This window comes from Hypanus sabinus, chromosome 16, assembly GCF_030144855.1.
Source record: "Hypanus sabinus isolate sHypSab1 chromosome 16, sHypSab1.hap1, whole genome shotgun sequence".
NCBI classification, from domain to species: Eukaryota; Metazoa; Chordata; class Chondrichthyes; order Myliobatiformes; family Dasyatidae; genus Hypanus; species Hypanus sabinus.
Genome location: NC_082721.1, coordinates 9,440,019 through 9,563,447, shown reverse-complemented (window position 1 = coordinate 9,563,447; position 123,429 = coordinate 9,440,019). Strand labels below are relative to the sequence as shown.

The window sequence follows — 123,429 nt, the reverse complement described above, 5'->3', positions numbered from 1 at the left end:
AAGGTCTGGAAGCTTTAGAGAGGGTGCAGAAGAGATTTCCCATGATGCTGTCTGCATTACTCCAAGAGGACCACAACCTTGTCGTGGTTTGGAGGCTTTCGTGCCTCAATGACCCAGAGAGCTATGTCGGCTGGAGTCAGGGCTTTGTGCTTTGGCTCTTGGTAGGGTCCACCATGCCAAACTGGTCAAAGGGTAGAGGCCAGACTAAGAATGGTACACCGGTCCTCCAGGTTTGGGGTTTGGCTGAGAGCTGACCACCCTGACTGGTAAAACAAGACTGTTATGGAAACAGCAATGAAGAATCCTTCTACATCTGAGTGCGACGGTATTCCTGAGTCTCCACTCATTACTTGCATGACTGATGGTGGTGAAAACCGAGAGGAAGCTACTGACATGATGAAGGAAGCCCTGGACACCGACAGAGATGGAGGACCTTCATTGCTGCCCTAAACACCGAGGACATTTAAGAGACTATATAGGTACATGGTTGAAAGCAAAATGGAGGGCTATGTGGGAGGGAAGGATTCGATTGATTGTAATTTAGGATAAAAGGTTGGAACAACATTGTGAGCTGAAGGTGCTGTAATGTTCTATGTAATCTATTGTTTCCCACTTGCATAGGGCAAGATTGTGCCGGTGAATCACAGCAATGTTCTGCAGGCTACGTACAAAACTTATAAACATGCCTATTTTAAATTACTCTCACTGCAACGTGTAATTTCCCTTTAAGATTATTACTGTTATTATTTATTTTTTTCTTACTTTTTGTATTTGCACAGTTTGTTGTCTTTTGCACACTGGTTGTCCTCCCTGCTGGTGCGGTCTTTCATTGATTCTGTCATGGTTATTGGACTTTGATAACAAATCTTCTTTAAACTTTGTTGATTGTCTGTGGTACTGCTGAATGCAGGTTCTTCTTGTTCCCAAGCCTCACCGTACTTCTGAACAAGACAATTTACTCAATTTGAAATATCCTGTCACCAAGCTACACTGGTGGTAATTTGCAGTAACCAGTTAATCCTCAAGTATGTGTTTGGGATTGATTTGAGAAGAAACCCATGTGGTCACAGGGAGCACAAACTATCTCCAGACAATTGGCCACAGCCCGTGGAACAGAGATAAGAAGGAATTTCTTCAGCCAGGGGATAGTGAGTCTGCGGAATTCAATGCCAGAGATGGCTGTGAAGGCCAAATCACCGGTATATTTAAAGTAGAGGTTGATCACTTCTTAATTAGTCAGAGTGTCAAGGGTTACAGGGAGAAGTCAAGAGAATGGGGTTGTTGAGAGGGATAGTAAATCAGCAGGAAGGAATGGCGGAGCAGATTTGATGAGCCAAATGTCCTAATTCTGCTTCTGTGTCTGTGGTCTTATAAAGTTTATGCCAGCCTCAGATGCCCGACAGAATGGATTATAAAAATATTGATTCACTACACATACGTAATTTCAAACTTTGATTGACAGCTGTCTACAACTAGTATTTAAAGCTCTGTTCTCATGAAGGAATCTGTGGAGCCTGAAGTGGTTGATTCCTCCTAATTCTGCTCCTATGTCTTATGGTGAGGATCGAACCTGAAACTCTGGGAGGCTGCACTACCTTGTGTTATTATATTTGTTTGTACAAAGTTTCTGGAGCTGGAGTCCCTAAGGCAGTTCCACAACTGACCAGCAACTCCTGCGACGTGGCTGGTGTCAAACTTTATCGGTCTCTGCTGTTCCTTTGGATTTTTTCAGCTGCGTGGAGAGGGGGAGCCTGCCGCATGGGCCACCGCTTGCTCTCCATGTTGTACTGGCCAGGCTTGCGTATGGACAGACAGAGCTGCACCAACAGTGTAGACAGCTGGGACGCAATGACCACGGTCGACCTCGACCAGTGGAGGGCCTTGAAGTATACAGAGTTTAGATTTTACTTCGTTTTGCATAATATTTCGGTAGTTGTTGACTTCGCCAGGATCACGTCAGCAGCCACCTAGCGATTACGATACTATTGGAAGAGCGTTATAAATTCCCAGGGTCTTCTGCTCAGGGGGTGTGCGAATGTCTTGGAGGGGTCAGAGAGAGTACAGAACGTTTCAGTCAAATGGTGACCCTGAACCATAGACACAGGAAAATTGACCTAAAGCTTGGTACACACAGCTTAGAATGGAAGACTGAATTGAGCTCAATGCTGGGGAAGAGAGAGGTGCTAAGATGTTTTTCTGTCACCCGACTGTATTCTGTGTGACCCTTTATAAACCAATATTTCTTCATTCTTAGAAAACAAAATGCTGCCGATGTCAGCACCTGAAACAAAGGAAGAGAAAATGCTTGAAGAACTCTGCTGACAAAACAGCATCCGAGGTTTGAGAAACAAGCTGGCCCTGTTCTCGGAAAGAGTCTCTGACCCAAAGCATTGACTTCCCGACTGCTTGCTTCTGTTTATGTAGAGTATAGAACCTTGCAGCACAGTACTGGCCCTTGGGCCCACAATGTTGTGCTGACCCTTTAGCCTATTCTAAGATCAATCTGATCCTCCCCTCCATTTTTCCATCATCCACATGTCTATCGAAGAGTCTCTCAAATGTTTCCAATGATTCTGCCTCCATCACCTCCTCTAGCAAGGATATTGCATGCACCCACCACTCTCTGTATAAAGTCCTACCTCTGATATGCTTTCCTCCAATCTTCTTAAAGTTTTGCCCCTCGTATTAGCCATTTTTACCTTGGGGAAACAGTGTTCAGTTGTCCACTCAATCTATGACTCTTATCATCTTGTCACCTCTCATCCTGTTTTGCTCCAAAGAGAAAAGCCCGAACTTGCTCAACCTATCTTCATAAGACATACCTTCTAGTCCAGACACCATCCTGGTAAATCTCCTCTGTGTCCTCTGTAGAGCTTCCATATCCTTCCTGTAATGAGGTGACCAGAACTACAAACCATATTCCAACTGTGGTCTAACCAGGGTTTTATAGAGCTCCAACATAACCTTGCTGCTCTTGAACTCAAATTCTACTTCCTTCAGAATTAAACAAGACAATAGATGCATTGTTTATCAGTGCTCTGCCTGGAACACACCTTCCAGTTAGCAGTTTAGCTTATTCCATCGACATTCCCTCAGTGTGTCAGACGTGCCAGAGGAGAGAGTACAAACTCCTTACAGACACCAGTGGGAATCGAACCCTGATCTTAGGTAAAGGAACCCTTAGGACCCTGAGATCACAGTGTGATTTGAGTTCAACTTGAAATTTGATAGGGAGAAAGTAAAGTCTGATAAAGCAGTATTTCAGTGGAGTAAGGGAAATTACAGTGGTATGGAAGAGGAGTTGGCCACAGCAAACTAGAAGGAGATGCTGCAGGGATGTCAGCAGATCAGCAATGGTGTGCATTTCTGGGAAAAATCAGGAAGGTGCAGGACATGTGTATTCCAAAAATGAAGAAATACTCAAATGGTAAAATAGTACAACCGTGGCTGACGAGGGAAGTCAAAGCTATTGTAAAAGCAAAAGAAAGGGCATTCAACAAAGCAAAAATTAGTGGGAAGATAGAGGATTGGCAAGTTCTTAAAAACTTACAGAGAGCGACTAAAAAAAATCATTAGGAGGGAAAAGATGAAATATGAAAGCAAACTAGCAAATAATATCAAAGTGGAGAGTAAAAGTTTTTAAAAGTATGTTAAAAATAAAAGAGGAATGAGAGTGGACATAGGACCGCTAGAAAATAAGGCAGGAGAAATAATAATGGGTGACAAAGAGATGGCTGATAAACTAAATGAGTATTTTGCATCAGTCTTCACTGTGGAAGACACTAGTAGTATGCCTGATGTTGTAGTGTGTGAAGGAAGAGGGACTCAATGGGCCAGATGGCCTAATTCTGCTCCTATGTCTTATGGTCTTATAGCTGGCACTGTTACGTGATGCTCTGATCACTGTATGCAGGAAATTCCACTAACTCTAGAAGAAGGTTTGTGTACTGCATCACATTGTAGTTCTCTGATCTTTAAATTTTGTTTTTGGAAAAAAAGGTCACAACACCCTTTAAAAAGAAAGGTGGAATTTTGTTTTATTATCTGTGGATGTTTTCTGAATGATATCTGAAGCTTTGTAAAGCCTTCGCTTCAATATTTGGATCTTTTGAAAGAAAGAGGCTAAATTGGTTAATTTTCATTGTGAAGGTGGTGTTGGGTGGAATTGGGCAGAGCATGGAGAGCTGTGTAGGTGTTGGTCCAGTCTTCATTGGAAGGTCTGTGATGGAAAGGGAGTGGTAACGTTTCAGATAATCCATCCTGGGCTCAATGTTTAGATGCAACCATGAAGATCTGCCAGTGTCTCTACTGCCTTTGAGGTTTAAGAAGATTCTTTCATGTTGTCACAGTATCTAACCAACTTCTACAGTTGTACAGCATTCTAACTGGTTGCATCACAATCCAATATGGAAAGTCCAATTAACAGGAATGCAAGAGGCGACAGAGAGTGGTGGACCCAACAGATCTTCCATGGATATAGCTCCCCACCCTCCATCAAGGATATCTGCAAGAGGCAATGTCTCAGGATGCCCTCGTCTCTTTGCTGCCATCTGACAAGAGGGACAGGAGCCTGAAGACCCACACCTCAAGGGTCAACAACAGCTGCTTCCCCAGTATAAGACCATTAGGCATAAGAGCAGAATTAGGCCGTTCGACCCATCGTGTCTGCTCCACCATTTCATCATGGCTGATCCATTTCCTTCTCAATCCCATTCTCTTGCCTTCTCCCTGTAACTTTTCATGCCCTAACTAATCAAGAACCTATCAAACTCTGCCTTAAAGACAGACTTGGTCTCTACAGCAGCCTGTGGCATCAAAATCCAAGATTCAGCATCTTCTGGCTAAAATTTAAAAGAAAATCCTCCTTATCTCCATTCTAAATAGATGTCCCTCTATTCTAAGACTGTGCCCTCTAGTCCTAGACTCCTCTACCAAAGGAAACATCCACTCTATCTAGGCCTTTCAAAATTGAGTAGGTTTCATCAAGTTTTGAACCAATATGAAAATCCCTAACTGTTCCTTGGGGACTATATTTCCTGTATCTTGTACTAAAGTCTTTCTGTTATTTTTTTCTTTATTGTGTTGTGTATAATTTGTTAATTTAAGTTTATGTAATTAGTCTGTTGTGTTTATAATATATTGTGCTGCTGCTACGTAAAGCTAAGTGTTATGGCATTTGCACCCTGGGTATGTCGACCCACAAGACTAATTTTGAACTTGAACTCTGCGGAATATACGCACACTAACTCCTGACTCAGCTTGTGTGCATGCAGTCAAGAAAAGACATTTCAACAATTTAATTGTTACTTATGTGTGATTCATCTGTAGATTTTATCCTTATTTTCATAAATTATCGTGTGTTATGTGCTTTATGCCCTGGTTGAAAGAAACTTCGCCTTGTTTCTAAATACATTATATACATATAGGTAGTTAAGTGACAATAAACTTCATTTGATTTGACTCGGTGATGAAAAAGGCTGTATAAAGGTTATACATGACTGGACAAGCATAGAGATTTCCTGATCTTGCTCGCCTTCGGCACAGTGACATCAGCAGGGTCCCATTAAACTTTTTATTAGACATGCTGTAACACATTGTTGTAAGCAACGGTTTGACTTTTTACCATCTCGCATCTCTCTTACCTGGCAGATGGTGTACGTTTGTAATATCCAGTTGTTAAGATCATAAGACATAGGAGCAGGATTAGCCCATTTGGGCCATTTCTCCCGTTAACCTTTGATGCCCTAACTAATCAAGGGACTATCAGCCTCTACTTTAAATTTATCTAAAGACTTGGCCTCCACAGCAGTGTAGGGCAATGAATTCCACAGCTTCACCATTCTCTAGCTGAGGAAATACCTCCTCATCTCTGTATAAAGGGATGTCCCTCTATTCTGATGCTGTGCCCTCTGGTCCTAGACTCCCCCACTATAGGAAACATCCTCTCCACATCCACTCTATCTGTGCCCTCCGGTCCGAGACTCCCCCACTATAGGAAACATCCTCTCCACATCCACTCTATCTGTGCCCTCCGGTCCGAGACTCCCCCACTATAGGAAACATCCTCTCCACATCCACTCTATCTGTGCCCTCTGGTCCTAAACTCCCCCACTATAGGAAACATCCTCTCCATATCCACTCTATCTGTGCCCTCTGGTCCTAAACTCCCCCGCTATAGGAAACATCCTCTCCACATCCACTCTATCTGTGCCCTCCGGTCCGAGACTCCCCCACTATAGGAAACATCCTCTCCACATCCACTCTATCTGTATCTTCTGGTCCTAGACTCCCCCACTATAGGAAACATCCTCTCCACATCCACTCTATCTGTGTCCTCTGGTCCTAGAATCCCCCACTATAGGAAACATCCTCTCCACATCCACTCTATCTGTGCCCTCTGGTCCGAGACTCCCCCACTATAGGAAACAGTCTCTCCACATCCACTCTATCTGTGCCCTCTGGTCCTAAACTCCCCCACTATAGGAAACAGCCTCTCCACATCCACTCTATCTGTGCCCTCTGGTCCAAGACTCCCCCACTATAGGAAACAGCCTCTCCATGTCCACTCTATCTAGACCTTTCAATATTTGATAGGTTTCAATGAAATCCCCCCCCCCCTCATTTCTCTAAACTCCAGTGAGGACAGGCCCAGAACCATCAAACCTCCACATACGTTAAGCATGGTTACCTAAAAGGAAAACCCTGCCTGACAAACCTACTGCAGTTCTTTGAGGAAATCACAAGCAGGGCAGATAAAAGAGATGTAGATGTGGTGTTCTAGGATTTTCAGAAGGCCTTTGACAAGCTGCGGCACATGAGGCTGCTTGGCAGGATAAGAGCCCATGGAATTACAGGGATGTTATTAGCATGGGTGGAGCATTGGCTGGTTGGCAGAAAACAGAGAGTGGGAATAAAAGGATCCTATTCTAGCTAGCTGCCAGTAACCAGTGGAGTTCCACAGGGTTCAGTGTTGAACCGCTGCTTTTTACAATATATGTCAATGATTTGGACTAAAATATTAATGAATTTGTGGCTAAATTTGCCGATGATACGAAGATAGATAGATGAGCAGTAGATAGTGTTGAGGAAACAGAGAGTCTGCAGAAAGACTTAGATAGTTTAGGGGAAAGAGCAAAGAAGTGGCAAGTGAAATACAATGTTGGAAAGTGAATGGTCATGCACTTTGGTGGAAGAAATAAATGGGCAGACTATTGTTTAGATGGGGAGAGAATTCAAAATACAGAGATGCAAAGGGACTTGGGAGTCCTTGTGCAGGATACCCTAAAGGTTAACCTCCAGGTTGAGTTGGTTGTGAAGAAGGCGAATGCAATGTGGCATTCACTTCTGGAAGTGTAGACTAGGGGTGTGATGTTGAGGCTCTGTAAGGCACTTGTGAGACTACACTTGGAGTATTGTGTGTAGTTTTGGACTCCATATTGTAGAACGAATACACTGACATTGGAGAGGGTTCAGAGAAGATTCACGATTTTAGGAATGAAAGGGTTACCATATGAAGAACCTCTGGCAGCTCTTGGGCTGTATTCCCTGGAGTTGGGGATATGATGGTGGGTGGAGATGTTGATCAGCCTTACCGCTTCGGGAAGGTAACTGTTTTTGAGCCTAATGGTCCTAGTGTGGATGCTTCTCCCTGATGGGAGTGGGACAAACAGTCCATGAGCTGGGTGGGTGATGTTACTGGCTCTTTTCCGGCACCTTTCTGTGTATATCTAGTCAGTATGAATTGAGACCATAGCTGAGAGAGCTCTGTGAACTATCTCATTGTAAACATCCCACTATGAGCAGGATAAGACTTGCAAATATTTGGGAACTTGACACATCATAGAAAGAACATAACTTAAGCAACAGGGGCAGGCATAGGCCATCTGACCTGTCAAGCTTGCTCCACCATTCAGTAAGATTTGGCTATGAACTTGGCAACTCATGTTCTCAGTATTATTCATTTATTGACTTTTCCAATATTTGTACTATTTACCTTTTGCACATTGCTTGTTTGGCAGTCTTTGTATATAGTTATTTTTTATAGGTTTTATTGTATTTCTTTATTTTCCTGTAAATAACCTGCAATAAAATGAATGTTGTTAGCTATGGTGACATCTACATACTTAAGTAATAAATTTACTTTGAACTTTGACTCAGCCTCCCCTGCCTCTTCCCCCTAATTTAATTCCCTGCTATGTAAAGATCTATCTAACTGTGTCTTAAAATATATCTAATAAGGTAGCCCCTTACTGCTTCCCTGGGCAGACAATTCCACAGATTCTCTGCCCTCTGGGAAAAGCAGGTTGTCCTCATCTCTGTCCTAAATCTAAAGGGCAATTCGATATATTACGAAAACAAACCCCACGAACTGAGAATCAAAGAAGCACATAGTTGAAGTAGTCATAGGACTTCACACCCAGAATCTGCAGAAGTCAGGGAAACATTGACTCGGATAAGGATTGTGTTTACACCACTCTAAGTCGCAATAAAGAATAAAAATAAACGCTTGGAAGGTACGCAAGGAAATGTTTAAAATGTTGTTTTATGAGATCACCGGAAGCAATAACTCCAAAGATCAACCACTGAAGAAGACCTTGGGCCAGGGGCAGAGAGAAGAACTTGCCAAGATCAAACCTCTCCAGGTTCATCAGGGGAACAGCTGAGTACAGCTAGTAGGTTTTGGAAGTTTGTGAAAATAATCTGGAGTTGTCCAACTAAAAGAGCAGTGAAACTAAAGAGTTAACAAGTCTTTGAAACGACATAGTGAATTTTTGAGTTGTCTGAATCAATTACAATTAATTAAAGAAGATCATAGTTAAACAACATGGCACATAACGATGATGATGACATCTCCATCAAGTCCTCATTCTCCTTCATTCACTCAACTTTTCCTTAGAAGACAGGCTTTGAAATCCAGAAAAAATCCTGGTTAATTTCCCCTGCACTCTCTCTAAAGAACGTTTGCTAGGCAAAGTGATTGGTGTGTTTTATTGTGTGCTGCACTTGAGGATTATAAAATTGTGGGAGGTGTAAACAGGACAGATGGAGTTTTTTCTTAGAAGGAAGAGGTTTAAGTTGATAGGGGGAAGATTTAAAGGAAATTTATGAGACAAGTTCTTTTTACACAGAGATGCCTGGAACATGCTGGGCAGAGGAAGTGTTAATAAGCAGATACAATAATAATGTTTAAGACCATAAGATATGTGAGCAGAATTAAGCCATGTGGCCCAGCAAGTCTGCTCTGATACTTCACCATTGCCTGATCCATTTTCCCTCTCAGCGCCAATCTCCTGCCTTCTCCCCTTATCCCTTCACACCCTGACTAATCAAGAACCTATCAACCTCTACCTTAAAATACACAATGACTTGGCCTTCACAGCTGCCTGTGGCAACAAATTCCACAGATCCACCACTCTCTGGCTAAAGAAATTCCTCCTCATCTCTGTTCTCAAAGGATGCCCCTCTATTCCGAGGCTGTGCCCTCTGGTCACAGGAAACATCTTCTCCACATCCACCGTATCGAGGCCTTTCATAGAAACATAAAAAACCTACAACTCAATACAGGCCCTTTGGCCCACAAAGCTGTGCTGAACATGTCCCTACCTTAGAACTACCTCGGCTTTACCCATAGCCCTTTATTTTTCTAAGCTCTATGTAGCCATCCAGGAGTCTCTTAAAAGACCCTAGCGTTTCCAGTTCCACCACCACCATTGCTGGCAGCTCATTCCATGCACCCACCACTCTCTGCATAAAAAAACTTACCTCTGACATCTCCTCTGTATCTATTTTCAAGCACCTTAAAACTGTGCCCTCTCGTGTTAGCCATTTCAGCCCTGGGGAAAAGCCTCTGACTATCCACACGATCAATGCCTCTCATTATCTTGTACACCTCTATCAGGTCACCTCTCATTCTCCGTCGCTCCAAGGAGAAAAGGCCGAGTTCACTCAACCTACTCTCTTGGGGCATGCTCCTCGATCCAGGCAACATCCTTGTAAATCTCCTCTGCACCTTTTCTATGGTTTCTTTCTAAATTCCGATCATTACCTGATTCAACATTCAGTAGGTTTCAGAGAGGTCACCCCTCGTTCTTCTGAATTCCAGTGACAAGCCTTTCGATCCCGGAGTCATTTTAGTGAAAGTCGTTTGAACCTCTCCAGTGTCAGCACATCCTTTCTGAGAGAAGGGGCCCAAAACTGCTCACTATACTCCAAATGAGTTCTCACTATTGCTTTATAAAGCCTCAACATTACATCCTTACAGTCTAAGCAGGCAGGAAATGGAGGGATATAGACTGAAGGTGGGTAGATGGGATTAGTTTAGACTGGCATCGGGTTTGGTTCAGATGCTGTGAAGGTTCAGGTGCTGCACTGTTGTAAGTTCTATAAATGCCCCAATCAACTTCAAGAATCTCGGGCACTAAGTTGGGGATGTTATGCTGAAGTTGTACAAGCTATTGTTGTGGCCAAATTTGGAGCATTGCGTGCAGTCCTGGTCACCTGCCTACAGGTAGGACGTCAATAAGCCTGAAAGAGTGCAGACAAAATTTAAAAGGAAGTTGTTGGGACACGAGTACTTGTACTATAGGGAAAGGTCGAATAGGTTAGGAGCGCAGGAAACATGTTTTCATTTTTTGCTGCCATGTTTAATTACATTAAGAGCTTGGGAGGCTTAGTATGTTGATATAATTTTATAGCTTTTACTTGTATATACTGTTTACCAACAACGCAATCCCAATGTCTCTGTACTAACACTGTTGTTATGCTTATGTATTTGAAAATTAATAAAAAGATTTAAAAAGAAAAAGAAAAGGAGTGCAGGAAAATGGGTGGGGGGGGGGAGACCTTATAGAGGTATACAAAATGATGAGGGGTGTAGATTGGGTGAATGCATTCAGATTTCACCCTAGAACTGGTGGTGGAAGGTAAAATATTTGAGGGGTATCTGAGGGGGGAACTTTTCCAGTCGGAGGGATGAGCAAGAGAGGAAGGAGCTGCCGGCAGAAGTATTAGTCGTGCGTTCAATTGTAACGATTAGGAGAAGTTTGGATAGATACATCGATGGGAGGGATACGGCCCACGTTCAGGTAAATGGGACTAGGCAGAAGATTGGGTTGGCATGGACTAGACAGGCCAAAAGGTCTGTTAACGCACTGACTGTAAGAAGGTGCTGAACAGAAACAGTCTCCGGCCCCTCGTGCTCATCGTCCAGTCTACACAAAGTCCATTTGGTCAGTGGCTTCCTACCAAGTTGAGGGAGATAAAAATCACATTTGCCCTTTCCAAGCACTTGGCATGGAATCACGGAGAAACAGACAGACGATGATTTGGTGGAGTCAAAGATTCAGAATTAACGAGAGTGAATTATGAGCGTGCAGTGGTTTGTGTCTATGACAATACTTCAGCCCAGGGCACAAGTAATTGCAAGGTCAAGTTCAAAAGTTCAAGCTAAATTTATTATCGAAGTATATACCTGTATACAAACAATCCTGCCGGCATTCACAGTAGATACAAAGAAACACTGTGGAATCAATGAAAAACCACACACAAAGCCAAACAACAAATGTCCAAAAGACAGATTGTACAAATATAAAATGAAAAACAAATTAAATTAATTAACTGAAATCGAAAACATGAATGAGTGGGTCTGTAGGTTGTGGAATCAGTTCAGAGTTGAGGTGAGTGAAGTTATTCACGTTGGTTCAGGAGCCTGATGGCTGAAGGATAATAACTGTTGCTGAACCTGATGCTGTGGGACCTGAGGCTCCGGGACCTCCTTCCTGATGGCGGCAAAGGGAAGATATTTTTAACGGCTCGATGGGAAGAGCCCATTAGAAAGGACATTTTCGGGGGGAAGGGGCAGGAAAAGTAGATCCCACGTGGGTTGCATCCCACTATAGGTTGAAGTTCGCCATTGACCACCGAAGCGAAAAACATGCATTAAAGTCAGCAAGTGGAACCCCAAATCCTGGTAAAACTACAAACATTGAACGCAGGTCCTTAACTTGTAACTTCAAAAAAAAAGATAAATATTGCCGATGGCGAAAATCTGAAATAAAAAACTAAGTGTTTGGAATCAGCAAAACTTGGGGTTTTCACCTTGGTGATTGACCCCCTTTTAGATGCTGCCCGACCTACTGGGTATGTGAAATGTCACCCCAGCTTCAGTGTTTTGTCACAGACGCCCAATAGAATATTTGCAGTATCTTCTGCTTTAGTTAAAATTTCCGGCAGAGAACATCAAACGACTTAATGGCCCGGAGTTTCAGCGCTGGTGCCGTTATAAAGTTTTCCTATCCAATCCCGCACTGGGTTTGAAGTGTATTATGATTTCCGCTTCACTCATTGGCCAAACTTAGCGAAACTTCCCCTCCACATTAAACCACAAGCGAGCAGCTGTTGTGAAGTGAAGAGACCGGGAATTGAGGACAGTCACAGCCGCTTGCCCAGGAAGGAATAGCGAAGTTAACATGAAACGTTACTTCATGTACCGGAGGTAAGAGTTTGGTTTCTTGGCTTTCACGTTTCTTATTTTAGAGTAAAATTTGCCAGTGACACCGTGATGCAGCGGCACGTGTGTCTGCCGGCTCGGAAGTTGTAATTTAGTTTCTAAAGTCACCGGGCAAAGGACTTGGAGAATCCGTCAGCAATGAACGGGGTTGAATAATTCACCGAAAGCGTGTGAGTTGTACGGTTTGTTCTACCTGTATTGTGAATTCGTTCAGGGCCACAACGGAGCGCTATCAACTAGGCAGAAATTGCGCTTTGTAAATATTTTTCCTCCAACAAGAATGGAAAGTGTTGAGGGAAAGTCTCCCACGTGAAACTGCTAGTCCTTAAAACAGAATCCACACAGCGTAAAGACGGGAAAGTCTGCAGATGTTGGAAATCGGAGGATGAAGGACAGGCAGTGTCCGTGGAAATGAATGGATAGTCGTCTTTAGGATTGGCATGTCAGACAGTGTGGGCAGGGGAGACTATGGCTGGGCACTTGAAGGTTCTCTTTCTTCCCCCACCTACCACTGTCTGACCTGCGGAGTATTTACCAGCATGTCTGTTTTATATTTCCAGCATCTGTGGAAATTTCTTTACGCCATAAGAGAGAGGAGCAGAACTACGCCATTCGGCCCATCAGGTCTTGCCTGCATTCTATCATGGGCAATTTATTATCCCCCTCAACCCCCTTCTGCCTTTCCCCTGTAACCTTTGACACTTTTACCAATCAGGAATCAATTAATCTCCATTTTAAATTTACGTAAAAGACTTGCCTTCCACAGCTGTCTGTGATGATGAATTGCACAGATTCACCACCCTCTGGCTAAAGAAATTTCTCCCCATTTCTGTTCTGAAGGAATGCACTTGTATTCTGCGGCTGTGCCCTCTGGTCCGAGATTCCCTCAGGACTGGAAATATCCTCGCCACATCCAGTCAATCTGGGCCTTGCAATATTCAAAGAGATCTCCCCTCATTCTTCTCAACCCCAGCGAGTTCTCCTCGTAATTAATCCTTTCACCTTGGGGAACATCCTTCTCTGGACCTCTGTGATCAAGCTCTATTGAGTCTGAGCCACTGCCTGAGTTCCTTTAGAACTTTTCCCTCTTTTTTTGTTTAATTACTTCTGTGATAATTTATACTGCATCTCCTAAGTACCTTCTGTGTTGCCTGAAGAGAATAAAAAGAAATCGGAACAGTGCCCTGTGGTCCTACTCTAAGCTTGCTACATTCGGTACCTGCCCAAAAGAAACTGCTCGAAACTCGGTTTTGCCATTCCTTTGACTAATTCATGTCATGGTAGCCTAGTGGTTAGCACAACACTTCACAGTTCCAGTGAAAGAATTCAGTTCCCGCCTGTTGCCTGTAAAGACTTTGTAGGTTCTCCCTGTAACCGCGTGGGTTTCCCTCAGGAGGTTCTATTTCCTTCCACAATCCAAAGACTTGCTGGTTGGTAGGTTAATTGGGCATTGTAAATTGTCGTATGGTTAGGCTAGGATTAAATCGGAGTTACTGGGCGGTGTTGTTCGAAGGGCCTGTTACATACTGTATGCCAATAAATAAATAAATCCCCCCCCCACCCCGGAAGATCTTCTCCCTCATGGTTCCTAAATCCTCTGTCCTCTCTTGCAGCATTCCTCTTATAACTTAACATTTCCCAAGACTTCTGAAATTTTTTCTTAGACTTTTAACATCTAGTTATCTCTTATCTTGTGCTTGATGACATCTAGTTATCTAGTTGTGTTTTGCTCTCAACTTTGAAATAACCATATAACATATAACCATATAACAATCACAGCACGGAAACAGGCCATCTCGGCCCTCCTAGTCTGTGCTGAACTCTTAATCTCACCTAGTCCCACCTACCCGCACTCAGCCCATAACCCTCCACTCCTTTCCTGTCCATATACCTATCCAATTTTACCTTAAATGACACAACTGAACTGGCCTCTACTACTTCTACAGGAAGCTCATTCCACACAGCTATCACTCTCTGAGTAAAGAAATACCTTCTCATGTTTCCCTTAAACTTCTGCCCCCTAACTCTCAAATCATGTCCTCTCGTTTGAATCTCCCCTACTCTCAATGGAAACAGCCTATTCACGTCAACTCTATCTATCCCTCTCAAAATTTTAAATACCTCGATCAAATCCCCCCTCAACCTTCTACGCTCCAATGAATAGAGACCTAACTTGTTCAACCGTTCTCTGTAACTTAAGTGCTGAAACCCAGGTAACATCCTAGTAAATCATCTCTGCACTCTCTCTAATTTATTGATATCTTTCCTATAATTCGGTGACCAGAACTGCACACAATATTCTAAATTTGGCCTTACCAATGCCTTGTACAATTTTAACATTACATTCCAACTTCTGTACTCAATGCTTTGATTTATAAAGGCCAGCGTTCCAAAAGCCTTCTTCACCACCCCATCTACATGAGACTCCACCTTCAGGGAACTATGCACTGTTATTCCTAGATCTCTCTGTTCCTCTGCATTCCTCAATGCCCTACCTTTTACCCTGTATGTTCTATTTGGATTATTCCTGCCAAAATGTAGAACCTCACACTTCTCAGCATTAAACTCCATCTGCCAACGTTCAGCCCATTCTTCTAACCGGCATAAATCTCCCTGCAAGCTTTGAAAACCCACCTCACTATCCACAACACCTCCTACCTTAGTATCATCGGCATACTTATTAATCCAATTTACCACCCCATCATCCAGATCATTTATGTATATTACAAACAACATTGGACCCAAAACAGATCCCTGAGGCACCCCGCTAGTCACCGGCCTCCATCCCGATAAACAATTATCCACCACTACTCTCTGGCATCTCCCATCTAGCCACTGTTGAATCCATTTTATTACTCCAGCATTAATACCTAACGACTGAACCTTCTTAACTAACCTTCCATGTGGAACTTTGTCAAAGGCTTTGCTGAAGTCCATATCGACTGCATCCACTGCCTTACCCTCGTCAACATTCCTCGTAACTTCTTCAAAAAATTCAATAAGGTTTGTCAAACATGACCTTCCATGCACAAATCCATGTGGGCTACTCCTAATCAGATCCTGTCTATCCAGATAATTATTAATACTATCTCTAAGAATACTTTCCATTAATTTACCCACCACTGATGTCAAACTGACAGGTCTATAATAACCAAAGTTACTTTTTAAAACCTAAATTTTAAACAGAGAAATCTCCATTTCATCAGGATTCTGTTAATGATCCTAATATGTCCTGATTTTTTTCTCTGTGGCAGCAGTACAATGCAAGACTAAAATTAGTATAACCTACAAAAATAAATAAATTGTGTAGAAGAGGTAGTGTTCATGGCTCATTCACAAATCTGATTGTGGAGGGGAAGAAACTGTTCCTAAAATGTTGTGTGTGTATCTTCCGGCTGCTGTACCTCCTCCCCGATTGTATCAGCAACAAGAGGGCATCTTCTGGATGGTCAGTCCTTAAGGATGCTGCTGACGTCTTGAGGCACTGCCTATTGAGGACGTACTCACTGTGGAGGCTTGAGCCCGTGATGGATTTGGCTGAGTCTACAACCCTCTTTTGATCAGAATCGCTTTATTGCCAGTAGGAGAAACATACCAGTGTTGACTCTGATTCATTGCCAAGCATAAAACACAGGACAATGCCATAACAGCGAACGCGATAGCAACCAACAGTTTACAAGACAATAGTGAAAGCAGCTATGAGCAATCAACAATTAGCAGTACAATCACGTGCACAGACGCCAATAATCAAACTTAAGTAATGTGAGCATATGAACAGACTCAGTAATTATCAACAGAACAAGGAGAGCAGGGAAAAACCATTTAACGGATGTTGTGCAGGGATAACTAGGGTGTTACACCTGAGTTTTGTTGAGAAACTGGATAGCTACAGGAAAGAAACTTCAGAGATGACGTGGCCTGATGGTGATGGATTTGTAGTGTCTCCCTGATGGCAACTTGGTGAATAGGTGACTGCTAGTCAGGAATATTTTTTCCAGCTCTTTTCTTCGCTCTGGTAAAGAACAGTTTTTTCATGTCAGTAAATCTCCACTGACCACTTGCTGCAACTTGGACTTGGAAAGGGAGGAGGTGGTGGAAAGCCAAACGGTGATAGAGCTGGTCACAACACTCAATGTTGGCTGAGTGAAAATCAATTATTGAGATGTTAAGTTTCCTAAGCTGACGTAGGAAGAACAGTCTCTACTGGGCCTTCCTAGTGATGAGAATCATGTGCTTGTCCCACTTCAATGTATTGGTAATGGTAGTCCCCAGGAATTTGAATGATTCAACCACTGGCCTGACCATTAATTTCCGAGCACGGGCAGGTAGGGGGTTGTCAGTGGAAGTCAGTCCTTGTTTACGCTGTCTTGATAGCATTAAGTTCCAAGTTGTTACAAGCACACCACGTTACAAGATGGTCTACCTCTCTTTGATAGCAGGTCAAATTATTATTAAAGATGAGACCAAATGCAGGCATGTCACCCGCAAACTTTAGGATTTTAATGGACTTGTCTGTGGAGGTACAGTCAGTTGTATAAAGTGAGAACAGGAGGGGTGAAAGAACACAGCCCTGGGGAGAGCCTGTATTTACAGACATTGGATTGGACAAGTAGGAGCCCAGGATTTCATACAATTTCCTTCCAGTCAGGAAATACAAAATCCACTGACAGATACTGTAGGGTACAACCTGCTGGATTAGCTTGCTTTGGACAAGTCTGGGACAATACTGTTGAAGGCAGAGCTAAAATCAACAGATAAGATGCACACATACTGTCGGTGTTGGGGAGTCCAAACGTTGAGGCACAAGTTAACTGCATCTTCCACTGAGTGATTTGCTCTATAAGCAAACTAGCGGATCAAGAATAGGATCAGAAATGGACTTAAGATAGGATAAGCCTCAGACGTTCAAAGGTTTTCATAACTACTGAAGTTAGAATGACTGCCCTATAATCATGAAGTCCTGTGATCTTGTCTTTCTTGGGAAATGGAACGATTGCAGAAACTTTAAAGCTGTCTGGAACCGTACCTTATCCTGCATATTGGAGCCTCTGTACTAAGTGGCAATATAACTTGTCAGAGTGATCACCACAGTATGTCTGTAGTAATTTCCAAAAGTCTTTAGTAATCTACCAACCACCTCAAACTCCCAATGAAGTAGGGCTGCTGGCATAGCTTCTTGGTGATTGCCTTGATGTGTTTGGACCATGATAGATTCTCTGAGATATTGACGTTCACGAGCTTAAAGTTGCTCACCCTTTCCATCTGTAACCCCTCAGCAGGAACAGGTGTGTGTTCTTCCTTCTTCCCCTTCCTGAAGTCCACAGTCAGCTCCTTGGTTTTGCTGATGTTGAGTTTGAGGTTGTCGTTGTGACACCACGCAGTCACATTATCTGTCTCACTCCTGTACTCTGCCCCATTGCCATGTGAGGTCCTTCCAGCAACTGTGGTGTCATTGGTGAATTTCTAGGTGGTAATTGAACAGTGCCGAGCCACACAGTTGTGAGGGTAGAGGGTAGAGCAGTCCTTTGGGTGTCATCCTGGGAATGAGCAAGAATTTTACCAATAATATCTAGAGTAGGGTTCCCAGCCTTCTTTATGCTCTACCATCAACAGAGGGGTCCGTGGACCACAGGTTAGGAACCCCTGATTCTAGAATAACGTAATGAGAAAAGATACAAGTAGAATAAGGTGTGTAATATTTTTCTTTTTTATGCTAATTATTTGAGAATAAATCCATAGCTAGGTCCAACGTAGCTCTGTTGTAGCAGGAGAGGTTGTTTCCTGTTGTGGGGTGTCTGGAACTGAAGGACACAGCCTCAGAGTAGAGGGGCATCTCTTTGGGGGCAGGGATGTAGAGTGGAGGGTGGTGGATCTGTGGAGTTTGTTGCTGTGGACTGCTGTGGTCATTGGGTGTATTTGAAACAGAGTCTGATGGGTTTTCGATTAGTAAGGGGATTAAGGCAGGAGAATGGGGTTAAGAGGAATAATAAATCCCGTGAGGAAATGGTGGAGCAGACCCAAAAGGCTGAATTGCCTAATTGCCCTCATGTGGTCTTGTAATCAAATGCCCTCTTAGGCAAGATCTGAAATGTTGACTTGTACATTTATGGTATTGTGCTGTGTCTGTCCAGAGTTACTTCTGCCTATTGACTCCCTCTGGTGGACATCCTCCTTCTCTTTCTCCAATGGTCCACTCTCTTCTCCAATCAGATTCCTCCTTCAACCCTTCACTTCGCCCGCTTATCACCTCTCAGTTTCTCATTTCATCCCCCACCCCCCCCCCCCCCCCCATCCACCTACCTTCCCTCTCACCTGGCCTTGCCTATCACCTTCCAGCATGTTCTCTACTTTCCCCTCCCCCCCCCACTTCTGTATGTGTGTTATTCAGTGTGGCTCTTATGAAATTTCATTGAGTTGTTTTGCAACAGTAGGCACACCCTTCCTAAATACTTGCATTTCATATGATGTCATTGCTAAATTGGAATGAAATGAGAACATTCCCCTTTTTGGCTAAAGCAATCCACAACCATTGTTTCATCATTGACGATTGGTCAGGAGTTGAAGCCTGTGAGCAGATCCACCATGATCTAATTGAATGTCAGATCAAGTCTGGGGGGACATTTGACCAAGCTACGAATTCCTTATGTTCTCATTGGTGGCAATAGCAGGTTTCAACTCCTCATGACCGTGACGAGGAGCTTCATGATGACACAAAGCAAATTTATTATCAAAGTAGTAGTAGAGCACTCACTTGAGTTCTCCTATTGGTGGGACTTTAGGTAGCTGTAGAGTCCGATCTGGCATTCATGTATTCTGGACGGGTGGATTCCCTTACTGGAGACTTTGCTAGGTGTGATTTTGCTTAACGTGGGGAGGCTGATGCACGGGCATCCACCTCACAGTCCTGGACAGATTGGGGTCAGGGTCCAGTGGCTGGGGACCCTTCACCGCCGTTGTGATGTGTCGTCATTATCATCTTCAGCCAGCTCCACCGTTGAGTTCTCGGTTGGATCGCTCTTTGCCTGGACCCTCCCCCTTGACCTTACCGCCAATGGGTGGCCCCACCAGGAGCTAAGCTCCAGCTCTCAGGAACTCTCAAAACTCTCTACCACGACAAGGTGACGATCCTCGGAGAAGATTACCTAAGTATGTATATGTTACCTTGAGATTCCTTCTGTTTATTTACTTAGAGATTCTGCGTGGGACAGGCCTTTCCAAACCAAAGAGCAACACCTCCCAGCAATCTACATATTTAACCCTAGCCTAATCACAGGACAATTTACAATGACCAATTAACCCTCTAGCTGGGACCTCTTTGGAATGTGCGCGGAAACCGAAGCACCTGGAGAAAACCCGAACGTTCATCGAGAGGAATGTACAAACTCCTTAGAGGAAAATAACAAATATAATAACATTTATGGAAAAACTATACATAAGTAAAGATTGAAGCACAAATATGCGGGGGGGGGGAACAAAATTGGGGAAAGTTGTCTGGTCTGTTTACCATTTTTAAAAAAAAAACAGCTTTCACAGCAACTTGGGACAAAGTGCATTCATATGGGTGTTTGATATTTTATTTCAGAATCACTTTATTGCCAGTATGTGAAACATGCCAAAATTGATTGCGGTTTGGTCCCTGCATAAAACACAGGACAATACCAGAACAGAGAACATAATAGCAACCAGTAATTTACAAGACAATAGTGCCTACAGCCAGGAGCAGTCAACAATTAGCAGAACGGTCACATAATGAAATGTCTATAATCAAATTTAAATAAATGTGACTGTATGAACAGACTCAATAACTATTAACAGAACAAGGAGAGCAGGAAAGACCATTTAACGGATGTTGTGCAGGGACGGGTAGGGTACTACTCCTGAGTGAGTTTTGTTGAGAAGCTGGATAACCATAGGAAAGAAGCTTTGCAGATGATGTGTAGTCCTGAAGGTGATGGTCTTGTAGTGTCTCCCTGATGGTAATTTGGTGAATGGGTGATTGCTAGGGTGGGGGAGTCGGCAGTGATTTCCTTTTCAGATGTTTTTTTTTGCTCTGGTGATGAACTATTCTTTTAACGTCCAGTATAATGTAGCTTTTAGTGCCATACATTACAGTGCCAGCTGTAAAATTGTTCAGAGTTCGAATTTCTCTGCTGTCAAGGAGTTTTTATGTTCTTCCACTGGCCACGTGGGTCCAAAGACGTACAGTTAGTTAGTGGGGTAGTGTGGGTTTAGTACTTTTTTTTAAAGGATTATATGGGTCGGCACAACATGGAGGGCTGAAGGGCCTGTACTGTGCTGTAGTGTTCTGTGGTTCTAAGGTGGGAGATTGGGGTTGAGAGGGAAAATGGAACAGCCATGGTGGAGTAGACTGGCTGGACCAAGTGGCCTAGTTCTGCTCCTGTGTCTTGTGGTGTGCTCGTGGAGGGGTATGGATCCTGTGCACACAGATGGGATTAGTTTAGATTGACATTGTAGATGGTACTGACTTGGTGGGCTGAAAGATGTTACATGTCAACGTTCCAGTGGAGGGATGCTTGTATCACGTTATAGTGGATTCTGGTTAACTGGGACATACTGGAACCAGTACAGTTTGCCCAATTAAATGGCTACCCCAATTATCCAAAGGAAATGGTTAAACGAAATAAGACAAACTACTGTTTAATTGGGTAATGATATACAAACGTATATTTGAATAAAATGCAGAACAAATTAGAACACTACCAATACTACTACAGTACTGTAAAACTGAGTATTTGTTCCCAGTAGTTACTGGCGAATGAATTCATCCAGTGTATGCTGCCGTATTTTTCTGACTGACTGTAAATGAACAATATCACCACAGACATCTAGAATAGATAATGTATTGTCTTCATTGTCTTTCTGCATGAAGTAGCACCAAAAATCACTGCTTTCTAATTTGGTGTCTGTCAGCCCAAATGAATAACCTAACACAAGGATATGTAACTGGCACTGTTTTAAAAACTGTTTGCTCTAAGCATGGTGTGGTGTTTAATGACTACTCAAGGGGTTTCTTTACCCTGGGGAGGAGGGTGTTGCACCGGGCAGTAGATTCCTGATACCCCATCTGCCTGCCCTTTCTGTGGATGGAGAAGTCAGTGTACCATGTCTATATGGATTGCAAGAGTTTGAAGCCCGTCTTTTAGTATCAGAAGGGGCTGCTCCTCAAGTTTTGGCTGTGCTTCAGCTCATGCTCCTGGTTTATGGGCACCCAGTACGCGTTGGCGGGCAGGGGTGTGTGGAGATGTCCTGGAATGCTTGCTCTTGGGCCATTCACAGGTCTAGCCAGTGGGCGATCAAGCGCTCTGCCCCTCCACTGGGTTTACATTGGTGCCAGGGTGTCTTTGGACAGGGAGCATGCAATCATTATGGGTCAGTGAGGGATTTCTGGGAACTGTGGGCCCCTAGGGAATTGTGTATATTATAGATGACTGAAAATTGTGTTTTAATTTGAATTCACTAATCCCTTAGTCTCCAACCTTTGTATGTCTTTTATAAATATGCATAAGTAAAAATGGCCACACAAGTGCATGCGGCTGACGCTAGTTTGAAACTGGCAATGATCTCCTGTCTCAATTAAGCAGGGTTTTTCGTTCATTCGTGATGTGATGCGTCGTATGGCGTGGGTGATCAAGGTCTTTCCATGACCATGATTGTCCTCGATAAATTTTTCTACAGAAGTGCTTTGCCATTGCTGCCTTCTGAACAGTGTGTTTACAAGACGGGCGACTCCAGCCATTGTCAATACTCTTTAGCAGTTGTCTGCCTGGCGTCAGTGGTCACACAACCAGGACTTGTGATGGGCGCCAGCTGCTCGTATGGCCATCCGCCACCTCCCGTGGCTTCACATGGCCCTGATCAGATGAGGGTGCGGGGGCTTAACAGGTGTTACACCTTGCCCGAGGCTAGCGGAGGGAAGGAGTGCCTTTAACTTCCTGTGGTAGAAGCGTATCTCCACCCCACCACCCAAATTAAGTGGCATAGCATTCCAAATAAATGACAAGAATCCTGCCTGTTTTCTCGACTCAGTTTGTTTAGAGTTGTCCCAAATAAATGGCTGCCCCAATAACCAGAATACACTGTATTGTAAAAGGTGGTCAGGGGTTGTGACAAGCACACCTTTCTATTAATACTAGATACATTAAGGGTTGGTTTTGAATGTGGAGTTTTTTTACCTTGAAGAGGGTGATTGGAGTCTCCAATACACTGTGAGGAGGAGGAGGGGTCTCACAGCATTTCAGAAGATTCTGGACTAGAACTGACAAGGATAGGAGGTTGTGTAATACCCACATAAAATGCTGAAGGAGTTCAGCAGGTCAAGCAGCTTCCATAGAAAGGAAAGATTTGGCATTTTGGGCCCAGACCCCTCATCGTGAAGGTGGGAGAAGCCAGAGTTGGGATGGGGGGTGAAAGGGAAGGACTACGGGCTGGAAGGTGTTATGTGAAGGGGGAAGGGAGGGGGTTGAAGTGAGAAGCTGGGGGGGGGGGTGATAGGTGGAAGTGGTAAAGGCCTTGAAGCAATCAGATAGGAGTGGACGGTGGATTGTGGGACAAAGGAAGAGAGGACGGGCATCGGGAGGGGGGAGGTGAAGCGAAGGGGGAAGGTTATGGACTAAATGCAGGCAAACAGGTTTAGTGTGGATGTGTGCAGAGGCAGCAGTGAGCCTCCGTGCTGTGTGACAATCATTAATTTATCACTCATCTCAAGGCTGAAATTTTGGTAATTAGCTGCTAACCTTGACCTTGTTCATTTACAAACTATCAAGGCTGAAAGTTTCCTATCAACGTGTCCTGTGAGAGTGGATGTGTACAGCTTTTAGGGTACATCATAAATAGTTGATGACACACCCTTTGATAAGACAAGATATTGCGTGCCAAGAATATTAGATTAGAGAGCCTGTGTGTTTTCTCTTTGGTAGTTGGGATCAGTTCAATAAATTTTAATCAGAATCGAGTTTAATATCACTGGCATATGTTGTGAAATACGTTGCTTGCAGCATTGCATTGTAATACATAATAAAATGCTATAAATTGCAATAAGAAGTCAAATAGCCTCACATTCTACACAATTGGGAAAGCTCAGCAACACTTTTTTCCGAAGACAGCTGGGCTATGCACATCCCTACTCGCGTCATTCGACTGATGAGCAGTCAAGAGCATCCTAACATCGTGGAGGATCCCCCCATATTCATGGACTGTTTGTCACGCCATGTAGCACCCACGCCAGGACACCAAACTCCCCAAATAACAGTTACTTTTCCCCCAAGCAGTAAGCCTGATTAACACCTTCACCTACTAATCCACCTCTTCATGCCCCCAACCACCATTTCCTGTCAGTCACCCTTTGTACAGACACTCCTGTGCCTTGCATCACTTTATGGACATACAATCAACGTATGTATATAAGCACTAATATATTTGTATTTATCGTGTTTTCATTATTATTATTGAGTTTTTTTTATGCTGCATCGATCTGAAGTAACAATCATTTCGTTCTCCTTTGCTCCTGTGTACTGGAAATGACATTAAATAATCTTGAAATATATTTTTAAAAATTAAATGAGTAGTGCAAAAAGAACAAAAATAAGAAAACAAAAATTGAAGTATTGTATGTGGGCTCATTGTCCAATTTGAAATCAGTTGTCAGAGGGCAAGAAGCTATTCCTAAAACATTGAGTGTGTGTCTTAAGGCTCCTGTACCTCCTTCCCGATGGTAGCAATGAGAAAAGGGTAGGTAATGGGTGATGGGGGTCCTTAATGATGGAATAATTGGAAGGTTCTTTTGAAACTTATTTTGGTGTAATGTGTAAAGGTTGTATTTGTTCGTTGCCTGACTGTCAGGCATGTGATTTGGCCTTGAGCCGTATTGAACCCATTAGTTGATTTCCGTGTGTCATCCCAAGCATGCACAAGTATTAAACACAAGAGATTCTGCAGATGCTGGAAATCCAGAGTGACACGCACAAGATGCTTTTCTGATGAAGGGTCTCAGCCCGAAATGTCGACTCTTTATTCCTCTCCATAGGTGCTGCCTGACCTGCTGAGTTCCTGCAATAGTTTGTGTGTGTGTGTGTTATTTTGTATACAGAATAATCTTTCTATGCTGTCAATAAGTGACTTCATGTCATTTGTGGCTCATAACCTATTTAGTTGATTGTCTGACATTAGTCAGCAAGAAAAGTGCACCAAGCTTTGAGGAAAAAGAACACGCTGAAGGAAACATTGAAGGATTTGGCAAAACCAGCAGAAGTCACAAAAAATATTATTTTCTTTGAGCTGCAACAACTAAACCAACTAAGTGAGTTGTTGTTAACTATTTGAGGACACACAGGCTCACCCAGATATTGAATTAATTAATATTACTTGATTTGCATTGAGTATAATGTCTGCTGATGTGTATACTGATCAAAATGTCCAGTTACTTTCTGTTAATAGAACAAAGTTTAAAGTAAATTTATCAAAGTACATACAGTATATGTCTCCATATACAACCCTGAGATTTGTTTACTTGTGGGAATTCACAAGAAATGCAAAGAAACACGACAGAATCAATGAAAATCTACACACAGAGACAGACAAGCAACCAATGTGCAAAAGACAAATTGTGCAATACTAAAACGAAAAACAAAGTGATAATCGATTAATAAATAATATCAAGAACAGGAGTTGTAGAGTCCTTGAAAGTGGATTCAAAGGTTGTGGAACCAGTTCAGTGTTGTGCTGAGCAAAGTTATCCACTCTGGTTCATGAACCTGATGGTTGAAGGGTGATGACTGTTCCTGAAACTGGTGGTGCGGGTCCTGTTGCTCCTTTCTGATGGCAGCAGTGAGAAGAGAGCGTGACCCAGATGGTGGATTCTTTGAAGAGACTTGACATTGACATCCGAAATTGCCCTGATTTGTTTTTTCAGCGATGTTTCTGCGTCTGGGGCATAGGCTGCGAACAGCAGGTCGTCAGAATCATCAGTCCCATGGCTTCCGCTTTTACCATGTGATTTCATACGTCTTCTGGGCAAAGTTCCTTCCTGTCCCGGGGACAAGATATTTGGATATCTGTTGTGTATCCTTTGCCCTGGGCTTTTACAGGATGGGATTGCTAGCCACGTGCCCAAGCCTGTTCCTTTTGCAGCCTGGCTTGGGGCTACCCATGGCAGAGGTTGTGCTGATGGTGCATCATCCTAAATGCATGCAACGTCTCATATTATAATGACTTGTGAGAGCAGCTGACTCATGTCTGCCTTGTGCTTTCTGGATCCTTTCCATGAATTACTGATTTCACACAAATCATGGTGTGGTGAACTATGTGCCTGTCTGGACACGCCCCCTGCTGACTGCTCCTGTGGCTCCTCCCACAGGCCCCTGTATAAAGGAGATCTGAGGCCTGACGCTCGGCCTCAGTCTCCAGGACATGGTATGATGGACACTCACTCCTGGTTCCTTCTTCCAGTCAATAAAAGCCGATATCTCGCCTTACATCTCAGTGTGAGTTATTGATGGTGCATCACATGGTCCATCCCTCACGATAGCCAATATTGTTTAATGATTAAAACTGTTTAATGTATCCGACATTGCTTTGATTTTCCCTTTCACGCCAGCATAACAAGGTGGGAAGCTTTGACTCTTCAAACACCGAGCTATGTTCCTTGTTCAGTGGGTTGCTATGCCGACTGCCAAAATGGCATCCCCTTTCTGGTTAACAGTTTGGGTGAATCGGGATCAAGTTTATTATCACTGACGTACATCATGAAATTTATTAGTTTGTGTTGTAAAACATAACAATTACTATAAGTTACAACAAGAAAGATAAAAGAGAATAAAATAGTGAAGCAGTGTTTATTGTCCGTTCAGAAATATGATGGCAGAGAGGAAGAGGCTGTTCCTAAAATATTGAGTGTATGTCTTCAGGCTCCTGTACCTCCTGACGAAGGGTCTCGGCCCGAAACGTTGACTGCTCATTTCAACGGATGCTGCCCGACCTGCTGAGTTCTTCCAGCTTGTTTGTACGTGTTGATTTGACCACAGCATCTGCAGTGTACTTTGTGTTTCCTGTATGGTAGTGATGAAAAGGGGTTCAACTGTAAGGCTTAGAACTCCAAACAAGTGTATGCACTGCCCGAGGACCCTTATCATCTGGGACATGCCTCTCATTACCACCATCAGAGAAGAGGGACAGGAGCCTGAAGCCAGTTAACTTGTTCAGCATTTGTTTGTAATGATGATTTTTTTCCCTAGAAATTTTATAATATATCTGAATTTGAAATGGATCTAGGATTAATTAGACATTCATCGCAGAAGCAGGTTCTTCGTCCCAGCTGGCCCACGCTAAGTTTCCTCTGTGAATGAATCCCATTTGCCTCCTATATTTGGCCCATAAACTTTTCCTACCCACTCACCTGTCCAAGTGCTTTTTAAGTTAGTTTTAAACAGAATCAGAATCTGGTTTAATGTCACTGGCATATATCATGAAATTTGTTCTTTCAGAGCAGCATTACATTGTAATTGTGTGTTTTTTTTTATTATGTATTAGTGTGTGTGTGTGTGTGTGTGTATTTTTTAAACAAGTAGTGCACAAAGTAAGAGGGAAAATTAGTGAGGTCATGTTCATGGGTTCAATGTCCATTCAGGAATCTGATGGCAGAGGGGAAGATGCTGTTCCTGAAACACGGAGTGTGTGCCTCCAGGCTCCTGTATCTCTTGATGGGAGCAATGAGAAGAGGGTATGTCCTGGGTGATGGGGGTACTTAACAATGGGTGTTGCCTTTTTTTTTTGAGGCTTTGGCATTTAGAGATGCTCTCGATGCCGGTGAGGCTAGTGTTGTGCGGTGGCCCCTCGGAAAAAGCTGTAGAAGGTTGTAAATTCAGCCAGCTCCATCATGTCTTCAATGTGAGATGGTGGTTTTTTTTTTGAATGACATGCATTCTCTCTACCCCTTGTGTAATATGAATGAAAACATAAATCCAATTCTATTTTGTGATTTTTACATTTGTGTTCAACAAGAAGTTGTATTTTTTTGATACTGTATTCATAGGTGGTATCTTGTTGATCAGAATACAATGGGTCAGACCCATTAGGATTAACCATGGCTTTTCACTGCTAAACTGGTCAAAAAAATTCCCTTGGGGAAAATGTCACACTTACTAAGATTATGAGGAACACACACTAGACGCTGGAGGAACTCAGCAGGTCAGGCAGCATCCATGGAAAGGGATGGAGAAATCAACATTTGGGGCTGGGATCAGTAAATTCATCATAGTCCTGACGAAGAGTCTTGGCCCAAATCATCGACTGTTTATTCCTTTCCATAGACGCTGTATGACCTGCTGAATTCCTCCAGCATTTTAGTGTGTGTTGATCTGCAAATGTCGGAAATCTGTCGTCTCTTGTGTTTATAAATCATTAATATTGCTGTTGGTATTGTCTGTTTAAGCAACCTTTTCTCCTTTCTAAGGCTACAGATTGTTTCCTTCCATTGTCTTAACAAAACTGTATCAGGGACATTGGTGTTATCATGTTTTAGTTCAGTGTGAAGATCAAGTCATACGTAAGCAGATGCCACACATGAAAACTTCCTGCTGCATCACTTTCCCTTAGTGGGTGACAGTGATGTAAGGGGCAGTTCTGTGGTGACTCCTGCCCAATCCCGTGCATACTTGGCTCGGTTCCCTCTGGCGACTTGTGCGATTTTGTACGTTCTCCAGAATGCATGGTGTGCTAACTTCTACTTTACAGAAAGGACCACTTGACAAGTTAATGGCCAAAGAACATCTTTATCTGGGACGACAAATGATATTTACAATACAGAGGCTTCCAGGTACCTCGTGCGGCATGGGTGGAGGAACGATATGCAATGCACACTGGGAGTAAAACCCTGCTGACCCCGGAATCCACCTCTTGTTACCAACAGCTTCTGATTCGTATTAACTTACTTTTAATAATACTCACGTTACAACACATAGGCTCCCCTCGGCCCCTGTGGTCCCGTCCCACGTTGCACAGACATGCTGTTAGCGGGATCACTGTGCACTTGCTCTCAGTGTACGTAGCCGGCAGGAGAATGTAGGCAGGCATTTGAGAGCGAGGAGAATTGCAAGGAAATAAGTGGGGAAAATGAGACTGATGGGATTGCTGTTGGGTACAGGAGCCTCGGGTCCCCACACCAGTTCACTATATTAGGCTCCTGAGCTAGTGTGGATAAATTCACTCACTTTGACACTGATCAGATTCCACAACCCCTATCCACTCACTTTCAAGGACTCTACAACTCATCTTCTCAATATTATGTAAATGCTGAGTTGCACAATTTGTCATCTTTTGTACATTGGTTGTTTGTTAGTCTTTGTTTACCTGGGGTCGTTTTTCACAAATTCTATTTTATTTTTCCGTAAATGCTTGTGGTGGGATGCACATAGTTTGATAAGTTGAGATGCACTTAGCAGCCTGTGTAATTGAAGCCTACACACATCGCTTCCACCCACTTGCGAGCCAGGCAGCTAAAGTAATGGCAGTGGAGACACGAGTTCAACGTTCAGTTGTCATTCAACCATTCACATGTCCACAACTAAACATTGACCGTAAAAACTGCAATCTGGATAGGTATTAATCTCAGTCATGTAAGATGTCTTCTGATTTATTTTTCTATTATTTAATTCCAGCAGTCTTCCTTTTCCTGTCAGATCGTGTTCTTTTCTCACCCACCTATCACTTCCCCCTCGATTTGCTCTCCCCCTCCTCTTTCTGCTATGGTCCACTCTCCCCTCCTATCAGGTTCTTTCTTACCCAGCCCTTGACCTTTCACACCCACCTGGCTTCACCAATCACCTTTCAGCTACCCAGATATGATGTTTCATGGCCGCCTCTGTTACCATGATGAGGCCACACTCAGTTTGGTGGAGCAGCATCTTGTAATATGCCTGGGTAGCCGCCAGCCTCGTGGCCTGGAGATCAATTTCTTGAACTTCCAGTAATTTCAAGCTGATGCACCATCAATAACTCACTCTGAGACGTAAAGGCGAGATATCGGCTTTTATTGACTGGAAGAAGGAACAAGCAGTGGTTGACCACCATACTACATCCTGGAGACTGAGAGGCCGGGCTCAAGCCTCAATCGCCTTTATACCGGGGTCTGTGGGAGGAGCCACAGGAGCAGTCAGCGGGGAGGCGTGTCCAGACAGGTATATGTAGTTCACCACACAAGCCCCCCCTCCCCTTCATCATTCCTGTTTCCGTCTCACCCCATCTCCATATCTGCTCATCACCTCCCTCTGGTGCTCCTCCTTCCTTTTCTTCCATGGTCTTCTGACCTTTCCTATCAGAATCCCCCCTTTCCAGCCCTTTATCGCTTTCACCAATTGACTTCCCAGCTCCTTACTTCACCCCTCCCCCCTCCCAGTTTCACCTCTCACCTACCACCTTGTACTTCTTCCTCCCCTCCCCCACCTTCTTAATCTGACCTCCACTTTCTCTCCCATCCTGATGAGGTGTTTTGCCTGAATCGTTGACTGTTTACTCTTTTCCATAGATGCTGCCTGGTCTGCTGAGTTCCTCCAGCACAGTGTGTGTTTTGCTTTGGATTTCCAGCATCTGCAGATTTTTCTCCTGTTTGTATGGTGACTACACTGGATTCCTGGCAGTCAATGACACTGGTCTTGAAGTGTGGTCATTGTACTGTAGGAAAGATAGGCTGACCACTTGCCAGTTTCCTTTAAGTAACACTATAATCGTCAGAGCTGATGCACTTTCGGTTGACAGATAAAAATAGTAAAGATCGGGTCACTCGCACTCTTCAAAATTAGCTGCAAAGTAAGTTTTCACCAACCTGAGAGAAGGGTTTTGAATTCTGCCTAACATCTTATTTGAAAAGCCTCACTGAAGGGTAATGTAGGAGTGCTCGGATACAACAGCACCTCCTGACTGGCGGCATCATGTTACAAACGAGAGAGAATCTACAGATGCTGGAAATCCAAGCAACACACACAAAATGCTGGAGGAACTCGGCGGCCAAGGCAGCATCTGTGGAAGAAAAGTGCAGTTGATGTTTTGGGCCAAGACCCTTCGGCAGGACTGGAGACAAAAAGGTTGAAGAGTAGGTTGCGTCATATGGCATAGGCCTTCAATGTTCCCTCTAATTCATAATGAACAGTTTGCACAAAAATCTTGTGCTGTGAAACTTTAATACTGTTTCTCCAATAAAAGTGGTATAAATTAGGCAGTTCTGAACTCTGCAGACAAATCATCGTAAACTCCTCATTGTCAACACCATCTGCATCGGAAACTAGAAAAGGAAATGTGATTGTGTATGATTGTGAAATGTACTTAACATGCCAACAGATAGAGGGTGACAACCTTTTTGAGCGTGGTTTAAATTCCTATGTCAAAATCCAGTTTAAGTGTCAAAATCTGTTGCAATACTGTACAAAGCGCAAGATTTCTTAAATCAGGAATCTTTGTATACGTTATACTGTTCACTTGTAGTCCCATACGTGACTTACTGTGTAGGGGTATGGGGAAATGCATATAAAACAAATACAAATTCAATTTTTCTACTCCAAAAGAAAGTTATACAAATTGTAAATGAGACAAGTTATTATGAGCCAACCAATCCACTATTTATTCAACTAAACACTTTAAAATTCAGAGATTTTGTAGATTTTAAATAATGCAAGTTATGTATAAAGTAAAAAATGGACAGCTACGAGAAAGTATCCAAAGGTTGTATAAAATGAGAGAAAGTCAATATGATTTGAGAGGAACATGTAAATTTCAAAAACAAAGGATAAGAACAAATGTAAAAAATCATTGTATTTCAGTCAGGGGTGAACCTATGGAACAGTTGTAGTGAGAATTTAAAAACATGCACTACACTTAACAAGTTTAAAAATTATTTTAAAATTATTTAATGAACAAATATAAAACAAATTATTTTAAATGAATGGGAGTAATGTAAATAAATTATATTTGGAATTGGATTTTGTGTGAAAAGATTATGAAATTTTTTTGTTTTTGATGTGATGATTGACGCCAAATATGTTGTTGTATAAGTAAGAGGGGTAGGCATAATAAGCTGTAGCTTCAGCCTACAGCCTTTCGGTCTGTTTTAAAGAATATCTATGTTTTTTGTTGTAATTTTGTCATATGAAATCATTGTTGTAAATTATGCTTTTTGTTATATTTGTACTGACTGAAATAAATAAATTAATTCATTCATTCATTTCGTATGAGCGCTGGTAGCAAAAGATGTGTGTGCACACATGCACACCTTGAAGGGAAAATTGGTGATCATGATCTCTGTGACCATGATCACTCTTGGCAAATTTTACTACAGAGGTGGTTTGTCATTGCTTTCTTCTGGGCAGTGTGTTTCAAGACAGATGACTGCAGCCATTATTAATACTCTTCAGAGATTGTCTGCCTGGCATCAGTGGTCACATCACCAGGACTTGTGATATGCACCAGCTGCTCCCATGGCTTCACATGACCTTGATCGAGGGGATAAGCAGGTGCTACACCTTCCCCAAGGGTGACCTGCAGGCTGGCAGAGGGAAGCAGTGCCTTTCTCTTCCTTTGGTAGAGATGTACATCGTGGTAGTTAGCTCATCTAGAATTACTCTAGCTTACAGGAAAGATGTAAATAAAATTGAAAGCATACAGAGAAAATTTACAAGGATGTTGCTGGAACTGGAGGGTCTGAGTTATAAGGGAAGATTGAATAGGGTTAGGACTCTCTTCGTTGGAACGTAGAAGGTAGAGGGGAGATTTGATAGAGATGTACAGAATTAAGAGTGGTATAGATAGGGTAAATACAAGCAGGGTTTTTCCACTGAGGTTGCGTAGGGTTACAACTGGTGGCTGTGGTTTAAGGATTAAAGATGAAAAGTTTAAGGGGAACTTCAGCTTCACTCAAGGCCGTGAGAGTGTGGAATGAGCTGCCAGCACAGATGGTGCATGTGATTTTTTTTGTTTTGTTTTGTTTTGATTTCAACGTTTAAGAGAAGTTTGGATAGGTATATGGATGGCTGGGCATGGTCCCGGTGCAGGTCGATGGGAGTAAATGGTTTTAAGTGGTTCAGGACAGGCTGGATGGGTCAAAGGACTGGGTTTTGTGTTTTATTTTTCTATGGCTCTGTTAAGATGATTTACTGTCGTCATTGGACTTTAATTTCAAGGAAAGATGTTTCTCCAAACCTTTTATCAGGACTGGAAAGGAAGGAGGAAGAATTAAGAAAATGGAGGTGGGGAAGGAGTACAGGTTGGCAGGTGATGGGTGTGACCAGGTGGGGGGGGGGGGGGAACATGAAGGATAATGTCAGAACCTTCGAGGGGATTGGTAAAAGAGTTAAGTGGCTGAAACCTGGTTTGTTTTAAAGAGGAGGGATTACACAATCTTAATATTAAATATTTCCTTTTCATCAAGTTTATTATCTCATATTTGGCAATTCCTTTTGGGAAATTGCGTTCTGGATAATGCGTATGTCATTTCCTCATTTAATATGATCACTCCTGCCAGGCAGAACATCTGGAGAGTTAACCTTCATAGTAAATCCTTTACTAGACACCGCCTTGCTTCCCTTTTGATCTCTACTTCCCTTTGGGATTTCTCTGAATTTCACAATTTGTCTCATTATGCACCACTGGTAAATGCATGCCCACTCATGTAACTCATCTGCAATCACCTTCCGTCCTCCTTGTAGCTTGCTCTCCTACCTACTCTGTCATTACCAAATATAGTAATGATGCCAAGACACTTACTTAAATTGTAGATGAGTGAGACCCAAGTCCTGATCCCTATGGCATACAATTTGTGACAGGGTTCAGGAACAGCTATTAATCCTCAGCCATCAGGCTCTTGAACCAGAGGGGATAACTTCACTCAATTTCACTCACATCATCACTGAACTGTTCCCGCAACCTGTCAACTGACTGTCAAAGACTCTTTATCTCATGTTCTCGGTATTTATTGCTTTTTATTATTGCTATTTTTTTCTTTTTATATTTGCACAGTTTGTTGTCTTTTGCACATTGGTTGTTTGTCCATCTTGTATGTGGTTTTTTATTGATTCTGTTGTTCGTATTTGTTGTGAATCGCCTGCAAGAAAATGGATTGTATATGGTGATATATGTACTTTATAATAAAATTACTTTGAAGAGAAAGAATCTCAAGGTGATTATAAGATGACATACATGTATTGTGATAATTTTACTTTGAATTTTGAATTTTAATTGCCAACAGAAAATGTCCCTTTTTTTTTTATCCATGCTAACATACTACATCCCACACTATTACTTTTCACTATCACTGTGTGGCATCTTCTGTCTTGGTTCCATCACTGCTACTGGGGCGTAGGCCGCCAGCTGCAACTCCCCAGTGTCCTCTGTCCTGGGTCACAAGTTGATAGGCCCTGTGGCTTCTCATTTCATCACACAAGTTAATACATTGTTGCAAAGATCCTTCCTCTGTCAGGATGGAGGTCTTTGGGGCTTCTGTTGATGTTTCTGGATTTTTATGGGTTGGGGTCGCTAGCCCCCTGCCCAACCCCCCTCCTTTTGCAGACTGGCTTGGGGCCATCCATGGTAGAGTTGAATGTCTTTTCTAGGCATACTATAATCTTTCAGTTTCTTGTTATCCATAGCGTTACTACTTCAAACACTATTATGTTTTGCAAATACAATTACCTTTCCATAATGCCAAATCGGCTTTTCCTAATTGCCTGGATTTTTTGCTTTGACAGCTGGCTAAGCTGGGAGATGGATTTGACCAGCTGTCAGGCACCTGCATGGTTTCTATCGATGGGCTTGTTCTGACTTTGCTGTAATGGGATTTGTGCAAGAAAAGCCTTCACCCTGTGATTAGTCATCTATCGACTTTCCCTTGTCTGAACTGTACAAATGCGAGTGCAGAATGCAGCCAAGGTGCTGTTGGCCGGAAATCCCACCATCTGTTTTACTTTCTCTTGCTAAGAGGCACTGGACTCGTCTGAAACTTTTAGATGACTATTAAGCTTGGTTTTGACTGAAAGAAGAAGCTGTTATCAAGTGTCATTTGAGACGATGAGAAACTAACCAGCCCCCATTTGGCATCAGCAATCATTTGGGTCACATTCCTTCCCCATTCTGATATTTGGTCTTGACTATGTCTGCAAGCTTTTGTGCGTTGAATTGCTGCTGCAGGATTGGCTGATTAGATATTCGCATTAGCGAGCAGGCGTACCTAATAACGTGGCCATTGACTGTACACCCCCTCGCCATCTGAGACAACATGTTAGATTCCAGGATTTCAGTTTCCAACAATCATTCTGTGGTCAAAGTCACTGGGATCACATTCCTTCCCCATTCTGATATTTGGTCTGAGCAACAACTGAACCTCGTGATCATGTCGCCATGCTTGTGTGCATTGAGTTGCCGCCACCTGATTGGCTGATGAGATATTTACATTAACCAGTAGATGTGTCGGTGTACCAAATGAAGTGGCCGTCGAGTATACGTTCACTCCCCACACGAGACATTTGCCATTTCAGTAAAAAGTTCAAGAATTTCACGGGTTGCCTTGTAGACCAGGAATGTGATAGTACAAAATGATAAATTGAACTGTTTACTATTTGAGCTGTTTAAAATGCTTCTTGGACAAGGTAGTTGGCAGTGTTATTTTTTTTGCTGCTGCGTAGCTGGAATGACCCAGTTTGGTCCTGACCACAACTGCTGCCTGTGGTGTATTTGCACACTCTTCCTGACACTGCTTGGCTTTTCCCTTCACTGATCTGGTGGTTTCCTGCCATGTTCCAGTGACGTCGGTACTAACTGCCCCAAATGTAGGTGGATATTCGGAGAATTGAAGGGCTTGTGAACCGAAATATGTTCCGAGCACATTGGATTGGTGGGTACGTTCAAAGAGTTGGGGAAAGCACAGTGGGCTGAACAAATGCATGTAATGCCACCTCTAAATCCAGAAGGTGTCTAAAACCTTTGTGGTTACACAAAATTTCTGTTTCAAATGATTTTACACATTGCATTCATTCAATTCAAAGCTCAACGTAAATTTATTATCGGTAGAATATAAACAATACAGCACAGTACAGGCCCTTCAGCCCATAATGTTGTGCTAACCCTTAAACCCTGCCTCCCATGTAACCCCCCCACCTTAAATTCCTCTATATACCTGTCTAATAGTCTCTTAAATTTCACTAGTGTATCTGCCTCCACCACTGACTCAGGCACCAACCACTCTTAGTAAAAAAAAAAAACAACCTTCTTCTAATATCCCCCTTGAACTTCCCTCCCCTTACCTTAAAGCCACGTCCTCTTGTACTGAGCAGTGGTGCCCTGGGGAAGAGGCGCTGGCTGTCCACTCTATCTATTCCTCTTAATATCTTGTATACCTCTATCATGTCTCCTCTCATCCTCCTTCCCTCCAGAGAGTAAAGTCCTAGCTCCCTTAATCTCTGACCATAATGCATACTCTCTAAACCAGGCAGCATCTTGGTAAATCTCCTCTGTACCCTTTCCAATGCTTCCACATCCTTCCTATAGTGAGGTGACCAGAACTGGACACAGTACTCCAAGTGTGGCCTAACCAGAGTTTTATAGAGCTGCATCATTACCCCGCGACTCTTAAACTCTATCCCTCGACTAATGAAAGCTAACATCCCATAAGCTTTCTTAACTACCTTATCTACTTGTGAGGCAACTTTCAGGGATTTGTGGACATGTACCCCCAGATCCCTCTGCTCCTCCACACTCCCAAGTATCCTGCCATTTACTTTGTACTCTGCCTTGGAGTTTGTCCTTCCAAAGTGTACCACCTCACACTTCTCCGGGTTGAACTCCATCTGCCACTTCTCGACCCACTTCTGCATCCTATCAATGTCTCTCTGCAGTCTTCGACAATCCTCGACACTATCCACAACACCACCAAGCTTTGTGTCATCTGCAAACTTGCCAACCCACCCTTCTACCCCCACAAAGTACAAACATTTGTACGTATATGTCACCATATACAACCCTGAGATTCATTTTCTTGCGGGCATTCACTGAACAAATGAAAAACTATAGGATCAATTGAAGACTACACACAAAGACAAACATCCAATGTGCAAAAGACAGACTGTTCAAAGACACTTAATAATAAATAATACTGAGAACATGAGTTGTAGCATCCGTGAAAATGAGTCTGCAGGTTATGGAACACACACAAAGTGCTGGGCAGGCTGGGCAGAATCTATGGAAAGAAGTACAGTCGATGTTTCGGGCTGAGACCCTTTCAGTAGGTTCTGGAATCAGTTCACCGTTGAGGTGAATGAAGTTGCCCACTCTGGTTCAGGAGCCTGGTGGTTGTACTTTTCCTGAACTTGGTGGTATGAGACCCAAAGCTATGACACAGTATTGCTTTTATAATAAAAATAAATCTAAATGCTGTGCATCTAGCAAAGCTAGTCAGTCAAAGTAGAGTGTGCTCATGCTTAGTCTATAAGATGGTTGAGGGTTGTAGGGAACGGAAAGGAAGATGACGAGGCCAAAGGTCAGATCAGATTAGACAATGACAAATCAAGCTTAAGAGCCATTTGGTCTACTCCTCAACTTGTTGTCTGTACGCTTGGTGACCACTTTATTAAGTACCTCCCGCACCTAATAAAGTGGCCACTGAATGTATGTTTGTGGTCTTCAGTTGCTATAGCCCATCCACTTCAAGGTTTGACGTGTTGTGCATTCAGCGACGCTCTTCTGCACACCACTGTTGTAACGTGTGGTTATTTGAGTTACTGTCGCCTTCCTGTCAGCTTGAACCAGTCTGGCCATTCTCCCGAACTCTCTCATTAACAAGAGATTTTTGCCAGCAGAATTGTCACTTGATTTTTTGTTTTGTTTTCCACACCATTCGCTCTAAACTTTAGAGACCATTGTGCATGAAAATCCCTGAAGATCAGCAGTTTCTGAGATACTCAGACCACCCTGTCTGGCATTCCACAGTCACTTGGATCACAACTCTTCCCCATTCTGATATTTGGCTTTGACCATGTCTGCATGCTTTTGTGCATAGAGTTGCTGCCCTATTATTGGCTGATTAGATACTTGCATTAATAAGCAGGTATCCAGGTGTACGTAATTACATGACCACAGAGTGTAGATTTTTATGAATAAGGATTGTTTGTTTTTGGCATTAAGTCATCTAATAACAGTTGTTCTGTTTGAACAGTGTTTTATTCTTGGAGTTGGACTCTGACCACCACAAAATAATTAGACAAAGCATTCTTAGTGTTATGATCCAAATCCAGTTCGACTGTTCTGGAGCAAGGCCTTTTGGGGCTCAGTTTAAAATAGAAATTGGAAGCCTTTGGGAAACGAGGATTAAGAAATCAAAAGTGCAATTGTCACAGTATTGAGTGAGGAAAAAGCATATGTCATACATTAATGACACTATATTTAGTTTTGGAAAAAAATTTTGAAGTGCTTTGCTAAGAAGGATGGTTTGTGGAGAGTGAGGCCTGCTGAGCAGGATTGAGTACGATTGCAGTTTTGTAGAGCCAGATACAGACGGGATTGTTAACACAGTGACAATGTTTGACAGACTCGGGAAGATAGCCTGTTCAGAGGAGCATAAATGCAAAACCTGGGCTGCTTTCTCTAAAGACTGCTATTGTCATAAGAGCAGAATTAGACCATTTGACCCATCGAGTCTGCTGCGCCATTCCATCATGGCTGATTTATTATCCCTCTGAACCCCATTCTCTTGGCTTCTTCCCATAACCTTTGACACCCTGACCAAGCAAGACCTGCTAACCTCTGGTTTTAATATGTGGCATTGAGTTCCGCAGATTCGCTACCCTCTGACTGAAGAAATTCCTCCTCATCTCTATTCTAAAGATTTGCCCCTCTATTCTGAGGTTGTTCCTTCTGGTCCTAGACTCCCCCACATTGATGTGAAACAACCTCTTTACATCCACTCTGTCTTAGCCTTTCAATATTCAATAGGTTTCAATGAGATATCCGTTCCTCATTCTTCTGAACTCTGGCAAGTACAAGCTTGGGGCCATTAAATGCTCCTTGTGGAATAATTTCCCTTCCTGAAATCATTCTTGTGTACCACCTCTGGACTGTCTCTAACACCAGCATGTCTTTCAGATCAGGGGCCCAAAACTGCTCAGAGTTCTCCAGATGTGGTCTGAACAGTTTTATTAAAAATCATTTTTATTTTAACTGAGATGTTTTACTAGGATAACAGTAAGACTTCAGAAACAGAAAACAATGCAACTAAAAGGTGGGGGGGGGGGCACGGTAGCATAGAGATTAGTGTAGTGCCTTACATCTCCAGTAATTGGAAGATCAGGGTTCAATTACCACCGCTGTCTGTATGTTGGAGTTTGTATGCTTTCCCTGTGACTGCATGTGTTTCCACTGAGTGCTTTGGTTTCCTCCCACAGTCCAAGAAGGGCTAGCTGTGGGCATGCTATGTTGTGGCCAGAAACGTGGCAACATTTGGGATGCCCTCAAACTGTGTCGGCCATTAACACATCCCACATTTCACATATATTGTGATGTACATCCGACAAATAAACCAAATCTGTTTAGGTCAGGAAGCACGTATAGGAGAAATGGTTAACGTTTCAGGTTGACATCCTTTAGCTGAATAGTGAAAGCATTCACCCCTTTCAATTTTTTTTCAATTTGAGGAATATTTACAACTGATTATCGTAGGAAAAGCCTTCAGTAAATATGATTCCTCTCTTTTTATAAGTAATCAGATCATGGGATGTGGGTATTTTATCAAAGAAGATGGTGGTGTGTTTCCTTGTGAATTGAAGATGGTTGTCAGTGTAGTGGTTTGATGCAACCCATTGGCTTTCAGTCAGCCGAGGCCATATGGGACATGTGTTGGTGTGGAATCATAATTATGTTTAGCCCAGTCACATGCTGGTGATAATAAACCTGATTCTGATTCAGTCTGGATAAGGGCAATTAATTGTTTTCAACGATGAACCAGTTGGTTAACAATAAGCATCAGTTGTGAAATAATGTCATTATTTTCCTTCCAGGAAATCTGTACTGCAGATTAGTGGCCTTGATGCCAAACCCTTAAAATTTTGAGAGGAAATTTTTAGTTGTTTTTTTTTAGATTTCTAGCATCCATTTTCTTAATTTAAGTTGAATGAGCTGGGAAATCTGTACTACAGGTTGTTCTGTCACTATTTCACACATCATGTCAGAATCAGATTTGTTATCACAGATTTGTATGAAATGTGTGGTTTTGTAATAGCACTGCAAAGGCATTAAGTTACCATAAATTCTAAAACTAAATCGTACAGTGCAAAAAGAAATAACGATGTCATAAACACGAGATTCTGCATATGTTGGAAATCCAGAGCAAAATGTTGGAGGAACTCAGCAGGTCAGGCAGCATCTATGGAAATGTATAAACAGTCAACATTTTGAACTGAACCCCTTCTTTAGGACTGGAAAGGAAGGGGGAAGACACCAGAATAAAAGGGTGAGGGGAGGGGAAGGAGGGTAACTAGGTGATAGGCAAAGTCAGGTGAGGGAGGAAGAGGACTGGAGAGGAAGGAATCTGCTAGGAGAGGAGACTGGACCATAGGAGAAAGGGAAAGAGGAGGATACCCAGGGGAGATGATAGGCAGGTGAGAAGAGGTAAAAGTCCAGCATGTGGAATTGGGGAGAAGGGGGAGACAAGTATTTTTACCAGAAGGAGCAATGGGTGTTGTTCCTTCACCCTAAAAGGGGGCCTCATCTTGGCACAAGAGGAGGCCATTAGCTGATATATGGGAATGGGTGTTAAAATGTTTGGCCAGGAGGAAGTTCTGTTTGTGGCGGCTGGAGCAGAGGTGCTCAGCAGAGTGGCTGGAAAGGCTGGTGGGGGAGGGTGACTCAAGGCTCCACTTCCCCCTGCCCAACCCCTGGCAGCAGCCTTGCCACTTCCTGCAAGAAGAAGGAATGTGCCGGAAGGTGAGGCGTCCTTGGTGACGGATGCTGCCTTCTTGAAGATGTCCTTGATGGTGGAAGGGGTTGTGCCTGTGATGGGGCTGGCTTAGTCTACGACCCTCTGCAGTGCTGCGCATTGGAGTTCCCATGCTAGGGAGTGATACGACCGGTCAGAATGCTCTGCTCTGTAAACCGATATAAATCCTGAAGGAATGCTGGTGGCCTTCCTCGTTAGGAAACCTCTGGCACACCTTCATGGTTCCTGTAGATGTATGGATCTCAACAAAATTCTCTGCATCTGTCTTCTCAAATTCCTAACTTTCTTGGTGTTCACCTGGCAGAGAATCTCACCTGGTCCCTCAACACCAGCTCCATAGCAAAGAAAGCCCAGCAGCGTCTCTACTTTCTGCAAAGGCTGAGGAAAGTCCATCTCCCACCCCCCATCCTCATCACATTCTACAGGGGTTGTATTGAGAGCATCCTGAGCAGCTGCATCACTGCCTGGTTTGGAAATTGCATCATCTCGGATCGCAAGACCCTGCAGCGGATAGTGAGGTCAGCTGAGAAGATCATCGGGGTCTCTCTTCCCACCATCACAGACATTTACACTACACGCTGCATCCGCAAAGGAAATAGCATTATGAAGGACCCCACGCACCCGTCATACAATCTCTTCTCCCTCCTGCCATCTGGGAAAAGGCTCCGAAGCATTCAGGCTCTCACGACCAGACTATGTAACAGTTTCTTCCCACAAGCTATCAGACTCCTCAATACCCGAAGCCTGGACTGACACCTTGCCCTACTGTCCTGTTTATTATTTATTGTAATGCCTGCACTGTTTTTGTGCACTTTATGCAGTCCTACGTAGGTCTGTAGTCTAGTGTAACTTCCTCTGTGTTATTTTTTACGTAGTTCAGTCTAGTTTTTGTACTGTGTCATGTAACACCATGGTCTTGAAGAATGTTGCCTTATTTTTACTATGTACTGTACCAGCAGTTATGGTCGAAATGACAATAAAATTGACTTGACTCGAGTTGACTTGACTTGAAATGGGTCAGCCAGGATGAAATGGCGAAGGAGACTCGATAGACCAAATGGCCTAATTTATTATCGAAGAGCACACATTATATACAACACTGGGATTAATTTTCTTGCAGGCATGCACAGTAAATCCAAGAGTCGCAATAAAATCAATGAAAGACCACACCCAAAAGGACAGACAGACAACCAACCAACGTGTGAAAGACAAAAAACTATGCAAATACAAAAGATAAAATAAAAACCAAGAAATCAATATTGGTAGCACTTGAAAATGAGTCCATAGATTGTGGGAACAGTTGGGTGAGTGAACTCAAATGAAGTTATCTGGTTCAAGGGCCTGTTAGTTGCGGGATAATAACTATTCCAGAACACCTTTTATTATGAGCATTTGGAAGTGTAAAGTCTAAAATATCACATGCTTATCTCCATCCCACAGCACAGAATTGATTCATGCTGCCACGTGTCCCTTCATGTTTATAACTGGTTTGATAACAGCAGTCAGCTTAACTGTTGAATATGATAAAGTACATAATTAAAACTTAAAAAACTAATTGTATTTACTGTTCCATTCGTTTTACTCACGATATCGTGCTGGCCCAGAATACAAGGCTGTCCCTTCAGAATAGAGATGAGGAATTTCTTTAGCCAGAAGGTGGTGAATGCGTGAAGTTCGGCTCTCACTGACGGCTGTGGAGGCCAAGTCACAGGGTATATTTAAAGTGGAGGTTGATGGTTTCTTGATGGGTAAGAGTGTCAAAGGTTATGGGGAGAGGGCAGGAGAATGAGGCTGAGAGGGAAAGTGAATCAGCCAGTATCAAATAGCAGAGCAGATTTGATGGACTGTAGGGCCTAAATGTGTTCCTGTGATCTTGGAGCAGGCTAAACTGTCCATAAGACAATCTAACCCTTCCTCCCCACATACCCCTCAACGTTTCTTTCATCCATGTGGCTATTTAAGTTTTTACGTTCTTTTAAATGTCCCTAGTGTATCTTCCAGAGGTGTGCCTGTACCACCATCCTGGCAGCCTGTTCCGTGCACCTATCACTCTCTGCTTTTGTAAAAACAAAACTTGTCTCTGAGATTCCCCTATTCGTTCTTCCAAACACCTTAAAGCTATGCCCCTTCCATATTGGCCATTTCTGCTCTGGGGATTGTGGTGAACTACATATGCCTGTCTGGACACACCCCCTGCTGACTGCTCCTGTGGCTCCTCCCACAGACCCCTGTATAAAGGCGATCGAGGCCGGAGCCCGGCCTCTCAGTCTCCAGGATGTAGTATGGTGGTCACTCACTGCTGATTCCTTCTTCCAGTCAATAAAAGCCGATATCTCGCCTTTACGTCTCAGACTGAGTTATTGATGGTGCATCAGGGATAAAGTCTCTGACTTCCCACTCGACCCATGCCTCAATTCTGATGTCTTATTCATTGTCTTAATTTCTGATAAGTTAGGTCCTCATTACAGGAAGGACATAGAAAGTGTAGAGAGGGTGTTGAGGAGATTTGCAGGAAGGATATAGAACATGTCTTATGTACATGGGTTGAGTGAGTTAGTGTTTTTCTCTTTGGAGTAAAAGAGGATGAGAGGTGACTTGATAAAGGTGTACAAGATGATATGAGGCATTGAACAACAACCTCTCAATGTCAGAAAGTCCAAGGAGCTAATTAATGACTTCAGGAGGAAGAAATTGGAGGTCCATGAGCCAGACCTCATTGGGGGATCAGAGGTGGAGAGAGTCAGCAACTTTAAATTCCTCCTTGTAATCATATCAGAGAACCTGTCCTGGTCCCAGCACACAAGTGCAATAAAGTAGAAAGCATGCCAGCATGACATCTGGAACTTTGACAAACTTCTATAGATGTGTAGTAGAGGCTGGTTGCATCAAGGAAAACACCAATGTCCTTGACTGGAAAACCCACAAAAAGTAATGGATGTGACCAGTTAAAGCCCTCCCCGCCTTTGAGCACATCTACGTGAAATGATGTCACAAGAAAGCAGCATCCGTCATCAGGGACCCCCAACACCCAGGCCATACTCTCTTCTCACTGCTACCAGGTACAGGAGCCTCAGGTCACACATCACCAGGTTTGGGGACAGTTATTACCCCTCAACCATCAGGCTCTTGAACCAGAAGGGATAACCACTCAACTTCACTCACTACATCACTGAACTGTTCCCACAACTTACGGACTCGCTTTTAAGGACTCTACATCTCGTATTTTTGATATTTATTGCTTATATATTCATTATTAATATTTTTCTTTTTAAAGTTTTTTTCCCCAATTGGTTGTTGTCTGCCCTGTTGGATGCAGTCCTTCATTGATTCTATTGTGTTTGTATTTACTGTGTATGCTTGCAATTAAACAAATCTCAGTAGTACATGGTGACATATATATGTACTTTTACTTTGAGTGGACAGACAGACATTTTCCGGGTTTCGAATGGCACATACAATGGGCCATGATTTTAAAGATATTTGGAGGAAAGGATAGGAGGGGATGTTGAAGGTAGATTTTTTTTACACAGTGAGTGATGGGTAAATGGACTGCCCTGCCAGTGGGTGGGGGGGGGGGGTAGATGTAGTTACATCAGGGGCATTTCAGAGACTCTTGGAGAAGCACGCGGATGAAAGACAAATGGAGGGCTCTGTGGGAGGGGATGGTTTGGGTAGTTTAAGAGGTCAACACAGCATTGTGGGCTGAAAGGCCTGTACTGTTCTATGGTGGTAAGCGGTCTGATGTACTATAGAGACAATCTAGCGTTAGTAGTGAAGCTGTGAGATCCATGATGTAATCATCATTGAGTATTTGACCTTGAAGTGAGTCTCTTAGCTGATCATTGGACTGTTTTCAATTGCTGAGATAAGGTTTGACTTTTGAGCTTCTGTGCAATTTGATAACAGCAGAACTGTTCTGCGCCTCCCAAACACACAGTCGGCGCTCATTTGGTGTGCTGCATACCCCTGAGCAAATCCCTGACCTTGGTTCCTTGGAGAAGAACATATGGCAGAAAGGTAAGATTGGTTGTTTAGACTTGTGTTTATACAAGTTGTAAGGGGCTAGCTTGAACGCAACAAGTCCTCGTCAGTCAGAGTGCTGAATATACGGTTAAGAAGGGACTGTAAAACATCGGTGAGGCTACACTTGGCATTTTGTGCGCTCCCTGTTAGAGGACAGGTTGATATTTTTCCTATACCGTGCTATGGGTGTTTCCTATAACAGATGGGCAGTGCGACAGCGCAGTGGTTAGCACAATGCTTTACCGTGCCAGTGATTGGGAACTGGGTGTCATTCTCCACTGCTCTCTGTAAGGAGTTTGGACGTTTTCTGTGGCTGTGTGCGTTCCGTGGGTTTACTGAGTGTGTCTGCAAGAAGATGAATCTCAGGGTTGTACTTGGTGGGATGTGTGTACTTGAACTGTGAAATTTGGACTCGAGGGTCTGAGTTACAAGGAGATGTTGCTCGGAATAGAACTGTATTCCCTGGAGGTCGAGGGGGTGACCTGATGATGCTCACAAGATCATGAGGGGTGAAAGCACAATCCTTTTCCAAGGGAAGCGGTGCTAAAATCAAGAGGGCATGGGCTCAAGATCAGAGGCATCAGGGAAGGCTCCTGTCACATTCCTTCCTCTCCAGCCCTTTAACTTTCCCACCTACCTGACCTCACCTATCACCTTCTAGCTATCCTCCTTTTTACCGCCCCCCCCACCCTTTTTTCTCCTGGCGTCTTCTCCCTCCCCTTCCAGTCCTGAAGAAGGGTCTCAGCCTGAAATGTCAGCTCTTTATTCATTTCCATCGATGCTGCCTGTCCTGCTGAGTTCCTCCAGCATTTTGTGTGTGTATAAATTAGTAAGTGAGGCAATTTGACCAGACGGACGTGATCTCTTATACTCTTTAAATGCCCCCTTTTCCCACCCCTCAGATCTTCTATATAATACATTCCTTGCCAGAATTGTTGCGATGTTTCATTGATGCTGGTAATTTGGACTCTAATATACTAAAAAAAGTGATATAACAATAAATAAGCAATGAGTATAGAGAGCGTGAGACGAAGAGTCCTTGAAAGTGAGTCCACCAGTCGTGGGAACAGTTCAGTGATGGGGTGAGTGAAGTTGTCCCCTCTGGCTCAGGAGCCTGATGGTTGAGGGGCAATAACTATTCCTGAACCTGGTGACGCAGGTCCCAAGACTCCTGTAGCACCTTCCTGATGGCAGCAGTGAGAAGAGAGCGTGGCCTGGATCGTAGGGGTGATGCTCCCTTCCTGCGACAGGGCTCCATGGAGATGTACTCAGTGGTGGGGAGGGCTTTACTCATGATGGACACTAGTTTTTGTAGGCTTTTCCATGCAAGGGCATCGGTGATTCCATACCGAGCAGTGTATTCTCCACCACAGTCTACAGAAGCCAGTTGTCCAGTTTTGAACTTGCAGTATCTTGTTCATCTTCAACTGTAGTTGTGCTTTAGAATTTGTCCCACGTTTGCCCTCTGTTCCAAGTTGTTTACAGTTTAGTAAGTCATTGCTTTAAAATTGGATGCTTGTAATTCCTTGAAGGTAACTGGTTCAAAGTTTGCATTTATTTCAGCATACTGCCTGATGCCTCTAATTTAACTGTTGCATCCTCTGGATTTCATAATTCTGAAATGACTTTAGCAGTCTATTTTCAAACATTTTGCATTACAAATTGTTATCCTTGGTATAAGAGGAAAAGTTAGTGGATTGATCCCTTAAGTACACACTTTGGTCACTTTATAGCTACTTCCTGTACCTAATAAAATGGCCACTGAGTGTATGGTCATGGTCTTCTGCTGCTGTAGCTCGTCCACTTCAAGTTTTGATGTGTTGTCCATTCAGAGATGCTCTTCTTGCCACCTCGTCAATGTAACGTGTGGTTATTTGAGTTACTGTCCCTTTTCTGTCAGCTTGAACCAGTCTGGCCATTCTCCTCTGACCTCTTCCATTAACCAGGCATTTTCACCCACAGAACCGTTCTGGCCATTCTCCTCTGACCTCTCCCATTAACCAGGCCTTTTCACCCACAGAACCGTTCTGGCCATTCTCCTCTGACCTCTGTCATTAACCAGGCCTTTTCACCCACAGAACCGTTCTGGCCATTCTCCTCTGACCTCTCCCATTAACCAGGCATTTTCACCCACAGAACCAGTCTGGCCATTCTCCTCTGACCTCCCTCATTAACCAGGCATTTTCACCCACAGAACCAGTCTGGCCATTCTCCCCTGACCTCTCCCATTAACCAGGCATTTTCACCCACAGAACCAGTCTGGCCATTCTCCTCTGACCTCCCTCATTAACCAGGCATTTTCACCCACAGAACCAGTCTGGCCATTCTCCTCTGACCTCTCCCATTAACCAGGCATTTTCACCCACAGAACCAGTCTGGCCATTCTCCCCTGACCTCTCCCATTAACCAGGCATTTTCACCCACAGAACCAGTCTGGCCATTCTCCTCTGACCTCTCCCATTAACCAGGCATTTTCACCCACAGAACCAGTCTGGCCATTCTCCTCTGACCTCTCCCATTAACCAGGCATTTTCACCCACAGAACCAGTCTGTCCATTCTCCTCTGACCTCTCCCATTAACCAGGTCTGTTCACCCACAGAACCAGTCTGGCCATTCTCCTCTGACCTCTCCCATTAACCAGGCGTTTTCACCCACAGAACCAGTCTGGCCATTCTCCTCTGACCTCTCCCATTAACCAGGCGTTTTCACCCACAGAACCAGTCTGGCCATTCTCCTCTGACCTCTTCCATTAACCAGGCATTTTCACCCACAGAACCAGTCTGGCCATTCTCCTCTGACCTCTCCCATTAACCAGGCGTTTTCACCCACAGAACCAGTCTGGCCATTCTCCTCTGACCTCTCCCATTAACCAGGCGTTTTCACCCACAGAACCAGTCTGGCCATTCTCCTCTGACCTCTTCCATTAACCAGGCATTTTCACCCACAGAACCAGTCTGGCCATTCTCCTCTGACCTCTCCCATTAACCAGGCATTTTCACCCACAGAACCAGTCTGGCCATTCTCCTCTGACCTCTCCCATTAACCAGGCATTTTCACCCACAGAACCAGTCTGGCCATTCTCCTCTGACCTCTCCCATTAACCAGGCATTTTCACCCACAGAACCAGTCTGGCCATTCTCCTCTGACCTCTCCCATTAACCAGGCATTTTCACCCACAGAACCAGTCTGGCCATTCTCCTCTGACCTCCCTCATTAACGAGGCATTTTCACCCACAGAACCGTTCTGGCCATTCTCCTCTGACCTCTCCCATTAACAAGGCATTTTCACCCACAGAACTGCTGCTCACTGGATGTTTTTTCTATTTTTATTTTTTTTTGCAACATCCTCTGTAAACTTTAGAGACCGGGCTTGAAAATCCCGGGAGATCAGCAGTTTCTGAGATACTCAAACCACCCCATCTGGCACCACGATCAAAGTCACTCAGGTCAATTTCGACCCCTTTCTGATATTTGGTCTGAACAACTGACCCTCTTGACCACGTCTGCATGCTTTTATGCATTGAGTTACTGTCACATGATTGGCTAATTCGATATTTGTATTAACAAGCAGGTGTTCAGATGTGACCACTGTGTGTTGTCCCAGCATGTGATTCACAAGTATTTTCCCTAGGTAAGACAGACATGGTATTTAAGCTTATCGTGGAATCTTTCTCAGTTTTAATATCAGTAATCAAGCAGTTTTGTAATTGATTTAATCGATGTGATTATGATAGAACCCAAGAACATTCTTTGAGCTGAACTGAATCTCTCACACCCTTGTTTCTTCAGATTTGTGCTCTTGGTTGGGTTTGATTGATTGACATCTGATCAGTTGACATTTTTTGCCAATCATTACTGTTGAAGCAGCAAGAAATATATAGGCAGGGCATACTACTTCAGTTAAATCAGAAGGGCCAGTAAGGCCAATTTCACACTGTATCTCAATAAATAAACAAAATGCTGGAGGAATTCAACAGGTCAGGGGATAGCTACACTCATTTAAGGACTCTTTTATCTTGATATTTCATGCTCGCAATTTATTCCTGTCTGCATGTGCAGAGTTTGTTTACAGATCCTGTTTACAGTTCCTGTTCTATAGAATTGCTAAGAATGCCCGCAGCAAAAAGAACCTCAGGGTTGTACGTGGTGACGTGTATGTCCTCTGATAGTAAATTTTACTTTGAAGGTAACTCAACTTGAATGGTCCACATGTCACAGAATGTGTTTTATCTTCAGTACTTCACAGGTAGCAGAATTTGTACCTCCATTCCCACCTTCAAAAGGCGAAGCCTCAGGTTGTGCCTCGTTCTCACTGCTGCCATCAGGGACGAGGTACAGGAGCCTGAAGACACACACTCAGTGATTCAGGAACAGCTTCCACCCCTCTGCCATCAGGGACGAGGTACAGGAGCCTGAAGGCGTGCACTCAACAGCTCAGGAACAGCTTGTTCCCCTCCACTCTCAGATTTCCAAATGGACAGTGAACCCACCAGCACTACCTCCATATTTTGTTTTGCTTTCTTTTTGCACTAGAAATTTAATTTTTTAAAATGTATTTCTATTATAATTTAGTTTTTTTAGTATGATGTATTACACTGTGATGCACCATCAATAACTCACACTGAGACGTAAGGTGAGATATCGGCTTTTATTGACTGGAAGAAGGAACCAGGAGTGAGTGTCCATCATACCATGTCCTGGAGACTGAGGCCGAGCGTCAGGCCTCAGATCGCCTTTATACAGGGGCCTGTGGGAAGAGCCACAGGAGCAGTCAGCAGGGGGCGTGTCCAGACAGGCACATAGTTCACCACACACTGTGCTGCAGAAAAACAACATATTTCATGACATTTGTCAGTGACAATAAACCTGATCCTGATTCTCTTTATCTGGACAAAAGCCTTCAAGAAGCAGACTGGAGTTGGTTTATTATTGTCACCTACGAATGTAGTGAAATGCTTCTCTTGCATAATGTTCATATAGGTAGGATCATTACGCAGTAGGTTCAGATAGTAAAACAATAACAGAATGCAGATTGAAGTGCGATGGTTGCATAGAACATAGAATAGAACACACAGTACAGGCCCTTTGGCCCACAATGTTGTGCCGACCCTCAAACCCTGCCTCCCATATAACTCCCCACCTTAAATTCCTCCATATACCTGACTAGTAGTCTTAAATTTCACCAGCAAGAGTTCTGGGTAATCGTACTCCTCTTGCCTTTTATTCCCGAGTTTAAATCCCACCAAATTTTACAGCATGTCTGTATTTGTGAAATGAAATTAGACCGTTAAGACATGGTACATTCCTTCTCTGAAACCGACCCTTTAATCTTCTCTAAGATCAATTTAACCCTTCTTTCCTATGTAGCTCTCCATTCTTCTATCTTCTCCTCTGTAAGGGTACAGAGGAGATTTACCCGGAAGCTGCCTGGTTTAGAGAGTATGCTTTATGATCAGAGATTAAGGGTGCTAGGGCTTAACTCTGGAGAGAAGGAGTATGAGGGGAGACATGATAGAGGTATACAATGGACAGCCAGCGCCTCTTCCCCAGGGCACCACTGCTCAATACAAGAGGACATGGTTTATGGTTAAAAAAAGTAAGGGGCAAGATCATATCGAGGTAAATTGAGGCTTAGTTCATCTTGTTGTACTAGGGAGTTGTTCAGTAGTCTCGGCACTGCGGGAAAGAAGCTGTCCTTGAGCCTGCTGGTACATGTTTTCAGACCTTTTTGTCTTTATGCCTGTTTGCGTGGAGAAGAAAATATCTGGCGTGGCTGAGGTCTTTGATTATGTTGGCTGCTTTACTGAGTCGTGAGAACTATAGACAACGTATGTTTGGGAGGCTGGTGTCTGTGATGCGTCCACAACTCTCTGCCGTTTCTTTCAGTCATGGGCAGAACATTGATTTCTCTAACTCCTGGTAATTTCTTCTCCTTCCCCCTCTTTTTTTTTTCCAGTTACCCCTTCTCACCTACCTATTACCCCTTCTCGGGATCCCCTCCTCCTTCCCTTTTTCCCCACAGTCCTCACTCCTCACCTATCGGATTCCTCCTCCTTCAACCCTTTACATTTTCCATCTATTATCTCTCTTTTTTTAAGTTTATCACCCCTCCCCCACCCACCTACCTTCCCCCTTACCTGAATTCACCCATCACCTTGTGTTTCTTCCCCTCACCACCCCCTCCCATCTTCCTGCAAACGTTCTTATTCTGGCTTCTTCCTCCTTCCTCTCCAGGCCTGGTGAGGGGCTTCGGCCTGCAGCGTTGACTGTTCATTTCCCTCCATAGACGCTGCCTGACCTGCTGAGTTCCTCCAGCATTTTGCATGTATTACTTTTGTTAATTTAACGTTCGTTTTATTTCTTCATTAATTCACATCTTCCAAGTAAACCATTTATGAAAACATGGCAATTAATGCATGTTTTATCGGGGTTGGGCCACCATGGTATGCGGGGAGCATATTTGGTATTTTGCATCACTTGAATGTTGTTGAACCTGATTTTTTTTTATGTGGAAAAAATTTTTGTTTTCTTTTATCTGTAATAATCATCTAGCATGATCTGGTACAACTGTTTTGGGCAGTTAAACCAGAGTGTATCATTATTGCTGTTGTAATTATAGTAACCTGGTTTTAAAAATTTCTCTGAACACTTGTTACAGTTCACCATAGCATAATGGTTAGCACAACACCTTACAGTACCAGAGACCCGAGTTCAATTCCCGCTACTGCCTGTAAGAGGTTTGTACATTCACCTGTGACCGTCTGGGTTCCCTCTGGGTGCTCCCACAATCCGAAGACATACTGGTTGGTAGGTTAATTGGTCATTTAAAATCTCCTGTGATTAGGCTCGGGTTAAATTGGGGGTTGCTGGGCGGCATGGCACAAAGGGCCAGAAGGGCCTATTCCGCACACTCTCTCAATAAATTTTGAGCAGACAGTGCTGACTAATTGAAATGTTAACTAATTACAACATTATTAGGTGCACTGGTTGAAACTGCCTTGCATGAACCAGCATTGTGACAAAGTGCATCATCTACATGTGCATTGAGCCACCAGCTTGGAGAGCACTCAGCACACCCTCGATAACCAGCTCTCGCTTTCACTGAAGTATTTGTTTTAAACTAGAGGTAGTGCAATCGCTCGTCGAGTATGGTTTTCTGAAGGGTTATCCCCTTGAGGGAGAATGCCAGTGCGTGACTTCATTTAGCGCGGGGAGGCTGATGCATGGGCAGCCACCACGCGGTCCTTCACAGACCGGGTCAGGGTCCAGTGGCACAGAGTGCAAGATGACCTGGGTCGCTTCACCGCAGCCTTCCTCCACCTTCGCTGCCATTGTGAAGTGTCCGCCATCTTCTGCCAGCTCCACCGTTGAGGTCTTGGTCAGATCAGAATCAATCTTTGTCCTTACCACCGTGGCTGACCTGGCCAGAAGCTCAGCATCAAACGGTGTCGCTCTCGGGATCTCAGGAACTCGCCAGCCTCTCCGCCGTGACAAGGTGATGACCCGTCTGAAAAGTGTTCTAAAACTAATAAACCTGTGGCTGCTTAAATTTCACAGACTCCAAGTGTGGAGGATGCCTTGGCTATTGCGCTTGTTTTGGGACTTTGATGGATTCAGATTCATTAACGTGTTTATCACTTGCACAGCGAAACGCGCTAGCAGACTAGGATGTGGCGGGGGCAACCCGCAGAGTGTCGCCACAAATTCCAGCGCTGTCAGTAGGTCTCTCTCTCTCTCCCTTTGTCTCAGTCCTCCTTTGAGTGTTATACAGTAAGCCTTCACCGCTGGTTCAGTATATTTCAGATCACATTTACTATTTTAAGCAAAGGGCTATTTTAAAAGTTTCAAATGAGTTAAGTCGTCATGGCCACTGATGAGGTAACCCTTTTGCCACAGGGAATACTTATGATCTCAAGCACCCCCCACAGACCTGTTAAATTCTCTTCTTCCATTCCCCAATCTGGCTCCCATCTCCCCTCTTTTTCACACATCACCTCCCTCTGGTGCCTCTCTTCCTCCTCTCCCCTCCCATTAAATTCCTTCTTTAGCTCTTTACCTTTTCTACCTATCGCTTCTCTTCCTCCACCCACCTACCTTCCCCTCGCATGGCTTCACCATTGCTTTTTTTTTGTAACCCCAAAACATTGAACTAATTCAAAGTGAAACAAGAGCCGAGAGGTGTGGGACCATGAGTCCCAGGTGCAGAATTAGGCCATCTGGCCCATCGAGTCTGCTCCACCATTCAATCATGGCTGATCCTTTTTTGTATCTGCTCCTCAACCCCAGTTCCCAGCCTTCTCCCCATAACCTTTGATGCCATGTCCAGTCAAGAACCTAGTAATCTCTGCCTTAAATACACCCAACGACCCGGCCTCCACACCCGCATGTGGCAACAAATTCACCTCCCTTTGGCTTAAGAAATTCCTCCGCATCTCTGTTTTGAAAAGACGTCCTTCTATCTTGAGTCTTACTTTGTTTTTTACTCTAAGTGAGGCGTGCACGTATCATGTGCTAGTGTGATGACTTATACATTTCGTGTAGCTTGTAGTGAATGCTTAATCTGCACCATATTTACAAGATGACTCAAATATTACTGAAATATTAAATACACATCACCAATCACCTTCTAGCTTGTAATCCTTCCACTCCCCGCACCTTATTTTGGCCTGAAATGTTGACTGTCTAATCCTTGAGACTCGAAACATCGACTGTTCATTCCCCTCCATAGATGCTGCCTGACCTGCTGAGATCCTCCAGCGTTTTCTGTGCGTTGCTCTGGATTTCCAGCATCTGCGGAGCCTCCTGTTTAACATGAGTAGCTCCAAATGCTTTGTTGTGAGCTATATCGGTCTCTGACAACCAAACACTCATTTGTAGTAAATCGCTTTAGTGTCCTCTTTGCTTTTAAATGTAGAGCTGTGAACTGAGAAAATCGTCAACATCAGCAAAAATTAAAACAGTGTTTCTTCATGGTCCTTGTTTTCATTTTCTGTATGGCTCTGTCTGAACAACTTCCTCAATATATCCCATGATCTTTTTAATCCTTGGGTGTCACATGTGCTGGCTCTGTGCATATCTCGCTCAGCAAATTAATCTTCAGACTGAACAGTCTCTGGTGAATTCCAGATTTGGCTGGTGCTTTCTGGATTAGGTAAACTCTTGCCTGCGTGTAGTGTATTTACTTTGAATGTCTGTAAGAAAATGAATCTGAGGCTGGTGCATGCTGACATAAGTGTACTTTGATAATAAATTTACTTAGAACTTTTTTGAAGGTTGGTAACAGGACAGAATCTCTATTAAATGGATTTTTTTCCAACCTAATATAGCACAGGTACACTTAAACAACATTTCAGCGTGTGAGCACAACACACACACACAAAATGCTGCAGGAACTCCGCAGGTCGGGCAGCATCTATGGAGAGAAATAAACTGTCAATGTTTCAGGCCGAGACCCTTCTTCAGGACTGGAAAGGAAAAGATGCTAGAATGAGAAGATAGGAGGAGGGGAAGGAAGACAAGCTAGAAAGTACGTGGACATGTTAATATAGAAACACTTACCACCTTCAGTTCACAATAGCTTTTATGAATAGTTCCCTATTACTACTTTCTCCTTAATACCTTCATACATTTGAAGTGTTTCTGCCTAAACTGCTTCCTTTTTCTACTGCCCTTTCCTCTTTATACGTATTATTTCCTAGCTTCTTACTTCATCTCCCCCCCCCCCCAACCCCCGGACCTCCACCTCCCTCAATCTTAAACTGTTTTCTGTTCCCTTCCTTTCCAGTCTTGATGAAGGGTTTCAGCCCGAAGCGGCGACTCTGAATTCTTTTCCATACAAACTGACTGAGCTGAGATCCTGCAGCATTTTGTGTGTTGTTTTAGATTCTGCCAGGTATATTGTGCCTGTAACATAAAACAGGATTACCTAAATCTCTAAGTACATAGAGATGTTGGTAGAGAAACATTTGGCACTGTCCGATCACAATGGCTTCAGTCCTCTATGAATACCTCCGTTGTTCCTTTCTCTGACACATCCATCCATTGAGAGTAATTTTTGTAACATCGGAGCCTGTGTGTTCTGTAAGTCTCACAGTTACAGTACCCAACCTCGGGCACTCGCTGCAGCATTTGCACGTTTTCCCCGTTCCCTCCCACATTCTAATATCTTCCTCTGGACAAGTACATGGATGGGAAAAGTTAAGGGCCAAGTAATGTCCTTGGTATATTTTAAAAACATCTCGCCTTGTGTGGAGTTAACCTATCAGTGTTTAGTCGTTTCTCCAGTGTTATTAATTTTTTGCTTCCGTTTGATCAGCTTAAGACCACTTGGCCAGCAGGCATGAATTGGGCCTGTTTGTGTGCTGTTCAACTCTATGAACTGTGTATTTAATCTTCTTGATTGATATTAAATAAACTTTAATTAGTTCCATCTAATACTTTCATAACATTAAATTCTTTAATCCTATCCACTTGAATATTATTCTTAAGTGAATATGCCTACAGACAAACTTGCATTTCTTCTATGGTAGCAACCTAATAAATCTGTACTGCCTTTAAAGCCTTCCCATTTATCCCAACTGCAATTCCTCTAGCATAGGGCTTTAGTTCATCATTACTAGTTTATTGTTTTTTTTACATCTTATGATATTTAAAAGCTAGAATTGCTCCACACTTTTTTTAAAACATCTATTGATCTGTGCATTTCCCATTAATATTCTATAAATTTTTGCATCTTCCACAGAATCGATGGCTTGTTGGGTGGCATAGCTCATTGGGCCGGAAGGGCCTGTTCCTTGCTATATCTCTAAATAACCAAAATATAATCCAGATCAGGTTTTGGTATATTTTTTTAAAATCATTTTGCCTTGTGTGGAGTTGACCTATCAATTTTTAGTCCACTCTCTAATGTAATTAACTTCCAACCTGGTGCTGATCAGCTTTGGAGCCACTATCCCTCTTTTACTGATTATCATTCGTAAAGAATTTGATATTCAAAGGGATGTTTGAAATGGAAGGGTCTTGATTAGATATGAAGGAAGTGTATCTTGTGAGAATAATACACAGGATATGCAACTTTAGCGATATCCTGTAGGGAACTGGACTTTCCCACCATAGGGGACATCTTCAAAAGGTGATGCCTCATGAAGGCAGCGTCCATAATTAAGGACCTTCCCCATGTAAGGCATGCCCTCTTCTCATTGCTACCATCAGTGAGGAGTTACAGGAACCCGAAGATGCACACTTGGACATTTTAGAACCAGCATCTTCTGCTCGGCCATCAGACTTTCTGATTGGTCGATGAATCATGAACACTACTTCACTATTCCTCTTATTATTTTTGGGGTAATATTAAATGCATCACACTGTACTTTGGGTGACAGGGTGGAGATGCATCTCTACTAAAGGAGGTGTAAGGCGCTCTTTCCCTCCACTAGCCTGCAAGTCACCCTTGAGCAAGGTGTAGCATCTGCTTAGCCCCCTGATCAGGGTCACGTGAAGCCCTGGTGGGAGCGGGTGGTGGATGGTCGTACGAGCAGCTGGTGCATATCACAGGTCCTGATTACGCGACCACTGACTCCAGGCAGACAATCTCTGAAGAGTATTGATAATGGCTGGGGTCGCCCGTCTTGGAAAGACGCTGCCCAGGAGAAGGCAAAGGCCAAATCACTTCCGTAGGAAAAACTTACCGAGAGCAATCATGGTTGTGAGGTCATGATCACCTACATCATATGACCTGGCACATGATGATGATGTACTGTACTGTACTGTACTGCCACAAATTTCAAAACATATGTCATTAATAATAAATCTGGTTCCCTTGGGAGAAATTGGATAATGTAGGAGGTGTTACTACAATATGTTGGGCTTTGATTCTCTTAGCAGCGGAAGAATCGAGGAGAACACAGGATAGATTTATCTTCTCAAACATTGTGTCAGGAGTGGTGGAGAGTAAGTCCATGCTCATACTGGGGTAAAATGCATTGGGAACAACTTGATGTAGAGTTCAGTCATCAGACGAACCAGCAAGATAATGTCCCACTTCTTTCCTGATTTCTAAGCCAGCAAGATAATTTGGAAATTCTGTTCTCATCTGGGTGAAGTGTGAAGTTGAAGTCATCGCATTGGCTGTTGTTTGAAATCTACATCTGATACCTGGCTTAGATGAATGGAGTCTGGATGTATGTAGATGGTAGACCAAAATGTGTCAATTCCTGCCCACGATATGGTTATACTGTACTCTCCCTCCCATGTTATTACTGGTGTTTACAGAAATGATGGGACTACTTTATTGTTATTTCCTTTTATATTTTCAGTTTATTGCCTTTCGCACTCTAGTTGAATGCCCAAGTTGGCCCAGTTGTTCATTGATTCTGTTTCTGGATTTATTGAGTATTCCCACAAGAAAATGAAGCTTAGTGTTTCTTGTGACATACACGTACTTTGGTCATAAATTTTATGTTGAACTACTGTTGTGGGTTTCAGCTGTGTTGAAACTCAGTTGCAGAATCATAGACTCTTGTGGTCTAGAAACAAATTTATCACACTACTAGTAATTGGACCTGGGAAATATAATAATGGACAAATGCATTTTGTCACGTATATTTTAAATTGCGAGCAATTAGTCTTGTGAAACAAACTTGATATTACTCATGCTTTGGATAAGGTTGCATCAACAAAGGCTCAGTTTAATCTGATTCCCAGCATGTCACATTGTACCCAAAGACAAACAATCTCAACAATATCTGTATTAAACCAAGCTTCCCAGTTAATCATAAGACGTAGAGTCAGAGAGAAATACAGAACAGAAATGGGCCCATCAGCTCATCAAGTCCATGCCGAAAGTATTTAAGTTGCCTACTCCCATTGACCTGCACCGGGACCATAGCCCTCCATACCCCTACCATCCATGTACCTATCCAAACTTCTCTTAACAGTTGAAATTGAGCTTGCATGTGACACTTGTGCTGGTAGCTCATTCCACACTCTCATGACCCTCCTGAGTGAAGAAGATTCCCCTTGTTTTCCCCTTAAACTTTTCACCTTTCACCTTTAATCCATGACCTCTAGTTCTAGTCCCACCCAACCTTAGTGGAAAAAGCCTGCTTGCATTCACCTTATCTATACCCCTCATAATTTTGTATACCTCTATCAACTCTGCTCTCGATCTTCAACGTTCTGAAGAATACAGTCCTAACCTACTTAATCTTTCCTTGTAACTCAGGTCCTGGAGACCTGGCAACATCCTTGTAAATTTTCTCTATACTCTTTCAATATTGTTTGCATCTTTCCTGTAGGTAGGTGACCAGAACTGCACACGATACTCCAATTTAGGCCTCACCAACGTCTTGTACAATGTCAACTTAACATCACCACTTGTGTACTCAATGCTTTGATTTATGAAGGCCAATGTGCCAAAAGCTTACTTGACAATCCTATCTACCTGTGACACCACTTTCAACGAACTATGAACCTGTATTCCCAGATCCCTTTGTTCTACCACACTCCTCAGTGCCCTGTGGTCCACTGTGTAAGACCTACCCTGGTCCGTTCTATCAAAGTGCATTTTTCTGCCCTTTTTTCCAGCTGATGCAGATCCCTCTGCAAGCCATGACAGCCTTCCTCGCATCCACTACACCCCCAATGTTGGTGTTATCTTCAAATTTTGCTGATCCACTTAACTACATTATCATCTAGGTGGTTGATAGAGATGATAAACAACAACGGACCCAGTTCTTATCCCTGCGGCACACCATTAGTCACAGGCCTCCAGTCAGAGAGACAACTATTTACCACCACTCTCTGGCTTCTTCCACAAAGCCAATGTCTAATCCAACATACTACCTCATCCTGAATGCCAAGCGACTGAACCTTCTTGGCCAGCCTCCCACACGGGACCTTGTCAAATGCCTTGCTAAAGTTCATGCAGACAACAGCCTCTGCCTCGCCTTCATCCACATAGAAGAACCAGACCATTCGGCCCATCGAGTCTGTTCCACCATCCCACTGTGACTGATTTATTTTCCCTCTCAACCCCATTCTCCTGCCTTCTCCTCGTAACCTTTGATGCCCTGACTAATCAAGAATCTATCGACCACTGCTTTAAATATACCCAATGATGTGGCCTCCAGTAGCTGGCTGTGGCAATGAATTCCATAGATTCGCCATCTCTGGCTAAAGAACTGCCTCCTGACCTCCTCTAAAGGGACATACTTGTATTCTGAGGCTGTGCCCTCCGGTCCTAGACTCCCCCTCTATAGGAAACATCCTCTTCACGTCCACTCTTGACCTTTTCAATATAACAGATCAGAGAAGTTGGATCTTGATCAACAGGTTGCATTCAAAGAGAAAGAGGGTGTGTGTTTATAGCAGGACAACTCATTTTCTTACTCCTCACTCTTGGAAATGAAACTGAAAATGCTATTTAGTGGTTGAGTGCCTTTCAACTGTTCATCTCACTGAGACATTGCAATGCCAGACTGAGGGTTATGCTTTAGTGCACATCATAAAGATCAAAACACTCTTCCAGAACGAGTTTGACGGCTGTGCTGTTGTGTCAATAATTCAAAGACCTGTACTAATAACGCAAGTTTGCATCTTATGGCAAATGTCGGGCCTTGAATGTGGTTTAATGATTGTGCTGTTTTAATTCAAAGGTGCAAATTAAATTTATTATTGAAGTATGTGCACCATATACATCCTCGAGATTCATTTTCTTCTAGACACCTACAGGAAGGTAAAGAAATTGGAATCGGGTTTAACACCACTGGCATATGTTGTGTACTTTGCCGTCTATTCGGCAGCAGTACATGCAACACACAACAATCGAAAAATAACGTGAATTACAGTAAATGGCCAAATCAAGTAAGTAGTGCAAAATCAGTAACAAAAGCAAAGTAGTGAGATAGATGTTCATGGACTCAACATCTACCCAGAAATCGAATGGCAGTGGGGAAGGAGCTGCTTCTGAATAGCTGAGTATGTGCCTTCAGGCTTCTGTACCTCCTTCCTGACCGAAGCAATGATAGCAGGGCATGTCCTGGGTGATGAATCCACGGGGAACTACGCACAACAAAGACCGACCAACATCCAATGTGCAAAAGAGGATGAACTGTGCAAATAATTAAAAATAAATAAACAAACAGTACAGTGAAGATGAGCTGCAGGTTCCCCGAACGCGAGTCCACAGACTGCGGAGTCACTTCTGCGCTGAGGCGAGGGAAGCTGGTCCAGGTGCCCGATGGTTGCAGGGTGACAGCTACTCCTGAACCTTGTGGTGTGGAACCCGAGACTCCTGTACCTCCTGCCCAGTAGTATCAGTGAGGAGACAGGGAGGGGATTGCATTTACAATTGCTTAGCTTTTCTTTTTCTGTAATGAAACGTGACCTAGTTCATCACAATTCTGAACTGATTCCACACTCACTTTCAAAACTTAGTGAATTTATTATCAAAGTACTTATGTGTCACAATATACTACCCCGAGATTCATTTTCTTGCAGGAATTTAAATTCCAACGTTTACAGTCACTTGTGTCTCCACTACTAAAGCCCAGGTTCTCCCTCATAATTATGTGCAGGAGATGTATGTACACTTTATTAGGTACCCTGATATTTGTATATGTCCATGGTCTTCTGTAGCCCGTCCACTTCAAGGTTTGACGTATTGCACATTCAGAGGTGCTGTTCTGCACCCTACTGTGATTTGTGGCTATTTGAGTTGCAGTCACCTTCCTGTCAGCTTGAACCAGTCTGGCCATTCTCTTCAGACCTTTCTAATTAACAGGGCATTTTCAACCATAGAACTGCTGTTTGCTGGATTTTTTTTTTTGTTTTTCACACCATTCTCTGTAAACTCTAGAGATCAGCCGTTTATGAGATACTCAAACCACCCCATCTGACACCAACAATCATTCCACAGTAAAGGCCGCTTGGATCACAATTCTTCCCCGTGCTGATGTTTGGGCCAAACAACAACTGAGTCCCTTGACAATCTCTGTTCGGTTCTATGCATGGAGTTGCTGCCACATGATTGGCTGATTAGATATTTGCATTAATGAGCAGGTGTGCTTAATAAAGTGGCCACTGATGGTAAATGGAACTGCTTACGCAGTTCATTTTAATCATCTAACGTTAACAGAAAATGCACACGTAAATGGTGGGCCACAGGTATCGGCAGGCCAGTTCTTGTGAAGGAATGTCTGTGGATGCTATTCAACCAGAAACAATATATAGTGAGCTCAGTGGAGAAATAAGCTTGTAATTCCGTCTCAGCTCAATGTCACGGTCAAAGTAAATTATTAAAGTGCCTTGACCAAGTATTCAGCCCCTCTGTTCACATAAATGAATATTACCACATGGGATTTTGATTAATTTAACTGAATTTTTATTTGTGAATCGCATGCTCCTTTTTTCTCCCCCGCAGTAGAGCCCAAAAAACAGGGAAAATTGTAAAGCATGAAAAACTAAAAACTAAAATACAAAAATCGAGATGTCAGCATCTCCCTTTGCTTAGTACTTTGTCAAGCCACCTCTCACAGCTCTTGGAGGTCTCTTTGGATAAGTCTCTATAGGCTTTGCGCAAGGTGATGGAGCAAGATGTGTCCATTCCTCCTTCCAAAATTGTTCAAGCTGTGCCAAGTTAGGTGAGAAGCAGCGGTGGATAGCAGTCTTGAAGTCTTGCTAGCGATGTTCGATTGGGTTAAGGTCAAGACTCCGGGCTGCTCGAGGGCATTTTTTTTCATTTGAAGCAAGTACAGGTGGCTCTGAGAGTGTGCTTTGGGTCGTTGCACTGCTGAAAGACTAGCTTCCTCCTGGTTTTCAGCCAGGATCTCTCTGAATTTATCAGCATTCATCTTCACCTCTTTCCTGACCAGATTTCCAGAGTCCCTGCTGCTGAAAAGCATCTCCATAGCATGATACCTCCGCCCTACTTCACAGTAGGGATGGTGTTACCTGACTGTTGCACAGTATTAGATTTACGCCACATGTACTTTTTGAAGCCAAAAAGTTCCACTTTAGTCTCAAGTGACCACAAGACCTTCTTCTCCATCTTTACACTATCTTCTGAAGTGGTGCTTTGCAAAATAATTCCAGGCGAGGATATGCTTTTTTCCTTTCTTTAGCTGGCGGTTCTTCCTTGCCACTCTTCCACAAATACCTTTTTGTGCAAGGTCTGGGAGATTATGGAGCCATGAACTTCATCTCCAGTTGCAGCTACAGACGTCTGCAGCTCACTCAGAGTGACAGTTGCCATCACAGTAGCCTCTCTTAGAAGGGCCATTCTTCCCCGGAGACTAAGTTTAGAAGGGTGGCCGTGGTTTCATAGTCTTTACCCCTTTTTCAGAATGGACTACACTGAGCTTCAAAGTATGTTCAGTGTCTTTGAGATGATCCTGTAATCTTCCCCTGGTTTGTGCTTCTCTATCATTTCCCTGACTTGTCCTGAATGCTTTTTCATCTTCATTTTGGTTTGGTCCTTGAACTGTTGGACCTTGCAGAGAGAGGGGTTATTTATTCTTATGAATTAATTGAAAACAGGTGATCCACCAATTTTCTACTTCAAATTGGGTGAGTTGGTAAAATAATACTGAGTTGCACCTGAGGAAAATTAGCATAGTAATTAACATCGGGGATGAATACTTTTTCAGCCTCACAATTTTGGTTTTAAATTTTTAGTATATTGTTGACAGGATTTGGAATTTTCCTTTTGATTTGACATGCTGCACAATCTTCTACAGATTAGCTCAAAAAAATCCTATCTCAACATATTTTAAGTTTCGAAAATGAGAACAGTAAAATGTGTAAGTCATTATGGAAGTGGAACACTTTTTCAAGGCAATATGTATGTCACCATGAACTACTTTGAGATTCATTTTCTTGCAAGCATTTACAGGAAAATGAAGAAATACAATAGGCTTCATGAAAAACTATAAATAACAAAGACTGACAACTAACCAATGTGCAAAAAAAGACAAATCATGCAAATACAGTAATAAATACTGAGAGCCTGAGGTGTCAAATGCTTCAGTGTAAATCTGAAATCAGTTTAGGTTTGAGATTAGTGAAGTTATCCCAGGACACTACAGCTTGTTCTCAGTATTATTTGTGTTTTATTTGCACATTACTTGATTTTGCTCTGATGTTCTATGGACACTGTCAATACAGAAATGCAGTCTTTGAAGCATGGGAAGATTTGTCTTTGGTGCCACTTGTCAGTGCTAATTCTGCTTTCAGTGAATCATTTGTTATTGGTATGATGTGTTGCTCCTATTTGTCTAATGAATTCAGGGAGCTTGTAGTGGGGAAAATGTTATATTTGTTAACACAAATATTGCAAAAGTCATCTGCAATATTTTCCACACAGATTAGTGGAAATGTAATCCATATGGAATAAAGTTTTTTTTTAAAAAAAGAAATCAAGTTTAAAAGAGAGTTGACACTCCTTGTGAGTCATAGCTAGTGGGCATTAAGTTATGAAATATTTTTATAATCTGGAGTACATTCTTTGTACCTTCTTCCCGTATGACTCTTTTGGGCAGAGGTTCTTTTGTTCCACAGCCGTAAGTCGTGGGTGAGGCGTGTCTTTAGGCATGAGCCTACACAAGTGGAAATTTGAGGCATGATTGCAACACCATTACTCAGCATCACAAGTACAAGAAGTGCAGAGCTGCCTGCTCAAACCTGCTCCCATCATTCATGGCCAATCTACATCTTCTCCTGCGACTTTTTATTGAGGGAGACAGCACGGAACAGGCTCCTCAACCAAACGATCTGCACCACCCAGCGACCCACCTATTTAACCCTAGTCTTTTCACAGGATAATTTACAATGACCAATTAACCTACTAACTGGTGTGTCTTTGGAAACCGGAGCACCCAGAGGAAATCCACGTGCACACAGAGGACGCCGGGACTGAACTCTGGAACCCAGTGTCCCACCTCACCACCATGGCACCTAACTATGTTAAACAATTGTCAGAATATTAAACACAAGAGTTCTGGGTAATCGTACTCCTCTTGCCTTTTATTCCCGAGTTTAAATCCCACTAAATTTTACAACATGTCTATGTTAGTGAAATGAAATTAGTCTGTTAAGATATGGTACATTCCTTCTCTGAAACCGACCCTTTAATCTTCTCTAAGATCAATTTAACCCTTCCTTCCTACGTAGCTCTCCATTCTTCTATCTTCTCCTCTGTAAGGGCACAGAGGAGATTTACCAGGATGCTGCCTGGTTTAGAGAGTATGCATTATGACCAGATATTAAGGGAGCTAGGGCTTTACTCTTTGGAGAGAAGGAGGATGAGAGGAGACATGATAGAGGTATACAAGATATTAAGAGGAATAGACAGAGTGGACAGCCAGCGCCTCTTCCCCAGGGCACCACTGCTCAGTTCAAGAGGACATGGTTTAAGGTAAGGGGAAGAAAGTTCAAGGGGGATATTAGAGGAAGGTTTTTTACTCAGAGAGTGGTTGGTGATTGGAATGCACTGCCCGAGTCAGTGGTGGAGGCAGATACACTAGTGAAATTTAAGAGACTACTAGACAGATATATGGAGGAATTTAAGATGGGGTGGGGATATATGGGAGGCAGGGTTTAAGGGTCAGCACAACATTGTGGGCTGAAGAGCCTGTACTGTGCTGTACTATTCTATGTCCTATCTGTTTACCTAGCCAAGAGTTTCTTAAATGCCCTTAAATGTATTTGCCTCTATCATCACCCATGGCAGTGTGTTCCACATGCCCACCACACCCTGTGTGAAGAACTTGCCTCTGACAAACTCCCCCGTACTTTCCTCCAGTCACCTTAAAATCATGCCCCTGTGTATTAGCCATTTCCACCCTAAGGGGAGGGGAAGATCTCTGGCTAACCACTTGATCTGTGTCTCTTATCTTGTACACCTGTATCAAGTCATCTCCTATCCTCCTCTCCAAAGAGAAAAGTCCTCTCTTCATAAAATGTGCCCTCTAAACCAGGCAGCATCCTGGTAAATCTCCTCTACTTCCTCTCCAAAGCTTCTACTTGCCTCCTACAATGACCTTCCTTTTGGTCTCAATTATCTTTCCTGGTAATCTCACCTTAAAGTTTATGTGGCCCGGTTTGTTGCTTGGGAAAGCCCGTCTGTCCTCTGATATCTGAAGGGTGGCACTGTAAGGTGGTGGTTAGCACAAAGCCGTACAGTTCCAGTGGCCCGGGTTCATTTCCCACCTCTGTCTGCAAGGTGTTTGTCCGTTCTCCCCATGACAGTGTCGGTTTCCTCTGGGTGCTCTGGTTTCCTCCCACAGTCCAAAGACTTGCTGGTTGGTAAACATAGAAAATAGGTGCAGGAGTAGTCCATTCAGCCCTTCGAGCCTGCACCGCCATTCAGTATGATCATGGCTGATCATCCAACTCAGAACCCTGTACCTGCTTTCTCTCCATACCCCCGATCCCTTTAGCCACAAGGGCCATATCTAACTTCCTCTTAAATATAGCCAATGAACCGGCCTCAACTGTTTCCTGTGTTAGAGAATTCCACAGATTCATCACTCTCTGTGTGAAGTTTTTCCTCATCTCGGTCCTAAAAGGCTTCCCCTTTATCCTTAAACTGTGACCCCTCGCTCTGGACTTCCCCAACATCAGAAACAATCTTCCTGCATCTAGCCTGTCCAATCCCTTTAGAATTTTATATGTTTCAATAAGATCCCCCCTCAATCTTCTAAATTCCAGTGAGTGTAAGCCTAGTCCAGGGGTCAGCAACCTTTACCACTGAAAGAGCCACTTGGACCCGTTTTCCACAGAAAAGAAAACACTGGGAGCCGCAAAACCCGTTTGACATTTAAAATGAAATAACACTGCATACAACGTTTTTTTTGCCTTTATGCTATGTATAAACAAACTATAATGTGTTGCATTTATGAAATTGATGAACTCCTGCAGAGAAAACGAAATTACATTTCTGCATGCAACAAAAACATTTTGAACTCCGAAAAAAAGACGTTGGGTTGAAAGTTACTTTTAAGTAAAATATTCAATGTCTATTTGAGTCCTTCTTGTATTTATGAAAAACGCCGAACTTAAATTTTCCGCCAGCAGCAAACCAAAAATAACGTCAGCCAGCTGTCATCCTGAAAAATGAAAGGACTATTTCACTGAACAATGAAAAAATATGAATATAAGTAAAATAATAGGCAATTAAAATATTTATCATACTTGGTTAATGGGATTTCTGCTCCTGGACCTCAGCGCACAGCGTCTGCACATCAGGGCTGTATGATGTCACCTTCATCTTTACACAGGATCGCAAGCTGTCATCTGTGAGGTTTTCAATATCACTCCATTTGTGTTTCTGAGCAAGAACGGCCTTCTGACGGGCAACATCTTCAAGGTCTGCTGTCAAGCGTCTAAACTTGGACACCCATATGTCTTTGTCGGCTATGTCGGCCAGTTCCATCTCAAGATCAGGTTGACTCACACCTGCCAATGCAGTCGTATTCAGTAGGGAAGGATCGATGCTTAAGGGAGTGACCGGGAAGGATAATGTGTTTTTTTCCTCTCTGAACTCACAGAAGCGTTTCCCAAACGATGTTTGCATTGCGATGATTGCAGAATGTAAATACTCCGAAATTATCATGTCGTGACCTTGTTTGAACTCTCTCAAATTGGGGAAGTGAGACAAAGTGCCTTTCTGTAAATCTCTGGCAAGCACTGTCAACTTGCGCTCGAATGCCAAAACATCCTCCAACATGTGCAGGGCTGTACGTCCTTTCCCCTGAAGAGCTGTGTTCAGCGTGTTCAGGTGCGCTGTCATGTCTACCATGAAGTGTAGCTTTTCCAGCCACTCTGGCTGTTCCAGCTCAGGAAAGGTGAGCCCTTTGCTGCCCAGGAAAGTTTTCACTTCTTCCAGACACGCGACAAAGCGTTTCAGCACCTTCCGTCTGGACAGCCAGCGATAAAAACACGTTGTAGCGGTGTCAGTAAACTGCAGTCAAAGATAGCTTTATTCGAACTAAACAGCCTTGCTTTTAAGCCTCCCTCAACCCAGCCCCCATGGACGCAGATGCTGCAAAAGACGCGTACTCACAAACCCCCGTAGGCTATCTCCCTTAGCCGGAATGCTGGCTAATTGTGAGCCGTTTCGGATGTGGCAGGAAATGTGTCGCTACACTTAGGTTGTACAAGATCACCATAATTACATTTCAAAAGCTAACAAACTAACATAAAATACATTTTAATTAAATACTGACCAATTATTTCCCAAAGCCACAGGGAGCCGCAGCACAGAGGTGAAAGAGCCACAAATGGCTCGGGAGCCGCAGGTTGCCGACCCCCGGCCTAGTCGATCCAGTCTTTCTTCATATGAAAGTCCTGCCATCCCAGGAATCAATCTGGTGAACTTTCTCTGTACTCCCTCTATGGCAAGAATGTCTTTCCTCATTAGGGGACCAAAACTGCACACAATACTCCAAGTGTGGTCTCACCAAGGCCTTGTACAACTGCAGTAGAACCTCCCTGCTCCTGTACTCAAATCCTTTTCCTTTGAATGCCAACATACCATTTGCCTTTTTCACCACCTGCTGTACCTGCATGGCCACCTTCAATGACAGGTGTACAATGACACCCAGGTCTCGTTGCACCTCCCCTTTTCCTAATCGGCCACCTTTCAGATAATAATCTGTTTTCCTGTTCTTGCAACCAAAGTGGATAACCTCACATTTATAGGTTAGATAGGTTAATTGGTCATTGTAAATTGTCCAGTGATTAAATCCAGGGATTGCTGGGTTGCCTGGCTTGAAGGGCTTATTCTGCACTGTATCTCAATGAATAGATATTGAGGCAGAGAGGTTTCTGTGATGGGCACAGAGTTTAAGGTTGTTTGAGCTACAGTCCAAATTATAACAGGAAGATTATCCTCAACTGGTGCCAAATGTCACAAAAATAAGAAAGGAATGTTCAAAAAAATGTTAAAGGCTACTTTCTTTGTGTGTTTACCAGCAAGGCTTGAGAAAAGCGAACCAAGAGTGTCTTTATCTGTGGAAATGAGTTGGTCTTTGCCTTTTGGAGGGAATATAATGTTTTGGGATACAGAAAATTGAGGGATGAGGATGGGTTAAATGAAAGCAGGCTTTTTCCATTCTATTTTTTTAAAAAAAGCCTTTTGCCTCTTTAAATTTTCCAAATGATAGGTTGCACGGTAGCTGAGCTGCTGCTTGCATTTTTTTCTGTTGTTTGTGTTTCAGGGAACTAAGGCTATGTCTGATTTAATTTCAAAGACCAGAATGGGGAATTTTACAAATGGTGGGTGTGGATGAATGGAATCTGAAGCATTTCAGTTTAGCTATTCTCTTTTTCAGGAAGCTTGTCTTTTGATATTTTAAATCATCTCTGCCAAACCTTTTGCAACATAGGTGCAAGGTGTGACACCTAGTCATTTTGTTGTGATTTTTATTTTGTGATTATCCCAAATCTACAAGAACTTGAGGAAGCTAGAACCAAGTTTTTTTAAATTTTATTTTGCTACTGAACCTTATCCCAAATTTTCCTTGCCTGCTTAGAAGGGGGGAGGGGGGATTTAATTTCCAGAACACAGGAAATTTGAGGCTTGCAATCATGTTTGTTTTGGAAATCAGTGGGGAAACTACATTTGCTGGAAATCTGAAATGGAGAAATGAAACACAAAATGCAAATTGGAAGGATATGGCAGGCTATGTTCCATGTGTGGCTCAATGGGGCTAGGTGTGGATTAGATGGGTCAAAGGGCCTGTTCCTGTACTGTAGTGCTCTACAGTTCTATAGCTCTATAAACACAAGCCTTTTGCATGCGTCTGGTAGCATATGTAGAGGGAGAAACGGTGTTTACATTTCGTGTCAAATTTCCTTCATTAGAACCAGTAGAGAGAGGAAATGTGTCGGCATCAACCAGCAAGGACTCCTACTATCCAGGCCATGCTCACATCTCATTGCTGCCATCAGACAGTAGGTACAGGAACCTTGGGCCCCACACCACCAGGTTCAACAACAGATATTACCCTTCAACCAGAGTGGATAACTTCACTCACCTCAACACTGAACTGATTCCACAACCTATAGACTCACTTCCAAGGACTCTACAACTCATGTTCTCAGATTAATTAATTAATTTATTTGAACTTGCATGACTTGTCTACTGTTGCACATTGTCAGTCTGTGTTTGTGTCATTTTTCATTGATTCTGTTGTATTTTATTCTACTGTAAATGCCTACAAGAAAATGAATCTCAGGGTTGTATATGGTGACATATACGTACTTTGATAATAACTTTGAGTTTCCATGAGAAGGGAGGGTATTTGTGGTGATGTCCTTCAGACAGTTCATGAAACTACTAATTTTACTACTTTCAAAATGATTCTACTACTAGTATGACTGGAACCTGTGATTTACATTTTGATGCTGTGTGTTTTTCTTTTTGAGCAATCTGGTGCTTTGCTGTCTCCTCGGTGTTTTGGTATTTTCTTTGAATGGGTTCCATGGTGTTTCGTGGCTATCTGTGGGAAGACGGATCTCAGAGTTGTATACTGCACACATTTAATTTTAAATTCTCCTGTGCCTCATTGCCGCATCGGGCAGCAACTTTGCCGTTTCTTTTAGTGTTCGTCTGTTTTACAAGGCTGAGTTGCCAGCTCGATGCTCAATGCTCACAGGTGGAACTCGTGCAAGGAGCTGGCTGGATTTGAAGCTGGGACTTCTCACCCCAAAGTTGGTGTGGATGCCAGTTCACCAGTAGCACACACTGACAGCATACGTACTTTGGTAATAAATGTACTTTCTATCTAATGGATGCCTCAAAGTGTCTGTACTATTATTAAAATGCACTTAAACACAAGTTTCCTATGAGTAGCAGAACTAGTTTTCCCCCACTTTTAGTAATTATTGTTTCTTGTGTGCTTTAGACACCCTTCATTACAGTACTGTGAAAGGTCATATTACATGTTCTTTCTGTATACTTTCAACTGCGCTTCCAGACATGTATAAAAAGAACCTGTTCATTTTTTCTGTTGATGGCCTGTAGTCCCATTTTCCTGCATGAGGTCTATTTCCTTCGATGTAGTGATCCACACTCAGTGGTCACTTTATTAGGTACACCTGCTCGTTAATGTGACTATCTAGTCGGCCAATCATGTGGCGGCAACTCAGTGCCTAAAAGCAGGCAGGCATGGTCAAGAGGTTCAGTTGCTGTTCAGCCCAAACGTCAAAATGGGAAAGAAATGTGATCCAAGTGACTTTGACCGTGGAAATATTGTTAGTGCCAGATGGGGTGGTTTGAGTATCTCAGAAATTGCTGATCTCTTTGAGATTTTTTTTTACGTACAACAGTCTCTAGAGTTTACAGAGAATCGTGCTTAAAGCAAATAAAAAATCCAATGAGTGGCAGTTCTCCGGGTGAATGCGCCTTGTTAATGAGAGAGGTCAGAGGAGAATGGCCAGACTGGTTCAAGCTGACAGGAAGGCAATAGTCACTCAACCACGTGTAACAACAGTGGTGTGCAAAAGAGCATCTTTAAATACACATGTCAAGATCTGATGGGCTACAGGCAGCAGAACCCCACAAACACACTCAGTGGCCACTTTATTAGATACAGAAGATACCACCATCTTTCCTGAAGTTTTGGTTTTCATTTCCACCTCTATGGCAGTCCAGCTGAACTGAAACCCTTGTATGTTCAATGTGAATTATTCCAGAGGGTAACGAGTCTTTTTCATATGTATTCCAGCTAGTTACTGTTCAAATGCTTTATAAGTGTTTTTTAATTTAAAATCTTTTCAATTTCTTTGCTTCAATCATTTAACACTGTCCTACACAGCAGTCCTGCTCAAAACATGAATGCATCTCCAAAATGTTAATCACTGGAGATATTGGAAATCTAAAATCAGTAACGTCAGCAGGTCAGGCAGCATGTGTGGAGGAAGAAAAGCATTTAATGCCTTCTTCACCCCACAGAGAAACCAGACCCATGTTGCACCAATAGTGGAAAAGCCATCAACATATCTCCCATGTTAGGATCTTGACAATGCCAGTGTAAGACCGATTATAGTTTCTACTTGTGGTTCCCCTCTTACCCACCCCAGCACCCCCAATCCATTGGTATCCTTTATCAAGGACCCTCACCATCTGGGCAAGGGAGCAGGTACGGGAGTCTGAACCTACTGAATGACTCACCACCATCCCATGTCTGGATGGCTCGTGGACTGCTGAGCACTGTCTCATTATCTCCGTTGCTTTGAACTATATTTGTGATTTATAAGCACAAGAGATCCTGCAGGTGCTGGGACAGCCAGAGCAACACACACACGAAATGCTGGAGAAACTCAGCAGGTCAGGCAGCATGTTTGGAAGGGAATAAACAGTTATCCTTTTGGGCTAAGACCCTATTTGTTGTTTATAGTAATTTTGTCTTTGCACTGTATTGCTAACACAAACAAGAAATTTAAATTAATCGAAGTCAGTGATCATAAATCTGATTCTAATTTTGTTCCCCTTCCTGCACATGGTTTCTTTTCTAAGTTGGACGTGAACAGTTTTCCCACAGAATTGTAAAACTACCATTCACAATTTGTCTTCTGTCTTGTGTGTAATGTGAAACCTTTAACCATGATGGTCTTTAGTGGCTGCTTTTGCAAAGATCAGACCGGAGACAGTCAGTGTAGCTGATGGGGTTGTACCAGCGAGTGAACAGTGACAAATGTTTGTCTGACAGGAAAAGACTAGCGAGAAAATGAATGGAGGTTCAGTAACTGTTGTGCACAAACGAGAGGTGGTTTGGGGTTTACAATATTTGATCATACCCCAAGGAGGGATTGGGGAAAGCACTCTCATTCTCTGGACAATCTCTACATTGCGTTCTGGAGAAGAGCTTCTGATTCAGATTGCATTTTGTTTTAAATCACCGACTTATGTCATGAAGTGTGTTCTTTTGTGGTAGCAGCAAGGTTTTTTTTAAAAAAAGGGTTAAATAAGAAATATATATGAAACCACCCCACTTTCCTTGGCTGCATAAATCTAGGGAAGACGATCTGCGGCCCCACGTGATTGAGGTATGCTTGATCCCACCAAACCTTGGTTTGTGACATTTGCTACCCTGTTACAAATTAATGCCATGACATAACAAACGGTACACCTCATACGATTAAAGGAATTATATTTATGAGTCTTAAACTCAAGAGTTAGTAAAAAAAAAAACAAAAAGAAAAGGGCCCAGTCTAATTAAACAGTCAAATGTGCACAAGTTGGAGCTCATCTTGAACTTCTCTGTCACTCATGGACTGAGCCCTCGGTCAGTGTGAAAACATACGCCATCCTCCGAACGTCGCACGCGATCCATCTCAAACAAACAGGTCTCCCACCAGATTGTATGCTACAGCCGGTTCTCCCCACCGTCTTCTCTCGAACAAAAGAAAACTCAAGCCCAACCTTGTTATCCCTCCTGCTAATCAGATGGCGCACATTCCACATCATCCCTCATCTTCAACAATAACTCAAACAGGCTGAGGAACAGCAGCTTTGCTTTCCCGAATGGCAGCTCTTACAAGCAGATCTGGAGAAGAACTTCTGATTCAGATCAGGTTTATTATCACTGACATATGTCATGAACTCTGTTCTTTTGTGGTAGCAGCAAGGCTTTTTGTATAAAAAAATGTTAAATAAGAAATATAAAAATATAAACAGTGTAAAAGAAAGCAAAATAGTGAGGTAGTGTTCATGGACTATTTAGAAATCTGTTAACAGAGGGCAAGAATCTGGTCCTAAATGTTGAGTGTGTGTCTTCAGGTTGCTGTATGTCTCCTTAATGTGAGCAATGAGAAGAGGGCATGTCCTGGGTGGTGAGTGATGGATGCTCTGTTGGAACACCACCTTTTGAAGGTGTCCTCAATGGTGGAGAAGCTAGTGCCCATGATGGAGCTGGCTGGCTTTGCAACTCTCTGCAGTGTGTTTTTTCCAATCCAGTGCACAGGCATCTCCAACCAGTCACAATGCACTCTGCGATACACCTGTAGAAATTTGCTAGAACACTACAGCTGAGAGTGGAGTTTGGGAGAATTTGTGTAAAGTCGGATTTTTGTAAAGCAGGGAGTCCCTGCATTCAAATCTGGACAGACAGTACTTGTACTTAATTGGCTTGGTTAGATTATAATGGCTGCTCACAGTTGCCACTTGTTATCCAAACTATTCAATATTGGAATGTCTTGTAGTAGCGAGCGGCTGGGATAAGGAGGGAGGTGAATAGCCTCTGTATCCTTGAGTGATGAAAATTGTCACAACTGGGCATCAGTCTTGAAATGGTTGATGCTGAAGACAATTTGTCTGAGGGCCCCCCCCCCCCCCACCTCTCTGTTGGTCACGGTCAACTATGGATCCTTTCTATGTGATGCGCAAGCCGGGGTAGTATAATATGGAGAGCAAGCTGTTGCCCTTACAGCAGACTCCTCCCTGTTGACACGCTGATGAATCCAAAGGAACGGCAGAGGCCGACACAGTTTGGCACCAGCGGTGTTGCAGGAGTTCCCAGTCAGTGTTGAACTCAATGTAGGACTGCCTTACGGACCCCAGCTCTGGATTTTCCCTCTGGGTTTACTCCCAAAGCCTTCTCCATGAGAGGGGAAGCCAGCGGAGGCTTGAGATCAGAGTTTTCCAATATGTGGGAAAACTCGAGCTGCTTCCCCGCTGCTATCTGACTTCTGAGCCAGTCAACTCTTTTGCACCCCCTTCCCGGCAGTGCTACAATGTTCCAGAACCATTACTTCTACCTCTTTTGAAGTTGTCACAGTAATACAGTCGGCCCTCCGTATCCGCGAGTTCCGCATGCGCGAATTCAACCAACTGCAAGTCGGGAAAACCCAGAAGTGCTCTTCCAGCACTTGTTGTTCGATCCTTCGATGGAGCGAAGCCTCTGTGACACCCAAGGGATAACAACATGCCGACAACCACTGAAAGATTTGATGATGCAAAGAAAAAGAAGAGACAGCTCCCTATAACAACGTTTCTAACTGAAGCATCTGCAATTCTGAAGTCTCGACGTTCAGTGCTTGAAGATCCCCAGCCCTCAACCTCCACAGTTCCTGACTTTGGTATTATTGAGCCTCCTCCACAGCGTCCTTATTCCCTAAACAAGACAGTGTAACAACTACTGTACAGGGATTAGAAGTTTTACTCCTTCTTTGATCATTGTTCGCCTTGCATCTTGTTCGTTCGCTGCTTGTGTTGTGAGCGAGAGGAACATGTAGTTTTTTTTGTCAGTATTCCCTAAACAAGACAGTGTAACAACTATTTACATAGCATTTCCATTGTATTAGGTATTATAAGTAACCTAGAGATGATTTAAAGTATGCGGGAGGATGTACGTAGGTTATATGCAAATACTACGCCATTTTATATAAGGGACTTGAGCATCTGCGTTTTTTGGTTTCTGCGGGGTCCGAGAACCAGTCCCTGGTGGATAGGGATGGCTGACTGTATTTCATTTTACCTCCGTTTGTACAACTAAGGTAGGTGGCGTTGTGGATAATGAAGTAGGTTTTCAAAGCTTGCAGAGAGATTTAGGCCAGTTAGAAGAGTCGGTTGAATGATGGCAGATGGAGTTTAATGCTGATAAGTGTGAGGTGCTACATTTTGGTAGGAATAATCCAAATAGGACATACATGGTAAATGGTAGGGCACTGAAGAATGCAGCAGAACAGAGTGATCTAGGAATACTGGTGCATAGTTCACTGAAGGTGAAATCTCATGTGGATAGGGTGGTGAAGAAAGCTTTTGGTATGCTGGCCTTTATAAATCAGAGCATTGAGTATAGGAGTTGGGATGTAATGTAAAAATTGTACAAAGCATTGGTGAGGCCAAATTTGGAGTATTGTGTACAGTTCTGTTCACTGAATTATAGGAAAGATGTCAACAAAATAGAGAGAGTACAGAGAAGATGTACTAGAATGTTACCTGAGTTTCAGCACCTAAGTTACAGAGAAAGGTTGAACAAGTTAGCTCTTTATTCTTTGGAGCATAGAAGGTTGAGGGGGGACTTGACAGAGGTATTTAAAATTATGAGGGGGATAAATAGAGTTGACGTGGATAGGCTTTTTTCATTGAGAGTAGGGGGGATTCAAACAAGAGGACATGAGTTGAGAGTAAGGGGGGCAAAAGTTTAGGGGTAACATGAGGGGGAATTTCTTCACTCAGAGAGTGGAAGCTGTGTGGAATGAGCTTCCAGTAGAAGTGGTAGAGGCAGGTTCGGTATTGTCACTTAAAGTAAAATTGGATAGGTGTATAGGAAAGAAATGGAGGGTTATGGGCTGAGTGCGGGTCAGTGGGACTAGGTGAGAGTAAGCATTCGGCACGGACTAGAAGGGCCGAGATGGCCTGTTTCCGTGCGGTATTTGTTATATGGTTATAACTGTGCTTTGCACCAAAGTACAAAGTAAATTTATAATGAAAGTATGTAGATGTTTACTACCTTGAGATTCCAATCCATTATTTTAGAGTTTGTCGCTTTGTGTTTATTTTTACCATGTATACCTTTTACAGATAGCACAGCTGTGTAACAGTTGGTGTGATGACTTTATAGCAGTCTATTCAGTTACTGCCATTGTCTGCAAGGACTTTGTAATTTTGTCCCTTGACCACGTGTGTTGTGTTGGGGGCTCCACAATCCGAAGGCACACTGGTCAGGGTAAGTAAATTGTGGGCGTGCGGCGTTGGTGCTGGAAGTGTGGTAACACTTGCGAGCTATACAGCACCACCCTCGCTGGTTTGAAGCATTTCACTGTACGCTTTAAATAAAGCTGATCTCTCTAACTCTGTGAACTTTTTTTTTTGTTCCTCTCCGCGCGCTGTGGCGCATCGGGCGGCAACCTTGTCGGTTTCTTCAACGTTTCTCTGTTTTTAACGAGGCCCAGTTGTTAGCTTAACACTCAATGGATGGAAAGCGTGCAAGGAGCCTGCTGGATTCGAACCCAGGACCACTCGCCTCCAAGTCCGGTGCGGATGCCACTACACCACCAGCTGAGCTTTGTGCGAACGAGGTGTGTATGACAGTAAGCTCACCTGAAACAGTGGATAGAATTGAGGAGAATTTCAGTACTCTAAGAAAGTAGAGATCACATTAGCTGATTATTTAAAAAAATAATTCAGGTTGAGTACAGTCATGGAAAACAGTAGCACAGAAACAAGCCCTTCGGCCCATCTAGTCCATGCCAAACCATTTAAATAGCCTAGTCTCATTGATATAGTACTCCTTATCCGAAAATCCGAAATTGGCAAGCCTCTAAAGTCCTAATTTTTTTTTGAGCGCTGACATGATGTCACAAATGGAAAATTCCAAGTGGTAGCTGAAAAAGTTCCCATAGACAGTTCTGAGAAGTGACCTCTTGTGTAACGAACAGAAGTTAATGAAGGATTTTTAAAAAAGCACTGCACAAAGTGGAAAGATGAAGATCTCGATCGTGTATTGAAAGAGTGGATCCGTTTGTGTCAGAGTGAACATGTGTCCTTTAACGACATGCTGATCATAAAACAAGCAAAGATCTGTCACGACAGACTGAAAATCGAAGTCGATCGTGAATATTCAGCAGACTGGTTAGAGAAATTTAAGAAAAGGCACAGCAGTAACTTTTTTAAAGATTTGGGGTGATAAAATATCTGCTGATCACAAAGCAGCAGAGAGAGTTGTTGATGAGATTGCCAAGATTGTCGCCAATTTAAAAATCCAACACAAGAAGTCTGTTTTTATACTTAAAACTTTTTTTTTTAAAAAAAAGTAAAATACAAAAAATGTACTGTAATCTTTTCGTCAAAAGTCGGCATTGCAGATGGACACTGAAGGCCTACCGTTGCTTGTTGCTCAACAGTTGATTCAGGTGTTCTCCCAAGGCTGCTTTTGCCCTGCACTTATTATTATATTAACAATATGTAATACTTTTTAAGTACATATGTCTGATGAGCAAGTGTAAGACAGACTGCTTACAGGTAGCACATAAATTCAGAGTTTGGAATTATGGCAATCCCAAGCTATCTCATTATATATTCTGTGTTTGTTTTTATTGCCCGTTTCTTCTCTGTTTTGTTGTGTGAGCAGAGGGTGTTCGAGGGTTGTTGATGTTCTGGTTTTTTTTTTGAGGGTTGAAGTTCTTTTTGTGTTGGGAAGGGGGGTTTTGTGGAGGGGTTAATGATCGGTTTGCTGTTTTTTTTGTTTGGAGGGGAGTGGGTTTGGTGTTTCTCTGACTTTCACAGGCTTTCTTTGTTTCGTGGCTATCTGGAGAAGACAAACTTCAGAGTTGTATATGGATACACGATTTGACAATAAATGAAGCTTTGAACCTTTGGAAATCTGAAACACTTCCGACCCCGAGCATTTTGGATAAGGGCTACTCAGCCTATTTACAACCTGCTCTGGAGTGGATCATGTTTGATCCTCTTAATGATATATTCCCATAACCAGTGCTGTCCTTGTCAAGAAATCTGCAGTATAGGTAAACCGGGCTTTGCTCCTCTTGCCCCACACTACTTCCAGGCAGCGGCTATTGAGTCTTGCTGATTGAGTAAGCACTGCTATAAAATGCTACTGTCTGTAATTAACAAACTGCCAGCCCACATGTGCAGGTGTGCATGGGATCAACAACTTTGGCAAACTTTGTAATACTGCCAAATTTAGAAAGTGTTGTCCTTTGTTCAGTGATTGTGGCTCCTAAAGAGTCAAATTACCACAATGTCTTTTATAGCTTTGTCCAAGATTCAAGATGGTTTAATGGCATTTCCAGGCAACGTTCCTTTTTGTTTAAACAGCTGCACACACCCACTGTTGCTCTGAGCACGTCCTGAAAACTGTGAGGCACTTCAATAAAACATCATATAAAGGAAAGCTCCAGCAGCAGCGGGAGCATTTCTGTCGTTGCGTGGTCACGCACCCGCGCAGTCGAGTGGGAACGGTTTCTCCAATACATAAGTGTAAAGGAGAACAAAATAATCATTACAACAGATCTGCCGCAATGCAAAAAAACCCTGCAGTAATAAAAATAACAAATATAAATACACAAGACAGCTTACTAGTCCTGCCAAAGGGTTTTGGCCCGAAACGTCGACTGTATTTTTTTCTATAGATGCTGCCTGGCCTACTGAGTTCCTCCAACATTTTGTGTGCCTGGGTGTTGCTTGGACTTCCAGCATCTGCAGATTTTCTCTTGTTTGTGATTTGAGTATGTTGTTTGCATATTCATGGTGTTAAATCTGCTCTCTGTTCCACTGTGTATCAAAGTTCAAAATAAATTTGTTATCCAAGTATGTTTATGTCACCATATTCTACCCCGAGATACATTCTCTTGTGGGCATTCACAGTAGAACAAAGAAATACCATAGAATCAAAGAAAAACTGCAAAGATTGACAAACAAGCAATGTAGAAAAGAAGACAAGCTGTGCAAATACAAAACAGAAAATGATAAAGTATATAAATAACACTGAGAACATGGGTTGTAGAGTCCTTGAGAATGAGTCCATAAGTTGTGGCATCACACATCAGTTCAGTGTTAAGGTGAGTGAAGTTATCCACCTGATATTTGAAGGGTAATAACTGCTCCCAAAGCTGATGCTGTGGCCCCATTGCCAGTTTATTGCCCCTCTTGGTTGGTGTCGAGTGGTATTTGGTGCTGTTGTATATTTAGTGTTCAGATTTATTACTACTATTGTGAGCAGTTTTAGGCCCCTTAAGAAAAGATGTGCTGCCATTGGTGAGGATCCAGAGGAGGTTAATGGCATCATCCAGGGAATGAAAAGTTTGATGGCTCTGGACCTGTATTCGCTGGAGATTAGAAGAGTAAGAGGTTTCAATGAGATCCCCATCGAACATTGAAAGGCCTAGATAGACTTGATGTGGAGAGGATGTAGTAGGGGAAGTCTAGGACCCGAGGGCACAGCCACAGAATCAGAATTGGGTGTAATATCACTGACATGTTGTGACTTTTGTTGTTTTGTGACAGCAGTGCAGTATAATACATTTAGAATCTACAAACGTAACTATAGTTATGAGAGATTGTGTGTGTGTATATAAAAATATACACACACGTATGGATGTATGTACATGTGTGAATATACAGTATATAAAATGTGTTGTGCAAAAATAGTGAGCTAGTATAGATGGGTTCATAGTCCGTTCAGAAATCTGATGGCGGATGGAAAGAAGCTGTTCCTAAAACGTGGAGTTGGGTCTTGAAGCTCCTCCTTGATGATAAAAGCGCCTGCCATGATGGATGCCTACTTTTTCAAGGCATCACCTTCTGAAGATGTCCCTGATGCTGGGGAGGCTAGTGTCCATGACTGAGTTTACAACTTCCTGCAGCTTTTTCTGATCCTGTGCAGTGACTCCCCCTCTCCATACCAGCTGGTGATGCAGCCAGTTAGAATGCTGACTGCACACATCTGTAGAAATTTGCTAGAGTGTTTGGTAATGTACCAAATTACCTCCAAACTCCTAATGAAATAAACAGCTCTCGTGTCTTTGTAATTGCATCAGTATGTTGGGCCCAGGATAGATCTTCAGGAGCTGACATCAAGGAATGTGAAACTGTTCACCCTTTCCCACTGCTGATCTCTCTATGAGGACTGGTATGTGTTCTTCCATCTTCCCCTTCCTGATCTCCACAGTCAATCCTTGGTCTTAATGACGTTGAGTGCAAAGTTGTTGCTGTGACACCACTCAACCAACTGAATGATCTCACTTCTGTACACCTGCCTGTCACTAGAGTAGAAGGGTGTCCCTTTAGAACAGAGATGAGTTTTAATTTTAGCCAGAGTGTGTCAAATCTGTGGAATTCATCGCCTCTGATGGTTGTGGAGGCCAGGTCATTGGGTATATTTAAAGCAAGGATTGATAAGATTATTGATTAATTAGGATGTCAGAGGTTACGGGGTGAAGCTGGAGAATGGGGTTGAGAGGGATAATAAATCATGATTTTAAGGTGAACAGACTCAATGGGCTAAATGGTCTAATTCGGCTCCTGTATCGTATGGTCGTTTGGATTATATCAGTGTGCAGGAAGGGGAGAACTTGACGGTTTGGCTTTCTCACTTCACGCACAACAATACTGGCCAGTAGAAATTGCTCATCAATACCAGCCTGTGCTGTGAAATGCGTTGTAGAAGAGCAGGTTCATCTTACTTTGGCCTTGCTGTCAATGGCAAATCGAAAGTTAAATAGATTTTGAGGGATAGTGGGGATCGAATCACAAGTGTGATTCAACAACCCTCTCTTGCTTGAAGACTGGTTGGCCACAAAGGAAGAATGTAGTATCTGTGTGTTCAAGATGGTCTGGTCCACAACTTTTACCCCCTTTTATTGTTAAAGATGAAAGGATGTTCTACTAGAGACACAAAGGAGCATTAAAAAGGGTTTGATAGGATTGAATTGACTATTGAGAACTTTAACTAAGGGGACTTGTAGAATTCTGGAGCAAGGCTGTTTAAGAGCAATGTTATAAGGGCAGCATTCTGAGATCTCCATCGGTCAGGGGTGCCCATTGAAGTTGTGTCCTAGCTGTCTAGATACACAAGCCTGGACAGTACCATATGGAGAGCGAGCTGGTGCCATGTAGCAAACTCCTCCTCTCCACACAGTTGATGAACCCAAAGGAATGGCAGAGGCACAGACGGTGCCAGTCAGCATCAAACTCATCGTAGGACTGTCAAAGCATTCCCACACGAGTGGGTCTAGGCACAAGGCAGCAGATGTTATGTCCGTAGCCCCCTCCTTTGTGAGAATCGCCAGATCACTGTTGGGTTGAGTCAAACGGGGGGCCCAAGACATGAGGGGGAGACGTGCAGGATGTCACGTTTCTCCCCCCCCCCCCCCATAGCGATGTAAAGCTACAGGACATGGCCATTGTCTCTTGGAGACAGATTTGTGGATTGAGATGCTCTGCTACGTGAATGCCCTCGGGCAAAGTGGGCTGGTTGAGGGAGAGATTGCATCACCCCCAACCTGAATGACATCTATGACCCTGCGAGTCAGAATAAAAGAGGGGCTGTAGGAACAACTCCTCGGACGCACCAGAAGAAACATTAAGCGACCACGTAAAAGCAGATGGTCATCGGAAACCAAGCCACGTGCGTTCAATTCCGTGGCTGGAATTGGTGGCTGAAACCATGGAAAACGGCTTTTTAGCTAACAACGGGGAAACCCGCTCCCCTGACTCAACGGATTGGCATCATAAAAGACTTGGGCAAGTTTAAACCGCATCACTTTTAAACCCAACAACGCTGCAGCTTGAACGAACTGATAGTGACTTGTCTTTCCATCGGACAATACATTATCCCCAGACAACGATAGAGTTATTTCTTATCGGTTATTATTATACCCGCGCTTAGATTTAGTATTGACGACGTATATTATCTGTATGTTTGCAGTAATCTTCTTTTTGTGCCCTTTATCAATAAATACTTTTAATCAGACTTCAACGGACCTCTCTATCTTTGCTGGTAAGTGATCCAGTTACGGGAATTTCGTAACACTTGAGATCAGAGTTTTCCTTCTAGATGAGCTGCCAATCATGGCGGCTCAACTAAGCCCCACCTGGCAGAAATGACTAGTTTTGAGGTGCCAATTTACCTGCCTTTGCCCCTTCTCCTCTCAATAGAAATGGTTCAACTGGGCTTGGTAGCTAAGCCACACTTGAAGGCCAGGAGCTGGACTTCTGCCTGGCCTGAAGAGTTCCTCCAGCACTGTGTGTGTGTTAGCTGGACTTGGTTGTCAGAAGTATGTCATTTGGAGGCATTTAATAGGTAATGGCAGCTCATCCCCATTACCAACCGCCAGTAATACCAACCAATAGCAATATCGTAGCCTCATTATAGGAAGGATGTAGAAGATTTAGAAAGAGGTTTACCAGGATGCTGCCTGGATTAGAGAGCATGTTTTATAAAGATAGGTTGAGTGAGCTAGAGCTTTTCTCTTTGGAGTGAAGGAGCACGAGAGATGACTGGACAAAGCTACAGAAGAGGCTTAGAACATGTGGACAAAAGTGCCTTTTTCCTCAGGTGGAAAGAGCTAAAATGAGAAGGTATAACTTTAAGGTGATCAGAGTTGAGTGTGTGTGTGTGTGGGGGGGGGGGGGTTATGTCAGAGGTAGGATTTTTTTACACGGGGAGTGGTAAGTGCATGGGATGCACTGCCAAGGGTAGTGTTAGAGGTGAATACTTTAGGAACAATCTTGAAAAAAGCTACAGAAAGTTGTAAAATTGGTCAGCTCCTCCTTGGGTTCTAGACTCTAATGTCCAAAACATCTTCTAGGAGCGATGCCTCAGAAAGGTGGCATCCATCATTAAGGACCCCCATTACCCAGGACATGCCCTCTTCCCATTGTTACCATCAGGAAGGAGATACAGAAGCCTAAAGGCACACACTCAGGGATTCAGAAACAGCTTCTTCCCCTCTGCTATCCAATTCCTAAATGGACATTGAACCCATGAACTCTTCCTTACTTTTATTATTTCTGTTTTTGCACTATTTTTAATTGAACTATTTAATATACATGTGTGTACAAGAAGGGCCAGAGTCGCCTCTACTTCCTGAGGAGACTGAGGTCCTTTGGAGTGTGCAGGCCTCTTCTTCACATGTTCTACCAGTCTGTTGTCACCAGTACAATCTTCTATGAGGTGGTGTGCTGGGCCAATGGCATCAACATGGGTGATGCCAACAGGCTCAATAAACTGATTAGAAATGTTGGCTGTATTACAGGAGTCACTGGACACATTGGGGGCTGTGGTAGAACAAAGGACCCTATGGAAAATCCTGGCAATTCTGGACAATTTTTGTCACCCTCTGCATGCCATCTTGGCTGAAAGAGGAGCACTTTTAGTAACAGACTAAGACAACTGTGCTGCTCCAAAGAGCACCATATGAGGTCATTCTTGCCCTTGGCCATTAGGCTCTATAATGAGTCAACCTAAAGCTGGGGAAGTGATGATCCCCTCCTGTTAGACTGTTTGAGGTGACTTATTTTTTTATCCTTCCTTCTCTAATATTTATATCTGTGGACTGGTAATGCTACTGCGACACTGTGATTTCTTTTGGAATCAAAGTATCGATCTATATACTTTAGTTGATTTACTTTATTTTTCTGTTTTATCATGTATTGCAATGTACTGCTGCCTCAAAGCTAAAAAATTTCACGACATATGCCAGTGATACTAAATCTGATTCTGAACAATTGAGAGACTCTTGGGAACATGAATGAAAGAAAAGTAGAGGGCTACGTGGGAGGGAAGCATTAGAATAGGTTAAAAATGTCAGCACAACATTGTGGGATGAAGGGCCACTGTGCTATGTACTATAAGGGAGCACTCCTTTATATATACCCAAGTATGTGCTTCCGGAACTTTCCCCACAATAATGATCTAAGGTGTTGTGCCAATTGGCAATTACAAAATGTTCAATTTCTTAGACTTGGCTCTTATAGATAGCGGGGTCAAGGGATATGGGGAGAGGGCAGGAACGGGGTACTGATTGTGTATGATCAGCCATGATCACAGTGAATGGCGGTGCTGGCTAGAAGGGCTGAATGGCCTACTCCTGCACCTACTGTCTATTGTCTATTAAGGGTGTGAAGGGAGATTTTCAAAATAAGAAATAGAATGTATGTAGCTATTGTGATCGGAGTTGTGAAACAGGTTGAAGCAATCGGTGAAGTGCATTTCCTTTTCTATTATCAATGTTCCTCAGTGCTTTTCATGGATCAATACTACCCAGGCATCAAGATTATTCATTCAGAATCAGATTATCTTTAATATTACTGGCACATAGTGTGAAGTTTTGTTGTTTATCAGCAGCAGCATTACAATGCAATACATAAAATATACTATAAATTACATTAAGAAATATATATAAAACTATATTAGTGCAAAAAGAGAGCAAAAAAAAGTGAGTTAGCTTCATTGTCCATTTAAAAAAAATCTGATGGTGAAGCAGAAGAAGCTGTTCCTGAAACGTTGAGTGTGTTTCTTCGTCTTTCTTATTTCCACCTTGATGGTAGCAACCAGAAGAGGGCATGTCCTGGGGGGGGGGGGGGGGGGGATCCTTAATGATGGACGCCACTTTTTTGAGACATTGCCTTTTGAAGATGTCCTCAATGTTGGAGAGGCTAGTGCCCAACACTGAGTTTGCAACCCTGTGCAGTGGCCCCTCCGTACCGGATGGTGACGCAACCAGTTAGAGTGGGCTCCCAACGTTTTGTATGCCCTGGACCCCTACCATTAACCAAAGGGTATCTGGACCCCAGGTTGGAACCCCTGAATTAGAATGTTCTACCTTTTCTCTCAGAGTTCAGCTGTTTAGTCCCATGTCCGAACCAAGTCTGTGGTGAAGTCTGGAGCCAATTGAGAAAACCCAAACTCAGTATCAGCTGGTAGATTAGTTTTGGAGAAAATACTATTTGGCAACTCACCAGATGACTGCTTCCATCACTTTGAGATGAAACTGATTGGGCAGTAACAAGTTTGCCTGTTTTAAATGTGCCTCAACTTGCCGAAAGGAGGAGAAATGGAGTTGGGCTGTGGATTATCCACAATCTAATAACCCGTGGGAAGATGTCTTTTGATCCCGTTCTGACATGTTCCGATGTGTCAATCCATGGCCGCCGCTTGTGCCATGAAGAGGCCACCCTCCGAGCGGAGGAACAACACATTAGATTCTGTCTGGGTAGCCTCCAACCCGATGGCATGAATATTGATTTTTCCTTCTGGTTTAAAAAAAAATTCCCTCCCCCTCTCCTCCCCTATTTCCACTCTGGCCTCTTACCTCTTCTCACCTGCCTATCACCTCCATCTGGGTCCCCCTCCCCTTCCCTTTCTCCTATGGTCCATTCTCGTCTTGTATTGGATTTCTTCATCTCCAGTCCTTTGCCTTTCACCCATACAGCTTCACCTATCACCTTCTAACTATCCTCCTTCTCCACGAACATTTTTATTCTGGCATCTTTCTCCCCCTTCCTTTCCAGTCCTGATGAATGGTCTCGGCCTGAAACGTTGGTTGTTTATTCGTATCCATTGATGCTGCCTGACTTGCTGAGTTCCTCCAGCATTTTATGTGTGTGTTGATTTGGTCTGACTTTAGTTTCTTCTAGTAGTCTCTCTGCAATACTATGCAAGTCTCATTTGAGTGGTGGTTGATCTCATTTGTTGTAAATAAAGTGAATCCTGTAATTAAATGGATGGGAAAAGATGGTGTTTTAATGTTCCAGTTGTTTAATTTGAATTTTTCCAGCTAGTTCCCCTAGAATCCAATGAACTACCAGAGCAAGTGTAAAGGAAGAGATCCCTTACTGATCATGTAAAGAGCAATTGTCATTGGATGGGAAAGTCTACAGATGCTGGAAATCCAAAGCAACACACACAAAATGTTGGAAGAACTCAGCAGGTCGGGGAGCATCTTTGGAAAAGAGTAAACCGTCAACTTCTCAGGCTGAGACCCCTCAGAACAGGATCTCCTTTGATTAAAGCATAAAGCCCTTCACTTCTTGCCTTGTAGATTTACTTTCCAACTATAATGGACAGTGTGCCCCTCGCCTCACCCTGCATGGGGTTTTAAATCCATTTTGCCTCACCTTTTTGAATTATGAAGTTTCAATAAACAATATGTGTTTTTTTTTGGGGGGGGAGGGAACATCCCTTTCATAAATTTAGAAATGGCTGTATTTCTCCAATTTTCTGTCATGAATTTTATTTTTTTAAATGCAGAAAGTGGAAATCTGAAAAATAGAAGGCGGTGCAAATGCTCAGTTGATCAGGTGGTATGTGTGGAAACTGGAGCTGGCCAGTTTTAACCTGTGCAGTCCAACGTTTTCTTTCCTTTCCGTTTTAGAACATGCTCAATTTTTATTAAGTTACTTATTGGGAGACACCTTTCCACAGAATGAGGCAGAGCAGACATAATGAGACAAATGGACTAATTCTGCTCCTGTGCCTTGTGGTCTTTCTTTTGGCAGAATCTGACTATAAAGAGCCTGAAGTGTAATTTATTTTGAAACCAGTTGAAGTCGTAATGAAGGGTCTCACCCTGAAACCTCTGAACTTCTGAGTTATGAGGCCCTCTGTTGGTATTGGCTGACTATATGGATATTGTGTCCTAACTGAATATGTGATATGCAAACCAGCGTGGTATGATATGGAGAGCAAGCTGTTACCCATGTGGCAGGCTTCCCCTCTCCATGCAGCTCGATGAAAACAAAGGAACAGCAGAGACTGGTACCATCTGGCACCAGTGGTGATGTAGGAGTTGCCGGTCAGATTTGAATTCAATGTAGGACTGCCTGAGGAAACACCAGCTTCAGATTTTTCAATATGTTTACTCCCAAAGCCTTCCCCATGTGTGGATATAGCTGCGAGGCAGCGGAAGTTTGACAACAGAGTTGCCAACCACAGCTGACGAGTCCCATTAGCCCGAAGTGACTGGTTTTAAGGTGCCAGTAACCCGCCTTTGCCCATCTTCTATCAATAGAAACTGTTCCACCGGGCTTAGTGGCTAAGCCATGTATGAAAGCCAGGAGCTGGGCTTAGTTGTCATGGGTGCATGCTGTTGGGAGTGTTTTGTATGTAGTGGAGCTTTATCCCCATTACCACATATGGTTATAGCAACCTTAAGGAACCCCTGCTGTGTTCCTTCAGCACTTCTGTGTGTGTTATTTTGTACTAATGTATTTTTCCCTTGAGGGTCATTTATTGGAGGTGACCGTTTTTTGTTGAAGTAAATAAGAAAATGGCTGGAATGGAACACAAAATTAATTCCATGTACTAGCTTTAGAAGTTCTTGTGTATTGTCTCTCGTAATTTCAGCTATTTCCTGAGTATTTATTTCAAACAGGATCCTGTCAGGCCAGTTTTCAGACAGGAAGAAGAGCATAGTTTAGCTCAGACCTGATTGGGCTGATTAAAAGCTGATCGATTTTGCTTGACTTGGGACAGGAACTTGCTTAAATAGTCTTCCCTGGTGGATTGATTAGAACACAACTTGCTCTGTGTTGATTCAGAATCATTCCAAATGACTTGGTGGCCATTGTAAAGGACAGTCTTCCTTCAAAATGCATATGAATTTACTTGGGAAGAAAGTTCAACTGCTGGAGCTTCTAAGGTAAAACTTGTTTACATGGATTTTGAGATTTTTTCATTTTAAAAAAAAATATTGTGTTCTGGATGGTTCTATCAAAGATAGATCTGATAGAATAATAACCCCTTGCTCTCTGATCCAAGGAAGGATCTTGTATTGTAACAAGAGGAAAGGCTTCTTGCCTTTCATTATAATATTGTGAAGGTATGGTTCTTTTCCCTCTTAAGACCACCACCCTTACTGGGGCAGGCTGCTGACCGCAGTTTACTAGAGCCCTCTGTCCTGCGCCAGGCGTAGCCCATCCTCTAAGATCTCTTCTCTGCCAGGGGTGAGGTGTTTGCAGCTTCTGTTGGCATACCTGTTGGCACTGGATTTTTACAGGATGGGGATGCTAGCCCATGCCCAGAAGGTGTATAGCTACCATTTTGTAATTAAACATTTTCTGAGTATAGGAAAACTTGAAAATAGTGATCTATTTGTTACCTGGGAATGGTCTGTGTTAAAGTACGATAAACTGTGTTACATATTGAAAGTTTTAAAAAGTTATGCTTGGTAATTGGAAATCGATTGGTTGGCAAATAACTTTAGAAATCCAAAATATTTATTGGTGCCTTCCAAACAACCTTAACCTTTAGATAGGGAATTTGGGGGCAGTCAGATGTCTGCTATTGGTTCTTATCCCAAAACTCTGGTCACATAGTTGGCTTTGCCCCCCAGGTAGGTGATGGGTGGGGTGGGGGGAGAACATCAGAGATTATTGTAGGTGATCACTGATCCGAAGTCACAAGCGTATATCTGTGGATTTGCATCATGCTCTGCAGATGACAGGGAAATAGGTAATGATTGCAGTTTGGCTAGTAGTTGTGCGATCACTCAAGTCAAGAATGATGTTCTCCTAAGGGGTTGTCTATTGGTGGGACTGGGGGTCTACCTATTCTGAGAGGCTTCCTGCCCCCCTTCACCACTTACTGATCTTCACAAGACCTAAAATTGTTTAATGTGCGAAGGCTAATGCACAGACCTTGACAGATTGGGGTGCCGTGGAATGCAAGGCGACTGCAGTCTGGTTTCTGCTTCTCTAATTTGCATTCTTTTTTCTTTATCATCAGTGTTACTCTTCAAAATAGATTTCAAACTTGGTGTTCCAGCCAATACTAAAGGCTCAGTCAATACTTTAAATTGTTTGCACCTTGCATTTTGCACTGTGCCCGAGTTGGCTATCATGTTCCCTCATGGTAAACGCTGACTATTCTCAGTGTTTCCTTGAGTTTGTAAGGTGAGTGAGGGGGTCTAAAAGGCCACCCAGTAGATTCCAGTCACCTGGGACAGATTGGGATCAGTACATTTTGGTCCAGTGAAGCAACTGCCTCAATTAGCCAAAGGATTGTTGAAATACACTGGATTCTGGTTAACTGGGCTGTAGGCTAATTGGGGCAGCCTCTTATTTGGGATAATTCTTAAAGAACAAAAACTAATTGAGAAAATGACCCAGGTTCCTTTTGTTTATTTGGGACATTATGCCGCTTAATTGGGACAGGAAGCTTTGCTGAACGGTTTCTAACGAACGTCAGTCATTTGGCCATTAATACATAATAACTATGTATTATGTACATTTCTTATTTATTATTATTTCTTATACAATAAGAAATGTATATTAAACATTAAGTAAGTAGAGCAAAAATAGTGAGGTGGTGTTCATGGGTTGGTTCATTGTCAATTCATGGTAGAGGGGAAGAAGCAGTTATTAAAACGTTGAGTGTGTGTCTTCACGCTCCTGTATCTCCTCCCTGATGGTAATTATAAGAAGAGAGCATGTCCTGGGTGATGGGGGTCCTTTTTTTTTTGAGGCATCACCTTTCAAAGATGCCTTGATGGTTGGGAGGCTGGTGCCCATGACAGAGCTGGCTGAGTTTACAACCCTTCGCACAGAAATGGGAAAAGTTGCATTCATGCCTCCATACCAGACGATGAGGCAACCAGTTAGAATGCTCTCCACGGTACATCTGTAGAAATTTGCTGGAGTCTTCGGTGATATACCAAACCTCAAACTCCAAATGAAGTGCAGCCTGCTGGCATGCCTTCTTCATCAATGCATCAATAAGTTGGGCCCAGGACAGATCTTCAGTGGTGTTAACACCCAGGAACCTGAAACTACTCACTCTTTCCATTGCTGATCCCTTGATGAGGACTGGTACATGTTCCCTCGAATTTTTGCCCCTTCTTGATGTCCACAATAAATTCCTTGGTCTTACTGACGCTGAGTGCAAGGTTGTTACTCAACTAACTGATCAATGTCACTCCTGTTCACCTCCTCTTCATCTGAGATTCTGCCAACAACGGTTGTGTCATTGGCAGATTTATAGATGGTATTTGAGTTGTGCCTAGCCACTCAGTCATGGGTGTAGAGAGAGTAGAGCAGTGGGCTAAGCATGCGTCCTTGAGGTGCGCTGGTGTTGATTGTCAGTGAGGAGAAGGTGTTATTTCCAATCTGCACTGTGGTCTCCTAATGATTCAAGAGTGTAAAATGTCATTTCCAGTACAGTGTTGACAACTAACTAAATGTTACTCCAGATCTGATGTAGCACAAAAAACCCAGTAAGGTAAGAACACAGTAATAAAACAATAAATATAAATACATAAGATAGCTCGATTGTATGTCCATAGACTGATGCTCGATACAGGAGTGGCTGACTGTAAATGATAAAATAGTGGTGGTTGGGGTGTGGAGGATTGGTTAGTGAGTGGAAGTGTTGATCAACCTTACTGCTCGCGAAAGTAACTGTTTTTGAGTCTGGTGGTCCTGGTGTGGATGCTACATAGCCTCCTCTCTGATGGGAGTGGGGCAAACAGTCCACTAGCAGGGTCATGAGACACTGGAAGAACAGTGATCAAAGAAATCATGGTTATCTTGAATAAATAAAAACTAGAACTTGTATATATAAAAAATTCCAGTGATAACAACGAACTTGTAGAATAGCCATATTGAACTACAATTACAGGAAAATTCGCTGAACAATTAGGTGATTGTATAAGAATACAAACAAGCATAGGCAAATTGAGCTACAAGGAAAATAACAATCTACCCTTTCTATGTCTCATAATTTTATAAGGGCATCGTTCAGCCTGTCTCACTCTAGGGAAGACAACTGAAGTTTGTCCAACCATTGTTTATAATGCGTAGATTCCAAACCAGATATAATTCTGACAAACCTTTTCTGCAGTTTATCTCAGCCTCTGTCACTACCTTCACTCTTCCTTCTCCATCCGCCTACCACCTCATTTTCCCTTCAAACCCCTTCCCCACCTCCCACATTGCTTGCCAGCTCTTTCCCCTCATCCCTTTATGCTGACTGACTTCCCTCTATTTTTCAGTCTAGTTGAAGGGTTTTGACCTGAAATGTTGACTGACCATTGGCCAAGTGGTTAAGGCGTTGATCTAGTGATCTGAAGGTCGCTAGTTCAAGCCTCAGCTTGTTGTTGTGTCCTTGAGCAAGACACTTAACCACACATTGCTCTGCGACGGTGCCGACCGGTGTATCGACCCTTGCCCTTCCCTTGGACAACATTGGTGCCGGTCTCCCATACAACCTTGGAAAATCCATGGTCTCTCGAGACAAATGCTGACTGACCTCTTCTCTCCACAGATGAGAGACCTGCTGAGGATTCCCCCCCCACCCCGCCAGCATTTTTGCATTTCCATCATTGGCGATGTTAAATTTACACCTCTATAGATAGCTGTTAACTGCTTCCAGAAGATAAGCTGCTGCCATTCATCTGCAAGGGAAAGGGAAAACAATGGCAATTTAATGAAACAATTAGTAAGTACAAGTGTAATTTAAAACATCGACAGCTCCTTTCTTTCAGTAGATTGTTGATTTTAAAGCTATGGTAACGTGGCGTTTAGCATGATGCTATTACAGCTCGGGGTGTCTGAGTTTGCAGTTCAATTCTGACACCGTCTGTAAGGGGTTTGTACGTCCTTCCCATGGGCATGTGGGTTTCCTCTGGGTGCTTCAGTTTCCTCCCACATTCCCAAGACTTACCGGTTCATAGGTTAATTGTAAATTGCTGTGATAACGCTAGAGTTAAATGGGGTGGTTGCTGGGCAAGGCGGCTCGCTGGGCTGTGACGGACTCTTCTGCACTAAACATAACTTCTTAAACATTACCAAAAACTCTCAGCAACATGCACAAAATGCTGGAAGAACACAGCAGATCAGGCAGCATCTGAGGCTCTCTGTTGGTCAGGGCCGCCATGGATGTTGCACCCCAGATGCCTGCGTGATACACAAGCCAGGGTAGTACAATATGGAGAGCACGCTGTTGCTTCAGGCACCCCTCTCCACACAGCTGCTGAATCCTAAGGAACGGCAGAGATCGATACAGTTTGGCACCAGCGGTGTCGCGGGAGTTGCCCGTCAGTGTTGAACACAATGTAGGACTGCCTTATGGACTCCAGCTCCAGATTTTTCCACTGGGTTTGCTCCTGAAGCTTTCCCCGTGGGTGGTTATAGCCACAAGGCAGCAGAGGCTTGTGATCAGAGTTTTCCTTCTCCTAGATAAACCCCAACTGCCCAAAACAACTGCTTTTAAGACCCCAGCCTCTGCCCCTTGTCTCTTCCGTAGAAACGGTTCTGCCGGGTTTAGGAGCTAAGCCACACGTGAACGCCAGGAGCTGGACTCGGTTGTCAGAGGCTATTTGAGATGCACACCATTGCTCCCGCTACCATTTAGTGGGTAAATGGAGCTTATCCCAGTACCACCTCCACCCCCCCCCCCCACCAGCTATAACAGCCATAAAGAACCCAGGCAAGTTCTACTGAAAGGAATAAACAGTTGACATTTTGGGCTGAGATCCTTCATCATGATTAGAAAGGAAGGGAGAATATGCCTGAATAAGGTGGGATGGGGTGGGGGAGAGGAAAGAGGCAAGCTGACAAGTGATAGGTGAAACCAGGTGAGTTGGGAAGGATGGGTGAAGTAAAAAGCTGGGAGGAGATGGATGGAAAGGGCTGGAGAAGAAGGAATCTGATAGGAGAGGAGAGTGGATCATGGGAAAAAGGGAAGGAGGAGGTGGACCAGAGGGAGGTGATAGCCGAACTAAACTACTTGGCATTGAGCTGGTCTCTGCGAGTGTAAATCCTCAAATGACTTGTTACCAGTCGTGGAGGACGGTGTCATTGTCATGTGATTTACAGTCCTATGCAATACAACACTGATTTGCTGGACTTGATTGCTAACGTGTGATGGAACAGTAACAAGACCTTTAAGTTTTTCCGATTTACATTCTCTTAGCTCCCCACTCCCAGCAGTCTGATGCTGTAACCAAGACGGTGATCACATCATTCTGAACATTAGCTCCTGTATTTTAATGTTTTGAGATGCTGTAAATAGTACACATAAGTGACAAAGGATCAGAGATGACTCGATGGTCGTGAGAGAGAGAATTGTGGAGGTAAGAGAAGTTGGAGGGAATAGAACTGGATTTGATGGGCTTAAGATGCTGTACTGTGAATCTGGAGGGCTCAGTCGCTTCCTACTGTGTGATGGGAGTTATTTGAGGAGCCGCGTGACAGGGGACTCTTTGACCTACGGGCTGTTCCCAGAGACAGACACACAGACTGGCATCCATGGTTGCTGGCAGACCATCAACTTGGCGAAAGGACAGTTTGGTCTGCCTGTCCCGGGGAGGAACATTGTGGACTGGGGAGGGACGCTGTGTGCTGGGAGGCGTCCTAGAGCTTGGTGTAACCACTGCAAGGGCTCATTGAGTAAGGGTCACAATGTGTTCCTTCCCCACAAAGGGTTCTTCTACCGGAGAGGGAGCCCCTCAATTATTACTGTAACGTACACCACCCCAGGGGCCACGTGCTGCTGATGTGTGTAAATGCAATAGGACAGTACAGAAAGCATTGACTATGAATGTAAAGAATGAAAAGGCATTGCAGTTTATTCTTTTAAATAAGGTTTATTATGAATAAAGATAAGTAATTGGAGAGTAATACTGCACTGTCTTACTTCAGCACCAGCCTTTTTTTTTTAAAGTATCAAGCTTTTGCTATCTGTAGCACAACACAAACACGGACTAGAAGGGCTGAGATGGCCTGTGTCTGTGCTGTAGTTGTTATATGGTTATATGTTATAATGAGCATGGTATAGTGGTTAGTGTAATGCCATCACAGTGCCAGGGATCCGGGTTCGATTCCTGCCGCTGTCTGTGAGGAGTTTGCATACTCATCTTATGACTACGCGGGTTTCCTCCGGGTGCTCCAGTTTCCTCCCGTATTCCAAAGACGTACGGTTATTGGGTTAATTGGTCACGTGGGTGTAATTGGGTTGTGCTGGGAGGGCCTGTTACTGTGCCATATCTCTAAATAACTAAACCATCTTGCACGGAAGAAAAGAACAGTGATACAGATGTTCTCTGTGCTACGTGGATGATTGTAACTACATTCAGTATGCCCTGTCAGTGGGTTTGTTCCATGGGTTAAACCACGGGTGTCTTAAGTTTGTCAGAGCTGGGGGAGGTAGTGAGGACAAGCTTCCAATAGCATGCGTCTCAAATAGCCTCTGACAACCAAGTCCAGCTCCTGGCCTTCATGTGTGGCTCAGCTACTGAACCAGCGAAGGGGCAAAGGCGGGTTACTGGCACCTTAAAACCAGTCGCTTCTGCCAGATGGGGCTTCTCTGCTGTGGCTTGCAGCTTACCTAGGAGAGGGAAAACTCTGCTCTCAAACTGCTTCTGACTTGCAGCTAGACCCACACTCTGGGAAGGCTTTGGGAATAAACCTGAAGGGTCAAAATCTGGAGCTGGAGTCCCAAAGGCAGTCCGACGTTGAGTTCAACACTGACTGGTAAATTCTGCCATGCTGCTGGTGCCAAACTGTGTCGGTCTCTGCCGTTCCTTTGAATTCAAAGGAATTCAAAGAGAAGGGAGGGGGAGATTGCTGCAGGGGCAACAGCTTGCCCTCCATATCGTACTGCCCTGGCTTGTGTATCCGAACAATGCAGCATCCATGGTTGACCCGTGACCATTTGAGGGTCTCGTTCCGCCATGTCATTTAGGCAGTGCAAGCCCCTTTGGAACACTGAAGTTCACTTAGTATATGCACATTTTGAGTTAAGGATCATGCAATTTGAGCACATTATTCCACACGCTTTGAAGAATGTCTGTCTGCCAGATTATTTTGCATGTTGATTTAATGCACGCACCTGTTTCGAAGTGCATCATTTCAAGTAATGCAAACAAATGAATTCACCACAGTTGTAAGCTATTTCATACCGCTACTGACCACAGACTCGCCTTTTAAGGTGTTGCGTGCTTGCCATGCGGTACCGCAGAACGGAATCCATTTACTCAACATGCAGTATCCTGCAGGTAATGCCACCTTCAGTTTCAATCCAGGAGTATTCGGTAAGGAGTTTGTACGTTCACCCTGTGGAATGTGTGGGTTTCCTCCAGGTGCCCCAATTTCCTCCCACAGTCCAAAGATGCACTGGTTAGTAGGTCACTCGGTCATGGTAAATTATCCTGTGATTAGGCAAGAGTTAAATCAGAAATCGTTGGCAGGAATGGCCTATTCTGCACTGTATCTCTGAATTAAAAAATGAAGGTTTCTGCACTCTACTGTGCTTGCGGTAATAAAGCAATTGTGGTAAAGTGGCTACTGTGTAATACGTTCTGTCCTTTGACAATGAGGCTCTGTGGCCGTCTTAACACATGTAAAATGAGACCTGGCAGAGCCAACCATAGGACCTTCTCAGATGATGCTTGTGGTGTGCTGGAATTAGGCCTACGGGACTCGGCTGAAATGCGGTTCAGACTGCAGTGATCCCTTGAATACTAGTTTGGCAGGAGGAAGGGCCTCGCCACCAAAATGCTTCACGGGTTGGTTGCTGGTAGATGGTATTTTTGTGGTTCTTCTTCCAAGTCGGAGTAGGGTGACAGCAGCCTATGAGCTTCCTGAAGACTCTGGTGCTTCCACGTTATCCCCAGGGATGGTGTATTAATGGGCGTTCCTCTTGGAATACAGCATAAATGGGGGAGTGAGCAGAGGCTGTGCTGTTGGTAGAAGGAGGCGTGCGTGTAAGGTGCTCAGCGGGTCGCGACCCAGGAGGCTACAGGTGCTGGAGTCTGGAGCAACACACAAAGCAATGGAGGAACTCAATGTGTCAGGTAGTAACTAGGGAGCCCTTCATCTGGGCTCTTTCCATCTCTACTGCCCAACCCACCGAGTTCCTCCAACACTGCAGGAGGTCACTTATGCCCTGGGGGTGATTCAATTGGATGCAATGGGTGTGCAATTTTTAAATAAATCGACCAGCTGTTGTAGTTATAACTAAAGCCTCCGAGTATTGGGAATAGTGTGATCACCCGAGTTGAGTATGATATTCTCCTAAGAGATTGTCTATTGGTGGATCCTGTGCTGGCTGTTGAGTGGGCTAAAGCTTTTCACTTTGCAGTGAAGGTAGATGAGAGGTGACTTGATAGAGGGTATACAATTATGAGAGGCAGAAATAGATTGGACAGCCAGTGCCTTTTTCCCAGGGTAGCAGTGGGTAATACCAGAGGGTACTATTCTTTTAAGGGGAGTGGAGGAAGTATAAGGTGAGTTTAGGACAGATGCCAGGTAGGTTATTTTGAGTGGTAAGGGCCTGAGAACAAGGCCAGAAGTGGTAATAGATGTAGATGCATTAGAGGCATTTAAGAGAATCTTAGCTAGGCACGTGGATGGAAGACAAACGGAGGGTTATGGGCGATGTAGGAGGAAGGGTTAGGTTGACCTTGCAGTGGGCTAAAAGGGCAGGACAACAACGTGGGCTGAAGGGCCTGTATTCTTTATTTTATGAAACGTCAATCCACAGATACTACCTGACTTGCTGATCTCTTCCAGCACTGTCTCTAATCTTACCTTCCAATCCATTATAAAGTGCAGAAAATGTGCACTTAAACACTCCTTCAGAGTTTTGGACAACTGTGATTTTACAGCCTGTCATATACTTTTACAACATTTGTATTGTTGGGAAAAAGTTGTTTCGTTATTGTGTCCGGAATGTATTAGAACAAAGGTCGATTCATTCACCATGAACCATTTAAAATTATAACTACTATTTGTGTTTGAACGATGATGTGGTTTCCTTCAGTATTAGAGGAATATCTAACAGCTTTTTGGGTATATTCGCGTCTCAAGGACTGAATAGTTCAAGACGGAAGTTCACAACTCAAGGTCACCTGGGATTGGGCAACTAAATGCTGGCTCGGCCTGCAAAGCTCAACTTCCTTGAATGAATTTTAAACATAAGCAGCCAGCATTTATTTTCTGTGGCTTTCACCTCTTGATTTACTTTAAGCAATAAATCAGAAAGGCAGCTCATCGGGACAGAGCCAGACTTAAAATGAAATTATTCCAGATCAGTAAACGTTGTTATTCTTCAGTTAAAGAACAGCAAAGCTCAAAATGTTGGCGCTTGCGCTTTCTCATTTCCACGCGGAATCTGCTTTTGGAAACCAGCCGCAAACTGCAGTAAGGTTCATAGCTCTGTGGTGCTGGCCTATGTTCATTGATCTATTCTGATGGTCTTTATTCTTATTCTGGGGCAGCTGTCCCAGTGAGATTGGGATGATGGCTGAGAAACCGAAAAAGAACAGAAAGAAGTCGCAAGTGCTGACACCCACCTCCAGCTTGGAAAATGATTCCCCGACGCTTGAGGCCCAGCAAAAAGACAAATTACATCAACTGACGAGGTATGTCTTATGAACTTCTATAAGTAAAGCAGAAGTAATAATTTGTATTTAAGATTCTAATGTTCTGATTTGAGAACCTTTTTGAGCGAACTTCATTATTTATGGACATACAATCAATTTGTGTATAAGCTGTCTTATGTATCTATATTTGTTTAATTGTTTATTATTATTATTTTATTTTTATTTTATTGAGATACAGAATAGGACCTTTCAACCTTTTGAGCAACCCAGTAACCCCCTATTTAACCCTAGCCTAATCACAGGACTATTTCCAATGACCTATTGACCTACAAACCAGTGGTAGAAAACCGGAGCACCCGGAGGAAACCCATGCAGCCACAGGGAGAACATACAAACTCCTTACGGGCAGCAGGTGGGAATTGAACCCAGATCACTAGTACTATGAAGCATTGTTCTCACAACTATGCTACCGTACCACCCGATATTGTGCTCTTTACCTTTATTGTGTTTTTTTTTGTGCTGTATTGGATCTGGAGTAACAATTATTTTGTTCTCCTTTACACTTTTGAGAGTACAGGAAATAATATTGTCAGGGTGTTTCGGGGGCTAGCACATACAGCAAATAAGTTCAGCAACTAACTTCAGCCACCAATCTTCAGATCTGAATATGGACTGCAGATTAAATTTAAAATGCAGCTCTGAACAGTGGGTTCCCTAAGAGCTGTGAATCACTATTAACTGAAAGACCAGACAGTGCTGATTTAAAATTAATTTGTGTGTTTGTAGAGTGGGTGCGGAGGGAAATGTGAAGGTTGTGTGTAGTTCAAAGGAAGCATTGTGGACGCATTGTAAATATGGAATTGTCATTTTGATCTTGAGCACATAGAGCGTGTTGTGTTGGGTCAAGCAGGGCTCTTCCTCCAAAAGGGTCTCAGTATGATGTCTGCTGTGCATCATTTTATCAAATAAAGAGACTGCTTCATATCTACCTGCTGCGTCTCTCCAGTCACTTTGTTCACATGACAGTAACGTTAACCAATCTTGAATCCTTCTACAACAAAAATGGAGTAAAAGTTGATTCTTGAATTGGCTTGTGCATCACAATACATTCTACCAGCTAGTTGTAAAAGTAATACTACAAATATATTACAGTAATGATCAACGGAGCTAACACAGTTGAACAATTCATGATTTGGAATATACTGACTAACTGAGCTGTGGATTAGTTTCAAAACAAACTGGGAAATCTATTTGTAAAGGAAATCTTTACAGGGATGTGAGTAAGGAGTATCGGTGTGATCGACCAGCAACAGAATCAAGTTCACTATCACTGACGTAAGTCATGAAAGTTGTTGTTTTGGGGTAGCAGTACTGTGCAATACATTAAAAAAAATACTGTAAGTTGCAAAAGAGAATTATATTTTTAAAAAGTTAGTGCACAATGTTAGGTAGTGGTCATGGGTTCATTGTCCATTCCGAAATCTGATGGTGAAGAGGAGGAAGCTGTTCCTAAATATTGAATGAGTGTCTTCAGGCTCCTGTGCCTCCTCCCTGATGATTGTAATGAGAGGAGGGCATGTCCTAGATAATCCTTAGTGATGGATGGTGTCGCCCTCTGGGCCCAACATATTGATGTAATTATAAAGAAAGCACAACAGCGGCTATATTTCATCGTGGGTTTGAGATTTGGTGTGGACGCATATGTCAAAGGGTAAATTAGCCCGTATCTTTTCTAATATTAATCCTATTTGCGACAGATGTATTATTGAGATGGCTACTTTAACACACGTTTTGGTCTTGTATCAAGATAGATAACTTTTGGAAAGATGTCTTTAAAGCTTTATCAAAAGTCTTGAATTTGGACCTTCAACCAAATTTACTTACAGCAATTTTTGGGATCACTCCACCTGAAGCAGGATACATTCCTGTTTCCGCTAAATGGATGATAGCTTTTACAATCTTATTGGCTAGGAGAGTCACTTTGCTTAAATGGAAGGACTCTAATCTGCCTACTGTTTTTTATTGGCTTACCTCCATTCTGCCCTGTCTAAGTTTAGAAAAAGTAGAAAGTCTGACATCCTTTAAATTTGAAAAAACCTGGTGACCTTTCATTCAATATTTTCATATGGTTTGATATATTGCTCTTCCAGTTACTTTCTCGGAACTTTGAATTTGATCAGAAAGTTTCTCTTTATTCTTGCTTTTACAGTTCTCTCAGTATGAGCTGCCCAGTTCCTTTTTTTTCTCTTTTTCTTTTTGTTTTGTTTAGTGGGTTTTTTTAAGTATATAAAAATTATAAAAGTTTCTTTATCTTTTTCTTCTTTTCGTGGAATGATGAGGAGAATTGATTATCATTTTATTATATACTATTAGATTAATACTATGTATGAGCTTGATAATGTTTATTCTACCTTTTATATGAATTGTTATTGAATATAGATATTTGAGATAATTCTCTTGTTTTTATATATGTTTTTTAAATTAAAAATATTGATAAAGAAAGAAGAAGAGATTTGATACATCACAGATTTCTACAGGTTTAACACGGAGAGTGTTCTGATTGGTTTCACCACTGTCTGGTATGAAAGGGCTGGTGCACAGGATTGGAAAAGGTGCAATCAGCCAGCTGCATGTACACTAGCCTTCCCATCGAGGACATCTTCAAAAGGCATTGCCTCTAAATGGGACATCCATCATTAGGGACCTTCATCACCCAGGACATTCCCTCTTTTCATTGCTACCATCAACGAGGAGGTACAGGAGCCTGAAGACAAACTTAATGTTTTAGGAACAGCTTCTTCCCCTCTGTCATCAGGTTTCTGAATGGACATTGAACCCATGACTACCTCACTGTTTTCTTTGCTCTCTTTTTCTACTGCTTATTTAATATAAAAGTTAATATATTTATTGTAGTTTATAGATTTTTAAAATTATGTATTGCATTGTACTGTTGCCACAAAACAACACATTTCATGACATATGTCAGTGATATTAAACCAGGTTCTGAGACAAAGATGGGTTGCAATCTTCTTGAGTGTTTAGAATGCCCTTCCTCAAGTCTTTGAATGCTTTGGGTAACACGGTACCACAGCAGTTAGTGTTACACTTCGTGGCACCAGCAACTGGAAGTTTAAGGTTCAATTCCCATTGCCATTTGTGAGGAATTTGTACGTTCTCCCTGTATCCTCATGGGTTTACCCCAGGGCTCTGGGCTCCTTCCGCATTTCAAAAGAATGCTGGCTGGGGTTAATAAGTTGTCGGCATGCTGTGTTGGTGCCAGAAGCGTAGCAATGCGTGTGGGCTGTCTCAGCACCTGTTTGGGCTGTGTTCGTTGTTGACACAAACAATACATATCACTGTATGTTTCATTGTACATGACCAATTTCTTCAGGTGGGGTTGATTGATTCTTGATAAGCAAGGAGCTCAAAAGTTAACCAGAAAGATGGGAGTGGAGTCAGATCAGCCATTAACTTTATAATGGTGGAACAGGTTGGAGGGGAGCAAGATTGTATCTACTTTTTTAAAAAAAGTGATCGACTGATAAGAGCATAACTGGCTAATAAAGGACTGAATTGAAACAGTAAATGCCAGAGATGCTCATCAAATCAGGCAGTGGTCTGTGAGAAAAGCAGTTACTATTTCAGGACAATGAGCCTCCATCAAATTATCCTTCTACAACATAAGAGATCAGACACCTGTTGCACTTTCAATTATTTTGTTCTGCTTCGTACAGAAGAACAACCTTGAATAGCATAGTTGCCCACACTCTGACCTGTTATATTGGTATTTTGACCAAATCTACACTCAGGTCAGACAGTGTCTATTGCAGATTTGGGCCAAATATGTAAGAACGTTCTGATTCCATGATTCGATGTGCATGAAAAGATCAGAAAAGATTGCTTTAAAAACTTGCCTCAGTCCAAATACATCCGAACAAAATGTTATTTCCACAACATAATTTGATGACAAAATTTGTTTGGTGACAAAGCATAACAAATTCTGTACAATAAAGTTAATGTTGAGATGCAAAGATTTGATCTTAATTTTGTCAATTCTTGCTTAAAGACCAAATCAATTTTATAAGAAATTATAAAAGTATGGTTATGCCACTCAGCCACATAAGCCTGCTCCTCAGTTTGATCAAATGTACTCTACACCTCATCTCTTCTTAACAGCCAGTTTCCCAAGTTTTCTGATCTTTCAAAAAGTTACCATTTCTCTCTAAATACCCTCAAAGATTTAGTCTTTCTGACCCTCTAGGGTAGGGAATTCCAGAGATTAGCCACTCTCTGGGAGGAATTCCAAAACAATTCAGTTTAAAATGATCACCCTCTCTAATCTTACAACTATTTTTCATGAGTGGGAGCAGTCCAACCCTGCCACATTTCCTGTATGTATTATACGAGGGGTGATTGTTAAGTTTGTGGCCTAAGGTAGAAGGAGTCAATTTTAGAAAACCTAGCACGTTGATTTTTCAACATAGTCCCCTCCTACATTTACACACATAGTCCAGCGGTGGTGGAGCATACGGATCTTGGACCTCCAGAAAGTGTCCACAGTATGTGTGATTGATAAGTTCTCTGACTGTCTTACAACAAAGGCCACCATGCCGTCCTAGCCACTTGCTGCATTTGTATGCTACCTTTTCTTCACCTGCAAATCTGCTGGGACCATCTATTGTGTTCGATGCTCCTGATACAGCCTCCTCTACATTGGTAACACCCGTCATAAATTGGCGGGCAGTTTTGTCGAGTACCTGCGCTCCATCCACCTAAAGCGGGACTTCCCGGTGGCCCAACGTTTTAATTCCAATTCCCATTTCCATTCTGACATGCTGGGCCACGGCCTCCTCTTGTGCCACGTTGAGGCCACCATCGGTGGAAGGAACAACACCTTCTATTCCGTTGGTGTAGCCTCCAACCCGATGCCATAAATGTCAATTTCTCCTTCTGTTAAAAATATTTTCTTAACCCCTCCCCTGTTATTCTATTGCCCACTCTGACCTTTAAACTCTTCTCACCTGCCTATCACTTCCCCTGGGTCACCTTCTCCTTCCCTTTCTCCTATAATCCGCTCTCCTCTCCAATCAAAATCCCTTTTCTCCAGCCCTTTATCTTTTCTACCCACCTGGCTTCACCTATCGCCTTCTAGCTCTCCTCCTTCCCTCCCCCAACCATTTTATTCTGGCGTTTTCTCCCTTCCTTTCCAGTCCTGAAGAAGGGTCTTGACCTGAAATTTCGACTGTTTATTCATTTCCACAGATGCTGCTTGACCTGCTGTGTTCATCCAGTGCTTTGTGTATGTTCCATTTTTTAAATGATACCTGCAGAATAACTAGATTCCTCTATACAGTGCTCCTCCCGGGATTGGCTGGGCACATCCAAAGATTTTAGATGAATGTGCGCTAATACCATGCTTTATCTTTAATTGGAGTTTAACCAAGCCAGGAAAGACTGGTTGCTAATGCACTGTATTTGTTGCCTTATTCAGGTTATCGGCCATTGACATTTCCGACGTAAAAAATGAAGAGGAGTCATACACCAGACGAAAGCTAAGCTTCTCTACTTCTGTAAGGAATTAATTCACATTAAACTACTTTACAAACTGCAATTTATTAAACAAATTATCAATGAAGTACTACACAAGTTACAATTACATAAGTATTGTCAAATACCCAGAATAATAAAAGGTGCCTTTCATTATTTATAGACAAAGATTGCCAAGTGAGTTTTCCAAACTAAATCACCTTGTTCGAACAATGAAGCTAAATAAATCAGAATCTTAGTGGCAAATGGCGGAGTTTTCTGGTTGTATTACTGTCAAGGACAACCTCCCTACTTGCTTCTGAGAAGATAAACAACCTTAAACTACTACAGTCATTCTGATGACGGATCTCCCCCTTGGAAATGTATTGCCAATCCCCACTTGGATACCGTCAAATTCTTCGTAGTTCCCAACTAGTTGAAGTAGTGAAATCATTTCATGTTCATTCCTGAATGTTTCTGGCATCTCTAAGTCCGAATGCTTGAAACTGCAGTGAGCTGAAGAGTTCTGAATGGTCTTAGTTTATTCCTTCCTGTCTGCGCTGTGTAGGTTTACAGTGAGGATCGGTGAGCTCATGCTGATTCCCACTGCTTAGGCTAGAGGATGTTCCACAAAGGCACCATGACCTGTGACAACTGAGCAATCGCAAGGCTGTAGGTTAAGTATTGGAGTTTTCCTTCTCCTAGACAAACTGTCTGGCAAGGTCCCATCTACCTGGGTTTGGAACTGGAGTTGTCCTTCTCTTCGGCTGGCTGCCACCCGAGGCTGATGAGCCCAGCCTGCCCACCCAGTTGTATTGCTGGACACTCGGCCGCACCATGACATAGCAAACTCTGAGAACAGGGACCCCGTGCTATGGGCACAGAAGTGTAGGAGAGGCCATAGGCGAGTGATCTCCTGCGTGGCAAGCCAAGCAGTGGTCCTGCAATGATCACTGCACCTGGAAGGGAGAGGCTATGAGAGAGACACTTCACCTTCCTTAAGTGAGCAGGACATCCAGTCCTCATATAACATATAAAATGTGTGTTTGCCTCTTATACACCTCTATCAGGTCATCTCTTCATCTTCCTTCATTCCAAAGTGAAGCTCTAGCTCACTTGACCTTTCCTGAATGTTACAACTTGGATTTTTTATTTGTCATTTAGAAGTTCTGTGCATAAGGATGGCAAACTTCCAAAAGTGGTGCACTTCACGAGGTAGTTTCTCTTTTTTTTTGATCCATGTAAAAATGTTTCCATTCACAAACTTGATTCTTCTTTTTCTCCCCCCAGATTAGCAAGTCCAATGCCACATTGCACAAACAGTTTAAAGACCTTCCTGAAACTGAGAATGTGATTGACAGTAAGTTTTTGCGTATAAAGGCTGGAGTTTCCCAGTCTTATGTGGCGACGTGTCGCTGTTGATTCAGATACTCAGTGGCTACTTTATCATGTGTAAGAGTGGAACCCAGCATGGTCTTCGGCTGCTATAGCCCACCTCTTCAAGTTTTGACATGTTGTGTGTTCAAAGACACTCTTCTATGCACCACTGTTGTAACACATGGTTATTTGAGTTATTGTCGCCTTCCTGTCAGCTTGAACCAATTTGGCCATTCTCCTCTGACCTCTCTCATTAACAGGGCATTTTTGCCCACAGAACTGCCTCTCTCTGGATGCTTTTTTTTTGTTTTCCACACCATTCTCTGTAAACTCTGGAAACTGTTGTGCATGAAAATCCCAGGAGGTCAGCAGTTTCTGTGATCCTCAAACCACCCCGTCCGGCACCAACAATCATTCCATGGTCAAAGTCACTTGGATCACCTTTCTTCCCCGTTCTGACATTTGGTTTGAACATCAACTGAACCTCGTGACCATGTCTGCAAGCTTTAATGCATTGAGTTGCTGCCACATGATTGGCTGATTAGATACTTACATTGAACAACAAGTGTACCTAATAAAGTGACCACTGGGTGTAGATGTTTTCGGTGAAGATCACTGCTTATGCTGGAGGGGAAAAAATAACTCTCCACAACTACTTGTAATAGAGTGGATTCTAAATTTTATCTGAATTTTAATAGCATTCTAAGATCTGAAATTAGAGCTGATGAATTTTGTATCATAGATTTTGAAGGTCTTTTTAATCAGTTAAGTAATTAGGTTTTGTGTTTCCTAACAGGCTTTAAATGTGCCTTGTATAAGGAAGTTCCATACCATGGCAAGATGTATGTGACAGACAATTATATTTGTTTCTATAGCAGCATTCTAAAGGAAATCAAGGTATGTTTGTTTTTCAGAAGCCTTATTTCATTCTATAGTAGCTTCAAATACATACTTAGCTCCCAGTGAAGCATAAGCCATTGATGACCTCCCATCTCCAATTTCCTCTGAAACCCATGGTCTGGTTGGAGTTCATCAATGTTTCTGCAATCCATTGCAGCCACTGTGCAGGGGATTGGCTAATACAGCTTCACCAGAGCTTTGTCCGCTGGCCTTACTGGTTTCTGCCTCATGGCTGGGACGTAGGGTTGGACTTTGAAAGACAGTGGCTTCAAGTATGCAAAATAATGACAAATATCTTGTAACAAAGGGTGATTATTCAAAATAAGCTTCATGGGTTTTGAGAGGTGTCTCGGGTTTCAATAAAAATTAATTTATTTGAGAAAAGTGAAAGCTATTACTGCAATTGTATTTGTGTAATTAGTATAAAATATATTAAAAGTCAAAAGTCTGCAAATGCTGGATATCTGAAGTATCAAGTGTAACTGTCATTCAGCCGTACACATGTATACTCCTGATCAAAACAGAGTTCTCCTGGGGCCAAGGTGCAAAACACAGTCAATATACAGCACTCTGAGAAAATCTTGGACAGCCTAGATTTTGTATATGGTTTCAGATGGGATGTAAAGGAAGAATCGGCTGGGCATGGATGTGAAGTGGATTAAGGAGCAGAGGAGGCATCATCTAACCTTTAATTTGTCTTTCTGTTCAGCTTGTTGTTCCAGTCACCGATGTGGTTGTGTTGAAGAAGCAGAACATAGCCTTCGTTGTTCCCAGTGCCCTATGTATCAAAACGTCAGAAGGAGAGAAGGCAAGTCTTCCCCAGAATACGTTTTGACTGAAATGGTCTTCCGAGTTTAATTATTTTATTTAGAGAGACCTCGCAGAACAGGCCCTTCCAGTCCAGTGGGCCGGGTCAGCCAGCAACCCACATGTTCAACCCCAGACTAATCACAGGACAATTAACCTACCGTGGTCGGCACAACATTGCGGGCCGAAGGGCCTGTAATGTGCTGAAGATTTCTATGTCTATGTTAACCAGTACACCTTTCGATTGTGGAAGGAAATTGGAGCACCTGGAGGAAACCCATGTGATCACGGGAATAATGTACAAACCTCACGCAGAGGACGAAGGAATTGAACTCTGAACTCCAGAACACCCTGAGCTGCTAACTGCTAGGCTAACGTGACACTGTATCAGTTTTGACTGAAATAGTTTTTGAGTTTAATTGTGCTTTGGTACAAGACTTCTCTCTTTCTAAAGCTTGCACCCTGTTAAGACCATTGTCATAATAGCCTAAGTCTTTTGTTAATTGTAATCTTTCCATACGTGTTTCTGGGGCCCCACTGAAATGGTCTTCTGCTGGGTGCTTGGGTCCTGAATGCAGAATGGGACCCTCCAGAGCAGATGGTGTACTGACTGATGGGACGCTGTCCATAAGTTGAACACTTGCTGAAGCTGTTGGTGTTAATCATAGAATGAAACAGCATGGAAGCTAGGCCGGTGCAACATGCACGCATACGTAACACTGGGGGAGCTCAGCAGGCCAGGCAGCATCTCTGGAAAAGAGTAAACAGTCAACGCTTTGGGCTGAGACCCTTCATCCAGTCCTGATGAAGAAACATTGACTGTTTACTCTTTTCCATAGATGCTACCTGACCTGCTGAGCTCCTCCAGCATTTTGTGTGTTTTACTAAATCTACACTGACCATTAATCATCCTCTAACACTAAGCTTACATTAAAGCCATACTTTTTACTCTTGTCACATTCTTATTGACACCCCCCCCCCCTTTCTACCACTCACCTACACAATAGGGGCAACTTGCAATGGTTATTTAACAGACTAACCTGTTTGTCTGAGGGATGTGAGAAGAGACCCAGGTATTAAACTCCTCACAGACAACACCAGAGGGTGGGATTACACCTGAGTCTCTGACACTATGAGGCAGCAGCTCTGCTACCTATACCACTTGTTCACAGATCTTCATAAGGTAATAGCACAATGAGACCATTTGGCCTATCAAGCCTGTTCATGATTTTAAAAAAATATATATTTTCAATCCCATTTTCCCCATAATCCTTAATCTCCTTACCAATTAAGAACCTATTAATTCCTGCTTTAAATATGCCCAATACCTTGGCTTTTGCAGCCTCTGTGGCAATGAATTCCCTCTAGCTAAAGAAATTCCTCCTCATCTCATTGTTAATGGGACATCCCTTTATTTGAAGGCTGTTCCCCAGATCCTGTCCATGTCCAGTCTATCAGATTTTTCAGTAGGCTTTAATGAGATCATCCTACTCATTTTTCTTAAGCCCATTGAATACAAACCCAAAGCCATCGAACTCCCTTCATACTTCAAGCCTTTCTTTGTTGGGTCACTCTTGTGAAATGTTCACTGACACTCAACATTATTTTAACAGATGTTTGACTTCATGTTCATTTTGAGTTGGGAGCTTGCAGAAACACTTCAGTTCAATTCAAGTTTAATTGTCGTTTAACCAGACACGAACGCTCATGAATGCAGCCAAACAAGATAGCGTTACTACAGGGTCAAGGTGCAAAGACTCATTGCCAACTGTCACACACAATAAGCAACACCCTTGCTAACCCACTGGGTACTCTCTGGTCCATGGTCGGTGGCAGCCAGAGGACGAGGCTATTGTTGGTTAAGAGCAGTGTCAACACGGGCAACATGAGCATGTGTCATGTGGTGACGTAGAAGATACCTCTCATCAACTTCTGTTGTGAGGTTTCAATTATACAGTGAAATGACAAGGCATTTGCATAAGGCTTTATACAAATCTGTGATTATTAAATGTATTATAGTTTGGTTTTATTTAAATCCTTGTTTATAATTTGGGATTGCAACAATGATTTACAGAGAAGTAATTGTATTTTGACTTTTCTTTCCCTTAGCATTTGTTTGGATCACTGAGATCAAGGGACTTGACTTTTAAAGTTCTGAAGTCAGTTTGCCCACATCTGGAGGTAAGTTTCTGGTTGGTATTTATTTTTAAAAACCTTTGCTATTGGAGAAAAGTGACATAATTGCCTCTTTCTCATCCCCCTTCCAGGAGGTGCTGTCACAGTTTTATTTAGTGCTACAGCACAGTAACAGGCCCTTCCTTTCTTTTTCAATTTTTTTATTGATTTTCATATATACATATAAAAAAAACATAACATAATAATGAGTAAATTATGAATACAATAGACTTGAAGTCACGTTGATAATAAGATAACAATATCCTATTAAACATCAGCAGAAAAAAAATACCTTAATCAATCAAGTCCATATAATTATATATGAAAAAAAACAAAAAATTTGAAAATATGTGAAAAAAGTATATTAAGAAAAATAAAACACTAAACTAAACTAACATGGGCAATAGTAATAGCTTACAAGTATGTGATAGTGTCAAAAAAGACTCCAGAACTCCATACCTGAACATGAATAAGCAGAAAGGTCAGGAAAAGGCCAAATTAATTCAAATGAAAATGTCGAATAAACGGTCTCCAAGTTTCTTCAAATTTAATTGATGAGTCAAAAATAGTGCTTCTAATTTTTTCTAGGCTCAGATAAGAAATAGTTTGAGAAAGCCACTGAAACATGGTAGGAGGATTTACTTCGTTCCAATTTTGTAATATAGACCTTCTGGCCATTAATGTTACAAAAGCAATCATTCATCTGATTGAAGGGGAAAACTGATTACCATCTTCATTTGGTATGCCAAAAATTGCAGTAATAAAATGAGGTTGTAAATCTATATTCCAAATTGAGGAAATAGTAGTAAATATGTCCTTCCAATAGTTATGTAAAGTGGGACATGACCAAAACATATGGGTCAATGAGGCCACTTCTGAATGACATCTGTCACATTCTATATGAGAATAGAATCGAGCAAGTTTATCTTTAGACATATGAGCTCTATGTACAATTTTAAATTGTATTAAAGCATGTTTAGCACATATAGAAGAAGAATTAACCATTTGCAAAATTTTTTCCCATTTATCTGTTGATATATTATATCGAAGTTCTTTTTCCCATTCTTGTTTAATTCTAACTGATATTTCTGGTTGTATCTTCATAATCATATTATAAATAAAAGCTACTAATCCCTTCTGACAAGGGTTTAAGGTAAAAATCAAATCTGTAAAATCCACTAAAGTTGAATTAGGAAAAGATGGTAAGGCCCTTCCAACCCAATGAAGACGATCTGCCAAATTACACCCATTTGTCCAGTTAACCTATTCATTGTCTTTGGAATGTGGGAGAAAATGCTATCGTAGGAGAGTTGTGTTCTCTGACTCCTAATTTTAGCCCCCTCAGTTATTCTGTGACTTTAGCACTTTTGTTTCCACCATGTTAGACTGCACATGTTGGATCTCTGTTCAGTTTCTGATCCCCGGGGGTCTTCTGGGAGTCAAAAATGGCGAGCAGTCTTATTTTTAAGATTTCAATTTATTTTAGAGACAAACAAGCATACAATTTCTAAGCAAACTAAATAAAGAGCTGAGAATTTATACTAAGAGGGGAATTAATGCTTACGGGTGTAAGACAAAGGAATAAAAGATTGCGCTTTTGAAAAACACATCACTTTTATAAAAAAAAAGAAAATTCAGTAGATAGGAATGAATTTGTTAGTAGGGCACATAATTAAAACAATTACCATCACATGGGTGAATGTGCTAATACTTAGCCAATGATAAACTGTTGGTTTAGCTGCTATACCACTTTCTGCCAGTGAGTGGGGATGGACCACCACATGCTGTGGAAAAATGCACGAGTTTGTTAAAATGTACAAATTTTAAAAAATGGTTTCCAACACACAAGATCTGCACATTGTTGTTTTGCACTTGTCACTGTTTATTAAGACCAAGTTCACTGTTACTGAGCTTCACACGAGTAAGGAATTTCACAGCATCCTGGTGTGCATGAATCCAGATCAGTGTTTGCATCATGTACCATAATGCAAACTAGAGCTGATCTTGTATTTATACAGTTGTGCTACTGTCTTTTCAGACTGCAAGTCCCTCAATTAGTCCTCAAGCTTCAATACCTGAAAACAGTTATGATGCGGAAACTAAAATTTTACAGGTGAGAATATATACAACAATTTAGTGTAATGAGATCATAATAAATGAGTATAATTTATTTATAAAGGATTTTTTCAAACAGTTGATGTAGTTCAAAGTGCTTTACAATGGGGTAGAGCGCAAACACGGAGCTGATTATTGATACTGGGAGAGGGAAACCGGAGGTCCATGAGCCAGTCCTCAGAGGAGAGGGGGGTCAGCAACTTTGAAATTATAACACCGAGGAATTTAGAGGGCTCTCATGTAAGTGTCATTACGAAAAAAGCACGGCAGCGACTTAAGGAGTTTGCAAAGATTCAGCACACATCTGAAACTCCGACAAACCTCTGTGGATGTGTGGTGGAGAGTATATTGACTGGTTGCGTCATAGATTGGTATGGAAACACCAATGCCTTTGAACAGAAAATCCTACAAAAGACCATCACAGTTGAAGCCCTCCCCACCAATAAGCACATCTGCACGAAGTGCTGTCACAGGAAAGCTGCATCCATCATTTAGGACCTGCTTTTGTTACTGCCACCAGGAAGACAGTACAGGAGCCTCAGGACTCACACCACGAGGTTCAGAAACAGCTATTAGCCCTCAACCATCCTGCTCTTGAACCAAAGGAGATAACTTCACTCAGCTTCTTTTGCCCCGTCATTGAAATGTTCCCACTGACTTTCAAGGACTCTTCATCTCAGGCTGTCAATATTTATTGTTTGTTTATTCCTTTGTTATTTTTGTATTAGCACAGTTCATTGTCTTTTACACACATTGAATGGCCAAGTTGGTGCAGCCTTTCATTGATTATTCTATGGATTTATTGAGTATGCTGACAAAAAATGAACCTTGGGGTTTTGTATAGTGACGTATATGTACTTTAATAAATTTACTTTGAATTTTGGAATAAAAAAACATGAAAATAAAAGACAAGAAGATGTTATTACATATGATCGGAATTAAGCCATTTGGCCTATTGAGTCTGTTCTGCCATTCCACTGTGGCTGATTAATTAACCCTCTCGTTGCCATCTTACTGCCTTACCCCTAAAGTTTTTGATTCATAGGGACACTAAAAAGTTATCAACCACTGCTTTAAATATACTCAGTTTTATACCCAGATAATTTTTCAGTGATGTTGAGGCATGATGTTGCTGTGTCTTAATCCTTTGTGGTCTTGCAACTGTTGCTCACCATTATCTGTAAACTGAGGTTTTATCTACATGTGAATAATGAATTCCAGTTAACAATGTTTTTGTCTTTCCACCCAAAAGGAACTGAATCAATCTAGCCTCGAAGACGATAGCCAAGAACTGGACACTGTTGACTGCATTCAGGATTCAGAACAACCAGTGTCCACTGCAAGTAAGCAGCACTAAAATCTATTTATAATGTAGGGACCAAACATGATGCTATTGTCACAGAATGCCTGTTCTGGCTTGGAAGTTGTATTAATGTCCCAGTGCAGCTCCACACAGGGACCTTTTTAGTTGGTACTTCTCACCCAATAAAGTGGCCACTTTATTGGGTGTATTTACGGTCTTCTGCTGCTGTAACCTGTCCACTTCAAGGTTCGATATGTTGTGCATTCAGAGTGTTGTACACCACTGTTGTGAAGCATATTACTGGTGTCTTTCTGTCAGCGTGAACAGTTCTGACACAAGGTGTTTTTGTCCACTGGTCACTGGAAGATTTTGTTTTATTATGCCACTTTCTGTAAACTCAAGAGCAGTGATTCCCAACATTTTTTTTAATGCCATAGACACCTACTAACCAGGGGGTCTGTGGACCCCACGTTGGGAACTCCTGCTCTAGAGACTGTTGTGCGTGAGTTCCTGGTGAAGGGCCTCTGCCTGAAACGTCATCTGTTTATTCCTCTCTGTAGACGCTGCCTGACCTGCTGAGTTCCTCTAGCATTGTGTGTATGTGACTCTGCACTTCCAGAATCTGCAGACTCTCTTGTGTTTGAAAATGACTCATAGATGAGAGAGTTGAGGGGTGAATGGCCAGAGTGGTTCAAGCTGTCAGGAAGGCAACGGTAGCACCATAACCACACGTTACAACAGTGGTGTGCAGAAGAGCATCTCTGAACGCACAACATGTTGAAACTTGAAGTGGATGGGCTACAGCAGCAGAAGACCATGAACATACAGTCAGTGGCCACTTTATTAAATACAGGAGGTACCAAATAAATTGGCCTTTGAGTGTATAGTTTAATTGCACTCAGGATGTTTGCCTTCCACTTCATCAGTATGATTTTGAACACAAAACTTATTAAAACTCTGTGTGTGTGTGGGGGGGGGGGGGGCAGCGGAAGCACCACTGGTTTTAAAAAACCATTTGTTTAACAAACCCATGGTCACCGTTGAGGTCTCCGTTGGTTGGGGTTGACGATGAATAGTGTATCATAGCTGCCTACCTACATGCAAGCCAGTATGACACAGAGAGCAATCTGTTACCCTCGAGGCAGGCACCCTCCTGTCTGTCGGCCGAGGAACCCAAAGGGACAGCAGAGACTGTTAGTTTGGCTCCAACAGCGTCGCAGGAGTTACCAGCCAGCATAGAACTCAACTTCAGACTGCCTTAGCGACTCCAGCTCCGGACTGTTCCTTGGTTTATTTCTGAAGCCTTCCCCACGAGTGGGTATAGCTACAAGACATCAGGGAGCTGAGATCGGGGTTCTAAGGCACCAGTAACCTGCCTTTGCACCTTCTCCTGCCAGTAGAAACTGTTCCAGTAGCCACAGTAGCCAGACTTGGTTGTCAGAGGCTAGTAGAGATGCACGCTACAGCCTCAATGAACCACGGCCCTCTAAGCCATCCCATTCACCTTTGAATATTGAGTCCTTCTGATGAGTCTGTATTTCCTTGCGCTCTCTGTTCCTGCATAAGTTCCTGGTCCTGAAAATTTCATGCTACCTTTATGGATACTGCCAAACTTGCTGTGCATTCAGTAGCTCCATTTAAAATAATTTGGGTCTTTTGCACATTATTCCCTGACTACATAGTCTTTCTTCCCGTGGCTTTGCACAGATTCTGCCGACATAACCGGAATTAAGGCTCTTTGTAATGAGATCAAAGGACAGGGAGATCGACCTATTGAAGAAACTTTGCACAGCGATGGCAAAGGTTATTTACTGCATCTGCTGATATAATGGCAGCAAAGTGGGATGCTCACTCGTTAATCGTACAGAAAGGTGCTCAGTTTAGCCTAGCCGCCACCTCTCTGTGCCCTAGTGGCAGTGAAAATCATTATTCTTACTCCCTTAGTCCACTCCATCATTTAGTGCAAATGTTTCACTAAATATTAGCAGATGGGTATGGAAAACAATCGGTTTCAACATTCACTCTCGGGCCCGGCTGACACCGAGGCCCTGCCACGTATTTATACAGCTTGGAACAGGCCCTTTCGACCCAACAGCCCAACCCGAGCCTAATCACAGGACAATTTACAATGACCAATTAACCTACTAACCGATGCGTCTTCAGACTCTGGGAGGAAACTGGAGCACCCAGAGGGAGCCCACACAGTCACGGAGCGAGCATACGGACAGTTTCAGAGCTGGACTCCGAACTCCGACAGCCTCGAGCTGCAATGGCATCGCACTCACTACAGTAGTGCCCTTCAAATTCTGTGAATTTGTCGTTTCAGTGTACTGCTACTGCAAAACAAATTTCACGGTGGTTGTCAGTGATTTAAAGAAAACCTGATTCTGCACAGCACACACACACATGAAACGCTGGATGGTTCAGCAGGTCAGGCAGCATCTATGGAAAAGAGTGAACATTTAATGTTTTAAGCCGAGACCCTTCTTCAGGATAGAAGGAAGGGGGGTGGGGAAGATACCTGAATACAAAGGTGGGGTGGGGGGGGGAGGGTAAAGAGGCTAGCTGGAAGGTGATTGGCAAAGCCTGGTTGGTGGAGAAAAAAGGATCTGATAGGAGAGGAGAGTGGACAATATAAGGGAGGAGGCGGGGACCCTGTGGGAAATCACAGGCAGGTGACAAGTAGTAAAAGGTCAGATGGGGAATGGAGGTGGGGAAGGGGAATCTTTTAATTAGAAGGAGAAATCAATATTCATGTCATCAGGTTGGAGGGTACCCAGAGCGAATACAAGGTGTTGCTTCTCCACTCCGAGGGTGGCCTCTCTTGGGTCAAGAGGTGGCCATGGATTGACATGTCGGAATTGGAATTAAAGTGTTCGGCCACCAGGCCAACCTGATTCCAATTATTAAGCTGCAAAACTGCTCATTCTATTTTGGAGCATTCCTGTAACATGCCTGGTTCTTCGCTTCTAGTGTAAAATGTACTTAAACATTTTGTTCCTTTGTGTTCAACCAAGTGCAGGGATTCATGGATTCAGTGTCCAGGGTTATGACTTTTATGAGAACTAGTGGCAGGTCAGGTGAAAGTTTATTGTGTCACTGGCTGAGAGTGCTCTGTTTTCCTGAGTACTTCTAGAATATTCTTTTCTTGTTTTAGTTGAGTTCCACTTTTACCAATCTGGAATACAAATCTACATTTATACTCTGGGATTGATTTAGCATATGTCAGAGTAGTGGCTGTCTGCCGTGAGGTATTAGGCAGTATTGCAACTGGCTGTCCATTGCCTTCTCGAGGATAGACAATGCTCCCATTGAGCATATTCACAAGGAACGCTGCTACGAGAAAGCAGCATTGAGGACCCCCCATCGTGCAGGCCACGCTCTCTTCTCACTGCTGCCATCAGGAAGGAGCTACAGAAGCCTTGGGTCCCGCATTACCAGGTTCAGGAACAGTTATTACCCTTCAACCATCAGATTCCTGAACCTGCGTGGATAATTTGCTTCACTTCAATGCCAAACTGATTTCAGAACCTATGGACTCACTTTCAAGGACTCTACAAACCATGTCCTCAATACTGTTTGTTTATTATTACTAATTTATTTGTATTTACAGTTTCTGCTTTTGCACATTGGCTGTTTCAGTCTTTGTGTATAGTTTTTCATTAATTCTATTGTATTTCTTGGTTCCACTGTGAATGCCAACAAGAAATCTTGGTAGCATATGGTGACATATTGGTAATAAATTGACTTTTAAGCTTTGGATATATAGGAAAACTGGATAATTCATGTGAGTTTACTTCAAATTAAAACCCTGTTTCCAATGAAAACTTGTTTTGCAAAAAAAAATTGCTTCTCTAAGTAAATTTAATGGTGCTTTTATCTGCCCTCTTACAGGCAACTCCTGGTTTACCAGAGTGACAAAGAAAATGAAATCCTTTGCTGCTTTTCAAGGATTGACTGCTTTTAATACACTCATCATCATCTACATCCTACTGTATGTATTTCACACACAAATCTCTAGCTATACTTTAGCTTTGAAGGTTAAGAGGTCCTACAACATTTTTGATTTTAAAAATCTCTTAGAATATTACCAAAATATCTTAATTCAGTGGATTCTATTCCTCCTACCACAAACAGCAGACTAACTACCCAAAACTAGCCAGTGCCCAGGTTCACAGCAGTGTTTTGCCAGGAAGCCAATGTACTACCTACTTCTGGTTGTAAGACCTTCGAGATACAAATCCTATTGAGTATACACTCGGTGGCCATTGTATTAGGTAGACCTGTACTCTTGGTTGATAATGCAAATATCTAATCAGCTGATCATGTGGCAGCAACTTAATGGTTGAAAGAATGCAGACATGTTCAAGAGGTTCAGATGTTGTTCAGACCAAATATCACACTAGGGAAGAAATGTGATCTAAGTGACTTTGACTGTAGAATGTTTGTTGATGCCAGATGGGGTGGTTTGAGTATCTCAGATGCTGCTGATCTCCTCGGATTTTCACGCACAGCAGTCTCTAGAGTTTACAGAATGGTGGGAAAAAAACCCAAAAATCCAGTGAGTGGTAGTTTTGTAGGCATAAAAGCCTTGTTAATGAGAGGGGTCAGAGGAGAATGTCCAGACTGGGTCAACCTGTCAGGAAGGCAACAGTAACTCAAATAACCATACATTACAACAGTGGTGTGCAGAAGAGCATTTCTGAATGCACAACACATCAAACTTTGAACTGGATAGGCTACAGCAGCAGAAGACCACACCAGGCTCCACTTTTGTAGCTAATAAAGTGGCCACTAAGTGTATATTAGGCTCCAAGTCTTCATTTGGACTTCTTTCTTTTTAAACGGAATTGCAATTTCTATCCCAAAAGAAAGATCAAATGGAGGGTGGACTGGCATTTTCTTTCTTGCCTGCTAATCTGGTGTACTACTCCGAGGGACCTGTTCTGTGCTTCGTAGCCACCGACAGTGTAGTAACAATGATTAGAACATCAGTATGCAAGCAGTGGGACAATTACCCTTGTGTTTATTTGTTGCCTTCCATGTCCCTACCCAAGTGCTGTTTAAATGATATTGTACTTGCCTCGACCACTTCTATCAGCTCATTGTCCCTCAGCTTCCTTTTAGATCTATCTCTCTCTATCCCTCTCACCCAATGTCTATGCCCGCTAGTTTCCCCTAGAGAAAAGACTTGCCATCCACCTCACCTAAGCGTTGCATAACCTTAAATATTTCTGCAAGATTGCCCCTCATTCTCCTACATTCTGAGCAGTAAAGACCTGATTTTGGCAACCTTTCCTTATGACTCAGGCTCTCTGGTCCTGGTAACATCTCAAATCTTTTCTGTACTCTTTCCAGTGTAACCACATCCTTCCTATAACAGGGCAAACAAAACTGAACACAGTACTCAAAGTGCGAATTCACCAGCAGCTTGTACAACTGCAACATAATGTGCCAACTCTTCTACTCAGTGCCCTGACAGATGACAGCCAGTGTACTGAGTCTCTACCTGTGGTGTCACTTCCAATGAACGATGCATTTGTACATGGTTCAGCATGGAAACAGGCCCTTTGGCCCAACTCGTGCACGCCAGTTCATGGTATTGTCCAAGCTTGTCCCATTTGCCATTGTTTAGTCCATAAGCACACTAAAACCCTATCCATGTGCTTCTGACAAATATTGAAATTGATGTGCATCTGTCTCAACCAAAAAGTGTCTCAAATGTTTAATAACATTACATGCAGGTAATCATTATGACCATCATTATAGAATATGCTGTTCCGTGTTTGCATGGAGAATAACACCTGTAAAAGTGACTTAGTTATATAAAGTTCAATAAATGATTTGAATGTTTGCAGGAATCTGAGTTTTAATGTCGATCCCTTGCTCCCTTTTTTCAGGGTGCTACTGTTGCTGATTTCCTCAGGGTACATTGGCCTCAGAATTGTAGCCCTTGAGGAGCAGCTGATGTCCATGGGAGCCTGGCCAGAAATTCATACACAAAGCAGGTAAATGCAGAAGTTGACAAGGTTAGAAGCTCTTCCTCTCTTACTGCTGCTAGACGTGTAGCATGGAAACTGGTGACACAGTAAGGGATTTTGTAGTAGAATGCAGCACACAGCTTGTGCGGCAGCATAAAGTGTGTCCGAATGTGCCTATTGGTTAAGGTTAGATGCTTGAGAAGCTGAAACTGTCCAAGCTACACCTGCAAGGCATTACTACTGAACAGATGCAATATTAGCTTTGGATTTTGTAGGATTTCTGTTGAATTAAGATTTTTTGATGCGAAGGTACAACTGCTTAAAGCTGAATTAAGTGAAAATACTTGTGCATAAAAGTTGTCTAGAGACAAGGAAACACCTTTGCTGTCAGCTCTGTGGACGGTTTGTCTTATTTAGGAAAAAAAACAGGAGCAAATGAATTTGACTAACCAAAGAGTAAGCAGGAAGCCTAAGTGGATGGACTTCAGTATTCTGAACACCATTTTGTTGACTAGGTATCAACCAAATCCCTCTGCTTCCTCTCAAAGCTCTTTTCTTCCCCTCGCCTTAAATCTATACCGTCTTGTTTTTGATGCCCCTACATGAGGAAAAAATGTTCACTATCTATTATTCTCAATCTTATTTTTATCAGATCACCTCTCAACTTCCTCCCCCACCCCAACCAAAGTCTTCCAATCCAGGCAATATTCTGGAAGAGGTTTCTGCACTCTTCCCAGCACAATCTTATCCTGTAAAGTACTGTTTAACCGTAGTTTTGTAAAGTTTCAACACCACACCCTAACTCTTACATTTTGTACCTTTACCTATGAAAGCTAGACCCAAGAACAAAATTAGGCCATTCAGTCCATTGAGGCTCCTCTGCTGCTCCATCTTGGCTGATTTATTATCCTTCTCAACCCCATTATCTTGTTTTCTCCCCATGACCTTTGACACCGAGTAATCAAGAACCTATCAACCTCCGCTTTAAATACACACAATGACTTGACCTCCACACCAATCCTTGGCAATAAATTCCACACATTTTCCATCCTCTGGCTAAAGACATTCCTCCTCATAACTGTTCTGAATGGATGTCCCTCTATTCTGAGGCTGTGACCTCTGGTCCTAGACTCACCCACTGTAGGAAACATCTTCTCCACATTCGCTCTATCTAGGCCTTTCAACATTCAATAGGTTGAATTCCCCCTGATCTTCTAAACTCCATCAAGTACTGGCCCAGAGCCATCACACACTTCTCATGCATTAACACTTTCATTCCTGGAATGATTCTTGTGTACCTCCTCTGGACCCTCTCCAATGCCAGCATTGCTTTTCTTAGTTAATTGGCCCAAAACTGCTCACAGTACTCCAAGTGTAGTCTGATCAATGCCTCATAAAGCATGCAATATAGCATGCCATATGCCTTCAGCACTCTTGGCCTGTTGCCACTTACAGGGAAAATAGAATTGAAGCACAAAGCTCCTCTCTGTTCATCAACATTCCTTTTACTGTACACGTCCTATTCCTATATGACTTCCGGATTGAGTTCCATCTGCCAGTGCTCTGCTCAACTGATCTATATCCTGGTGTAATCTTGGGTAATCTTCCTTGCTATCTCAACAACACTGCCAATTTTTGTTCATGATATTGTCTTGTCTGCTTTTGGGTTGGGCAACTGTTCTGAAGAATACCTCCATTCATTTAATTCCATGTCCCATTCTGATATGTCTATCCATGCCTCCTCTATTGTCAAAATGAATCCAAACTCAGGTTGGAGGAACAACACCTTATATACCGGCTGGGTAGCCTCCAACCTGATGGCATGAACATTGACTTCTCTAACTTCTGTTAATGCCCCTCCTCCCCTTCTTACCCCATCCCTGACATATTTAATTGTTTGCCTGTTCTCCATCTCTCTCTGGTGCTTCCCCCCCCCACTTCTTTCTCCTGAGGCCTCCCGTCCCGTGATCCTTTCCCTTCTCCAGCTCTGTATCACTTTCGCCAATCACCTTTCCAGCTCTTAGCTTCATCCCATCCCCTCCGGTCTTCTATCATTTTGCATTTCTCCCTCCCCCCACTACTTTCAAATCTCTTACTATCTTTCCTTTTGGTTAGTCCTGACGAAGGGTCTCGGCCCGAAATGTCGACATCGCTTCTCCCTATAGATGCTGCCTGGCCTGCTGTGTTCTACCAGCATCTACAGAATCTCGTGTTTTTGTTATTAATTATTTAGAAAACAAGCATTCCTAGTTGTTATAAAGTTCTGCCTTTTCATATCTGCATTACTTCTCTTAATTTCAGCTAATGATTATGCTTTGAACAATTGTGTAGATGTGACTCATTATCATCTTTATTTCACACCATTTATCTTTTTAATCATTTTAATATTTCGGTAAATATCCATGCTTTCTGAAAAAAATTGCCTGCTCCATAATTTTGTCTTGGAGGTAGTTACAACTTTTGACCCAATAATGAAACTTAGCTATAGATAAACGTTATAACAACAGACACAAAATCAGTGTTAGGACCGTATTCTGGCTGAGCTTCATTCTATTTTAAGGTTAAGGATGAGAGAGAGATAATAAAAGAAGAAATCAAGCAGATATGATAAATGGGAATTAAAAATTAACAAGCACCCTGTGCTTTTATCTGGCACTCCCTGCATGGAGTCGCTTATGAAAAGTTCTACTTAATGTATTAATCTTGAGCATATTAAATTATGTTTCTTTAACAGGTATTAAATGGTAGATTTTACAGAATCAAATGCAATTTTCATTGAGTTATGAGCAATATAGCATGATACAGAACTTTCAATCTACCGAGTCCATGCTGACCATGGTGCCTATCCAATTAGCGACATGTTCTATGTTCAGCCCATATATCAGTGAGCCAAGTGCCGTTTAAATGACACTGTACTTATTTCAACCACTTCTGGCTGTTTGTTGCCCCTCAGATCCCTTTAAAATCTATCCCTCACCCTAAATCAGGAGTTCCCAACCTGGGGTCCACAGACCCCTTGCTTAATGGCATTTAAAAAGGTTGGTACCCATGCCTTAAATCTATGCCCACTAGTTTCCCCTAGAGATAAGACTTATAATCCACCTCATCTAAGCATCTCATAACCTTAAATATTTCTGCAAGATTGTCCCTCATTCTCCTACATTCTGAGAAATAAAGACCTGACATGGCCAACCTTGGCTCTCTGGTCCTGGTAACATCCTCAAATCTTTTCTGCACTCTTTCCAGTCTAACCACATCCTTCCTATCTATAACAAGGCAAGCAAAACTGAACACAGTACTTCACGTGGGGCTTCACCAACGGTTTGTATAACCACGACAATGCCCTGACAGATGAAAGCCAGCGTCTGGAGTCCTTCTTTACCTGTGCTGTCACTTCCAGTGAACTGTACACTTGCACCCAGAAGTCTTTCCATACCATTGTGCTCCCTAGTGGCCTACATTCACAGTGCACGTTCTATGCTGGCTCGATTTTCCAAAATGCTTATCTGTATTGAAATCTATTTACCACTCCTTCATCCACTTCCCTAACTGATCAAGATCATCCTGTAATACACAAAACGCTAGAGGAACTCGGCAGGTCAGGTAGCATCTATGGAGAAGAACAAAGAGCCAACATTTTGGGCCAAGGCCCTTCTTCAGAACTGGAAAGGATGGGGGAAGAAGCCAGAATAAGAAGGTGGGAGGTATGGAAGGGAGTATAAGCTGGATAGGTGAGGGGGAAGGTAGATGGGTGGGGAGGTGGGAAGGAGTAAGAAGCTGGAAAGTGATTGGTAGAAAAGGTAGAGGGTTGAATAAGGAATCTGACAGGACAGTGGATCAAAGAAGAAAGGGAAGGAAGAGGGGCACCAGATGGAGATGACAGGCAGGTGAGGAGAAGCGAAGGGGTAACAAGGTTTTGTCATCTAAAATAAACTTCATTATCAATACCTCCTGATTTTGTATGTTTTGCAAACTTACTGATTATACTTCTGTCAAAGTGAGTTCTATTAGTGAATGCCCTTTACCTAATCATTATTATTTACCTTTGCTTTGTGCAGGTACAAAAGAACATGAAGTTGGACCAAGCCTCATAAGGATGAGGATTTGTATTCTTGCCCTTCAACTACATGACCAGTGGACTTTATAACTTTTTTTAAAATGGAGCTCTACTTACTATATACAGCCATTTGTAAGAATAGTCTACTATTTTTAAGGCAAGTCACACTGGATGGTTCAAGGAAAATGAGTGCATTTCAGGTCTGCTTGAGGTGATCTGAGACGATGTCTGAGGCTACGTGACCAATTTCTGAAGTGCACCAGCAAAAAACGTCATGGGGAATCCTTGAACTTTTGAGGAGGGAGATCTTGAAAGTTTCCCACTGTGAAAAATGTTTACATGGACAAGGAAACCTCAACTATGCAAAGTTAGTGCTGCTGGGGATTTGATCTCAGTGCTGTAGAAGATAGAAGTTAAGCTGTATATTTGAATTTAGATATGTTCATTGTGACGATGAAAATAAATGACTGCAGAATAGTCCTGGTTAATTTGTTCGCTGCAGTGGGAATTGCAAGTGTAGTTTAATTCAATTCTGAAGTGACTGTCATATATGCAATACTCAATCTGAAACTAGAATGAAAGAAATGTTAAACCACTGAACAACAGAAGCAAATGTATGCAACCAAATTACAAAGAAGAAACTAAATTTTCCTCAACATTCACTGCTCATCAAGTTTATATACATTGTACAAATTTGTTCAATACATTAGATTTCAGAAAGAAACAAATTTGGGTTTTAAACTTTTTAAATTTAAAATTGTTTTTAAAATCCTCAACTTGTTCTGTCCTTTAAATTTACAGATGATATCCAAATTTCTCTCCTAAAACCTTGCAACCATGGAATCCTTAAGTTATTAAAAATCTATTAAACTAAACCTTCATACTCATTTTTAGTTATCAGGGTTAGAGGCCTCTAAATATTTATCAATTGGTGAAGAAATTCCAGCTCATCTTGCTGCTTTGCGTACAGTATTCTATTATGCCCTATGATCTATATTACATTATATTACTATTTACATAACATCCTCACGGGGAACTTGATGGCTTACTGCAGCTTCTGAAATTTAGAAATGCAGTCTAAGGAAATGTACGGAACTATGCAATGGGTTTAATCCAAAGAGAAAGGCCTCCTGGCATCTTTACGATGACTTGCACTCCATTAACAACTTACATAATTTGTCATCTGCCACACAGAATGCTTATTACAAATTGCCTGCATTTCAAGTTTCACTGTTAGCAAAAAATGGAGCCACGCTTTGTGGTATTTAGTAATTAAGAGCGATTAGAATGAAGCAAGAAGTAAATTCACATAACTATAAAGTAGGAAATGTTGGCATGCTCTTTTTAGGTCCTCGCAAGGACAAATGAAGCAAGAACAATAAATACTAAAGTCAATTTTTCATTGGGTTGTAGCATAAACTTCATTGTGTTTGGGGGGGGGGGGAAATATGATGCAAGCTAACTTGTGATGTAGTCAAGTTTATAAATATAAACTCCAACAGAAATTTCCCTAAAAAAAAATCTTGATCACAATACTTAATCTCACCAGGTCTAACAACCTAATATTGCCACAGTACCTTACTCATAATTTTTCCCTCAGTCCAGTGATAAATCTTGATTTTAACCAGTGATTAGAAAGGAGAGCTTGAGGTCAAGACTGAAAACAATACAAATAAATTCTTTATTCAGAAATGATGAGCATAATATCCCCCTTCCAGTACCAAGATAGTTCTGAAGGGCATGCACTTTTTTTTTGAAAATGAAGGTAATATGAAGAATAAATGTATTTATTTCACTAACTAAAGCATTGCCTCAACACTCTTAATCCAAACATAAGCCCATTTTATCCAGCCATTCCAATTCTACTGCTGGTCCTTAATGCCCAGAGGGGCAAGAAACACTAAAAAAGTTCATGTTTCGAGCCAAGACTCGTGGTCCCTTTCACAAATGCTGCCTGACTTGCCGGGTTCTGCAGCATTTTGCTTGTGATGCTCAAGATTTCTAGCATCTACAGAACCTCTCGCATTTTAAAATGGAACTTAAGTAGGATAAATCTAATTAATTTGATCATGCTTTAGCACAATGATATCTAAACCTAGTACTCTACAAAATTCTAACAGTTTGTGATACTCCAGTGATGGGCTGTGGGTCATCTGCCTTTGGCTGGTCTGGAGTGCTGGGTCAGCTAAGGGTGGCAAGTTTGCTTGTGGGTGAGGAGAGCAGGGGAAGAAACCCTCTTCGCAGTAGCCACCAAAAAGAGCTGGGAAAGCACCTACTTCAGCATCTTGACAGTCAACAATGCCTTTGGAAATCAGTAAACAGCACAAACATTGCTTCTGTTATGTTTTATTCCAATTTTACAGTATTTTCAAATGTTAATGCAATCAATAATGGGGCTCTGTTTGATTTAAGAGTTTATAGTGTAAGTTTATAAAGGATGCAGCAATTTTATTGAAACTGCACTAATTTATGTTCCATTTCTGTGAAATGGTATTTTCTTGGTGAAATTATCAACAATAAAAACAATTGTGCACTATTTCTTTCTGGATTTTTTTGAATTAGCAAGATTGATTTGAATTTCAGACAATGATGGAAAGCCCTAATGCCAAATTGGTGGTTTGGTTCAGACATTTATAAGGGAGGAGGATGGCTTGTTTACAGAAAAATGTGGAAATAACAGGAAAAGATGGTGGAGAGGTTGCTGTATGAAGAGTTCATTGGGATACGTGGAGTGGTGGGTCATCAAATAATAGACAATAGATGCAGGAGTAGGCCATTCGGCCCTTCGAGCCAGCAACACCATTCACTGTGATCATGGCTGATCGTCCACAATCAGTACCCCATTCCTGCCTTCTCCCCATATCCCTTGACTCCGCTATCTTTAAGAGCTC

General features: G+C 42.7%; 1 protein-coding gene and 1 long non-coding RNA gene across 6 annotated transcripts; one reads left to right on the top strand and one right to left on the bottom strand.

Annotated features, from left to right (window-relative positions):
- The first annotated feature begins 12,342 nt into the window (after window positions 1-12,342).
- si:zfos-943e10.1 (GRAM domain-containing protein 2B) lies at window positions 12,343-123,072 on the top strand. Of its 5 annotated transcripts, none has more exons than XM_059991092.1 (12): window positions 12,343-12,493; window positions 96,193-96,336; window positions 101,789-101,867; window positions 103,114-103,183; window positions 103,997-104,097; window positions 104,810-104,908; window positions 107,017-107,088; window positions 109,121-109,195; window positions 110,450-110,540; window positions 114,395-114,494; window positions 116,401-116,508; window positions 120,540-123,072. In XM_059991092.1, exons 1-12 carry the CDS (start codon window positions 12,468-12,470, stop codon window positions 120,553-120,555), a joined length of 981 nt encoding a protein of 326 aa, XP_059847075.1. In that variant the 5' UTR covers window positions 12,343-12,467; the 3' UTR covers window positions 120,556-123,072. The 5 variants fall into 5 exon arrangements, with proteins under 5 accessions (XP_059847075.1, XP_059847076.1, XP_059847077.1 ...); XM_059991093.1 differs by lacking the exon at window positions 12,343-12,493 and adding an exon at window positions 44,398-44,501; XM_059991094.1 differs by lacking the exon at window positions 12,343-12,493 and adding an exon at window positions 50,651-52,003.
- Window positions 49,144-54,182, bottom strand: LOC132405992 (uncharacterized). Its single transcript, XR_009516022.1, has 2 exons — window positions 53,132-54,182; window positions 49,144-49,327 (listed from the first exon to the last, which is right to left on the bottom strand). It is a non-coding gene; the product is annotated as an uncharacterized LOC132405992 (long non-coding RNA).
- Window positions 123,073-123,429: the final 357 nt, after the last annotated feature.

Coding starts and splice junctions, on each gene's coding strand:
- si:zfos-943e10.1 (XM_059991090.1), top strand. CDS start 75,428: ATGGAAAGCGTGCAAGGAGCCTGCTGGATTCGAACCCAGGACCACTCG. Junction 104,909..107,016: donor AAACGTCAGAAGGAGAGAAG/GCAAGTCTTCCC, acceptor TCTTTCCCTTAG/CATTTGTTTGGATCACTGAG. Junction 114,495..116,400: donor ATCATCATCTACATCCTACT/GTATGTATTTCA, acceptor CCCTTTTTTCAG/GGTGCTACTGTTGCTGATTT.